Below are 134284 nucleotides of genomic sequence, written 5' to 3'. Positions count from 1 at the left end.
TCATCGGATACTTTGGACTTTATTCTGATTTCTCGGTACATTGCACAAAGTAAGCCTGAAAAATAAAGGTAACCTCATCAATTCTTGGTTGGAAATACTTTCTCAGCACAGGCACACACAAAATTTAGTTGTTTGTGATCGGCCGTTTGCCAATGCCACATACCCTCCGAGGACCCAGACCATTGACTTATTTCCTCTGTAGTCAACGTGTTGTCCACCTCCAACTTTCTTTACTTTGCTAGACCTAAACATTCTGGATTATAAAGAGGGCATTCAACATGATACATCATGTCATATACTGGAATGGTTCACCTCAAAATAAGAATAGAAAAGAGAAATCCCATTTTAAATACTACTACTACTGCTACTACTACTAATAATAATAATAATCTATGACTCCGGCTCCTCTACAGCTATGTCTAATTACAGCCATCATTGGTCCACTGCAGGTTAAATATATTTAAAGTGTCCTCAGTTGTTCAAACAGAATAATTTAAGATGAAATGCAGCTCTGCAATAAAACCATACAGCAAAAGTCCTTAAAGCCTGGTACAACTTTACAAGACTATGAGGCAATGCATTTGTGCCAGATGTGCACAGCATCATAAAAACAGAGCATTACGGAGGAATAGGTCTTTAACAGGTTTTGATGATTCACTCCACAAGTATTATTTATACATTTCCTTTCACCCATCAGGCAGTGTCCTTAATAAATCCAACAATGTGTAAATAGAGCGAGAAGTCTCACAGTGACTTATTACCAAGTAAATAAATGTTTTCACAATCACTCACCTGCTGTCATAGAACACAACAAACACACTATAATGGGCTCATAGGGTGATGCTCTATTTATTTTTATCCCATGACTTAATTGTGCAAAGTGGAATAATGTTAGGTATTTGCCTGAGGTGTGTTATTCCAAAAGCATTTCGGAAATGATCCCCTGTTTGTCTTATTGGTTGTGATGTGATGAGTCCATGTTGGTTATATTTGTACTAAAATGTCACTGACATCTTTGTCTGTGTGCGTATGTGTGTGAAGCATGCATGTGTGCCTGTGTGCGTGCATACACATACATGTACATTCAATTCGTTATCCAAAACAGAAAAACACCTCAGTGCTCAATATTACTATTGTATGAACTTTATTATAAAATATATTAACACAATAATTTTAACATTCAAAACAGTTCCTTCTGGTGAAGGAGAAGGACTACAAATCGTGAATAATCACCATAATAAATGCAGCAGATCATACACACAGTACTACAAGAAACATGTATGAGAGTAATTGGTTTTACTTTTGTTAGTGCATTCACACATAAACATACAGCAAACAGCCTTCCATTGCTTCAAAATCCTTTAAAAACCTATTGTCATATAAATAAAGTAGCATCATTGTCACACTAGACCCTTAACGTATGAAATGACATAAATACAAAGAGTCATTTATTTAGTAGCAAACAGCTTGAATATCTGCTCAGGGCAGCAGCAGCTGGACATTAAGAGCAACAGAAGGATAATAGATGAATATTTCTTAATAAGAAAAAGTCTCAACAAAGTGTCTTTAGTCAGGTGAGCTCCTGTGAAACAAAATACAAATGTTGCATATTAAAGTTTTTACTTCACGTTAGATGTAAACGTTAAGAAGACTGCGATCGTCACTTACACAATGATATTGCAGTTTCTTGCCTGGACGTAGCTTCCTGTGTATCTGATGTCACACCTGACCTCATTGTTGGAGAAATCCGACTCCTGAACCAGCTGAGAGGGGTTTACTGTCACCTGGAATGCAAAATGCTGATTTATGAGGCATTCTTGCCCGATATGATTCCAGTTAATTAAAAGAAAGTGCTGCAGTGAAGTAAAATATTATTTATGTTAAGATGTTCATGGGTGAGTTCTGCAATCCCACCTTGAGTATGTAGTTTCCAGGGGGCACATCAGTGATGTCGATCCACTGGCAGTCAATGTTGGCGTGATATGTATCATAGCAACCAGGACCGAGTCCCTGGGAAAACTCCAAGTTCAAGGTACTCACACAAAAACTCAATCAAGCTACATTGTTTAAAGAACTGAATGACAACAAGAAACAAGGAACCAAATATAAAGGATCAAATGATGTACCTGTGTGTGAGCTGTGCAGGCAAAGCGTCTTCGTACTCCAGGGTCACATGACGTGTCCTCCAGACAGAAACTGGCTTTATGTCCCTCAGCAACTTTCCGTCCAGTGGAGACATCCAGCAAGTCGTAGTTACTGAAGGCCTCCATACTGTGGTAATGCCTGGAAACACACACACGCACGCACACAAGCACGGACACACACACACAGACAGCTTTACTGCAAATGCAATTTTTGTTGTGATATTGAACTCATATTTTGGGTTTCATGGCCAAAACAGGAAAATGTATCAATATGGTATAATATCTCACACTGCTTCATATTCCTGTCAACCACTCATTTTACTGCACTGCAGAAACTGAACTAGCTGCAAAGTAAAATAGATAGTTACGTTTTACTGAATGACATCTCAGATGAAGTTTATTAAACTTTGTATTTACATCTATTTGAGAAGTATATTTTTGGCTTGCATACCTTTTCTACTTTCTGTAGGGGTATGGCTATCATAAATAGAGATATTCTCTGTAATTTTGCATTCCCATGACATAACTTACTTGGAAGACATAATTTAAGATTTCCAGACATAATTAGATGCTGGCATGTCCACACATTACTGCACATGGACTAGACTGAAACTTTCTGCACATGTATGGTATGGCAGTGGACTCACTGGTGACAGCTGTGCCATTCCCATTCATGTCTGGGTTTCACTGGGAGAAAATCTGCTGTTCCCTGGTTCTTCACTCGCTGTGGGAACCGCAGAAGTACCCTGTAGTCAAGATCTCTCACACTGGGATGGTACGCAGACCTAAACCAAAAAGGAAACAGGAAAGCAGTGCAGATTAACACCCTGCAGTATTTTCCCAATGAGTAAAAATGACTAATATCCGGCAAGTTCACAGCTGACTTGTATCACCTTTTGTGTCTTTACATCACACTTTACCCCCCACACTCTCATATTCACTTCATTGCGCACTAAACTCCTTCTCCAGCTCACTGACCGGAAGACATCATAGTGATTTACAATCGAGGTGGTTTTTGGTCTTGCCTCAATAGTTTTTGAATTCACCTCAGGAATCCTTTGCCTCCCATTTCAGGTTTATTTTACTTGGCAAAGTGGCTGCTGAGATCAGAAGAGAAAATCTCAGGCATCTGCCAGGTTTTTGCCCAATCGCTCTGTCACTCAGTGTCCAAATTGGATAAAAGCCAACACACATCCCGATGTGGCAGAGTCAAAGGAATCCCAATGAAAGTGTTTCTCTTTCCTAATTTACACTTGTATGCCCCTGGTACTGTTGGTGCCTGAACCTATCCATTCTAATAATCAGATAGCGAGGAGCTGCTTAGCAAACTATCAGGTAACTGAGAGTGAGTCTGAATTCATTTGGTTTCTAATCAATTGTATTTGCTCGTGGTGACTTGACTGGCATATCAATGCAGTATAATATCAAATAAAGCAGCACCTGGACAGGCAGTTCTCTTCCGCAGCGCAGCGAAGCGCATACATCTGAACTCTCTGTATGTAGGAGGCTGCCTGGATGTAGTAAGGGTCAGGAACCAAGTCTGGGAGGCCTGCAGGAAAGAAAGTTCATAATATTGAATGAGTGGAATGTGGTTGAATTCAGCTGAAAGAAAGGATTCCATTCACCAGCTTTTACATAAATGAGTGATTTACACTTGTGGCAAGAAAATAATGTTAAATAATATACTTTATTAAATACACACAAGGAAATTATCTGCAATTATTTAGTTTCTTTAGTTATTCATATATTTCTATTATAAGGCTCTCAACAGCCAAAAGCACAACTGGTTAACACATCAGTTTGATATCTGCAATTAAACCACTAATATCACATAGAGGCTACTTTAGAGACACAATTTATCTACCGTGACTGAATCATTAATGGAGATCTTTGAACACCTGCACTGTCATAATTTGCCGAGGTAATTTGTAAACCACTGCTGGCTAGCATCAGTGAACCAATTAATTAGAATTTTGCTCAGAGGCTCTCATACAGGAGACATTACTTATATCAAAGGCCCACATTAACTAACATTTCTCATTAAAAATGCATTAAGATGTGCAGTTAAAACAAATTAGATTTAATTCTTGAAGGTGAAAATGATCATGGAGCAGTTCTTCACCTGCATGAGGTGTGATCTATGGTGTGTTAACCATTCAGATGAGCGACATGATGGGTTGTAGTGTAGCCTTCTTATTTATATATATATATATATATATATATATATATATGTGTGTGTGTGTGTGTGTGTGTGTGTATCTTATTGCACACTTTGCTATCTCTGTCTTCTCTATAGGCCTCACCGTTGTGGAAGAACCTGGTGCCATAACCGGCTCCTGGAGGAGGGCGCGCGCTGATCCTGTTCCTGCCGTCCGGTGGGTAAACATTATAGAAAACCGAGTTCCTGTGATGGATACTGTGGGGATCTCTTGGGTCACCCGCGTCCGTGTTACTTGTGGTATCTGGCCTTCTGCGAGGAAAATGAACTTCGACGGCGTTATTGGTTAGGGCTGCGTTTGCCTCTGGTGCCACTCTGGCCAGCGAATGCGCTCTTTGCGCGCCGTGAGCGTCCTCTGAACCGATCCGCTGGGGGACACGCCGTGCATTCCCCCCTTCGTCAGTCACGGTCACCTGCGAAGCAGGTGAATCTGAGCTGTCGGAGCCTATTCTGCCTCCTCCTCCGTTCGAAAGGCTTGGAGATCCAGCCGGTTGTGCGCCAGCATTCTCCCCAGGAGTACTCCTGCCCCCTCGGGGGACCCCGCTGCCTGAAAACTCCTGGGTGGGAGTTAAAGTGCTGCTATTTGACGGTGCTTGTTCTGATTTGTACTCAACAACTTGCCCGGTGGACTCCTGGTTCCGTAGGGACTGCCCAGGCCGTCCAGAAGCAATTAAATACTGATCCGCGTCGACACCAAGAACCGATGAGTCCACCGGGTTGTTTGGAGCGCGTCTCCCGGCTGCACCTTCAATGGTTCCGTATCTGTTCCTGGAGGGGCTGTTGAGCGCAGCGGGAGGCTGATTAAAATTGTTTTTCGTTGTCAGTCGGAGCTGAGTGCGCCTCGTGGTCTGCACAGGTAAACGATATTGAGTCCCGGTGCTCAGTAAACTGTACACCTGGCCGTTATTCTCCCATTTAATCCGGTGTCTCCACGGCCCAACAGGCGCGCGTAAATGGTGTTGACCGGTACTTAAACACACCAGGACAAGCAGAGACAAGACCACTAAAACAAGCTTGTCCATGGCTCAGTGTGTCCCTGTCCGAAGACCTCCTCAACTGAGACATCGAAGATAAATATTTCAGTTTGACATGTTTTTTTTTCTTTTTTTTAGGTGCATACTTTTGCCTTCGTCACACAGTTATGCACAGCTTCAAAACCAGAGGGTTTGGTTTAAGAGTCCACCAACCCACCCACCTGTTACGTTACACTGGCTTTTATTCAAGAGTGTATTCCTCATCACTTATACCTTTTCGTCTCCTGGCAAAGTGTAACAACACGGAGGACATTAGTAGTGTTTTTATATGGCATATAATGATAATATTTTTCCAGTATTTACAGAACTTCCAAAATTGCTTGTTGAAATTTGGTCAAAACTCTCCCGCAAATTACACATTTCAGTCATGTGATGCCATGTTTGGGATGTCGAGATGTGCTTTGCCCTTTACTGTGTCATTGCGCCTCCATGCGGAATAAAAGTAAAAGTAGATGGATGGCTGAGTTTGTTATAATACAGTGCAAAACATTTTACATCAACAGCATAATTACCATTGTGGATTTTTCATTTGTATTTCCATGTGCAATCTATTGATATTAATCAATATTGTGATCATGTTGGTTTTGAGAGAATAAAGTGACAGGGAAAGTATAATTGCTTGAATATATCAGAAAATACCCTTTTAACGTCTTGATTTAGAGACCAGTGTCGAGGGAGGAAAAAGTTCTCAAGAGTGATTTTTTTTTTAAGTACAAGCTTGAGGAGTGATTGTCTGCTTGTCTTCTTTTTTTCAATAAAGGCTGATTGAGATCTCCTTGTTCTTTCCAAGCAGTAGTCGTTGGTTTGCAGGAGCTGATCCAACCAACCACCCTTTTCAACACAAGATGGCAGCAGTGGCTCCTCGCTGACTAACAGGCCCATTCAGACTATTGGGCACTCGACACTTACTTTGTGAAAGGTTCATCTTATAAACACTTCTAATTTGAAGCTGTGGATCAAAGTCAGATAAAGTTGAATAGTCTCCTGTTTAATCTGATTTCTCAGCATGGTGATTGTTTGATATATTACCTGGCATCTTTATGACATTAAGCATTGGTCAATTCCTGGAAATTGGGGCCCTAACATATAAAATTGACTGGGTCTCATAAGTTTGTTAATTTCTACTATATATTTCTACTATATACTGTATTTTAAATTTGTATTTAAATTTTTGTTTAAAGAAACACCGGGGAACAAAGAGTTCAACTTTTTATAACAAGAGTTATAAAAATAAAGGAAGGGAAAGTGCTCACTTTTTGGCTGCACCCAGTGGATCATGATCTATATGTTGAAATTGGCACATGTTTATTCACATCTTCAGTGTTTTCTCTCCAGCCTCACAGGCAGCTCTGTTTTAGGATCAGACATGACCCAATACTCTTAACCACTGAACAGACTCAGTCTACTATCTGATCTCCCCCTTTTTCTTTCCATACACACGCACCTACATACGCACACAACTGTGTGTTCTGCATGTGCCTGCACGTACTCTAGATGTGTTGACTATTAACTCAAAGCTAAACTCTAAATGCTTGACAAATTGTTCTGGACTGTTTTTGTTGTTGTTTTCGTAGTTACGATTAGGATTTCAGAATTTCTTTCTTATTCTGATATTCAAACTGTTGATTTTCTTCTTCTTCTCAAACCAGAGGTCAAACACATTTATGATTCATTTATAGCCTCTATGTTCTCTGGCTGGATAGATTGTTGTAAGCAAGCACAGAAGGAGGTGAGGGTTCACCTTTGCCTTTGTTTTGTTCCATTCATCCTCCAGCATTCTGGCTGTGTAGACGGGCAGACACACCAGTGGCATGCAGCTTTTAGCCCAGGGTGACAGAAACAACCAGCACACAGAGGATAACAAGAGGTCAAAATATATAAAATCTCTTGTATCTGCTTCTGTACAAACATTACAAGAGCCCCCGCTAAATATACCCACACACCCTGGCAAACACTCCAAGCCTTTCAGTCATCTGAGTGTATATAAATGTATGAGTGAGTGTTGGATACATAAGTAGAGGAGTGTGTAAGTGTGTGTGAAAGTCGTTGGACATAGTCACAGGGTACAGGTGAAGGTGGTAAGCTTTAAGATGGGAGTCATTCCTCCACTGTTAGATGGCAGGCCCCCGTGAATCACAGTAATTGGATTTAAACAATAAATTTCTCCTGAATTTGCAAATCTCACAACAGCAGTGAGGACTGGTTTGTGATTGCATTCCATGTATTTCGAGGTTCTTATACCATTTTTGCTGTGTCCTCTACTTGACTGAAATACAAGTCAAAATTCTATTGCTGACGTTTGAAAACAAGGTCCACCAAATGGAGTTGTGGTTATCGCGCTCCTTTTAAAGTCAGATAAACCCTGGATTGATTGTGGGTGGTATATTTTCTATGTAAGATTGCATGTTCTCCCCATGCTTTCATGGGTTCCCTCTAGGTTTTCTCCCATAGTCTGACCAATAAACCCCAAAATAAAACATTTGAGGTGAGCTGCTCACCCTAGATTACCCGTAGGGATGAATGTGACTATGTAACAGTGCAGTTCCTCCAGTGGTACCTTGGACAATCTTCAGTATACTACAACCTTTGTCTGGAGAAAGCACCCACTAAAGAAGATGAATGTATGGTCCCATGAGACAGCAAAATAAATACAAGACTTATGATTACATTATCAACATATATGTTTTGAACTGAACACTTTGAAACTGTAATTGAGACACATAAGAATGAAAAAATAGGTGTAAGTGCCAACTTCCTAAGTGTAACTGTTGTGAAAATTTCATATACATAAAGACCACAATCTATTTGTCCATTAATAAAGCTGCAACTGTACAAATATTCCAAGAATTTCAACTTCACTGCATGTACCATATAGTTTCCATAACTGTCGCTGAAAGCTGAGAAGTAGTTTAAGGAGTGCTTTCTCATATAGATAATAAACTAAATGTCTTCTGATGCACTGACAGGCACGTGGATACAGAACCAAAGTCAGACAGACCTATTTATCCATTCCATAAATTTAAAACCTTATCTTGCAACCAGGGTCAAATACCTTTCACATTTTATAGCTAAAACAAGTTGTGTTGGGAAAGAAAATAAGAATGAAAGAAAGAAAGAAAGAAAGAAAGAAAGAAAGACTTGACTTGAAAAACCCTTTATTCAAAAAACACAAAAAATCAATAATTTACATGTTTATCCTCCTCACAAAAGAGAACAAACAGTGTGGAACCACAAACAGGTCACACACTGTAATCAGCTATAAAGTCAACACAAGATCACATACAATATTAAAAGTTCACGATAAGACAGTCCCCCTCACCAAGGGAGCACAGGACCTGCCTGATTCCCCACACTGAAATAAAACCAGTCACATTCTTTGTGAGTTTATAAAAACTGTGTTCCACTCTCAGGCGAGCTGCGATCAGACCTTTAAAAACATGCAGAGGATCAGTAAAACCGTCACCTGAAACCTGGTTCCTCCTGCTTCGCCAAATCCCAAGTTTTGCACATGCAAAGATAAAATTCAATAAGACCAATGTTACCTTTTTTTGTTTTGTGTACTTGGGACCAAAAATAAAAAGGGGGACAGAAAAAACCTCTCCCAGAGCCTCCACCAGCCTTCGTAGAAGCCTGTAAAGGCCAGTCAGCCTGGGTTAGGACACCACTAGATGTTCTAAGGTTTCCGGCTCTGAACAAACAGAGCAGTTCTCCCCAGTGCTTGGATCAAGGTGGGCTCTGTATCTGTTCGTAGCTACAGCTCCATGTATTACCCTCCACTGGAGGTCACCCATCCGCTTTTCCACGGGGGGTTTGTACAGGACCCGCCAGCTCCCTTTAGGGGACGAATCACCACCAAACAAACCAGTCCACCTCGACTCCCTCACTCCAGCCAGCGACTGCAGATTCAGGACCTTCACACAGCTGCTGTACAACTCCTTCCCAGGGCAGGATTGGAAGAGGCCCAGTCTTGGTGTTTTAATAGTCTGTAGTTTCCCATCCTCCTCCTCCCATTCTCCCACAGCAGGACGAACCTTCAGGGAGGGGAAAACATAATCCTCTCCTCTACTCCACTGGTCTGCATGATATTTATCCTGCGCAAAGGAGCGAAGAGGAGCAGGAAGCGACTGCCACACCTCTTCCACCAGACGCTGGACCACTCTGCTGGACCGGATCCCCATCATCTCTGTTAGCTGCTGTGTGTCTGTTCGAGCTAGATGGCCCACCTTTGTGATCCCTGCGTCAGTGAGCTGGCTTCTCAAAGTGGCTGAGGAGAAGGCCGCAGTGGAGATCAGGCAGTTGTGGAGCAGAGGTTCTTCAAAGACCCACAGCCCAGGCTTGGCGTCCGGACGGGAGATGTCCAGTGTCCTCCATTCCTCCATCATTGATGTGTAGAAAGGAGTCAGCCCCGACAGGTCACCCTGAGATGTTTGTGTCAGAAATAATTGTTTGTCCAGTCCGAGTCTCCCAGCCTTCCTGAGTAGCAGCTGTGCAAGTGGCGTCCAGACAGAAGAGCCATAAAGCAGTCTCTGTAAAGCCTGTAGTCTGAAGGCCACAGTTCTGGAGATGGTGTCTATGAGGCCCTGCCCCCCCTCTGCCAAAGGGAGATACAGGACCGACGCTCGCACCCAGTGCCGGCCAGACCAAAAAAAGTCCACCAGAACTCTCTGCACTCTTTCCAGGAGGCCTGGTGGAGGGACCAGGACTTTGAGTTTGTGCCACAGAGCCGAGGCGACGAGATTGTTGGTTATAAGAGTTCGTCCCCTGTAGGACAGCTGTGGTAGCACCCATTTCCATTTAGACAACCTGGCCCGCACCTGATCCAGCACCCCCTCCCAGTTCTGCTTCTCTCTGTCCTCATTTCCCAACCACAGACCCAAGGCTTTTATGCCTGTGGTCCCCCACTTGAGACGTCCAGGGAGGTCAGGAGTGTCCTCAGGACTCCAGCTTCCCACCAAACACGCCTCACTTTTCTCCCAGTTCACCCTGGCTGGAGAGGCTTTCTCATACAGTGCTAAACTGTCCTGCAATGCCAGCACGTCCTTTTGTCCCTCAACAAAAACATTTATGTCGTCCGCGTAAGCCAACACAACCACCTTGGACTCAGCAGCTCGTGTTGGCAAACACAGACCCGTCAGCCGGTTCCTCAGTCTGCGCAGTAGTGGCTCAATAGCCATACTGTACAGCTGGCCTGATATAGGACAACCCTGCCGGATGCCTCTACGGACAGCTACAGGACAGCTCAGCCCTCCCCCCACCTTAACCACACATGACGCCTGACTGTACAACAACTTAATCCATGACACAAACGTTTTTCCAACACCAAAAGCCTGCAGTGTCGAAAACAAAAAAGAGTGATCAACACGATCAAAGGCCTTCTCTTGGTCAATAGAAATAATGGCAGTGTTCAGGTTATACAGTTTACAGCACTCAAAAATGTCTCTCATTAAAAACAAATTATCATGTATTGACCTGTCGGGGACACAGTAAGATTGTTCTCTGTCAATTAAAAGGTCAATAAAAACTTTTAGTTTGTTTGACAGAGCTTTAGATAATATTTTATAGTCTGTGCATAAAAGAGCGACAGGTCTCCAGTTTTTCAGTAGGGTCACGTCCCCCTTCTTAGGCAGCAGGGAGATCACCGCACGACGACAGGAAGCAGGAAGGGTCCCATTCTTGAAAGAGTCTCTATAAATGTCCAACAGGTCACCTCCGAGCAGGCTCCAGAAATGTTTATAGAACTCTGGGGGGAGTCCATCAAGGCCTGGAGACTTCCCAGAGGCCATCTGTGACACGGCAGCACTCAGTTCCTCCAAAGAGAGGTCTGAGCTCAGGACGAGACGGTCCTCTGGACTCAGCTGGGGAAGATCTTGCAGCAGCTCAGCAGCAGCATCCCCATCACAGTCCTCCGCTCCAAACAGGTCTTTGTAGAAGGCCACAGCATGCCTCCTCATCTCAGCTGGGTCAGAGGTCAGCCGCCCATCCGGCAGCCGGAGACACACCATCTGCCTCCGCTGAGCCTCCGATCTCTCCAAAGTAAAGAAGAAGGAGGTAGGAGCATCCATGTCCCTTAGCGTTCTGAGCCCGGCTCGGACCAAGGCTCCTTTTGCCCTCTCCTGAAGAAAAGCCTTCAGCTGGTGCTGCTTGGAGAGCAGCAAACCAGCGTCGGAATCAGGACCATTCTGCAGACCACTGATTTCTGCTTCCAACTCTTCAACAGCCCTCCGAATCCTAGCTGTGGAGAAGGAGGTGTACTGCTGGCAGAAGCTTCTGATCTGGCCCTTCCCCACCTCCCACCACTGACTGAGGGAAGAAAAACACCCTTTTTGTGATGCCCAGTACTGCCAGAACCAGTTAAAATTCTCACAGAAATTTAGATCATTTAAAAGTTTAACATTAAAATGCCAAAAAGAGCCTGATTTTCCATTGCCAGATAAAAACAGCTCTGCTAAAACTAAGTGGTGATCCGTAAAACCAACAGGGACAATGTGGCAGTTTGCAACACGAGTGACAAAAGAGGCCGACATATAAAATCTATCCAGCCTGGCTGCGCTGATTTGACCATCCACTACCTTGACCCATGTGAATTGTATATCAGAGTGTTTATTCCTCCACACATCCACCAGGTCAGCCTCCGTCACCAACTGAGAGAGGAAACGGGAGGATTGAAGGTGGGGTTCTGTTCCTGTCCTGTCCACACTGTCATCCGGACAACAGTTCCAGTCTCCTCCCATCACTACAATCTCACCACGACTAACGTTTTCTACTACGGCCTTCAATTTCTTAAAAAGAGCCAGACGCTCTGCACCACCATTTGGTGCATACACATTAATGAGGCAAAAACTGAGATTATGAATTTTCGCTGTGACTACTAAAATTCTGCCGTTTTCTATTTCTGAACTTGATAAAATCTGAACATTAAGATTAGGAGAAAAACAGATGGCAACTCCAGCACTAAGATTAGAGCCATGGCTCATTACATGCTGGCCTTTCCACCACAAACCCCAGTCTGTTTCCATCAGGGCGTCACTGTGAGTCTCCTGCAAAAACACTACATCTATCTTTTTCTGTCTGATTGTCTCCATCACCAAACCCCTTTTGTGTGCACTTCTACCCCCATTCATATTTAGAGAGGCGACCGTCAAAGCCATCAAAGGAAGAGAGGAAGACAAAGAATAGACAAAGAGAATCAACAGATAGAGAGACACCCCGTGAAGTATGATCACTGTCAAATTATTTCGATAATTTCATCTTTTTGGCCCTTTTGCGGCCCCTTAAAGACCTTTTAACTGTAGTAACATGTTTTCTTAGACGATAGCGCTTTTTCTCATCCAGTACTTCTGTGCTGACCGATTTTTGAAGAGCGCTCACCGTCCGGATGAACTTCTCTGCGTTAGGGAAATAACTCCCCACATCAACTGGCCGGCCAAAGGAATCCTCCAGGAACTCATTGATTTCATCCATGGAATAAATATCAGCATTTTGAGATGCACTGCCTACAAGCGATGTAGTGTCAGTCAATCTCCTCCTCTGAGTCCAGTTCTCCAGCCTCTGGAGCAGCCTGCTGCTCTGCTGCCTGACCACTCAGGGTCTGCAGTGCCTCCGCCATCTCAACACACTGCTCCTTATCAGTCCTCACCTGTACATCAGTCACCTGTTCATCAGTACCAGCCTTAGTCTTTTCTAGTTCTTCATTTTTTTCCACACTGTCAGTTTTATTGTCATCCTCTTCCCTCACCACCGTTATCTCCTTCACTACCTCTGCCATTCTCTCATTCTGCACCAACTTAGCTTCGGAGACACCAGCGTCAGTAGGAGCAGAACCTTGAGGACCCCACGCGCCCGCGCCCGCGGGGGCGGGTGCGGGGCCGGCAGGGCGACCCGCCGCCCCGGAACCTCCCGGAGCCGCGGGGGCCCCCGCCACCCCGGAGCCCCCAGGCGCGCCCGCGGTGCCCGCGGATCCGCCCGTGCATTCCGCCGGCGCTGCCTCAGCGCCCGGCTCTCCGCTGTCAGTGCTGCCGTTTCTCGCAGCGTTTTGCCGCCGCGGACAGGCGATCATTTTGTGGCCCAGCTCTCCACACTCAAAACATTTAAAATTCCCAGAGTTTGCATACACCATATACACACCCTCCTCATGCTTCACCCGGAAAGACACATCCAGTGTCTGAGTCGGAGAGTCCAGGAACATGAAGACCTGCCTCCGCAGAGACTGGACATGCTTCAGTTTCGCGTCCTTGCAGCCCAGACCAACAGTACGGAAACCACTCGCAAACTTACCGAACCTCCTCAGTTCTCGCTCCAGAGCCTCGTTCGAAACGAACGGAGGAACTCCGGACACGGTGATCCGCGTGGACGGTACAGCCAGCGGGGACACCTGGATGAACTCATCGTTGATGACGACTCCACTTTCGATCAAAATTGCCACAAACTTTGGGTCCTTAAAAAAGATCTCCACTGCCTTATTCATGCGGGAAGCGTAGGTGATGCTCTCACAGCCAACCTTCTCCCCGACCACCTGCAGCACCTGCTCCACGGTGGAGCTGGGCTGCGGCACCAACCGAACTCCATGTCTGAGAGACACGGGAGACGTCTCGGAGGACGCCATCCCGGCCACGAGACACGGAAAAACACACAAAAACACCAGCAAACTAAGTTTAAACTCCACTAACAACACATAAAAGGATCATACAAAAACACAGTCGGAAAAAGAAAAACACAAACAAGCAAACACGTTTGTTTTCATCAACAATTCGCTCTCAACTCGCTCTCTCTCAAACACACGTCCACACGTGACAGGAAGAAAGAAAGAGAAAAAGTCTCTTTCAACATTAGGAAGATTTGGTAAGCTTATCAAGGAATGATCAAATACTTGTTAAAACCAGTTATTGTTGAGCTGTAAATGTTTTCCACAGGTTTGAACAGCCGATGCTGATGCTGTGTTTGCACGTCTATCCTCTGATTGTGATCTGTTGATAAAAGCTGTCCAGCACGGCAGCCCATTCTAACTGACGTACACATGCAGGATGACAAAGTCATACTACAATGTTGACTGTGTGTGTTACAGTTCATGACCTTGACAACCTTGGTGTTACTGTCATGTTCAGGGCGCAGCCAGCACAGACTCATATGTTACCGATGCCACTAACTGCACAGCACCTTTGCTTCACTGATCTATGCGCTCCAGTCATGTGACCCAGTCACCCTGTGGAATAACGAGGTCAGGTTGATCCAGTCTAGACTGGATTTCTTTTTACTTGAAAGCAGCTTGAAATAATAAAGCCTGTGTTGTTCACTTGCCTGCCCCTGAAACGTGTAGGAGTTCACGTTTGAATGTACCCGCACAGGCCACACCTACAGCCCTAACAAGAACTGTGACTTTACCTTTGGAGCCTGGTTAAATATGGGAATGTGTGCTATTACCTGCCCATTTGTATAAAATTGTTGGGAACAGACCTGGAGTGTTCTCTGTCTGCTTTTTGTTTGAACAGGATGAACAGATTTACCTTGCATGCTTTCTTAGTCATCATGCATACTGCTGTCATTTTTAGCACGGGGAGTTCAGGCCTGTGTGTTCTCGTCCACGACCACCTGTTAGAGCGTCATAACAATCCCCCCCGTCACTCCATTTCCACAAGACATGCACATGACAAGTTTGTGTTACTGATGTCACAAGGAAATAACAGCGCTGTTACTGTAATAGGTGTCAGCAAAATGTGTGCGTGTCAGTGAGAGTATGTTTTAAGCCGCATGATGCTGAGATGTAGACAGGCGGACCTTGTGTCAGAGTATTTGCATTTTAATCAGAGAATTAAATCAACTTGTGATGTTCACCCTTTCACAATCCCACTCAAAGGTTGTAAAAGGAGCATTAGTGACAATGTTCAAGCTGGTTGTGATATACAAACATTTAAGATTATTGTTAGGCCCCTGTACAGTTTGGAAATACCTAAAAAACCTAAATACAGACACCTGCCTGACCTGTTCTATATATAAATTTGGTATGATAAGCTCAAGTTCATCTCAGCTACTTTGACAGGATGAGGTATTCCCTCGGGGGAAATGAGAAATTATTCCGGCCTATTTATACATGTGGAAATATAGGTGATATCAGCACGTGCCTTGGGCCTCCAATGCTGTAAATCTCGTGCTAATGGTCTAAATCTCGTGGTTCGTCTGTGACCCACTGAGGAATCCACTTGAGTCGAGGCAGCGAGGCTATTTCAGAGATACAGTGCTGAAATTCCTCCATCTCTAAAGACAGATATAGGAGTTTAAAAGATCATATCCTGGTTCTAAAATAAAGACAAAGCAAAATCGGATCATTTCAGGATTAGTTTGTACATACTGTTCATATTCCATCACTGTGGTACGGGGAAAAAAAACTAACCAAAACACAGTGATATTAAATCCTCCACCAGCTTGACCATGTTGCAGCTGAATATACAGTATGGGCTTCTTTTAAGCTTTATTTTATGTCAAAGAGAGGTGCAGGTCTTCATTACGCAGCGCTTACCAAGCTTCCATTAACTCTTCAAAGGTGAAAAACTGAAAACAAAGTCACCATTTGATACACTTGAGAACCACTAAGGAGCAAACCGAGGGTTTATCGGAACACTTGTTTCTTTGATCAAAATTTGTATTTCTTTACAGGCAAATTCAGAGGTCACTTGCTTATTTGCATCACAGTCCTCTAACTATACAATTACTAGCACAAAACAAACACAAGCATCATTTCCACTACTAACAAAAACTTAGGGATATTTATATTTTGGGCAAAATGTATGGAAAATGTAAAAAGGTCATGCTCCAGTGGTATTATTTCATGACAGTAGGGCATTTAAGTAGAAGCATGCAATGGTGATTTCCAAGCTCACAACAGTGGTGAGCATGCCACAATAAAAATAGTCAGTGTCTCAATATAACTTCTCATGCGCCCTTGAGTATCGATTACAGCTTGAAAATGCGTCTCATGCTGTCCCTAAGCTGACTTATTGTCTGCTGAGGCAGACGATAAGTTCACTTCTTGAACGGCGGCTCTCAGGTCATTGAGGTTTTGGGGTACAGAATTACAAGCCTCTACTACACGACAACTCAGCTGATTCCAGAGATTTTCCATGTGAGTCAGGTCTGGAAAAAGTTCAGGTTGCTTTATTTGAGGTTCCCCAGTCTCCAGCAGTCGTCCCCTAATGATGCAACCTCCATGAGCTGGAGCACTGTCGTCCATGAAGATGAGATTTGACCAGAGTTGTTCATGCAGGGGCACCATGACTGGACTAATCATGTTATTTAGGTAGTATGGGCTTGTCACTGTACCATTCACAAAGTGTAGGGCAGTTCTATATCGACACGAAACACCTGCCCACACTGTAACACCAGCACCCCCAGAGGTCCTCTGGTGACCACAGTGGCTATTGCATAGCGATCACCTTCATGTCTCCAACTCCGATAGCAGCCATAGTTTCTGCTCAACGTCATTGGATTCATCAGAGAACAGCACTGAGGTCCACTGGTCCCTCATCAGGTGTAAATCCTTCCTGGCTCATGCAGGATGATGGCTCATGTGCCTGGTGGTGTGGTCAGGTACCTTTGCAGGTCGTCTAACACACAGACCAAGCTGATGGTTCCACAGGCCACTGTTCACAATGAAGTGGTCATCAGTGTGGGACGTGACCAGAGCATCCACTTCTATGTCTTTCTGTTCCTCTTCCAGTCTCTCTCTCTTTTCAACCTGCTGATGATACCGAGCTCAGTGGCCTCTTCTGCTGAGAACATCCTGTTTGAAGCCTTGCAATGGCGATGTACTGTTGATCAATTGTTAGGCGTCGTCTTGGTCTCATGATGGCAAACAGCATGATGATGAGGACTGTGTAAAAGGATCAAACACCTGTTGTGGATTTTGCTGTTCGGCTCCTTGTTAGAGAAAAGCAAGTTGTGTAAAAAGTACTGAGACAAACCTTTGGACATGTGCATCGAAAAGTTTAGAGAAGGGCATTTTAGGTTCATCAGAAAGCCAAATATCACAATCTTTTTGGGTAGTGTAGATAATTATGTGGAGTTTGCATGTTTGTCTACAGTTGTGACCGATGTCGCTCTCAGATTGAGTTTTGATAGGTCCCATTTTATGACCAACTAATGCTGAAAGCAAGGACTTTTAAAATGGCTCATATTTTCTTGCCATTTTATTCTACATTGAATAGGTAGTGGTGGGAAGAATAGAAATTTGAACACGTCTGAATATCAAACATTGTATCAGTAGTTGCTTTTAAGGCTGTCACACACATCGAATCAATGTTTAAATGATTAGCATTTTAGAACCCTAATATTGGTCACAAAGGTGATGTGAAAATATCAGTTTACTTCAACACTGAAAGATTCCTTTTCTTCTACAGCCTAAAAATAAGGACCCCAAAATAGCAAAACATAGATAAGTAATCACTTAAGTAGAACCTATGTCATTATTTCCCTTGTTGACATTAATATTCCATTAATGCGTATTCTGAAATTCCAAATGAAACCATGAAAAATGTTTAGGCCAGCTGGTTTTACAGGGCATTGCTTTCAAAAGAATTCATCCACACCTCTGAATGTGGCCAAGCTGTCCAAAACAAGTCTTGGCAGGCCTTAAAGCCGTCATGGTGTTTGTTATCAAAGACAGCATGCAGCGCTCGGGGCTGTGAGACGACCATGTGAACCAGTAAAACAAAGAATGTGAATATGAACCGTTCACAATGTTCAGTTTATGCATTGGAGCCAGACAACACCGGGATGTTTGATGCACTCTTTGTAGCACACGAATCATTTATTGTCAACAGAAGGTGATGGAGTGACTTCTCGTCCAATACAATCCAGAGGTTTAAAAGTAACACAGGTATAACAAAATGAAACAATTAAAAAACTGGTCTAATGAGACGATAAATTAACAATGTTGCCATCTATTTACAAAGCAATAATAAAAAAACTTTATTAAAAAAAAAATTCATTGAATGTATTTACAAATTCTGTACAGGTGTGCAGAGCCATCCTCCTGCTGCAAGAAACAGAAGATTTGTTTTAGAAAGGGTTGTGCATCTTAAAAATCAGATTTAATAAGTTACTTTGATTTCTGAACAAGCAAACGTACGAGCCCTCAAACAACAAAACCTATATTCAAAGACTAAAGTATAACTTGCCAACATAATTTTCAGAGGAGTTTTGTGCCTATAAACGATTGAGCAGGTTGTTCTGGATGTCCTCATACACCTGGTTGTAGATCTCATCTTTGGATTTCAAACCATCCAGGTATTCTGTGAAATGCAAAAAGTAAACCTATTATTAGTTTCCCACGTTTACAGACTGACACCCCCCCCCCCCCCCCCCCCCCCCCCCATTTTAATCATCGTTTTACTTTCCTCGTACTTTAATTTTTACATATAATACCATTTATACATGGCAGTTTGACAAATTGCATGCGTTACCTTTTGTACACATGTAATGTATACCCATCCACTTGCATATGCAGCAAGTGCATATACTGTTCTTTCTAAAGTTTCATCATCATTTGTGAAGCATTTTGTATAAAAGGTGCTATATAAATAAAAACTCACAGAGTCACAGACTAAAGCATTTCAGACACAACTTACCAATATGCAAGCCACAGCCCCCCATCTCTTTTCTGTTCTTGAGGTACATGGGCCACACGTGGGCGTCAAACACGCCAGGAGAGTCAGGGACATTGTACTGCCTTGTACTAACAAATATCATGTCAAGCAACAGAAAAAACCCCACAAAAGTTAAACTGACAACAAAAGCCAAGTCAAACAAAATCACAAAAATCGAAACTTGTGTGTTCACCTTCTCCTTCTCTTGCACTCCTCGTAGGGAATCTCAATGTAGTAGGACTTGTCAAACACTTGCAGTAGAGGCCTGGGGAGAGATGCAAACAAGGATTACTAATTATTATACAAGACACATTCAATCTGTAGAGGTGTACAGTCTTGCTTCAGCGCCTATTGCCCCTTATCTGTATCCCTGCAGCATGCTGAGCAGCCATTTCTCGAACACTGTGTCCCGTCCACCAGTCACCAAAAGGAGAACTCAGCGAGCCTCTTTGTCCAGTCTTATCTTGAATGACAGGATCTGTCTAAATCTACTTGTAGGGGGCCTATGTACACATTCCAGTCATAAGCGTACGCAGTATCATGTGACTCAGCTTAAGTAACACCACCCAAGTGACGTCAACTTTCTTAGAATTCGAAAGAACTGAGTTGGTCTGGTCAACTTGACTGACCCTTGTGGTATTATGGTCATTTGGTGAAACTATTAATTTTACAAACTGATTTTTATATACCAGCAATCTAATGTCAGTACAAACCTGATCTCAATAGAACCATCACCACTGCGTGCCTACACTGGTAAGCTGTCTTTCAAAGGTCTGAACAACATTGGGTTTTCTTTTAACGGTTAAAAACAAAGGAAATTATGTCAGAATGAAAAAATCAACTCACTTATAGTTGTAGAGCAGGAAGCCCTCCACAATCAAGATGTGGATCTGGTCATCGCGGTTGGTCACTTCTGACAAAGAAGACAATGTGACACCATGGGATCTTGCAAACTTCACTGGGTTCTGGATCCAGGCTTCTATCGTGTTGGTCATGGCCTCCATATCCAGTGCTGTGATCACTGTGGAGAAAGATTGGTAGCCCATTACTCAAATATTCAAAGTGACAGAAAAAGTGTTTGCTGTCTGTAAGTTACTGGTGCTTAATGTAAATTGAATAGTGTGTGGATGTGTAGGTTAAATGGCTGTGATGCTTGTAATCATGGAGGATGGAAAAAATGTAAACAGGACATGTATGTTTATATAAGATTTCCAGCAAGTCGCTGGCTGTCTTCAGTGAAGTCTTACCATCCCACTGTTTAAAGCCGTCCTCCCCGACTTCTATATGAGCAGGGTTCTGAAATAACAGTCACCAATAAAACATTGCTGCAACCTCACAGGGCTGAACACTTGCAGAGCCCACTCGTATGCAATGCAAGATTAAAAAAAGGCAAACACACCCACACAAAGAAAAGGGGAATAGAGCATACACAAAGCAAACGCTCTAAGCTGTTATAGAACTCAATTCTATAATGCTTCTTAAGAAGATGGTTGTGACAATATAAGAGTTGGATCGCTTTATAGAAATTTAAATAATAATCAGAACGTGAAGAAACAACTAGACAGTTAAACGCTTCTGCTTTGAAATTGCCACTTCTACACAAGATAAGAAAGTGTGGGGGAAGGGATGCGATCAATGGGAGTAGTACCCACCACCCCGATTCCGTGTGGTGCCCATGCAGGGAGTATATAAAAGAAAGCCAACAAAGCAGTCCACTATCGTACTAAAGCTCACCTTGAAAAAGTCATCTTGGTGCACAACACAGCAGTTGGGCAGAGTGTTGATCAATTTATTTGTCACAGTGGTTTTCCCACCATTTGTGACTCTGTGAAAAAAATAATGGCAAAATGATGAAAATTGTTATGAGAGTGGTCAGATATAAGGTGCTTAAAAAAAAAAATCAAACATTTCAGTTTATATTTGAATAAAAATAAATGTAAAAGAAAAATTCAAAAGAAGAAAATCAGCACGTAAATGAAACAGAAAATCACATTAGTGTGATATTCATTTTATTTCCCTCATGCTGTGCAGCTATTTCTTTTGTTTTATAATGAGGTATTATCTTGTTTTTATGTGTGCTTCTATATCACACTTTAATTTCCCTCTTCGCTGAAACGTAATGTACAATCCAAGCTGCTCTTTCCTTGACTGTTTGAGATAAACAAAAAGCACATGGCTCTGTATACATCAAACTGTCTGAAAATCATTGCAATCAAACTGTATTATTCAACACATACATAATAATGGAGACACGACTGTGTCCCCGAAGTGGGACCTGACTGAAGTCAGATCTCCCTCCACTTGCACTGTCTGGCGGTGCATTTTCAAATGTCCCGCTCGATTTATGACAACAAACAGAGAACGTGACTTTAAACGGACTTCTGGCGGGCAGCTGATAAAACGAGTGGATAACAGGAGAACAGCTATCAAAGCCTTTTGAGCTGTATTTATTACATAGCCTTTAAAAGTGTATATTAATGTTGAGTATTTTGGTTCGTTTGTTTGCTTTTTAACGTCAATGTAAGTGCCAGTGGGAGAATGCTGCAGTGATCATGCAAATTAAATGACTTGTTTCAAGCACTAGTCGAACTGATGTAACGCACTATTTTTAGTTGTCATTCATAAAATGAGCTCTAAAAGAAAAGAAAACGCTAAAAACTCAAATTGAACAGTCTTACCCGCCAATTCCAATAATGTACTTCATCTTTTCGTTTCTTCTTAGCGGTCCCGCTACAACGTCAGCTGAAGAACCTACCACGAGTTCACGTTAACTCGACCGAGTGCACGAAAATAAATAAATAAATAAACTTACAAAAAGTCGTAACTTTAAGTTTATCGCACCGTCAGCTCATTCTCTCACTATTCCATTGACCGCAGGCGCGAGGCTCTCCACTTTATAAGCAGCTGGTGACGTAGTGCGTCACTACACGCGCAGCCAAGGGGTTCTACGTACTCGTGCCCCTTTTTTTGACCGTTGCTACGCGCAGGCTGGCAGCGACCGCCGAGAGAGTGGTGACGTATGGAGGGGGTTCGTCCGCTCGGAGGGAGAGACAGCCAGTTGAAAACTACCATTGATGGTTTCAGATGGACGCATTAAAACCACGGATAAGCCCGACATTGACAGCTGCTTGACCGTAAACCCACGTGCTCAGCGCTGCTCACGTTTCTATAAACAGCGACCACAGCGGAGGGGATAATTAATTGCCAATTGTAGTTTAGTTTAATTAGTGCAGGGGTTTTCAAACTTTCAATTTATGGATATCCCCTCAGAAGAAGCTTGGAAAAAGATGGCCTCGATTCTCCTATCGTTTACTCGCTGCATTCCAAAATGATAACGGAACATAAACAGGCTTTCCAGTGGTTTAAGATATAATTTGCCTAAAGGCATTGTTACAAAGATCCACTAAACAGAAACTTCACTCACCTTATATTCATGGTTTAGAATGACCAGAGATATGAATATGTGATTTACGAAATAAAAAACCCCAAAACAACACACTGAAGTTGACAGCATTCAGGGAGTGTAAAGCAAAGCACAAGAAAACAGGGAACGTCCAACAAATGAGACAAGTTGAAAACAGAAGAAAATGGAGCCCTCTGGGGACATGAGCCTCTCACTGGAAACTTCACGTTGATAGTATAACAGCAACAAAAAACAAACTTTAATGTCAGTACATTGTTCAACCAGCCTATATGGATTTATAATACAGATTAAATGTTTTACTATACCACTGAAAGAGGTCAAGAAATCTGTATGATTCACACAAGAGCCAAAGTAATGTAAAGGTGAAGCAGTCGCATAAACAAATTATTTAAAATAGAATTCTTGAAAATGTTCCTTTCAAAGAAAATAGTCATGTTTTTAATGTTTCTAATGTTCATAAAGGCCACTCTGCGTTTATTTATTTATGTGTAAAATCTCTAAAACATTGTGCAGAATAAAAGTGACTCTGTTACCTGTAGTGTTGGTAAGTTCAGGTTCAACGGGATCTCTTAAATAAACAATAAAAACTTAAAAACAAACAAGCATACAATGTCTTTGAAGGAACAATTTATTTTGTCATATGTACAAGCAGAAACAATCTTCAAAACTTCAGGATGATTCAACTTGACCTTTTAAATGTCAGCAAACATTTTACATCAGACAAAGAATCTGTGGTCATGCAGAGATTGTGCTTTAACTGTCAACATCATTGATTTCAAACAGGTCTCATCAGATGTTTCTATGCAAACATCGCTTCTGATGTTGGTGTGGCTCCAATAAAAACGTGTCAAAAAATTTGAAGGCTACATTTTACATTCCTTTAGTTTTTTTCTTCTGTCTTTTCATCAAAATGTTTGGTTCAATAATAGGCACTAATTTCAGCCGGCAAACCACAAGCAAAGGAAGTTTCCCTTTCGCCGTAGCTGCCTTGCTGCGAATGGTTCACCTCATTAGTTAAATGTAAATCTAATTTGGTTCAATGATGTAAAAATTCAAAGTAACATTTGAAGCAAAATCTAAAATCCTATGTGCGTTGAAAGGCGATGAAAAACTACGAAAAGCAGATTTGAGATGGCACTTTGAAAACATCAGTTTATGGAGGATGCATAAAGCATCTAATTATGACTACATGACTGCATAGCTGCTTGACACGTCATGCAAGTAACAACACAAAATACATTTTCACGTCACATTATTTTCAGAAACTATTCAAAGGTCATGTTAGAACCAAAACCAATAGTGCAAAATGGATACGGACAATACAATTGTGAGGTTCTTTACAAAAATAAAACAATCTGACTCCTCTGCTCTCCTGCTACAATATATAGAACAAATGGAAGACGCAAGAGAAAAATCAGTGCAGCCCCCTCAAAGATGACCAATAATGTATCAGACTGTCTGATAAATGTTTGGATCTATTTTGAATGTGAGAAAGAGCTGAATGCTTTTCCCTAAATGACCATGCTTACTCTGCAAAATGTAACAGAATTAAAAAACAGAATTTCCCATTGAGCTTCAGAAAATTCAATGATCCAAGAACAAATGCATATGTTTTATCTGTAAATCTCAAGTGGGAAACGACCTCACATATCTAATAGTCAGTTTTCTGAGTCTGAGGCTAGTTATAATATGGGTTCGTGCCCAGCCCCTGCTACCGTTTCGGCTATAAAGGCAAAACAGAAAATATATGGATGCTTGAAATCAAGCACAAAGATTTTGCAGTGTCAAGGATTCTTGTTCATTTTTTTTATGTGTCCACATCATGAAATGCATACGGTGGCCGTGCTCTGGCATTAGAGCGTGATTGAGGCACATTATGACTTGAGACACATTACAGAGGGAGGGACACAAAGCTGAGTTCACAGTGTATCAAAAAAACCAAACAAACATCCCCATAAGCAAGTGTTAGTACATTTAGACACTTAAAATGTCTGAAAACATGAGGAAGCACTTGAGGAGGCCTTATGATAAAGCAGGTATGAGGTAAAAAATAAAAATAAAGGCATCTGACACACTGGAAACCATATCTACACTTTACACAAACAAATCCACAGGAATATGTTTGTGTAGGATCATCCTGTTGTTATCTCATACTGACCCAGGCCATACCGACGGTCCAGTTTTATTTTGATCCTACCAGAATAAATCTTTGTGATCTAGACATTGCATCATTTTGGGGGCCAACAAATGAGATTTTTTGTGTTAAACCAGTATGATTTAATCTATTGTCACTGTTATTTCTTTTCTGAATTGAAGCATGTGATGCATCCAAAAGCTACAAAGACCCTTGTGATAATCCAGCATTTCTTTATAAGCTACATTTAAGGTCCTGCAACACAGCAGGCAAACGAGAAAGGAACAAAGACAGTCCTTGAAACAGAGCAGCAACTTCCCTTGTACATTTTCAAGTCACAATATTAATGTCTCTGGGAGAAAGGAGGACGGAGATCCCAAAATGTGGAGTATTGTGGGAAACAGATGATCATTTCTGATCTTAAAACACAGAATTTGTCAGCGAGATGTTAAGTCAAGGAAGCATAGATGATATTGCTGAGCGTCATCTTCTCACAGATATACGTAAGTCCAACATTTCAGGTTCCCACTCTTCTGTTTTATCCTGCATTAAAACACAGACAATTAGTAAATATTGAAATTTCTAACCTGAGTTTAGTTGCTTTAACTAAGGGATTAACGTTATGTTTGATTGTCACAGTCGTAGCTTTGTAGGTAAAAAGCATCCAGCTGGTTTCAACCAGTTGATTCGGTCGCCCTCACACTTTGGCTATGGATGGTTTGAGTTTTGTTTGGGTGGATTTAAATGTTATTAGTTGTTCACAATTTTTAAAATAAATTTAAATTTTTTTTAATAATAAATTAAAAACACACCAGGAAAACAGACTCTTCTGAAGAGTAGAAAGTAACATCAAGGACAACATAACGCCGTGTCAGGTCCTCAGCGTGTGAAGGTGTACCAACCAAACTAATGTGAACATGTGAATCAAAAGTGGGAAAATTACAGCGACACCATGTCACATTGAATTATTTTGAGTTCACATCCACTCGCTCTCTTTCCTAACATGACATAATCTGAGCTTGAAAATCACACGATATGAATAGTTGCTTTTTATTTTGATTATTGGCCAAGAGTGTTTATCATGCAACAGATAGAAACATTTATACATTTGTAACACTGAGCCACACATTAATACATCTGCAATAGATAGATAGATAGATAGATAGATAGATAGATAGATAGATAGATAGATAGATAGATAGATAGATAGATAGATAGATAGATAGATAGATAGATACATACATACATACATACATACATACATACATACATACATACATAGTGATTTTATTATTACCTTCATGTTTGAAGCGTTGTCCTCCTCATAAGCCTTTATCTACAACTATTGATTTGGGTCTGGAGACATGAGGAAAAAGATGTACAGAGCAGAGACGTTAACTTCTGCAAAAGATTTGACAATGTATGAAAAAAAGAAACAACTGCATAACTTTATTATTTAAGGTAACAATACGACAGGTTTCTGAAATCTGGTGAGCATAAAGTACCTCTCTGACTTTTTAATTGGACCCTGTGGGACAGACTGCTGCTCCTGCTGTCTCTGCTCCTGCTCCATCCTGCACACACACACACACACACACACACACACACACACACACACACACACACACACACACACACACACACACAAGCATGCAGACTTATTGAAAATATGTTTTGTCATTCAGAGGAGGAACCAGAGGCCCTCATGTGCAGCTGATCAATTCAGATTAAGGTTTTAAAACCAGTTCATTTTGAGAGCAATCTTTGAAAGTTGTACGTTACCTTTCTTTTCGGGCTTTAATTCTCTCTTCATCAAATCTGGAAACCCAAAAGACAGTGTTATGTCCTTAACACAAACTATTTATCATGTCATAAAAGTCTATTTCAAGCAGTAGAACAGAAATCCTATTGTAATATTTGGGATCAAATGTAAACAGTTTAATTTCCTCCTGCAGATAGATATTCTCTCCTGTGTCTCAGGTTCTCCCCCCAGTGGTTGCTGATACTTACTGCACCACAGACTCGGGTACATGGACGTGCTCCATGGGGACGATCTCTGCCAGTTCCTTCAGGCTGTGGACGTACTGGATCTTATTCATGAACTTAACACTGCAGATGATATCCAGAAAACATCAAAACAAGGGGGTTATCTGGTTAATCTGTGGTTCTAGTGCAGTGAATTGTACGTTCATGTGAAAAAGAAAACCTCAAAATAAGGAAAATGCTCAATGACTACCTTTACTACAATACCATATGACTTCCTCTGTTCTTTGTGACAATGGATAGTCTGGATGTCATCCATCCATCCTTCCATCCATCCATCCATCCATCCATCCATCCATCCATCCATCCAGCTCCACAACCCTGACTTATCTGTCTATGGTTGATGGCTTTTGGCGTCCAAAGACAATACAAAGCACTTCTCCTGGTAGTTAGATAAGATTTATTTGAAGTGCAGAGGTGTCCTAGAGGTTGATGAAGCCTAGAGGTTAGAGAAGTGGACTTGGAATTGGATTTTTGCAGGTTCCATTCCCATTGCCCTTCATGCCAGTATTGATGGTCCTTGAGCAAAGCCCTTGACCCTCACAGCTCCCCGGGTGGACCACTGTGGCAGCCCACAGCTCCCAGTGTAGTTAAGGCTAACTCTGAATACGATGGGTTAAGTTCAGAGAAGCCATTTCCGCAAGGGGATTATTAAAGAATGCTTTCTTTCTTCTTGACTTTCTTCTATTTGATCCTCAGGGCATGATGATGTTTTAAATTTATGAAATGGATGAATAAGTCAGTTCTATATTCATGTGTCTGTCTGTGCATCAGAGGACAGTTTTTTATTATCTACACGAGAAAACACTTCTTCAGCCACTGCTCAGCCCACAGCTGTGGTGAAGGAAACTATTTGGTACATTCAGTGAAGTTCAAATTCTTGAAATAATTGTAGTTTATAGCTTTATTAGTGGACAAATAGGCTTTGGTGCTTATGTACAGTCTGAAACTTTATGATTTTGCACTAAAGCTTTTTTTTTCACTATTTTGATCTGTCTTGATTACAGTTACAGTAAATTCAGGCTGAAATATGTATTCTTAATAGGAAATTATTAGTTTTCTCCTCCATCCTTATTTGTATCATCGCTGGCTTCACACATTGCTTGCTGGAATCGACACCAGCCACCTTAATAGCTATTAAGTGGGATGGATACCACTGAAAATGAAAATATTAAACCAAAAATGGAATGGATAACCATAGTCAAAATGCTGGCAGGGTATAAATCACACATGATCAATTTGTCAGTTCAAAGCAGAAATGATCAACCTCAGGATTGTTTATACTACCTAATAAAAGGCCGAGATATAGCCAGGACTGTGCGTATGAACCACGTGGGATGAGCGATGACCAGAGACTTCAGGTTCTTCCTCAATCTACCACAAGCACAAATAAAAAGACACATTACGTTAGGTTATGGTCACATTTACCATTAATATAATGTGACAATAAAGACGTGGAGCATTACGTGACATTAAATCGATTTGAACCGAGTCCAGCTATAAATGGGACAGTGAGCCACTTCATTTGTCAACCGACTGACAGCATGTGACAGCTTCATTAGGCTCCCTCTCATATCTGATATGGCCAAAGGCACACGTATCTGCACACTGATTGAAACCGATGCCACTTATGAGTAGGGCAAGACTGAATATACTTCTTTTCTGGAAAAGTTGTTTTGATTGCACGGATTAAAAAAATGACTTCTACTCATCAGAGCTGTTTTGTGGGTCTGTGGTCTGTTGCTTCACCTTCTGTCAATCATTTGGTAGCATTTCTTCAGCCAGCTGATCCCCGGCATCCTACCCCGAGGTGTGGCTCCATTCATGTAGATGATCAGGTAGTCTTCAGCCACAAGCATCTCCAGGCTGCTGACCACATACCTGGAGGACAAAGTCGGCAGGATGTTTTAAAACTTGATGTTAGTTGACCTCAACTACTGTAGTCAATGTACACTGGGAAAAAGACCGCGACTGAGAAACATACAGGAAGAGGTTTTCCATGATGTAGTGGTAGTTTGGACAGCTGCTGTCAGGCAGGTAACAGGCTGAGAAAACAATGATGGCGTTCAGACCTTCTCCATAATAACCTGATGAGAGAATTTTTTCAGTTAATATCAAAAGGTCAAAACATCTTGCGTTTGTAAGAACATAGTGACAAAGATAACTGATACACGGTCATTTATATTATTCACAAGAATGTCAGTCATCCCATCATTTGAGTTTTATATCTTAAGAAAATGACATCAGACTTTGGAAGACGAAGGCTGTTTCGCCACACTGACCTCCGTGTGTGATGACTCGGAGGTAAGGTCTAATGACCTGCATGTCAATACGATGCTCCTGTTCTCCGATGATCACTGTCCTCCAGAGCCGTCCGTTGTTTGCATTTCCATCGTCACCCACGTCTTCTGAACCGTCGGCAGGACCAGCTTTGGCTGAGGCCACTGGCGTGTCATCTACGCATGCACACAGACACATTTAGTTTTCAGTTCAGCAAACAACAGATTTTTCATGCTACATTTGTGTGACTGCCCAATAAAACCCAGCCCGCTAGAACATAGAGAAATCAGTGGAGTGTCAGATATGTTGCATTTGCGATGAAGGGTGAAGGTGCATGGTACACTGAATCCAGTGTCACTAAGAGGGAGGAGGCTGAGGAAATTCATATACTCAATAAAAGGCAATTGTTAGTTTTAGCCAACTACCTTTTTGAAATAACTTAATTTTGCTATTTAATTATCATTACAGGCTGTGAATTTGAGCAAGACTTCTTCTTTGTTGTGATTGCTTGCTGCACTATGTTACTATGACTGGGAGATAATAGTTTAGGACAATGGGCCCAAAATAATTGAAAATAGTATTTTTTTTAGGAAGAAAACATTCATTGCCTGACATATAAACTGATGGTATCTATTATTACTGAAGATAAACAGGAGCTTGATGCTGATTTTTTTCCCATTATTTTAGAATTTATTGTCAACAAAACGAGTCTTTCTAATCTGTATCCCTTATACCAAAGGTTCCCAAAGTGTGGAGAATGTCCTCCCTTGAGGCGCCAGAGAGCTTCAGAGCTTTGGCAGCAATGTAAAATTATCAGTCAGGAGGATGTCTTTACCCTGCGTAATTTTTCTTTCTGACTTTTATTTTATTAATTTTCACGGAGAAATCGTGTAAATGGTCTCATTATCTCCCCCACACTTCGAGAGCCCTATGCTTTAATAAAGAGATATTCCCCATCCATTCATTAAAGGGGCTTAATCTCAAACACATGTTTTCTGACAGTGGGAGGAAACCAGAGTACTGGAGAAAACCTGTAAGTGCATAGGGAGAATATTCAAACTCTGCACAGGCGTAGAGTAGAGATTCAAACTGGGAAAACTCTTCTCTGTGATGCAAAAATCCTAACCACTAAAGCACCGGGGAGTCAAACATTATTATCAGTAAAGAAATATATTATTGGCCTATTTTGACTTGCTACCTTCCCACTCCAGGTCGTTGCCATTAGTGATAAATTCCAGCGAATCGGTTTCATCTGGTGTGTCAATGTCATCGACATTGATGTCCAGGTCATCTGGGGTGTCCAGGAAGTCATCTGACAGCAGGGACCCTTCACTGTGATCCAAGGACAGGTTCATTTCCGGGGCAATCAATGTGCGACGTTTGCGGTGGGATGTGGACACACCTCCACCTCCTCCAGGAGGGCTCATGGTCAGAGAGTTGGGAGGAGCTGCAGAGAAGATTCGGGGAAGGTCTCAATCAAGAATTGCAGTTCATGGCACATGGCAGGGTTGGTATTTCTGTTAATGATCGCTGAGTGCTTACAGGCTCTGTCATCTGTGAGACCACAGGAGGGGTCCATGTCTCCGTACTCAGGTAGTGGTCTAGGTGGAAACATAAACAAGTTAGTATTGAGTTCATATTCAAGACACATTACTACTTCATTAAAGTAAAGGCACACAAAAAAGTCAAAAAAAATGTATAAGGACTCACTTATCTTCTTCACCCAACCAAGAGTAAAAGATAACAGGCTTTAGGTTTCACCATAACTTAATCATACAGTGGTAGAAAGTAAAAAGAAACAGCATCAAAAGATTGTGGAGCCTGAAAAGTGACAATATTTTCCAAACATATGAGTGAGGAGTAACTCTTTTTTCTGTATTTTTGAATGCACATGGAAAGGACATGGTTCATGATCATTTCATAATACTTTTTACTGGAAGGTGTCATAGCAAAAAAAAAAAAGATTAACAAAATGAAAGGTTTTGAGGTTGTTCATTTAGAAACATTTAATAGCATAATTGTATTACCACATATACGTGCCCCCCCCCCCCCCCCCCCCCCCCCTACTGATGTAATGAACTGCATGTGGCCCCTGAAGTATGATGAGTTTTACACCCCTGTTCTCTCTTGTTTATGAGATTTTTGAAATAGAAGTCCCTTGTTACATGTTGGCCATCGTATAGGGAGGATGAAACTTTAGTGGCACTCACAATTAAAGTTAGGTTGCTCAGCCCTGCTTTTGAAGGCTATTCGCTCACCTTGTTCTAGAAATTTCATAAAATAAATATAGTAATATAATATGTTTGTCTATTCTTGTTTTGACCCTGCGTGTTGTGCTGAAACCTAATCGTGGATACACAAAAGACAAAAGCTCTTCTCCGTGTCATTGTCCGGTCAGTTTAGCCAGAAATCTATGTTGATGTAAACGAAAGCAGCAAAAATAATTAAAATTAATAGAAAAGTAAATACGCTTGTTTTAAAAATGTAATTAGTAAAAACCAAAAGCTCACATAAGAGGCAGAGCTGCTATGAAATATTTGGACTTTTGTTACATGACAGTTTCAAGGTAAGTATGTTCAGGCAAAGTTTGATGAATGTAAAAAAAAAAAAAAAAAAAAGAGTTAAGTTTCACTTTTAAATTAAATACAATAAGTAGCTTTAGGAAGGAATTAAATGGACCGTCAAGGTGTGGCTGCTGTCACTACTCTGGCTAAGAACTAAAAAGAGAAACAATCCAAAAAGGAAGGGATGGCTATTAACTTCAAGTTGAGAGAGATGAAGATTACAAATCTGCCAGGCAGGGTGTGAGTCACAACAGGGAGGGAGGAGAGGAGGAGAAACAGAGCAGGAATAAAACGCAGAGAAAAGTGCGCATCTGTATACAAACAAAGTGATGCATCTTTGTTTCCCTTCATCTTGCTTGTTAGTTACTGCTGACATCTTTCACAGCAGAAAGGAGGTTAACATCTATTTCATATGTGTGTGCTTTTAGAGTATGTGCAAATGTGTGTGTCTATATAAGAGAACAAGCAAACTATGCAAATCAGGTCACATGTGCTGACACGTACCTATGTGGTTTTGTGCCATCAGCAATAATATTGAGTCTAACCAAGGAGCAGTAAACATAGCCCTCTAATTAGAAAGTTAGGGATGCAGGAAACTACAGAGTCGTGTTGATCAGCAGAGAGTTGGAGCTGCGTTCATGTGACGGCCAAAAACATCCTCCTCCCATTATGGAGAGGACAGTGTGAGACAGCATCTGTTCTTCCTCAGCCGACAGCACTGGCTTTAGCACAGAGAAATAGGCTCTATTCCCAGAGGAGCCCTGCAGTGATTACGAGTCCGCTTCCTTTGTCAGGAATATAATCCTGCATTAAACATCACTATGACCGAGGGGTGTTTCTCTTTTTAACACAAACAAGCTCATGTCTTTTGTCCGTGTTTATGGTCGCTTTGTCCTTCAGCTACAAACATCAATATGACAATGAGGCACTGCTGCTTACCTTCTGGAGCGAGCACGGGGCTGTGTTTGTCAAAGCCGATGCGAATGAGCTTTTTTTTTTTTTTTTTTAACCTCGCACACTTCTGTTATGGCCCGGCCTGCTAATTCCCTGTTGACTCAGCTGATCACAAAAATACCGATGTTGATTCTACTGTGATGATGGATTTACTTCTGGCTGCTACTTCGTCTCCTTTCTGTCTTTAACCAGAACCTGCTACCATTTTCCTGGAGTGGTGTTGTTGATCAGTGAATGCTGTTGCGTCACATGACGTTGCCCGAGACCGTTTACTGGCAGGGCTGCACCTGCTCCCTGGCTTCCTGCCTTCCCATATGATGGAGGAGGAGGGGGAGTATAGAGAGTGAAGAAGAGGAGGAGGAGGAGGAGGAGGAGGAGGAGGAGGAGGAGGAGGAGGAGGAGGAGGAGGAGGAGGAGGAGGAGGATGCTAATCTATCTGCTCATTAAAAGTTCTGCTTCACAACCTCTTTATCAAAATCCTGTATTTGCACTTGAAATTTATTTTTGCTGGCTAATTTTTCTTCATCAGGACTATTATTGGTCAGCTATCTCAAATAGTTCTTTAATGAGAATCATAAACCTTTCTGGACAAATGCATCCATCCTCTTCAGTATCGACAAGGTGATTGAGCCAATCCCAGCCGACTATGGGTGAAGGCAGGTTATTCACCGCACAGGCAGCCAATTCAGCACGGGGCAAACACAGAATCATTTAAACTTCCACTCACTTATGGTCAATTAATTTTTGCTGACTGTGCAAGGAAACTGGAGTACGAGAAGAAAACTTGGAAAACATGCCACACAGAAATGATCCCGAACTCAAACTATATGGACATTCTCACTTTGACATGAGAGTGCTCACCACTACACTAATGTGCAATCTTTCTATAGAAATGATTTTATAATGAAACAGTCATATATATATATATATATATATATATATATATATATATAGAGAGAGAGAGAGAGAGAGAGAGAGAGAGAGAGAGAGAGAATATACAGAAATGACCTTGATTGCTCCATTAATATTTAAAAGGCACAGAGGAAGTCATCACTTTAGAATATTAGCTGCTGCTCATATGAACCAGTTGTGTGGATATATTAACTAAATAAAGGGTTTAATGAATTTCAAATCAATAAATGTTTGCAAATAAACTGCAGTGTGATGCACAAAATAGCGGAGACCGACTTCATTCCACCTTACAGTGATTTAACATGCTTCACCTGCAAACCAAATCCAGTAAATATATATAAACTTTAAGTAAAGTAGGGTCAGTCGCTGTCAACAATAAAACCCACACAATTAACTCTGCACTTATGCATAATCTTTTTCTGATGCCAGCCATCGTCAGTCGTCATAAAATTCACATAAACAGATAAAAAAAAACGTTACAATCCATTGATGATTGAAACATCAGCACAGGTGGGGGTAATTCATTTTTGGAACTATGATGAGTCTTTAGATTTAGCTTGCAACTGCTACATCTGTTACACTTATGCTTGTTACACATATATTACACTAATCAGTTCTTAAATATGTTCAATAAATGTGTGGATTCCTTATTCCTTATGTGAAGGGAATTCTTGTTAAACTTTACACAGGAAAGATGGCTTCTCCCATTCCCTAACTATGTTCTCATTTTTTATTTTGACCAAATCGACACACTGCTTATAGACCTGAAGCACCATGCATGGAATTGTACTTTCAGAGCTGAATATAACACAAATGTTTTCATGCTGTGGTAGTATTTCAGTGATCAGTGATTAAATGCTCAGGGACTTGATGCGAAGGATGCATGATGTGAGAAAAGATTCAATCATTTAGCATCAAGCGCTAAGAGGAAAGATGCACACAACTTGCAAACAATCGTGTTGTATTACAACTCGGCTCCGCTAAGAGGCATGTGAGTAGAGGGAGAAACTATTACCAGATGGAAAATAAATAGGTGACTAATTCTAAACAAAGTTTCGATCAACACCAATATGCAGGTCACACAAACCGGCCTCCTGGCATTACGTGGTTAACACATGTTGCCATTGAAGCAAGAACTGGAGGGCTCTCACCTGGGGAAGTCCTCATCCTGCCACTCGTCTTTAACTTCCATGTTCTCCATTCGTAGTGTCGCCTCTGTGGTGCCCATCCCTCAGAGAGGAGAGCAGGGGCCTGCAGGTGTGAGGAAAAAAATCCTTATCAAGCATGAACAGAAGCAAGGTGTCACAAATTGTAATTATACGAACCCGACAGTCCGCTTAGTGACTGCACCGCAGGAGCACGTGTTCAGTCGGCACTGTGATTTTATCCAAATAATTGACTCTCTTTCATTACAGTTTTAGGGGTGGAAACCACAAAGGGTCACGTGGTCCTCGTCCTCCAACCCACAGAAGCACATGTGAGAGGCATGTGACTGACTCGTACAGAGCCCATGTTTGAGCTCAGCTCTCCTCAAAGTCAAATATCAAAAAATGTCCTCCTTTGTGGAATTCTGGAGGCCAAAGTAGAGGACAACTTTCAGGGCTAATCCCTCACTCTCTGCTCATTAATCCTGCTGTACTGCTACCTTTTGATCTCCTTTCACAGTGGAGCATTAACAATGGCATTCAAGGAAGAACTTCAGACAACTTTCTTTGATTTGTACTTGAGTGGTTGCTGAGATATGGTGTGCTGATGAGTGCTTCTAACAACTCAATGTGTACCGGCATACTGCATAATCAGTGGTGGCATCATTACGTCATTCACACCTCACTAATAAAAACTTTAACATTATCTGCATCTGGGGGTGTATAATTAGACTGAACTATACTCCTTCCAGTCATGTATGATATCCAGGATGTCTGAGCAGGTTTTTCTGTGTTTACGGATCTAAGTTGTGGTTAGAAGCTCAGACTGTGAGGGAAAAGACTGCACAACCACCAAATAGTGGACTAAACTGGTAGCACAACCAGCCCACGATGGTTATAACAGCCGAGTAAAACGCTGATGACCGTGAGAAATAATGCAACATAGGTTCTTTGGATATAATTACAAGGAATGTTCTTTTGAATTGATATAGGTCAAACAGATCAAGTGGCAATATAAAATATTATAAGTTACTGAGGTGCCTGCAATATGAAACCAATTACATGTGCCACTGAAAGCTAACGAGCAGTCCATTCAGTCGTTATGTTAAGCCACTCGTAGCTTGAAATGAATGATCCTTTTACAAAATCCATCAACCATAAATGGCTCAGTACATCCACATCACAGAGGAAATGGCCCCACAACCTTTCTAGGTCACCTCAGTGCAACATCCAGCAGAAACATAATGGTAATGAACAGTCTAATGCACCTGTGCAGCCTGCTGATTATAAATGTAAGGACATTATGTCAGTGGTGATACTCACATGAGCGATGTGTTTTCTCCTCACAGCCGCTCTCTGCTCGGTGCACAAGCGCCTTTCTCCTCCTCCTCCCCAGTCACAGATGCAAAGGTTTCCAGGGAAAATGTTGTGATCCTCCACATCAACCCAATTGGGTGAGCGAGGCTCTGATTCCTCCTCTTTCTGTCACATTAATTCACATGCACACACACACGCACAGACACAGTCGTACAGTGTCCTCGATGTCAACCACTCGCCAGCAGCAGGTGTCTGGAGACAGGGGGCACCTCTGTTCCTTCCCCACCCTCCCCCTCAATCCTCCGCCTCTGGCCACCTTTGTTGCGGAAAGACTGGCCGTGAAGAGAGAGCCGACAGGCTGCCTCTCAGAGCTCCTACATCCACACGGCTGAGACACAAAATCCTTTTAACAGGACTACATCTGCTCTGGCATCATGATCTCTCTTTCTGTCTCCCTCGTTCTCCCCTCATGCAGATCCCAATACCTCTGCAATATCTTTGTCTCCTCAGTATAATATAAATTCAAAAGCTTTGGAGAGCATTTCTCTGTATCCAAATCCCTCCATGGAAGGACCCCATTTATCCCCAGCAACTTGGGGGGGAAATGAGCACCAACCTGTTCCTTTACTCCATCAGATAATCCTGCTGTTGTTTTCAATGGTCCTCTATGTGGCTGCTGTTCCCTGGCAACAGCATCACTCTCCATCCATAGCCTCTCCCCACCCTGTCTGTCTCATTGCCCCAGCCTCTTTCATTATTACTACACCACAACTCTACTCATCATTAATTATTCAACCCTTTCCTTCACTTGCATTCAGCCAAACGTAGCAGCTCCTCAATTTACCTCCAAAGCTGCCAATTCTATTTTTTAATGCATTAAACCAATAGGAATAACACCCTAGATGTATTTTTAAGCATCGTTTCCCTCAAATTGTTTCACTCCTGAGGAGCATTTATGATCCAAGGTCATTTGTACGGTAACAGTTTTATAAGAGTTAAAATTCCTTGTCAGTTTATAATGCACTGACACAGCGCCTGCACTTGACGTGCAGCTGAAACATCTTGGGAAAATGACTCACTAGCTGGTGCTTTGGTTGAAATTCTAATGAGGCTCAGTCGTCGGTGCAGGAGTGACTCACAGACACATCCAGCCATTCAGAGGATACCGCAGAAGACCATCCAAACACGGCGAGAGGAGCACCTCGTGCCACTTCCGTCTGCGTTCAGCCGCGCTCGTAGAGCCAGAGCTACTCAAAGTGCCCCTAGAGGCATGTCTGAGTATTGCAGAGTGAAAAGACTTGGGATTCTCACCTTAGCCTTTATATTGAGTACCTATATATCCATGTCTTGTTAAAACTGTACATTTAACAGCCTCCGTTGAGTCGCATTATAATTAACCGTAAATAGTTAACGCCATGGGCATCAGCACAATACCCACATTATTTCTGATTTGCATCGATTCCGTATACTGAATCCTTTTCTATATGTAGGGATAGTATACCAACGGTTAAGGTTACACACACGCACACGCACACACACACACCCTGGTGAACGGTGTTAGTGTTTTTTATAAAAGCTTCCAAGAGTTTTTCAAGCCCTTTTGAAATTGACTTTGTGCGCATAAATATAATGGAAACAAAATAAAATGTTTATTAAGGTATAATGTAGGTATAGGCTCAGGGAGCCACGACAGAAGGGCCAAAGAGCCACAAGCTGCAAAACAGTAGTACTTTGAGTCGTTAGAGAGAAAAACCACCAACACAGTTTGAGACACGAGTCCTGGCAGTAGGTGGCGCTGTAGGAAGCAGATTGTGGGAGTAGTTGGAAGCAGACAGGAGTTACCGCAGTGAGCGGTGGAGGTGGGGGTGAACCATCTTGACTCTCGGGGGCTCTGCCTTCCTGCTTCTTGCTGCCACTCTGCTGTACCGGAGATGCAAAGATGGCTGCAAGCAACTATTTCGGCTTCACACATGGTGCCGGTCCGCAGTACAGGTAACCGAGGCGGTGTGGCGTGGTGTCAGCGTGTGTGTGTGTGCGTGCGTGTGGGTGGAGGGTCCGGGCCGTTCCGCCGGGGGGAGCCGTCGGTGAGCGCCTCCGCCGGCTCGACCCGGGGGCCGGCTGCGCGGAGCTAACAGGAGCTAGCCGGGCTCGCAGGCCACCGCTCTCCGACACGCTGCCTGACATGAGCGGGTCCCCGCAGCGGCTCAGCCGCGACCCGAGAGGAAGTCCTGGGTGTCTGCTTTCTGTCGGAGGCGTGTCGGGCTGTGAGTCGGCAGAAAAATGTGTCATTTAGCGGGCGTCAGGCAGCCCGCTCGCGGGGCTGGCTGCAGCTGTGAGCGGTCAGGTTGTGGCCGGTGTTTGGGATTAACTGGACTCACTCCAGTGTAGCCTTCCTGGAGGAGTCCGGCGCTTTAATGCAGCAATGTAAGGAAGGACAAACATCACGCTACGGAAAGTTTTCAGGCAGTGAAAAATGCAGTGCAACCACTTGGATTGAATCGTCAAATAAGTCACCATTAAATCAAGTTGACAGTTAATCGATTGATGTAATTCTCAATGTGCGGCTGTTTAAGTTTCTGCATGATTTATTGTCCTGGCTATTAGTGGAGCCAGCAGACACGACAAACAGCAGAGGACTGCTGTCTCTGCACCACAGGGATCATTTTCCCCACTTATCTACACGCACACGTTTGTCTCAGCAGTCTCTGTGCTTCCCCACATATCATTCCAAACGATGACCTCTACAAACTGTAACTGGAGCTGCTCTGAGATTATTAATCCACCAGTCCATGGACCACTATTCATCTGCAATCTAAAAGCTCAAACGCTCCTTTTTAATGTGATTATTTTCATGTGTATCTTGCCCTTCATGATAATAACCTGAATATTGCTTGGCTGGGAATATTAAACAATGACAGCAATAATAGTTTTAGTTGTGGAGCTCCTGAAATGGTGAAATCCAACATCCTGCCAAAACAAGACCTGACATACAATCCTCAATATATAATATTCAATAACAAGAGCAAAAGAGTAATGTAATGGCATTTAAATGAGTAAGATGAACTAAACATTTGAAGCTGAACGTTGTATCGGCCTAAAAAAAATTATTGTGATAAAATGACCCACAGAAAGAAAACAAATCAGATGAGATCCTATAAATTAATTATAACGTAAAATGAGATAGATCGATATTATTTCAATAACATCGATTGTCATTTTATTTTCCTTCATTTTAATGAACAAAACAACTATGTGATTAGCTGATGAACTAACCAACAACTTTCACAATAATAATAATAATAATAATAAAAAATAAATCCTACTTCAGCATCAGACATGTCCATGTCTCCAAATTGTAGAAGTAAGATTGTGATAGCTTTTATTTGCAAAGTCACCATATCTGTACTTGAAAGTCAGCAAGAGGGATGATTTTTATTTATTTACATGAATAACGGCCATTGGTTCTAAATAAGATGAGCAAACATTGATGTGTGCCAGTAGATGAGAAACCAAAGCACCAGATTACTTCAAACAATACACTGGATCATATGGATTGTTTCTATGAAGTTCACTTCACGCTTATAACAAATGTAAAGGGATGGTTACACTGATTTTAATGACTTAACATGACTCCTAAGTTGTTTTCTTACAGTGTGTGATCATCCACTCATTTCAATTGTTCCTCATTACAAACAAATCCTAACCATTGAGAGGGTTTTAGGGTTTTTAACAGAACTTCATTTATTGTTACTACAGCCTTGTTGAAAATGTTTTTTTCCTCTGAGAAAATCTGTGAACACTTGTTGCAATACGTGAATACTTGTTGATGAAATACAAACCCAGCCAGGCTGCAGTCGATGGTCACAGCTTAATGTTTATATTCTGATGAGACAGCAAACCATTGACTTGCCGCCTCTTTTAGGTATATTGTCCACAAAGCTGTTTACTTCTCTGCACGACCCAGAATTTGAACCATATTCAACCTTCCAGTCACAATCTTCTCTAACCTCGAGTTTAAAAATGTCTTCACACTCCTCATGAGGACATCCTTGTCTCGCCGATGGTTTATGTGCTTTACTAGAAAGCTGAACGCCAAAATAAAATTTGAAACACAAAAAAAGAGAAACTGAATAACTCTTTATTTTCCTCATATCCAGGAGCTCATTTTATTGAGCGACTCTTTATTATTTGCAATAGTTATTTCTTAGGTTGAACTAGGTTAATGAGCATGTCATAATGTCAAAACATGCGCTAAGCTATTTGACCATTCATTCCATTTTATGTCAAACAATCAATTAAAACAAAATAATGAGTACGATGGAAATAAAAACTTTAAAATCCTCGAAAAGGAATCGAAAGGAGCATAAGGTCCCCACTCCCCCATGATCCTACCCCCCCCCCCCCCCCCCCCCTCCAATCTGTTTGCATCCTGTGTGTTTTCATTGATAAATTCTATCATTGTCGTTGCCTCCTGGTTGATGGGAGCAGTTTACAGACGCCTCTTTATGTTGTTTTCTTTTCAAACAAGCCACAGCAACATATCTTCACTGAGACAACGGCTTATGATGGGATATTTTCTCTTTTCGTGGAGGCATTCTCTGTAAACAGTCCAGATGGTTAGCAGTAAACAAAAAACCCAGCTCATTAGCAGTTTCTGTTGTACTTTATTTATCCCGTCTGGCACCAACAAACATTTTCAAAATCCCCTGAATCATCGTCTGTCTCTGTTCTGATTAGGGGTTTGAACTTGACGCCGTCTACCTGCTCCGATGCATTGGGTTCCTACCATTTGATTGCCTCGTCAGATATTTGTTGTGAACAAGCATCACAACAAGAGTGCCGTTAAAAAAAACAAAAAACTATACCAATTGATTAGTTGTTGAGAAGAGTACTCTGTATAATTAATAGTAATACAGTAAGTACAATTTGAGAAATGTAACAGTAGTTGAGTACATATTAACACTTCTTTGTGTCCAGTAGCCACAAGGTACAAGTTAATAACTAAAATGCCATAATTGAGCAAAGATTATTAAATTATTATTAAAGTGTTAATGTCGTCACCTCTGCCTCAGGTGAGCCTGTCATACCCCTTTTGGACCAAGAAAAACCAGGTGAAGTTTCGGTCCTTAGTTGGTTCAAATCTCACACCTCATAAGAACCGGTTGCTTTTCCATTGGCAAGTAGCATCGTGAGAACCACGTCATTGCATCACTGTAAAACACTGGTACGTCACTGTATATGTAGGCGTACACGCAACAACACTTGTGGCATATGGAGGCCAACACAGCTTCTTTTTTAACTTCTTAATTTTGTGGAGGAGCGGGTCGAGGCTCCGCTGGTATCCTGCTGCATCAGTCTCTCGCTGTATTCCATCGAACACCTTTGGTCCAACTTATTTCACGCCCTGGTTGCAGACTGCACTGCCAGGAAGCACCGGGTCTCATCCTCAGTTCGATGCTTTTTCTTTTCTTTTCTTTTTTGCCAGGGATGTGACGGTCTTGATGAGCTCTGAAAGTGAGGCTGGGCAGAGCTTTTCCAGATCGGCTGGGAGTTTGGTGTGGTTAGTGGTGTCGGGTGAGGAGCTGGCTTCTGTGGATCGGCGGGTGGTTAAGCCAGTGTTGTTTACCAAACTGTTGTCATGCCCTGCAGAAGACTTTACCATTTCTCCTCAGCTTCACAGGCAGTATTTGAATTATGAATTATGAATTGTAATGGTATTTAAAAAAAAAAAAGAGGCGTTGGCTGTAACGTATAAGATATAAAGTGAGAAGAATGACATGGGGTCAGATTTTACCCTTTAATCCTTCATGTTGCTGAACCGGAACCCTGACTCTCTGGTAATATCATGTTAATTTTTATGCTTACTTCTACATCAGTGTAAATGATTCTGAATTGGATAAGTGCTCCAAAGCCACTTTGTCACATGTTTTTGCTGAATCACTGAAATAAATTTAGTACAGTACTGCCTGTACTTGCATGTTGTGCTTGTACACTGTGACCCTTAATTAGGCGTCGGGGTTGGATGTCATTCAAATAACTGAGATGTGATGTTGTAGTTTGTTTTAGTGTTTGGTATTAATGTAATGTAACCCGATGGCAGGATCACTCGTCTCATCTCTGCACAAGCAAGCATAAATATTCTGGCAAGAACATGAGATTCTGTGTTAGTTACTTGTGATGCACGATTATGCTGGGAAAGCATTTGTCCTCTGAGACACAGTGGTTTGGTTTTGATAGTTCTATGGATTCTTCCGGGTTTCTGCCTTTCACATAAACTTTAGTTAGAAATTTTAGATGTGAATGAAGAAATGACTATCCTCCTCATTCACACCATTTCCCCTCTCTCCTTCTCTCCCGCAGTACCCAGCCTCCCCCGGCTTACTCCCACCCCTCCACAGCCAGTTACAGTGTCCAGCAGGCTCCAGCCGTGGCTCATGCAGTGACGGCGTCCTACTCCCCAGCTCCGGTGCAGGCGGCCCGGCCTGTGGCCACGGCCCCTTATCCTGCCTATCAGACTCATCAAGCACCCCCAGACTACAGCTATAGGCAGCCTGATCCCCCGCAGCCCACCACCACCCCTCAGACGTACCAGGTATATTCAGACACGGTCAGTCTCTTTTTGCTTCTCTTTTAATTTCTGCTTCTGTGTCTCATCCTGCATGTCAGAGTTCGTGTGTTCCTGCTTTTGAGCCAAATGATTAGATTTATTTTGGGTTATGATTTGAAGCAGCTAAGGTGTACAATAGCAATTTTTCTTTTCCATCTTTTATCAGGCCTGTTTCCGTTGTCCCTGACGTTTCAGAAATGTTAACACTGTACTGTGGTATATTTGTGCATGTTTTAATATCTTTCTGAAGACAGTTAATTGACTATACCTGGACTGAATACAGGATAACTACAACTATGGGCGCCCCGCTGCTGTGACGACCTATGACAATAAGCAGTACTACCAGACAAGTATAGCCTCGGCTCAGAGGACACCCACCGACAATTACTACCAAACGGGTGAGTTCATCAATTTATCATTTCTGGTTTACATATTCTCTCTGGGTATGCAGAACTTTGAAAAACCTTTGTGTAATGTTAAATTATGTCTCTTTCTGCTTTATTGTTGGTGATGAGAGTAAATCAACCCTAACCTTTCACATTTGAACTGATACGTTACAGATACCAAGTACCTGGGAATCGATACCGGTACTCAATGGTACCAGTTGTTTAATGTAGAAATCTAAAAAGAAATTCAATTTGACATGTTTATTTCTCAATATATAAACTTTAAGCGAGCGTAATCTGCATCGCATTTTGAAAAATGACAAGTTCAGTACCTATAAAAGTACCAGATTGGCTACTCATCTCTAATGAAGATAGAGAAGTCTACAATTGCAGCACAAAAATTTTAATTATTTTGAAATCTAATCGCATCTCAGTAGATGGTATTAAAATCTAGAGAAACAGACTGCTGTGCTGACAAATTAACCATGAAAGGCTTCCAAATGTAATTTCGAAGGTGATTACATATAATCGCATAATACTTTAATAAAGCAGCAACTTTTACAGTTTTTTTTTATTATAAAAAAGGTAAAGTCACAAGTTTTAGCGAGAGTTACACTTTTGGTCAGTTTTTGTGAACACATTAGTGTAGAATCTGTCATTACTGTGTTACTTTGACCTTCATCGCAGTGCAATGCCACAGTGAATGAACTGGGGGGGTGAAAGACAGGGCCACAATAGTCATTATTAAATGGTATCTATTCCTCTATAGCCTTTATCTAACTCATGGTTGTGGGGCGCTGAAGCCGATCGCTGCATTAGTCCATCACTGGTCAAACATAGACAGACAATCACTCACTTTCACACATATGGGCAATTTGGAGTTGCCTCACTATTTAGTCTCAATTGCATGTTTTTGGACTGTGGGAAGAAATCAGAGTACCAGAACAAAACACATTCACTCTTTGAGGCGAGAGTGCCGGCCACTGCACCACAACATAAAGTCTGTTTCAACTTTATTCAGGTGTACTCTCATGGGAATCGTCTAATAAATTTTTTTTTAAATTAATAAAAAAAATTTAGTTGAGAGATAAAACTGTTTGAGGTTTGAATAACCTACAGTTGTAGGAAAGCAACCCACCTCAGTAGTTCAGGGGAAAGCAATTTAAGAGCCACTTGTTCGCACATTTGTTTTAGGGATGACAATGTAGCCTGGATAAAAGGGACAGGCTTTGGCAATTGGTGTTAGAAGTGAAAATTGGAAAGTACAATGTCACCACAGCTTCAAACTATTGCCCTTTCAGCATGTTAAGCATATAAACAAGATTTTTAATGTATACATTTCGATAAATGTGGTGAATAAACCTGCCAGTGACTGAAAAAATCTGTAGGAATGTGTAGGCATAAATGAAGGAGAACTTATTTATGCTAAATATAAAACACTATGAAGGGTTGGATGAGGGACATTTTACAGTGTTTTTGGACCTCTTTATACAAAACACAGAGTGAAATTGTTTGTGGGCGCTTACAAGGTATTGGACAAGTGGGTTGTTCTGTATCTTAAAAACTGTTTGCACTTCTGCAGATATGCTCCTTCACAAAGTTTGTGTAATGCCAGACAGAGTTATGGATGTTAGGTCCAGGTGTTTGCGACAGCCATGCTGTGGTATGTTTGTGGTTGTCGTTGAAATGATTCCATTTGGACACAAGCAGTTGCCTCTAGTGTCTGATAGCTACATTTCTAGTCATATGATAAACTGCAAATTCTTCTCACTGTGTGGATTGTGTTATTGCAAAGCCTCTGTGGACCAGGCTATGTAAGATTTCTATGCCACCTTTGTTTCATATCTCTGTCCCTCTCTCTGCTCTGATGCCCCCCCCCCCCACACCCCCACCTCTCAGTAGGAGTGAAGAGTGCTTACAGTCCTGCCCCCTCCACTGTGTACAGCCAGCCTCATCCTCCTCAGCGACAAGTGACCGCCCTGAAGCCTCTCGCCCCCTCCAGCTCAGTGTCTACAAGTTATAACATTTACCCGGTGTCCACCAGCGTCCAGCAGCCTCCCACTCCCATTTCTTCCTACACCCTCGGCTCCTCTTTCAACTCCACTGTTTCAGCCACCTCCTACTCAGGTGAGATAAGACACACTCATCCCATCAATGACGATTATGTGCGTAGGGCATTCTGAAATCCACTGCGTTTAGTTTTTTTTCTAAATTCTTTATTTCAGGATTTATTTAGATCGGGCTTTTTATTGTTTTTTTGTCATTTTTTTTCCAGTAAGGGACATGCAGACACAGGCAATTACAACATGTCCTACACTATTGTATTATGACCTGGTAGGTTTTAAGTCACTTGTGTTTCCCTTAATTATTTTCAACACAGTTGGTGTGGAGAAACATTCCTAGTAGTTAAAATAGCACAGTATGCACAAAACATGGTGAATTCCATATTTACAGGTGAAGAATATTTTGATGCCTTGATTTTATGATTCTGTCTTGTTTTCTGTGGAAATCTCTGGGCTCTGTTGATAAAAATGCACCAATCATTGATCAGCTCTGAAGTCTTCATTCTACATTCACATTTATGAACTGGTTTTCTCAAAATTAGCGACATACAATTGGACTTAGGTTAGGTTCAATATTATATTTTCGTGAGCTCAATAAATGGTTTCATAAAACACTCGCTCCGGGTTTGTTTGTATTTGTTAAACTATGTCGGCATAATGATTAAATTTACTCGGTTACCTTGCTGTTTTCCCTCTGAAATTCTAGTCTTTATTTAGTTAACAGTTTACCTTAAATATATTATCTGAATCGCGAGATATGCGGATAAACAATGTTTTCCGTTATTATGGGGATGTAATATTGCATCCACCCACCACCCATCTGCTGATATTTATTCATGAGAAAATCTGAGATCTCCTGATGTTATACTTGTTTACATGATTAATAAAGACAGACGTGATAAATGACCAATTACACATATATACACTTGGAGAGCAGCAAAGGATGCTGGAGCCCAAGAAGAATTCTGCATACGTTTCTGTGTTACAAGTGAAAGCAAAACAAAAGATGCATCATTGTCACGACATTGCATGAAATATAGAAACTATAGATGCCTTTTCTTTGCAAATGTTGTAAAATACAAGAAGGGAAACGCTTGACTAAGACAAAAAGCCGAATTTAACTTAATGTCTGTGATTCAAAGATTGTCATGTGGGGCCAAGTTAATTACAGCAAATTTACTTGCAAACGGTCGACAATATTTCTGCTTGGATACTGCCCCTGATGAAATATAAGTACACCCTATTGCTTGTATAACTGCAGACTCTTCATGTTTGACCTATATCCTGCTCACTTTCTTTTATTTGGTTACTCTCCGGCCTCAGTTTTTTTCCTCCTGCTCTCTCGCCCTCAGGCCTCAGCTACTCCAGTTATGATCCAATTGGATATACCTCTGCATCCACCCCCTCCTATTATCAACCGGCCCAACAGACGCTCTCCCAGCCCCAACCGCCCCCGCAGCAGCAGTCGCAGCAGCAACAACAGCCCCAGCCGCCCATCCAAGCACTACCCAAGCAGCTGACAAGCTCATCCTGGAGTAACTCAGGTAGCAACATGGTGACAGCTCCAACTGGAAACAGCTACAAAAAGCCAATGTTTCACCAGAGCAAGCTGCAGAAGCCCAAAGGGCCTCCCAAACAGCCACAGCTTCATTACTGTGACATTTGCAAGATCAGCTGCGCAGGCCCTCAGGTAGGAAATTATAAATAACGACACACTAAAGCAACAAGTATGTGTTTATTTATTTATTTATTTTTTATAGAATGTTGGCATCAGGGATACATTGTGTTGTGCATTGCAAAGTAGTGAGACGGACAAATGTGAACAAGTATATTATTGTATTGACATCTAATAATAGTGCACATATGAGAACACATGGTTTAGGAGTACAGCTGTTTTGATGCATTGTCTTGCTGACTGATTGGATTTATTTCTTCAGACATACCGGGAACACCTCGAAGGTCAAAAGCATAAAAAAAAGGAAGCAGCTCTGAAGTCTGGAGGGCAGACTGGGACCAGCAATGGCCCCAGAGGGGTCCAAACTCAGCTGCGCTGTGAGTTATGTGATGTCTCTTGCACTGGAGTGGATGCCTATGCTGCCCATATCCGTGGGGCTAAACACCAGAAGGTTAGCATGGCCATGATGCGCTTCTTCCTCTTCTTACAGTATTTTATTATTTGTTGTTATTTAAGACATTGCAGGCCGCTAGTGTGCTGTCATTACTGGTCACGATTGTGGCAAACTTGTGACGTTCTGTTTGTGCTGCCAAGTCTGCACACAACCTTCCCCAGGGAATTGCGAAGGGATTGAGTGTCAGTATCTTTAAACTGTTGCATCTCTGTCTCTGAAAAGGTGGTGAAACTTCACACCAAACTTGGGAAACCTATCCCTTCCACTGAGCCCGTGTTGGTGAATGCTGCTCCAGTTGTCACAACTGTAACAGCTGGGAAACCTCTAGTCTCCTCGTCCTCCTCCTCCTCCACCACCACCTCCTCTTCCTGCTCTGCTCCAGCCACAGTCTCAACAAGCTCCATTCCTGCAACGACGCCCAAACAGGTGGCAACAAGCACTATGGGTAAAACGACACAGCCGGTGAAGAAGCCAGCTCCTTCCAAAATAACAGTCATTTGTAAGTTTCCTGATATCAGTTTTTTTTTTTCTTTGATCAATGCAAAATCATTCAGATTTTTAAAGTGCATCTCTCACTCATGAATTATAATGTGCTCCAATATTCTGCATTGAAATGGACATTACTGTAACAAACACTCAAATGTTTGGATGGTTTCATAAAACAGAATGGTTAGACTGGCTCAACCCAAACTGAGCAAAATGAAACCTCCAACTGTAACAGCACATTAGAACAATTGTGCAGCTGCAGAGTTTGCAAATATATTAAAACAAGGGGCAAATAATTGTTTTATTTGTTAATACACAAATAGTATTGCAATATTGTACTTAATAGAGTACTATTGGTGCATGTATCTATTTGTCTTTATATTTAATGAGTTTCTCTCTAATGTTAAGAATATATTCTTCCACTATACCAACCCACAATGGTTATTACTTAACTTTGTCACTCTGCTGCAATGATACAGTCTATCTTAATGAACGAGAAGTACCATGACAAGATAAAATTTGATATTTAATCACCTGAATAGCAGCACACAAATTAATGTATATAAACCGACTGTAGGCAAATACCATTGTGGTAAATTAGCTTTCAAACTTGAATGTCAAATCTGAATTGAGAGATGAAATTTTAAACATCTTTAGCAGCTAATATAAACAGCAGGACAGATATGTTTTGTGCTCATCAGTTACCATCTGCTTCGTGTGTCTTGTGTTTCGTTGATTTAGAGGTCTTTGGTCTGTTGTGTCTTCAAACTTCGACTATACTGCAATCAAATTGTATTTGTTTATTTGGAAGCAGATCATAACCTGCTTTTTGAGTGGTATCAGCTGGCTTGTTTTGTGTGCACCAGCCTTCAAGTGGCAGCATTAACACTTAAACCCCACTTACACAGCAACCACACCAGATTAAATTTAGACCAAACCAAACTACACCAGTGTAAGCTCACCCAAAATATCCTTTTTAATGCTGTGACATCTGGTCTGCTTCACAGCCAGTAAACCAGCCAGTGCTCCAGCAGCAGCAGCTGCTGCTGTGGCGCCTGCTGCTGCCGCCAAGGTGGATGAGCCTGTGCAGCCTTCAGTCCAGAAGATGGAGCCACAGAGTGAGGATGAGGACGGTGACAGAGCTGGAGGTCAGGGGGACATCCAGCCAGTTGGACATGACTATGTTGAAGAGGTAATCAGGAAACAAACAAGTTCTCATCCACACCAGTGCAACATGTACTTTGGAAATAATGAAGTATTTCTGCCACAATGAAAAGGTCATTGGATGTGAGTAGAACATGTGGGTTAAGTTTATTTCTTCCCACTCCTTCTTGGACAAAATTATATAGTTCTGCTGTACTTATTTAGTTTGTTTGGTGAAATATCTTTGGTTGATGAGCGTGAATTATTGATTTTGATATTTGATTTTGCGCATCTTCAAAATAAAGAAATGGGAAGAAAAGGAAATGAAAATGGTTGCAGGGAGACCTGTCATTTATCACAGTTATCGGTAATGGTGGGATAGATTTGTGACAAGCGTGTCTTTGAGAAGTGAATTGTACGCAACACTTGGAATTGAATAAGTGTAACATGAGCCCAGATTGAGCTTGTATTTTGTTAAGGCTGACAGCCCACCAATTGTCGTGTTAGGTAAGCCCCAAGCCACCCTCCCAGGCAGTTTTAACTTGGTGTTTATGATACATTTTTGGGATTGAGTTTCATGTATATGTGATGCCCAGCAACAGAGTCTAGCATTAAATTCACGTATCTGGAGGACAGTGTTGTATGTTGCCTTACTTCACATTACAAAACTAGAAATATCCTGATTAATAATTTTAAAGCAACTTTTAAGTAAAAATAAAGGAAGACATTGAAGTGGAAACAGTAATTTAGGCAGAAGTTTGATTTTAACTGTGTTAATTCTTCCCATGAGTGAAAGAGGCAGACTTGAAGGTGAGACCTGCTTCTAGATATAAAAGAGGAGAAATTGTCAGAGAACAAAGAGGTTAATGTTCTTGTGACATTGATTCCTAGATAACCAAAGCCAGAGGGCCTCAGCTTAAAGGGGATACTGGACTGATTTGATTTAAATGATGAAGCATTAACAGGAAAACGTTCATTAAAAAAGGACTAAATTAATGGTCCAAACTAATTAGGATCTGAGACACATAGCAATAGATCTTATAAGCAAAGGGATATCTTGAAATCCGTTCCATAACGTGAAATGCCAGTGAATGTTGAGGAAGACCTCAGATATAATGATGAAGGCTCTTTGGCCAAAGCAAAAAGTAAGGGAGGTAAAGGGCATCCTTGTCGGGTGAGACGGGACAAAGTGGGAAAAAAAGTCGATTGCGGCTTCTACTCCCGAGGAGGAGTCACCAACAGGTGAGGATGCAAAGTCTGGAGCAGTTGAAGTGTTCACACTTTTGTGTTTGGAAGGCATTGTAGACGGCAACAGTCAACTTTGAAGTATAAAAGTACCAACTGCTCCAAAAAAATACCTCTGAATATGTGCCTGTGCTCTTTTTTAAGCTTGTTGCGGGAGCCCTAAACGCTGCATCTTACCCCATCGAACCTTCAATTGGAAGTCCCCTCCAGTCTGAATTTTACACAGTCTGCATTCAACAAATTGTGTTACCTGAGCCCTTGCTTCTTTTGCAGGTTCGTAATGATGACGGCAAAGTGATTCGATTCCACTGTAAATTGTGCGAGTGCAGCTTCAACGACCCCAATGCTAAAGACATGCACCTAAAGGGAAGGAGGCACAGACTGCAGTACAAGGTGAGAAAATGGAGCATCAGCGAGCTGATTTTAACAATACCGGCTGTCTTGAGAGACTCGGGCTGAGCAACACAGTAGAAAGTGTAACTGAGATGTATGTCCTCAGTCTTTAGGGTGTTTTGTATTACGGGACCGTTTGACCATGAGTCTGTCCCCTGCTGCCTTTGTTCATACTGTTGAAACCTGAAACCAGCAATATTAATGACTGCTTTACTGACAGAAGTGGTAATTTGTCAAGTGTGCAGAACCTCTTAGGAAGGCTGTATTTCAACCTCAGATTTTGTCTGACTTTGTTTGAATGAGCAAACAAGCTAAATCATCATTAGAGTTGACGTACTCTCATTACCTATGTGTGTCTTTACATTTGTTCTATCTTTGTTTATCCTCTCTGCAGAAGAAAGTAAATCCAGAGCTTCCTGTGGAGATTAAGCCCAGTAACCGAGCCAGGAAGCTGCAGGAGAGCAAACTTAAGAAACAGAAGCAGAAAGCGGTGCTGAAGAGGCAGAGAGACGACGAGCAGCGCTGGCACATCGAGATGAGGTGAGACGTAACATTCAAGGAGGGAATACACTGTGGGAGTTTTGGCCTGTTTCAAAAGAAAGATGGGCAATTATCACAATATCTTCCAATAAAGTCTCTCTTATATTATGCAATGAGAGGGGTCTTGGATTGTTGTTGTCATGGTGACCAAAGTGACCTGTGATGATCCTGCAGACCAAATTGCAAGATAAAATAATACAACAATCATGGGAACCCTGCAGCTACTCCCAAACAATAGTTTGTCAGTTCCAAGTGATGTAAAATGCATTCTCCCTCTATGAATGCCATTTACTAATAGACAGTCACAGTGACAGCGCCACCTGGTGGATGGAAAGAAAGTGCTACATCACTAGCCTGTAACTCCAGCCTGCTCCACTCAGCCTGAAACTTTACATGTATGATCACACTCTGCCCTCATCGCATTCATACACTGTCAGTCGCAGCGCCACCTGGGGGACATGCTTGCAATCGCTGACCTGCAAGGATGCGAGGTCCGGTTCAACGCTGCTTGAAGCTTTAATTTTAGTTAGATGAGGCCGTACATGCCTGTACTTGCCCGGACATACCGTCGATGCAGATTGCGAGATGTTTTGTGCATTAGTTTCTTTTTTTCAGTGTACTTTAATGTACACCATAAACATGCACCTGTTGGAATACTTTACTTATTTAATGAAATGACTTTTATTCATGTGTTGACTTTTATATCGACTGTCCTACAGGCGATATGAGGAGGACATGTACTGGAGGAGGATGGAGGAGGAGCAGATGTACTGGGGGGAGCAGAGGCGCAGGATGGCCCCTCCACCTCTGATGAGCCGCCCTGGCATGCCAGTGCCTCCTTTACTGGTGAGCATTGCAAATTCAATCTTTTTGTAATACACATTGACCTAGAGTTTGTATCTACATCTGATACATTTTCATTTGCTTCACATTTAAGACTTGTGTGCGTCGGCCCGACTCCCCGGATGATCGTCACATTATGGCAAAACACTCCACCATTTACCCAGTGGAGGAGGAGCTCCAGTCTGTTCAGAGGATTGTCTCGCACTCTGAGAGGGCATTAAAGCTGGTGTCAGATACCCTCCTTGATACGGAGGCACCTCCTGTTGTTGCTGTTGAAGAAGGAGACGAAAAAGGGTAAAAAGAAACTGCTGTCAAACACTCTTTAAACTTGGTGTGTCAGTGAAATTAAATGGAATAAGAATGATTTGTATTTGTACATTATCACCCAAGAGGCCCATAGCAAAAATCTTGTTTGTGTTATTCTTTATTCTAAACATTATCCATTAAACTTGTTACAATCACTGAATAGTTTGAAAAAGACTTACACAATCTAACAACAGGTAAGAGTTCTTAATATTTTGAAAGAATGTCCTGTAAGTTTTGAAGTGACACCAGGTGTCTTTTATAACAGTGGATGGAGAATGGAGGGAGGATGTAAAGGCGAAAGCAACATTGGGCTTCTGTTTCTCATTTAAGCTGTTCTGTTTGTCTCCAGCATCAGAACTACCCACGTATGATCTCCAGGACTTGGTCTGGTCCAGTCAGGAGCTAACTGCAATCTGCTGCTTGACCTCTAGATGGCACTAAATCTTATTCACTGGTCACTTGCCCAAAAATGTAAAAATAATCTTCAAAGTTGTAACTTTGGCCTTGTTTTTAATCCATCCCAGTGCTCAAACCCCGGCGCGGCTGCTAAAAGGTGTGATGAGGGTGGGTATCCTGGCCAAAGGCCTGCTGCTACGTGGAGACAGAAATGTGGAGCTCATACTCCTGACTGCAAAGAAACCGACCATCTCGCTCCTGAAAAGCATCGCCATGCAGCTGCCAAAGGAGCTGGCGGTAAGAAATGTTAACAAGTAGCACCGAGCAGTGTTTTTCTTCTGATGTGTATGTCTGCAAGAGAGAGAGAGAGAGAGAGACGGTTAACCAACAGCATTGTTTTACCTACAGCTTTGTATTAATCCGTAATATTTCTGTGTCTGCCGAGGAAATGAAGTAGGGATGCAGATAGATATCTAAGGATGTGTGTAGTAAAGGCGAGAAAACATTTAAAAAGAAGGAATTATCCAAATGACTTATGAGACCTTGACACAAAGGGGATGAATTAATTTTTTTTTTTCTTAAAAAAAATGGTTTTAGACTTGATAGTTGTTTCACGGTGAAAAACAATTTTCTGAACTACAATGAGATAAAACTTCACTGTAGAAACATTTTTGTGTAATTTGGTTTATCTCGCATACTAGAGCAGTTCATTTATCATAAGGGAACATGTACAATTGTCTCCTTCAGGCAGAAATGAGATGTTGACCTACAGATGAACCTGAATATAGAAGTCTTTTTTTTTTTAATTGATTTTCTGTGTATCCAGCTCAATTTTCTTTCTGTCAACATTTCTAAGCAAACTATTGAGGTCTCACTTAGAGCAAAATCATAAAGACTACAACTGACAAAGAGGAAGTGATGTCTTTGGGTTTCAGTGTGGCTTGAAGTATCAGGAGGTGTTCCATGTTCACAAGTGACCATACTGTCTTAGTCTGAAGAGGAAAACCCACATGACTATTAAATGTGCCTGAGATTTCGATAAGAGTGTGACAATATCAGGTTGTGATGTCGTAATGATTATTTTTCCCTTTTGCTCTAACTGTTATGAGGGTTTCTCAGAAAGTCATTTTCACTGATCTTTAGATATACTGCCTGGTTATGACACCTGAATCCTACAGAGTGAGATGGACTTGTTTATTTTTAGCGCCCTCTTTATATTTTTTTTTTATAAACAATTAAACAAAAATGGAGTTAAAGACTATTAAGATATGTCCTTTTAAATTAGTATTGAAATTTGCTCTGAAAAAATACAAAAATGTTAAATGTTAAAAAACAAATAAGTACTGCCCCTCCACCTTTCCTCCTCTGTAGTGAGTAATCCCAAGTGTCCTTTTAACCGGCAGACATTTTCTGAAGATCAGTATGAGGTGCAGGCTCACCCCGAGGAGGCCAACATCATCATATTTTCAAGCAAGGAGCCCAAAATGCAGGTGACCATTTCTCTCACCTCGCCGCGGATGAGGGAGGACCCTGCTGCTGAGATGGACAAGCAGGCAGGAGGAAAAGCGGCGGAGAAAGGTTAGAGAAGCCACAGCTTTCAGTACCAGACGACCAAATGTCAGGAATGTGTGTAATACACTCATATACGGACAGTATATACCCCTTCGCTTCACCCTTCCACCTGCTAAAAGCCTCCGTTTAGGCTGAAAATCTGACAAAATGTCAGGTGGGACTTAAACTAATCCCACAGTCAAGACATATTTTCTTTAACCCCTGAAAGTAAGAGTTAAATCACATATTCATTTGTCCCACTCTTTTTTTCCCCCCCCCATTTTTTGCAGCTACACAATTCCCTAATTTCTTTATTATTTTTTTCACAACATGGTAAACCAAAGCCGGGCTCTCCGACCTTTCTGTGCCAGATAGGGTGTGTGTTTATTCTATGAACACATGCTCAAATTAAAGCTTTACGTAACTTTCCTGATTATATTATTACTGATCACTGCTCAGATAATGCCCGGGGATGAAAATAGTTCACAAGTTGACAAGCGAGTTAAAAAAAGCAAAAAAAAACCTAAGTTTTGACCATAATCTAAGACAACACTTTGCTCCTTGCATTATGCTGATGACACCTTTGGAGGGGATTTTGAGGTGCAGCGACTCCTCGTTGCCTCCCCTGTCATCCCTGACACCATACTGTGGCATTATCAGTGGTAAGGTGTAGGAGTGTTATTTGTTTGTTTATTTTGTGGGGGGGTGGGGGGGCTGGTCACAGTAGCTGCATTTACACGGTCACTCTTTAGACAATCCGATTTAATTCTTTCTTTTTGAGAGATCAGAATTTCCCTAACCCATCACATAAACACTGAATAAAAGGGTCAGATTGAGCTGCGGGTTTAAAAGCAGCAAGGATGTTATCCAGTGTAGTCGGTCGGATCAATACCATGATGCTTTGCACTGTGATGTTGGCTGATTGTGACATGCACACATGATCCCATATCCAGCTTCACCTGAAAGCCTGCCAGTATTAAGGATGTGTTAGTTACAGACTGATCAGTTTGTTTGCTTTTGCACCTCAAAAAAAATGTCTGATCAGCAAAAGACAGTATTATGTTTAAGAGCAATGTGGTCTCCTGCATTGACCGGTAGGGTTTTCCCACTGCTGTTTTTCTCAAAGCACCATACGTGAAGCATCGCATGACGATGTCCCGTAACAAATGTGCACACAAAGATGCAACAGTGAGAAGCAATAATGTGAATAAAAAGATTTAGACATCCTCCTTGGATTCAATTACACAGGACCTATCTGATCAGATGGAAGTGTTTACATGACATTTTCTTTATTTGGATTGGCTTGAATCAGATTATTCATGGTCCATGTAACAGCAGCTACTGATCGCAGCTGAAGTAATATTGACACAATATGAGAGTGGATCCATTGTTATTACTTTCCTATTTCACCAATGATAATTTCAGACGATCATTGTGGCAAACACTCCTCCACCTGCTCCAGTTATTCTCAGCATTGTAGTGTGTTTTTTCCCATTTGGAAAACATGGTAGAAATGTTTTCTGTGCCCGTTTGACTTTTATTTTCAAACTTTTGTTTGGGTTTGTTGATCAGTGTCATGACTCTGTATCAGCAGACCTAAGCAAGTCAAAGGCTATCTGAAGACCACACTGGTACACATACCACTAAGAGGAAAACTAAACCATTTGTCCATGTTTATCAGGCTTTTCAGAGCATCTATGATCTCCTGGTTACTCCCATAAGAGGGACCAACCTGTTTTATGAAAACTGTAAGCTCTGAGAGGTGTGATGAATGTGGGCTGTTGGTTCTATGTGGTATGATAGTGTAGGCTTCAAAAGAGCAACTTTGTTTCTGTCATGTATTTCGCCTGGAAGGAAGTTAACCTCCTCTGTTGTTGCTTCAGTTCTAGTCAACATGTAAGTGTGGAAAACCCCCAAGTGATCTTATGAATTATTACGTCATCACAGCCATCAGTAACCACATCAAGTGTCTTGGGGAAAACTGTGTGCCTCATTTGTTGGTGGCCAGCTTTTAATATTGTCTCCTCAAGCTCCGTCTGCAAGTGTTTTTCCAGTCTCAAGCACTGAAATCCCGAGCGCACACACACCTGGTTGTGAACAGACATGGCCGCCATCAACAAGAACCGGAAACTCAACTGCATCAGACTTGAACCAGGGATACTTTTTATTTATTTATTTATAAACTCCTCCGGTCAACTCAAGCAAAACTAAACACGAGAAGGCTTGAATATATGCCACAACAACTGTACTGGATCTCAGAAATCTACATGATGAGATCTATTTTAGCTCAGACTCCATTTCTTGTCAGACCAAATTATGAAGTTCAGTCCACATAGTGCTTTTTTTCCCCGAGTGCCAGCATCTCATTTGTGTTGGTTTGAATGAGAAGTGAATGTTTTTGGTGGTCTCCAGAAAGCATCCAGCTGCTTCTCCAAAAATCTCTGGCTTCATCACCGACATTCTCATCAGACAACCGCTTATGTTAAAATGTGTAGGACTCTGAATAATACAACAGAGGACAATGTTATGTTTCTCATTCTGGAGTTTTATGTCCAATGAAAACAGAAATGTCTGACTTCACACAGATTATGGAAACATTTGTGGGAGCACATCATGAAATGCTGAGTGTTTTCACTAGTGATTGATGTTTTTTTATCAAGTGTTGATAGTTTCCCATCCTTGGACTGTGTGCTATGCAACACATGATAAACAAACTATCATTGTGAAGCACTCAAAATTTCATCCTCACCACCAGAGGACTAAGTTGTGACCGAGTATGTCCACTAAAAGGATTTAGTGGTAATGTGGTCTGCTAATTAATTCAAAGTGACAGATAATATGCCTCTAAATTTAATGAATATTCCTGCATTTGATGTTTTTACATTAAACTAGACTCATTGATACATAATGTTATTGTAATTACAACTGATGCTTGGTTCAAATCAACTTTAAATAACATCACCCTACCATTACTTGTGGAACTATTTATTTAATACACTTTGGGAATTGAATCAGGGTGGCTGTGTATGGCCCATGGCCCATCAATTGCCCGTAGTTGCCCTATAGTTGTTTCAACTGTTTTGTCAACCATGTTTACGTTTTGTCTGAAGTTCTTACTTTCCTCATGGAGCAGTGTTTTCATATAAGAGAAGCATTTCAACTTCTCTGCTGAATTAACCAGAAAAAGCGTTATGTGGACACAGGCTCAGAGACAAGACCCTGGTACAGTATATGTATTCATAATAAAATGAGGTTTCAATATAAGTCAGTGGTTCCCACACTGCCCCCCCCATCCAGACATGCATACACTCATTTATTATATTCAAACTCTGGTATATTTCTTTTTAACAAAGGTTTGATACAAACTACAAACAGAATATCAAACAACAAATATCAACAGTGACATTATTAAACGCTCTTACAATTTCAGATGTATTTTCTACATTCAGTGCTTTCCAGACATGCTCTGGAAATTGCCTCTTTGTGCAAAAATATCATTTAAAACACAGAGCCAGGAAAAAAATACATGTCCAATATTTTCATTGAAATTGACATTGTTCATCGTGTCTTTGAGCTGCACTCTGCTGCAATGGCCTTGAGGCCCCCACTTTGGGAACCACTGATACATTTTGGCATGAAATATTCAAACCTCTTTCAATGTGCTTTTGCCACAGCAGGAAAACTCAGTCACACATCTAACTAACAATCACGGGGTTACATTTTGAAAGGTTGAGTGAGTTGTGACAGTAATGCGTATGTTTGATGAGCTAAAATGTAATTTCACACCGGCTATAAGCGACTACTCTAAAATAGATGTGTGTTATTTGTCTCACTCCGGAAATGTGTGTAACTAGAGAAACTTTCTGTTCTTTATTTGAAGCTTGCCTTTTTCTTTTTATATCTTTCTCACATCATTTTCTCCATCAAACAAATTGAAACCAACCAAAGTGTTTGAGGACTGATGATCTGCCCAGCTGAGGCTCACAACTGCTTCCAGTGGCAGTCATGTATCCGATCAGCGCCTCACTGTCTGCAGTACTTTCTGTGCATCACCTTCTTCATGTGTGTTGTGCATCATGGTGACTGGAAGTCACGAGTCAGTGTATGTTATCTCCAGCAGATCTGGCTGAGAAGGATGCTCCTGATCTTCTGAATAAGAAGAATTGTATGGATTACCTCGCTGCTCTTCGTCATGCTAAATGGTTTCAGGTAAAGGCCTCATAAAGATTGTTGGCCATTGTTTTGGTTTTTTTCCCCCTTAGAGTCCACAGCATGTTATAGACAAACCGAAGGGAAAACAATACAAATGCTGCAAGCACACACTCAGTTGATTAATATTTACACTGAGAGAACATCTCTATTGTTTCAAAGGTTATACATTGTGTCAAACTGTTGGTTTTCACTATAATAAAAACATATTTACATCAAAATTGAAGGCATAAATAAGACAAAACCTTTTATATGGCTTCTACCTTTCTAAGTGACCAAAAGTAATTTAAAAATAAGCTGCTCAGCTTGCATTTTTTTTTGTCTGCATTTGATTTGTAAGGAGCAGATAAAAGTTAAGGGTTCATTTCAAGCATAATAGTTGTACTTGGAATGTGGAAAAGTTGATCTACTCTCTGTACCATTTTTGTCTATCAGCATCGAGAAGCTTTAGCCAATTCCCGCTGACTATGGGCAAAAGCAGGGTACATTTCGCCAGTTCATCACTGGTTTGGTCCATATCCTCACATGTGCAATTTTAAAATCACCATTTAACCTAAAATGCATGTGTTGGACTTTGGGAAGGAACTTGGACAAACCCACTCATGCCTGCATAGGAAGAACATGCAAATTCTATGCAGAAATGACCAACCCAGGCGTAGCTGCTAAACACTACATGACCTTTACCTGTCCATATGCGGTCCAATCAGATGTCACCATCAGTGAAATAAGCCATTGTGGTGGTGTACAGAGCCCTCGTGCTACGATTGTGTCAATGTACAGATATTTATGGACCTGGATGTTGCTTTTAATTGCAACGAGTTAAACAAGTGACATTAATGTCTCAGTGAAATATTTGAATTTAATTGAGTCTGTATTTTTCTACACATTATTGCAGTGCTGGTCACGTCTCGCCCTGGACAGTTTTCATTAAGGGCTTTATTACTTCTGCTTTCATTTTGTGAGAAAGAACAACTTTACAGCAGGATATTAGCAATAAAAAAAGCTCCTACTAATAGGCAATGTCTTGTCTTGCCCTGCAATGGACCAGTAAACTGTCCAGTGTGTGTCCTGCCCTCGCCCATAGTGAAGTGGGATTAGCTCCAGCACCAAAGAAGATGGATGGATGTATAAAAGATGTACAAATGGAATTAGTCATAAAATAACAGAAGTCTTTGAACATTGTGACTCTCCTTAAACAGAAAATTCTGCTGTTTGCTTATTTCTAAAGGATTATCTGTAAAATCCTGAGTGAAAAATCATACACATTACTATTTCATTTTATAAATTATACTTAAAAAAAGAATTTGTTCTACTCTGAACTCCTTGCCCTCATAAAAAACCCATGAGCCCAAAAACATTGGCCCCATGAAAGAAACTTGTTTTCACAGCAACTGTCTCCTCCACCTTATTGTTTTAAATGTATCAATGCATCTTTTTTCTCTGAAGGCTCGTGCAAATGGACTGCAGTCCTGTGTGATCATCATTCGAGTGCTGAGAGATTTATGTCAGCGGGTTCCCACCTGGGGAAAGCTGCCTTGCTGGGTAAGTACAATCAGATTCCTGTCTTCAGTATGGTCTGAGCCCGAGCAGAGCTGGGCGAGACACGAATGGAATGCAAGGAATTATTGCTATTTTACTTTCTGGTACTGCGCAAACTACTGCATCTCTGGCGGGCTTACCTATAATCCCAAGGGGTGTGGCCGTGGCGCTCAAATGACTATCTGATGATTTGGAATGAAACAGGATATGATGTGTAACTCTGAGTTTGACATCTCTGATCTACATCCTCATCCTCATGGTGTCCACTGCTTATACAGACTTTTAATCTTGAGTTCTCTGTATCAACACCTCTTTTTTTTTTTTTTTTTTTTTCCTCCCTCCAGGCAATGGAGCTTCTGGTGGAGAAGGTGATTAGCAGCGCCACCGGCCCGCTCAGCCCAGGAGAGGCGATGCGCAGAGTTCTGGAGTGCATCTCCACAGGCATCCTGCTGCCAGGTCAGACCGACAAGCAACACAGCAGTGAAATTGGCAATACGATTATCTTATGGCAACTGATCAGACTGTGGCAACAAAACATGTGTGAGCGCACCGAAATTACGTAATCTCTAAATAAATTATCCAAAACATTATTGTGTTATACATCCTTAAAGGTTCACAAAAGAAAATTGCTAATCTAACATATTTATAATAAAACTGTCGGCACACAGACTTTAATGGTTTGTTCCACTAGAAATGTATGTATATAGATCTGCCCTATGTCCCGTTTACATTTAGCAATGGTAAAAAGAATTGTAACCTCTCTGCACTCTTCTGGTTGCCGTTGATCAGACTTGCTTGACCTTTTTTCCCTTAAAGGCTGCCTTAGATCAGAAATATTCCTATATTCATTGCGGCTGGCTCATATTTAGATTGAGATCACATGCTTTTTTTTTTCTCACAAAGCCGACAAGCTCACTCAGTTTGGTTGTTTATATTTTTTTGATCCATCATGCCTTCCAAGGCTCTGCATGTGTCACTCAAAAGAGAAATAGCTCATCATTTCCTATTTTTGTTTTAGTTGCACATTCATTCTTTAACCCTCTTGGTGCAGATGGACCAGGCTTGATGGACCCCTGTGAGAAAGAGCCAACCGACGCTTTAGAAAAGATGACACGTCAAGCGAGGGAGGAGATAACGGCCAGTGCACAGGTACCGACACCTGACATTTGTTGCATGGGTAAGAGGAGGTCATGTCACTCACAACTCAACTCTGTACATTTTGTCTTTTGCCGCTTTCTCTGCTCCCAGCATGCTCTGCGGCTGCTCGCTTTCCGCCAGATCCACAAGGTTTTGGGTATGGAGTCGTTGCCGGTGTCCAAGGCCAGCGCCCGTAATCGCAAACGTCGACGGGATGTCAGTGAGACAGGCGAAGGCGAGGGGGAGGGCAAAAAAGACAAGAAAGAGGAAGTATCGAGTGGTTGACTTCTGCCTTCAGAGCCAAACATTTGCTAGTCGATAGACTGGTAGAATGTCACAACTTTTTTCTTATCCTCAAACAATATTAACACGCAGCTATACACGTATGAGTATAACTTTGATTCTACATGTTACATGTCTACCCTTGAATTGAGAGGAATTAACGCACATGAGGCGGTCAAGGACGGATATTTGAGGCTCTGTGCTGCAAGTCCTTCTTCCTAGGTGTGATTTTATGGAGGTTGTAGTGCATTTTTCAGTGTGCAGACTGAATAGGCTCAGTTGAAGGATTATATCATAAGAAGAAACTGATGGTGTCATTCGATTTCACTATAATCGCACACTAACTGGCCAACTCTACCTTTTTTTATTCAACCACCACTCTGTCACTCGCAGTTGTGTTATTTTCTGAGATTAGAAAGTCTCCGGTACGGTTTAAACATCAGTACCTCAAGCTTTATTGTTATTAGCTGTTCTTCTTGAAGAAAGGTCTGAGCTCTGCTGCTCCTCGGGCCAGTTCAATTTTACCATCCCAATTCTGTTGCAAGACTGAACTTAGCGATGATGCATGACATAAGCTGCTGAAAGGTGTTCGGGAGGTAACAAGGCTCATGAATCTGTGAGGGAGGTCAGACTGCTGAGGAGCTAAATACTACAGTACTGTGATGTTCGTTGTGCCTAAAGAAGACGCTCTAGAAATAATGAACGAGTGTGACTCTGTCTGAAGCTCCCGTAAAGCTTTCCTCATTAACACTGGAAGGAGATTAGAAAGTTGTGACTCTCAACCAAAGGCTCTTGGTCACACCTTCAGAACAAGGTCAAACTAAAACGAAACAAACCTTAACCATAATTTCATGAAAGCTGCAGAAGCCTCTTTGTGCAACAGCCCTTGTGAGGTTTTCTGTGGAGGTCGTAATGGAGGGTTAAAGTGTGTCTGAAGAGGAAAGACTTATATTGCACAGTAGCATGCTGAGGGAATGAAGCACTTATGAAATGACAATGTATGCAGCCATATTTTATCATTAAAATAATATACCCAGTTATCTTTTTTCTTCCAGGATAAGGTTAGCAGAAGTGAGAAGTTCTTGGCTGGAAAATAAAGACTGAATATCTACTGTAATGATCTGATAGGTCATAATCCGTTTTAGTTTTTCCTTCCCTGTGTCTGCATCGTGTGAGTTACAGATGACTGAATAATGGGAACACTTCAGATTATTTTTTTTTTGTCTGATTAGCAGCAATGATGTTGTCTCAGAGATCTAGGACAGGGAAGACGATTGCACAAAACCGGCTTAAAAGATGACGTGAGAGAATTGTTGTGCATCTTTTGTTTGATATCCTTTTATCAAGATCATCATATATAATATGAGTATCGCTTTATATGTTCCTGAAGGATGCTCTCGTCTATTTTATATTGTTTGAACAGGAAGTGTGAACGTTGCTGTCCTATTATTTGAATGTGTTTGTAGTGTTGCCTAAAATTAAGGGGAGATAATAAAACACATTTTAGCCAAATTGTCTTTTTTTTTTTTTTTTTTTCTCCGAAGGGTACACACTGCAATAGTGAACACATTAGTCAGTCGTGAAACACACAGATATACATTAAAAAAAAAAAAGTATACATCCAGGTTATTACCCACTTGGACCAGCACAGTTGCCGTGGCTACAAAGGGCTTAGATAGGACTCAGACCCACAGCATCAATCCTCGGTCAGACCAGCCCGGAGATAAAAACTGCTGGATCCTGGGCTGAGCTTATGGTCATCTTCCACCAGTATGGAGTTCTCTATTGAATTTGAAACAGCTCGAACTTGGACCAATTGGGGGTGAAGATGGTTGAATATGAACTGGGAATGTAATGGCGTGGTGTTTGGCCTTTCGCCTTGCACAGAGAAAACCCGGGTTTGTGTGACGTTATAGTGTTTCAGATAACAAGACATGGGTCAGTGAGTATCGGTGTTTGTCCTGCAGACTAGGGAAATATATACACGACATACAGTACACAGGTCGTGTTCTTCACACTGGGGACTTGGGAAGAAGATGGTTTTCGATCATTCATCTTCGGTTACTGCCGTGAGCACAAAACTTCTAAGCTGGTTGATCCTGATTCTTGGCCAGCTTCCAGAGAAATCAACCCTCCAGAGTTTCTTTGCGGATTTCTTCCTGATAGCCATGCTTGATACACCTCATGTGAAATTACAATTCCTCACAGCGAGAAGGTCGTGGGTTCGACTCGGGATATTTCTGTGTGGAGTTTGCATGTTCTCCCAGTGTGTACGTGGGTTTCCTCCGGGTCCTCCTCTTTCCTCCCACAGTCCACACAGGTGATGCTAAATTGCCCCGAGGTGCGAGTGTGTCTGGACCCTGAACTGGATAATGGGATAGAAGATGGATGGATTTTTAAGGGGCCCCTGAACTAAAAAATAAGTTTAAAACTCCTTTCCTACGAGTGTAACTGGAGCCAATACCAGCAGCAAATCCTGGACAGGAATTGTCTATAATGTTCCACTGCTGGCGGGGCAAAAACAAGACAACTACACACACCTCAAATTCAAATTTATTAGCAATTTATCAAATTTATTTCTCCTCATGAGAATGTTTCCAGTGTGCTTGTCAGTTGCTCATTAGTTTTGTTTATTTGTTTTATGTACCACTTCGTCCTGTGTTGGGTCGCAGGGCAGTGGAGCTAAATGCCGGCTGACAACAGACGGGGGTAGGATACACCCTGGACAGTCACCAGGCCATCACAGGGCAACCGCAGAAAGCCACCCACACTCACACCTTGGGGCAATTTACGGTCACCAATTAACATGACATGCATGTTTTATGACCATGACAGATAACCGAAATACCTGGACGAATTACACACATAGAGAAGATGCAAACTCCACACAAAAAGGCCTGCCTGATTTTTGTACCCATGACCTTGTCGCTGTGAGGCGAGCGCATTAACCACTGTTCCACCATCAAGTATATTAATATCCACTAAAATCTGTATTTTTTTCACCTCTTTGTGCAATGTGCAGCTGCTGTAGTAACTGAATTATCTCATTTCGGATCATTTTTCCCCCCACATGTGATAATTCAGTTATATGTAAATAAATGTTAAATGACTGACACGTCCTGTTTGCCTCATGTGTCTACATTCTTACACGCTGCTTGTGTGACCAGTAATGCCTACAAACTGCACCTGATCAAGTGGTAATATTATAATTGCGAGCAAACACTCCTGGTGGATTTTGGGCTAAACTAAACAGAGTAGTCTTGCACGTCACCGTTTCTACAAAGGCGTTTTTCTGGACTTCTTTAAAAACAAAAAAGCAAACCCTTCTCCAGGGAACCACTGAATAAAGTCACATCTTATCAGGATCATCCATATATAGTTCTGTGTGGAAGAGGACTGTGGCCACCTAAAGAAGAAGGAAAAAAAAGTCCTTAACAATTTGGATTTTGACGTTTCATTGATTGTTTTGGTCAAGAGTGGGGTCGCCTTTGTAGGCCACCGGAATGGTTCAATTACAGCCAGGAGACCATAACAACGTGACTCAGGGAGAACATGCATACTCCACTCAGTGATCATGCGGTGGAGGAGCTGCGCTTCAGCCTCGGCGTCACTCGGTGCGTCGCCACGCTGACAGACACACTGAGGAAGTGTTTTCACCGCTCGTCTGGCAGGACGTCTGCGAGAACACAGGCGGCTCCAGCGGAGTCGGTTCACCGTGGGAGCGTCAGGAGATGAACGGGACTGAGGAGGAGGAGCACTGAGGGTGTGAAGTGTCCGGGAGAGGAGCGCCAGCAGCAGCAGCCGTCCAGTGTCCACGGAGGGACCGACACACCTCGACCATCAGGACGCAAGATCGGTTCCTACATTCTTATATATTTGTGCGTTTTAGACTTCACTTTGAGAAGTCTCGACCCAGATTTTTACCGTAGCACAAACATTTTTACAGCTGGTTGTAAAGGGACACGTCTCTCCTCCTTGACAGGTGGATGTTCTCCTCATCCTGACCAGCTGATGGCAAAGGTATGTACTGTACTTACCCTGACATTTACTAAATGTATCCTGGGTGCGATGATTTGTGAGAGGAAATCGTGATTTTAAACATAGGAATATGTAGAAATCCAAAATCAGATTTACTATATTAAAAGAAACTCGTGTCAATAGGAAATGTGATGTGAAATAGTTCTGACAGCTCATAACAAGAGTCGATGGTAAAGGGCAGTGGTCTAACATGGTGCGAACATATAATTGCGCCATTGAATCTACTGTATGTTTAAAGATGTGAACAACATAGTCACAGCTCTGCTGATCAACCTTGCAGTATGAGACCTATTGTGACCAAACTATCGGGACTAACCGGAGGTCAGTTTCTGTGTGGCGTTTGCATGCCTTGCCTGTTATTGCCTGTCAGCAATTCCTCTTACAATCTAAAGATACACTTGTTTGGTGAAGTGGTGGCTTTAAATCGTCAGTAGCTGGTGATTCTGTCTTTGAGTTAGGGTTAGAGTATTTATCTGTCTGTCTATATTTAGGGTATACTCTGCTTTTCTGCCTGTATTGGCCTTGATAGGCTTCAGTCCCATATGTTCTTAGTTTTGATGAGAGTGGGCATAAAAGAAAAAAAAAAACAGTAGAGAAATGGAGAACATTTATTTGTGGGTTTTAGTGCAAGTGAATCTCACCCGTATTTCAAAACAGAGATATACTTTGTTTACAAACTGAGAAATATAAGTCAACAAACTAAATGAGTAGATTTCCCTAAAATAGTCTTGAAAGAAGTTTTTTTTGTCTGCTGCACCGAACAAGTATCAGTTTAAGATAAAATAACAAAAGAAAAAAAAATCACTTAATATCCACATTTAAGAAAAGCAAACCAAAACCACTTTTGCCTTATTTCCCATCCATCTCCAACCCACATTATCCAAATGAGGGTTGTCAGAGTCTGGACTCAATCCATGCTGACTTAGAGGGGACACAGAGTACACCCCGGACAGGTCACCACACAGCAACACACATTCAAATCTACAGCCTATTAAAAATGATCAACACAGGAAGAGCATGCACAGAAAAACCCCAAAGTCTGCTCTTACTCATCACTACAGCACTGCTTCCTTCCTATATACACCCACTGTTAATAATAGACTCTGGTGACTGTTACAAAACATTTGTAATTAAAATAAAATACTAAATTTTAACTTTTTCAACTGTTTTAGTGCTATTGAAAACACTTACAGTACCAATTAGTTTTTATACTAAAGTCTGCAATAATTACATAATGAATATGGAGTTTAGTTAAAAAAACAACAACTATCACATCATGTTTTGTGGATATTTCTGTAAATATCCTCAGTAAAGACATCCCTTTTAGTTTTATGAAGAATCCTAATGCCTCTGATAAGTTCTCTTTTATTTCTGCTGGTTCAGATGAGTTGGGCGGCCGGGACACAGTGTGTAGCCAAAGGAGACCACAGGAAAGTCAAACCTGGAGCGCTTGTGTACCACAAAGGAGACATCCTCACTATTGTTGACTCGAGCACGGTACGGTCACCCATCAGCACATTTTAGAGAAGCTGCATTGAAATAATGGAGTTCGTTTGGAGAAGTCATTGTATATAAGCGGACGCTGCTCTTTCACAGAGGAAGGGATTTTACAAGGCCCGACACAACACCACCGGAGAGGAAGGACTCATCAATTCCACCAATGTGCGTGAAAGAGAAGCTCTTCGAGTCGACCCCAGCCTCAGCCTCATGCCGTAAGACTCTTCCTCCGCTGGAGCTCACGACCAATCCTGTCAGAGGGAAGCCTGAATGTTTTGACGTCGGCCACATGCATTGTGACTGTGACACAGAAACCTGCTTGTCTCTAAATTTAGCTGCTTCTGTGAGTGACCTTAGCAACCGATCCCATGACCACAGCTGCATGGTCTGAAGTGTGGTCATGCAAACTCACATTGTAAAGATTAATCCCCACAACTTCCTTTTCTTCAAATGTTTTTGAAACATGAAGTTGGCCATGTATCTGTTAAGAGTGTGACTGAGGAGTGTATCAGCCTGATCTACTGACTGTTGTTCACAGAGACAATCTGGAAAGGAGTTTGATAGTGAGAGATTCCCCCTCACAGGGCTTGTAGAATTAGCCAAGTGGTAGCTTTTGGTTGACTGCAACACTTCCTGATATTCAAAATAGGAGGTATTATTATTAACTGCTGGTGGGATCCATAGACAAAAAAAGCATAACGCTTCTCGGGCTTGTTAAATTAAAATCAACCTGAAATATCTGGTAAATAAATTCAGCAACGGGTGCACATTTTTGCCTTGAAGTCTATTTCAATTTATTTTTTAAATCAGATGAACAGTGGTTTTACTCTCCACTCATTTTATTCAATCATGATTTCTCTTCAAATTTTGAGACGAGCAGAAGTGTCCTGGTAATAGACATCTTGATACTTCAAGGTGTACCTGCTACGTTCCCTCAATGTGAATGTGACTCGATCTGTCGTTGTCTCTCGTCAGCTGGTTTCACGGGAAGATCTCTGGTCCAGAGGCGGTGTGTAAACTCCAGCCGGCCGAGGATGGCCTCTTCCTGGTGCGAGAAAGCATTCGCCATCCTGGAGACTACGTCCTGTGTATTAGTGTCTCTGGCGAGGTCGTCCACTACCGTGTGATTTATAAAGACAACAAACTGACCATCGATAATTTGCAGTATTTCTACAATCTCATCGACATGATAGAGGTAGGAGCATTCAAACTAAAAAGACACCAACTTATCCTGAATCAAACCCCGCTGGGATTTTCACCACTGTGAATGTTTCACGTGAAAGTGATTAGAAATAGAATTAAATGACCATTTGGTTAAATGTGTTATTCAAGAAGTCTGTCTTTGTATACCTTCTTGACTGTGACTTGAGAAAAACTTTCAGGCCCAGCTTTGCCTACATCCAAGGTTCTCGGAGAAGAGAAGTGATCCGAAAAGATCAAAACTTTGTTTGCTTCAAACCGAAACACATCAGGTTTATGTCTCATAATGATTCATCCACAATACAGTTTTGTTTGTTTTGTAATACAACAGGAGAAGTATGTCGACTTGAAATTTTCCAGACATTATAGGTGAGTTGGACATTTGGTGCTGAAGCCAATTTAAACTAACATCAGTCCAAGGTCAGGTAACATCCTGGACAGGTCAACAATCATTCAGCTGACTGAGACATAGAGACATATATTCACACCTGCAGAATTAAGTGGAATCACCAGTGAACCTCATAAGCCTCTGTTCAAGCTCTTAAAGATGGTGTCGAGAAAAGAAAATCACTCTAAAATACAAACTTCACAGAGAAATGTAGCAGTCTGAGATAAAACTTGGATATTCTCACTGACGTTTGAACCACGACTCCACCATGCTACCTGCTGGAGTTCTTCCATCCATCTATTATGCAGTTTCCATCAGTGTTGGATTAGCCCACAAAGTAGAGAACAAAATTAAACTATTACTTCCTGGAGACAAGAAAAAGGAAGAGCTCACAACAACAACAGAAAATAATCTAGCAGTTGTTGAGACATTCAGGTAAAAATAGGAACTGCTACGTCATAGTGGCCGGAACTAATGTGAGGCTCTCCAAAGTTAGAAAGTCACTCTCATGGCCATATGAAGGCCAATCACTTGTGACAACTTGTGATGTGGACATTTTCCATTTGCCTGCTGTATTTATAACCAGAATGATTGTCAGCCCGAATCAGTAGAACTGACAGTCGAATTAAAATAAATGCAGTGCGTGTGCCAAAACCAAGCAGAGATGGTGAAAATTCACGAGACAGTTCCTTTTAAGGTTTATCTGTGTCTGGCTTTGTGTTTGTGCGAGGCTGCAAGGAAAGCTTGGCTGCAGTTGGGCTTGGAGATAGACACCACAGAGATGGCAGCTCTGGCTCAGAAGCATCTTATCAGCGAGCTTCAGATGGCTTCAGGCCTGAGTCACATCGGCTGAGTTACTTTTGAAGAGAAACTGAGGGAGGACCGCTGAATATTTGAGCTGAATCATGTCCTATGTGCTTCGGCTGCTCACAGCCGGTTAGCAGCAGAAATCCAGGCTGACCAAATTCACAACAGTAGCCGAGGTCGTCACTCAGTGAGGGAGTTGAATTGAGCTTTACTTTCTGTAATGACGTGAGAGAGAAAAAGAGGCTCTACAGTGACAGTAAGGAGGGGCTCTACACTGCGTGAGATGCATATCGGTTTCACTCTCTTTTCGAATCAAACCACAAGTCGCACCACTGTCTTCAAAAAGCTTCCTGATTGCTTTAGAAACTTTCTGTAGACGGCAGGTAGACTTTGACAAGCTTTATTGAGAGACACTGTGAAGAGATTGAGAAAAGAATTTCATTCTATATTGATATGAGGATCCAAACACTTTATGTTTGTGATAAGTTTGACACACTCATCAGCTCAAACAGAAACCAGGTATAATCACAGCAGTGGGGATGACAGAAATGAATACTACAATTTTCTATACAGTATGCATGGTCTTTGTGTGTGTTCATCTTTGCAGTTCTACTCGAAGAATAAAGGCTCAATTGCTACAACTCTGCTGAAGCCGAAACAGAAACAAGGAACCAAGTCTGCTGAATTGGAGCTATCTAAAAGTGAGTGTGACGTCATGATGTGTTTCCTAAAACTGTTTCTGTGGGATAAAACACGGCATCACAATAAGTTTTTCATGTTTAATACGGCTCACAGTCAGTGATCTCCAGTGCTTTAGGATATCTTTAGCAAATGATCAAAGTTAAGTTAAGCGTCATGGATCTGTAATCTCCAGCTGGATGGTTACTGGACATCTCAAAACTGAAGTGGGGAGCGAAAATTGGCGAAGGGGAATTTGGAGGTGAGTCCCCCTCTTTTTTTTCTGTGTTTTTATTCTCAGAGCAAACTTACAAGAAAGCAGACTAATGAGCATGGCACATTATAATTCATCAGTAAGGATATGAATGTCTGATTCTCCACCCTCCAGCTGTGTATGAAGGAGAGTATATTGGCCAGAGGGTGGCAGTGAAGACCATTAAATGTGACGTAACAGCTCAGGCCTTCCTGCAGGAGACCACAGTCATGACGTGAGTCCAAGTATATTCACTCTGTTGTAATGTTTCCTCATTTCTACCTCCTGTCTGAACAGTGACAAAGTCTGTTTTATTTTCAGTTACTTCTCTCAATTCTCAATTCTCAATTCTCAATGCTGTCTCTACATCCGCTGTTAATTCACACTCCTGTTTTTATATGTGAATTCACTTTTAACAGGAAGTTACAACATAAAAACCTGGTGCGGTTGTTGGGGGTCATCCTTCACAAAGGCCTTCATATTGTAACAGAGCTCATGACTAAGGTGAACTTTAATGACGTCCATCCATCCATCCATCCATCCATCCATCCATCCATCCATCCATCCATCCATCCATCCATCCATCCATCCATCCATCCATCCATCCATCCATCCATCCATCCATCGGACAGGACTAACAGATAGACTCACAGTCACCTACAAACACATTTACATCTTTGAACAACTTCACCAATCGAATGAACTGGAAGCTGGAGTAGCTTTCCTGGTAAACAAAATCCATGCATGTGCGAAGAAAAACATCTGGACCGAGTCCAACATGACATGAGTGTTCTTGTGGGGCAGCAGTGCTGACCGCTACACACTGTGCCACTATCACAACATTAGTGCAACATGATGTGATGAAAAAAAAAAAAAAAATGTAGCCCGTCTTATGTGACAGTTTTCAAAATATGAGTTGCCGCTTGATTGTGGAGTCTGTCCCTTGTAAACTGAAATTGGATGAAGACTACTGCCACCTTGAGGTGGATAACGCTGGTACAGAAGATGCGTTAGATCACATTGGCCTGTGCTTCTGTTTTTGCAGGGAAATCTTGTTAACTTTCTTCGGACTCGGGGGCGTACAGTTGTCAATAAAACTCAGCTACTTCGCTTTGCTCTGTGAGTTTCAACATTTGCTTTTAAATAATTTGATGTAATGGATGGCAATGTCTAACTCACCTGTGTGCACAGCATTTCACTGTATGTTGTGCTCCTCTGTTTGGCATATTTGTGTGTGTGTGTGTGCTTGTGCATGCTTGCTGCCAGTGATGTGTGTGAAGGAATGGAGTACCTGGAATCCAAGAAGCTGGTTCACAGAGACTTGGCAGCGCGTAATGTCCTGGTCTCTGACGACAGGGTCGCAAAAGTCAGTGACTTTGGACTGACCAAAGTCGACTCCAAAGTGTCCGACAAAGCCAAACTGCCCATCAAATGGACCGCGCCTGAAGCTCTGAAGAAAGAGGTTGGTTTATTGTGTATATTTGTGAAGTGATGTCTTTAAAATAGGAAACAGAGAACATGAAGACAGACATAAACAATATGCACATTTATTGACACATTATAACTTTTTAAATTCAGTTATTCAGTGTACACTATAACAAAAAAAATAAATTCATAATCAGAAAGCAGCAGAGATGGAAAGGATACTGAAAATCTGTACTTAAGTGCTACTACTATTTCTGTGCTTACAAAGTCCTCAGTACCAATAAATATCACTATAAAAACATAATTTATTGATTGTGAGATGTTTGTTTTTTCTTGTGAACAGCAGGCATTCAATTCTACCTGTTAAACCAATTTTCCTCAAATGAACACTATAGTGATAAAAGTTTGGCTATTTGTTTTTTGTAAACAAATGTAAAAACAAAAGTGGGATTTATTCATTAAAACAATAAACTGATTTACTACAAAAATTGTCTAAATACTTGAATATGAATTCAAATTGTGGGCTCACTCAGTGGGAAATATAAGTAAAATTACACACTTGAAAGATGATTAATAAAAGTGCAAGTACCCAAAAACACTAGTTAATGACAAAAGCAATGATCTCTGTTGGCTCTTCTTGCCGTTGTTTAACATCTTTACAGAGGGTGTCCTTTTTGAAAGCCGCTCAATTTACTTATTTGTCCATACATTTGTTTGCAGAAGTTCTCAACAAAGTCAGATGTTTGGAGTTATGGCGTTCTTCTGTGGGAGATCTTCTCATATGGCCGACAGCCTTACCCCAAGATGGTATGTAACTGCAGAAAATGTGACATGTTAGTGTATCTGTGTTTGTACGTGGTTGTGTGGGAGCGCACAGAGGAGCTTGGCAGATATGCTTCATCTTTGTCATTAAGCCCATTAAAAATCTTTTTTCCAGTTGTCAGATGAATTACCAAAAAGAACAAAACGGAAACAAAAAAAACAAAACATGTCTTATGCATGTGGGACTGTTTTTCTCTCTCTGCAGTTCTAACCAGTAGATAACCAGAGAGCACCTTCTTATCTGATTGTTAGCAATAGTGGTCTTCTTTTCCTGTGTGTGTGTGTGTGTGTGTGTGTGTGTGTGTGTGTGTGTGTGTGTGTGTGTGTGTGTGTGTGTGTGTGTGTGTGTGTGTGTGTGTGTGTGTGTGTGTTTGCCCTGTGATGGTGGCGACCTGTCCAGGTTGTGTCCTGCCCTCGCCCACAGTTAGCCGAGATTGGCTCCAACACCCTGTGACACTGAACAGGATAACAGTATAGAAGATGGATGGATGGAAGACGTGCTGAGTTTGTTGTGCAACTCTGCTACCGTGTCAAGTCAGGATCGGCTTCTCTGTTACGCTATTATGTGGTGTGTGGGTGTGTGTGTGTGTGTGTGTGTGTGTGTGTGTGTGTGTGTCAGTGGAAAAGCAGCCAGGGATAGTGGTCAGATTTGTCACTTGACCGTCATCAGTGGATTGACTTAAAGAGTCTGAGCAGGAAGTAACTTCAGGACATGGTTGTGCGTCAATGAGGAAGGAGGTTTAACAGAGCTGGTCTCACAATAATCAGGTCACTGTGTAATTTGACCCGACAACATGCTGAAATAATGTCACTACCTAATTCAGTTAGTTGGTAACTCATGTATTCAATGAACTTTGTAATGTAGGAGGAGGAAGTGATTCTTAATCTGTGCAGCAGACGTCAGAGGAGGTGGTTGCTTGTGGGTAGATGCAGGACTCATTGTGGTTCGATCTTGCTGACAGTAGTAGATTGACTCTGAAGTGGAAGAAATTGCTGTGCTCCAACACAGTTTTCTTTGGAACAGCTGCTTTCTTAGGTGTAATCTGTGGTCTCTGACCACTGAGGTGATTTGTCTTTTGGCCAACAGTTCATTGAAGACAAAAGTTTCATCGGGATCAGGCAGGCTTAAGTACAGGATCAGTTAGTACCACATAGTCCGAGTGTCTGCTTTGCACCTTACTCCAGGTGACATGTTTTTAAACAATTACCTACCAATTACTGCCTGTTTAACATATACTGTACACACGGGTATTTCTGTGGAATGAGAAACCACACAGGTTTATATACTGCGAGAGAAGAAAGTCAGTCACTATGGCTCTCTCTCTCTCTCTCTCTCTCTATCTCTCTATCTCTCGCTCTCTCTGTACAATGGTTATTTTAATATTCTATGACATTAACACGACACTAACCTACAGGCCATGACAATATTAACACTTTAAAATGATTTGTTACTAGGTGAAAGTGAATCAGATAAATGAATTAAATATATATGTTGAATATTATACGCTTTCTTTTATAGCTGGAGCTTTTCTTGGTGTTTGCCAAAACGTTGATGTTAGAAACATGTACCAGCCTGTGTGATTGAAAACGGAACCCTGTGAAAACTGTGACACATCAGTTACTTTGTCCGTCTCTGCTGGGCTGTAGTCTCTGGTGGAGGTGAAGGAAAGAGTCGAGGGGGGTTATCGTATGGCGGCTCCAGAGGACTGTCCACCCGGCGTTTACTCCTTGATGAGGCTCTGCTGGGAGCAGGAGCCTCGCAGGAGGCCTGGCTTCCCCAAGCTGAGGGACAAACTTGAGCGAGAGATGACCGAGCTTCGACCAGGCATTCCATTGGAGCACCGGGAAGACGTCACTTCAGGATCTGCTTTCTAATCTCGAGTTTTCAGGTTCCAGCAGCATGGAAAAGCAGCATCAGCTGTTGGTGAGTTAAAACATACAACAATACCCCCCCCTTCTGATTTCTGGTGGATATTTAAAACTGCCTGCCGACCACCTGAACTGGTTATTTGTATTATTCTGGGAAAACATCAGTTGGTTAACGTCGATCATTATGTGATACAGAAGAGGATGAAGATGCAAAATCACTGGACTCCTGAACGTATGTTGCTCTTTGGAGAACAGCTGAGCAGAAATGTGTCAGTCAGTCTTACACGCTATGGCTTCCTACGTTGGACTTGTGTTTCTGTGGATGTTCATGCCTCTGTGTTGACCTGAACTGAATTATTAAAAAAAACAACACAAAATACAAACTTTCACATCCAACAAGAATATATCTCTGAGCATGGATTAGTTCGCAGACATGAGTGTTTCCAAGAAAAGGAATCTCAATTATTCAAGTGATCTCTTGATTGCTCCTTCATGCCACGACCACGGTCATACTAGAGGATTTAAGCAAATGTTGCAACAACGATTACATGGATTGAAGTTCGATACAAGCATTTTGTTTTTCATTCCTTCAAGATATCAATTCCACCAACTTTTGGTTGTGGAGTTATACTTTTTGTGACCATTGCTTTTTTTTGTGAGTCATATTTTTTGTGACTCCTCTGGACCATTGCTTTTGCATTGAACTTGTATACATTAAAAAAAAGATGTTCCACCAATTGTCAAATGATGCTCATGCTGTAAACGACCACAAAACTAATGATAAGCCAATAAAACACACATACCGTTTAACATGCTTTGGCCAAAAGGCAGCAGTGTCAAAACTTATGGCAAAGCAACCAAAACCAGCCTGTCGCAGAAGTCAAATCGTGTGTTAATGCTGTTTCTATTCTAGTCATTTCAGTCAGATTATCTTATATAATTCAACAATGAGAGATCATTAATGCTGCAGTGGAAGGTAGAGACCTTATATCAAGTGATTTCATGTTTGCATTAAAGCCACTTGGGGAATTTGTGAAAATCACGCAAGCTGTAATCTGTAGAAATCATTTTGCCCTGAGAAGTTAAATGCCAAATGTGGAGTAAATGTCATTGGCAGAGAAAAAAAGGTTTTGTATATTGTTCCAATTTTTATTGGAAAATCTGTTTATGATTTACTCGTCCATCTTTACACAAAAACAATGGAAAACATTTGAAGTTGTCAGTATTTATACCTTATTATAGTAATTGAATCGGACTGGCTCCAGTATGATACAACTGGATTTTATGCGGCCCCTGAACTAAAGTTAGTTTCACACCCCTGCCATAAAGGGTTGGCTGTAATTTCTGCATTGCCAGAGCCCGGTACACCTTTGTGTAAAACTATGAGGATATGAGCAGGCAAGTTTTCATGAAGACTTATGTTAAGCACAGATAAGCTGGGCTGAGAGCTGCAGGCATGAGACGGGCTGCAGCATTGTTGGCTTTTGTTTCCTGGGATTTGTTGACTATAATAAAATATATAACATCTTAAGTACTTTCATAAAATAGAATGATAAAAAGTGATTGTGAGCAGCAGGAGGGTATTTTAGAAATAGCGTGCATAGAATGTAAATCTGAAAAACTCATGTTTGAAATGGGGAAACCAGTCCGTCAATATGTAATGTTTGTTACTCATATACTACGGGTTGTGTTCTATATATTAATTGAGATAAAGATCATGGGAATGAGTGGGATATATATGTAAATCAAAACTGTATAGTTTTGTGCTGTTGGATATTTGCAGGGTTCGACAGTGTTTATGTTTCTGTCAGTTTCCCTTGAATCAGGATCATTTTGACCTTTATGGACACCAGATGTCAAAATAAAATTCAGGGATTTTTCTTTTTTTTTTCTTTTTTTTTTTTTAGAAACCTAATTCTGTTTTTATCCATCACTGCTCACAGAAGGGAAGACTTGATGCAGACCTTGATTTAAATGTAATTTATTTTGTATGAGTAAATCTGTGATAAGCATAATATTTGTTATTAAGTTCTCTCTTTTTTGAGATTTTCAGATTATAGGAGGGACTTTATGTTATCCACCATCCTCTGGGGGGCCTTTGGGCATTTGCAGGTGCATAATATTTTACATTTTCTATTCTTTGGACAAAACAAATATTGCAGTATCATTGATTCTACTGTAGAGCAGTTAGTTTTTTTATTTTTATTTTTTGGTGTTGAAGCATTTTTTACATCAAACCTCACCACAGCACAGAGCCTGTTCTTTGGTTGTTGTCATGTCACTGGACCAAATCAAAGATGTTATTTGATTTAAGTCTAGGTAAGCTTGGTATTTGCCAGCATCCCAAAGGACAGACCTCAATTGAGTCTTGATCTGCTGGCTCTTGTTATCATACAGTGAGAGCGAGGGTCCTCTGTGATTTCCTCAATCTGCTCTGTGTGTTTTTTTTTTTTCAGGCTCTCTAATGGGATCAACAGCAATTTTCTGTACATGGGCCTATGAAAGGAATCAAATGTCTGATATAAAAAAAAAATATATATATATATATATATATATTTTTTTTTTTAAAAATACCCTTTGGTCACTGAGAACAAATTCCATATTCCACAGTGAGGTTTTTATTTATTTATTTATTTTTTATGGAAATATCAGCAGATGCAAAGTCAGGACCATCATCCCAGTTCACACATGTCAGTGGGGAGGAAGAGAGGTTTTTCCGAGAAGGTCTAAACATTCCAAGGCTACTAATGCTTCGTAAACAGCTAATCTGCTGAGGGAGTAACATACGTTGACAGACGATGAGCTGTCAGCTGTTGTTATCATCTTTTCCTGAGGAGTGAGACAATGACAGACACACAAGTTGCAGGACAACAAAACTTAAAAGTGTTTAGACAACAAAACCTATTTCTTGTATTAACGTTCTTGCGTTTTGTTCTGTTTGTGCAGTCGAGATTTGTTTGCTGAGCATGTTGCACGTCCCTATTGATCACACTTAACATATTTCTGACAATCTGCTTTGGTGTAAGCTGAGCAATTGATACAGTCTGTAGGTGGATGGTTTCAAATAGACAGTTTAGATTGATCCTTTTTTTATTTTCCTTGTGGAGGCAGCCCTGTCGTCTAATGCAAGATAAATGTTCAGGGAGTCAGTTAATAAAGGTTTAAGGAGAACTGATGAGCTCTGAAATGTAATCAGCTGACCATCTCTTTAACTCATGACCTGCCTTACAAGTCCTCATGAAATCAATTAAAGTCTAATGAGTTAATGACTTTCTGACACTTGACAACTGTGCCCAAACGCCCGTACAACCCACTATAACTACTTTGTTTGCAAGATGAAAAAAAAACAAACACTATCCTCGGTCAAGGTTGAATTATTTCAACTCAATATTCAATTTGTTGTCACAAGCCAAGAGGATATATTTAGCTCCTTGACAAACATTATCTAATGTAATGAGACAAATCAGGATAAGTCTAAACATGCCTTCACTCTGTCGAGTGTAAAAAGCTTACGCTGCTGGGGGGCAGCTGTAATTCAATTATGAAAATGAGGTTAAGAATGCCTCTCTGTCTCTTGGGTCGAGCCCGACGGACAATGCCTTTGTTACACGGTGTTTGACTTACGACTTGTTAAAAGAGGAAAAAGTACATGCTTATTGAAAAGTATTCTGTGCGCCAGATTTTTATTGTGTAAGCAGAGAAGGAGCCTATAGAAATTCTGCATTTGTGACCTCAACCTGGGCTGCATATCATATCACAAATGTATTGTCATTGCAGTACTAACATTCTCGAAAAAGATAGTGGGTAAATCTACCAATCTATCAGGCCACATTATGTGCATTTTACTACAACAAGCACAACAACACTGGTCCTTAAGAACTGCCTTCATTCCCCGAGGCCTACAAACAATGAACACAGTCCATCACTTCAAATAAGTAATGCCACAAATGCCATAAATTCCGTTTTTTCTGCTCTAAACTTTCATTGTTTAAATGCACGTGGCATGCCTCCACTGAATTACCCAGAAACTGGGAAATTTAGCATTTTCAGATGTTGCTGGGGTACTGTAGCCTAAAAAGGACTTATGGATCCTTGAGTTCAATGTTTATATTAATCTTATGTTTTAAAATTGACATAATCGAACTTGCATTGGTTTTCTGGCCTATCGTCAAATATAAAGTCAAAGGGGCAAAATAAAGTGTTTGTGTTATAATGAGACGTGTGAATGGGAAGTGTCGGCCATTCTCATAATCCCCAGAAATTCTAATAACAGCAATGCCTAAGCTTCACCTATCCCAGCATCCAGCACCACTTTCATTTGCTTCCATCAAGTTATACAAATACATCTGGATAAAACGTTCATGTGTAAATTTCGACTTTTTTTTTCTTCTTCATGTGCACGTTAACATCGTGTTTCATAAATATGTTTGAGCATTTTGCTTTTTGTGTGTGTGTGTGTGTGTGTGTGTGTGTGTGTGTGTGTGTGTGTGTGTGTGCGTGCGTGCGTGCGTGTGCGTGTGTGTTTCAGGGTCACATGAATTCAGTCGCCCTGTCGCACCACCCCCTCACTACTTTTACCTCCTCACCTTCTTTTTCTCCCCCTCCTCTCTCGCCCCTCCTCCCTCCCTAAGCTGACACTGCGCATTTACACGTTAGCTGCTTTTACCTCTAATAGGATCAAGGGGACTTACATTGTCATCTGATAAAACTAAGCAGCTTGATAAATACACTGCTCCCTCTTAACCAATTTATGCTCAATTAGGATATCAGAAACTGCAGGAGGACAAAAATGTATTAACAAAAGCATGAGGAGATAAATTAACACCTTAAGCTGGTCAGTGGTGAAAGTCAATTTGTCAGCACACTGTTTGCCATTGAGAGATTCAACGTGCCATTTTTACTTGTGCTGATAATGTTTTACATAAATGATTCAGCTCTGATTTGGAATGTATATAGATTTACAGAGAATGTCAGTCCTGTTTGATCAAATTTTAATGTTGTTGTATTATTTATGATTAAAATTGAACTATTTGGGAGTCTGACTCTCTTCTTTCACTCTGTTTCTTGCTTCAGTCATGTCCGTGAGTCATAGATAGAACATATAACTGTTGTAGTGCTTCAGTGAAAGTAATTACTTCATACACATTCATATCATTTTCTGATTTGTAACCATCTACATAACAGTGGCCAAGTAACCATATAATGACCTCTACTGGACAGTATTTCATTTTTTTTTTATTTTCTTTTAATAAAATCACTTTGAAAAACAGCCACAAAACAAATGAAATATTAGTTTTTTCCGTCTTTTCTCTGACTCCCACATTACTATGAATGTGACTGTTCAAACTTTCAGATTTGACTCGAGAAGTGTATTGAACTATTGTCTAACCTTGTAACAGCAAGGCCACTCAAACAATGTCTGACAAAACCATACATGCGGTCGATGCAAACAAGCTGAGAAATCTCGAAATTGGACTTTTCAAATGAACAGTGGTGAAGTCATGCCCAGTATTCTCAGCTGTTCTATCGTACCGTCTTCAGTCGATTACTCTCACAAGTCTTCATAATGCTTTCCTCAAACGCACTAAGTATTGGTATTCTTCACATGTATGATATCCATGGAGTTCTCCTTCAAGGAATCGATCAAGAAAAGTTTATTCTGTCGCGTAATCCCTATACCGGGGCTATTAAAAATCGAGCTTTAGATATTCTGATAATCATAACGACAATATTCATCTTCTATTGTGGGTGACGTGGCTCCAGTTCTGTCCGTATGTTTGGTTGTATACTGAAGGTTGTAGATATTTGGAAGATGTCTTAGTGTGTAGAGAGACGTATATTACGTCACATTAACTCACACTGACTCACATTAAAAGACCAAATTACACACAAATTCACAGCATGACTCGCTTATTGCTTCTGAAAACCTGTTAGAAGAAGGTCGCTGGACATTCCTCGTGTCATTAACTCATATTATCGATCAATGATGTCAGAGCTGATATTCTAGCATATATGAAGATACTCGACTGTATTCCTAGTTATGATCATTAATATTACATTTGATTTGTCGCACAATTTTCATGAACCAAAAGGCTCTTTACAGCTACAATATATGAAACAATAAAGGCACATAAAATGACGCATACACACTGGATTACAGAAAAGAAACAGTTATAATCTGTCTATTAACATATTTTTCTATTCTAGTAACTGTGAATCAATGACAACTGGTCACAACGTTTATTTGAAAAATCTTTTAGGTAAAATGTTCTTCCTATTCTCACTTATTTTTACTTTTCAGCCATCAAATTTAGAGAGAACTTGAACAGGCACTTGGTACAGCGCATACCTTCACCAACGCCACATTTGTCACCACAGAAACCAATGGATTACAAGGTTATTTGACCCACCACACCCCTTCTTACATCATTTGTCATGATCGTTTGAATTGCTTCATGTTATCACTGTTTGACACAGATGTACACACATTTTACAATTTCCTTGTGACCCCCCCCCCCCCCCCCCCCCCGACCCAACCTTGACTCCAACTTTCGTTGGCGAAGGTAATAATCAGCATTACATAAAAACTGTCTTTTACATCCAGTTATATCTCCATCTTCAGCAGTAGATCTATTGATCTGATATTCTTGCTTCATATTCAGACTCCTTCAATGACACAATAGTGCAATATAACCAGAACAAATTATAATATCAAAATTTAAATGTATTTTGTCCCGTTCACCCCCACTGGAAACCACTAATTGCCAAATTCCAAATCCAAATCAAACAATCCATGACAATACTTATGATAATTATGAAACTTGATCTACTTAAGTATTACCTCTTGTGGTTAATCAATTGTACACACACACACACACACACACACACACACACACACACACACACACACACACACACACACACACACACACACACACACACACACACACACACACACACACACACACACTCCCCTAACCCCATTGGTGACCTGACACTAACTCCACAGTTGGACGTCATGAGAGCCTGATAATGCAGACAATTATAAATGTACCTTTATACTCTATGCACATACACACAAAGAAAAGGAGTCCCTCACCAGTTTGGATTCCTTCACCTTGCAAAGTCTTAAGAAAATCACAATTAGTCCCAATTCGATACATCAAACGTGATACAGATTTTACGTTGCATTTTTCCTGGACATCACACAAGTGCCACTACAACTACACATCCTGACATTGCTCAAGATGCCCTATGATAGCTCATGCGGGAAAGACTCTTACAAAACATGTGCCACGCTTAGCCAGTTGTAAATGTTGTAAAGTATCATGACTCAATGTTTTTAAGGATATGTGGCAAGACTCTCACTTGTACTTATGAGAGAAAAGCACCAAGTCAAGGCAATATTTCAAAAGCTTTCAATTAGGATTTTTTTTATCTCAATATTTCTTTGAAAGTTCCTGCTTTTCTTTTGAACTTTCAATCAGATGGAAACGGGCCCCACCGTGCAGATAGTGAGGCTTTCATATAGTTCTTCACACAGCTGTGTTGTGCACAATCCACAGTCACACTGTTCATGCTATGTTCTTATTGTCACAATGCATGGCACACGAGGCTCAAATGAACCCTCAACCATGTGCCTGTAGTCCTAAACCGCAGTGGCACTGAGGTTTTCAAGTCAGCCATGAGCGCAGAGAGAGCAATAAAGTAAAATGTGCAGAAAATGACTTTCTGTACATGAAAACTTTTATTGATTCTCTCTCATAGTAGCAAGAAAAGTTCTCCCTGAGAACAACAACATACATTTGGCATATATTTGGGAATGATTTAAGAGCAAGGGCTCATTGGTTCTCCAAATGTTTCAATTAACATATTTATTTTTGTGAATTTTAAAAATACTGTGTCATAATTTCAAATTGTTGTATTGTTTTTTTTTTCTTGGAGCTCAACATAACAGGGGCTTGGGTGGTGTGCTTGGTGAAAACTCCGAGGGATTCCTTTGTCTTTAAAACAATACATTCATGAAAGAATGTCTGGTACTGGCTTCATTAGCCTGGCCTACTCCATTGTAGGTGAATGGAAATGACATTTAAAACAGTTACTTGAGCAAAAAAAAAATAAAACAGCTGCCAATCTCTCTAAAAGGGGAAGGATTGCAATTAACAACCCTCTCCTAATCCCCTCGTTTCACCTCCTACGCCGCCTCAGCTTTGTCCACCTCTCCCTCTACCCGCCTCACTCCTCTCCCACTCTCCTCGCTGAGCTGGAGTACATGGCGTCTGAACTCAGTTGCTGAACGCTCTTTGACCCGGTGTGAGTTGATTCCAGTTATACTCTGTTGGAGTGTTTCTGGCAGGACTGTTTCTCCCACACACACACAGAGACAAGATATTTAGAGAGAGATGCAAGGTAAACAAAGCTGGCTGAGTGGCTGCAGGCGGCGCACAGAGTGAAGCTCCTGAGAGGAACAGGTGGAGCCCTGGCATCAGTAACTTCAATATTTCAACACTGACTTCCAAGAGGTAGGCATTGTTATTCATATGTATATTTACATTTAACTCAACCGAAGACTAACTTTTTGTAACTGTCATTGATTTGGGGAAAATATGATGTGTAAAGATGATCCTTGTGCTCTCAGTTCAATTAATTTACTTTACAACCAACATATCTGTTTATCAATAGCGGTGCCTGATGACCAGGCTGAGCTTGAGACTGTATTTTACCTGCTATTCTTTTTATCCCCAAATACACATTTTTAAATCTCATGCTTTTTGTCATTTTGTTTGCAAGATGATGAATTATGTCTCTGACTATTTGTTACTATTTCACAGTTTTTATTGTGGTACTTTAAACATGTTTTGTTGGTTTCACTTTATTTTGTCATGACTGTCGCCTTGGTCAGGTTTATGTTGTAAAAGACATGTTCAACTCAAAGAGATTGAAAGTTGAAATAAACAAGATTTATTTTGAGTGTTGATTTCATATAGTTTGTAATATTCAACAAGACGAATGTAAGTTAAATCTGGGTTTTGTTCTTGTTATGAGATTATGTCTTTGTATTCCAATTATCATATTAAATTATATAATGACTACATATCTATTATCTACACTCCGGAGCTGTAAGTACCGACATTTCAAGAAAAAGTGAAAAGTACTAATAAAGAAGTCGTTTGCCTGTCATTAGTGCAGTTCAGCAGACGTTTTTCTTTCTAAGTACTGAAGCTTTCAGAGTCTCGACCCCCTGGACCTGTGAAGAGGATAATCAGGTTTAGTTGGTTAGATGGCCAGAGTCATATAAGGTGACCAGTTGATCTCCTCTTGCACTGTACATTTAGTTCTTATGAATGTCTTCCCTCTGCCCTCAGGCTCAAGTTATTACCCAGGAGCTCGAATGCATTTATCACTGGATACCATGAGCATGGTGGACGACAGCTGCCTTTCACCCAGCAACTTCCACGAATTGGGAAAAGGTGGGGGCGTCGCAGCAGGGGGCCGTGTCCACAGCATCGATGTGATCCTAGGCTTCAGTAAAGACCAGGACCCTTTGCTGAGTCCAGCTGGGCCCACGGGACTCCATAAGGCCAACATAGATGGCCTGGTAGAATCTGTGAAGCAGCAGGAGCCCCTGTCACACCCTTCCTACAGCGGACACCTTTCATCTCTGAGAAACAGCAGCACAGAGCAGCAGCAGCAGCAGCAGCAGCAGCAGCAGCAGCAGCAGCAGTATCATGGTGAGTGAAGCCCGTGGTCCTGTTCTCCATCAGAGCAGAAAAAAAGAAAATTGTATAGCATCACCTTTAAGAGCATTTCATTTAGCTCCACAGGGTATTTGCCAATAGTTGGGTGAAGGCTTTTAGGATCAATTACTTCAGAGTTTGTAATTGAGGATGAAGTTTGTGAGTGATGTGATTTGGTACTGGTTCTGGTACTGAAGAGCCGGACTGAAGTGAACCTTGCTTTCAGTGTTTCAGAGATTTGAATTGAGTGAAATAAAATTGATGTGGGTCCACTAAGATTAAGATATTGATGCATCTGTGCAAACATAATAAATCTTCAGAATGTTTGACTGCTGACCATAAAGTTATCTGGCCACCAACTGGAACTGATTAACTCATCCCACAAAAAAACTAAGGAAATCAGGTCCAATAATAATTGTTGTTATTCTTTTCTCTGAGTATTACAACCTGGAATAATCAGCAGAATGAGACAAAACTAAACTCCTGATCTAATGTCAAAAGAAATGATGTGATGCGGTATTACATTAATATCTACCAATGTGCAAACAACTTTTCCAGATTTCCCAGGCCTGTTTAGTTGTGCAATAGAGGAATAGTTAACACAACATACCTGGAGGTCTTTTGCGGTACATATAGGTATTTTCTATGTGATAAACAGGTATTTACCATTTGCCCATTAGACTCTGGACGTCAGTAGCGAGCAACCAGAATGACAGGGGAAACCTCAGGCAGATAGAATACTGCTAAAGTGAATCAACGGGGACACCAATAAGACAAAAGAACTTACATTGTGCCCCTTCACTGTTTTTCAAGAAATTTCATGACCTCAGAAAGGATATCGAACAGCAGGAAAATACAGTGCACACGTAAAGGTTTTTAACACATAAAGCTTTGGAAGAAAACCACTAAATAAACAAGGTAAAACACTTGACTGCTCAAAGATGAAGACAATGCAAAAACACCTGATTTTGTAGGTTCTGCTATTGTTATTTTCCCACAGGGGTTTAAAAAATTAAAGTAAATAAAGACAAACGTTCAACAAAACATGTTGAATTTGGTACTGCTGGTCTATGTTGGAACAGCAGGCCCCGAGAATTTGATTGATTGATTGATTCATTCATTGAGTCATTAAATAATATAGATATAGCCAGGTAGTCATATTCAAACAAAAGTATTTCATTAGACTTTATTGTATTGATATTGCGTTATTAGTTATATATTGTCATTTGTGTGCATTGAAAAAAAAAAGAAAAACATAATTTGCAGAGGGAGAATGGGTGTGTTTCATACGGTCAGCAGGATGCAGAGCCTGTTGCATTAACGAAACTGTGTGGACTGAATTGAGAGATAAATCTCTGGACAAGATGGTGCAGGGGGTTTATATCCCCAAGACCAATCCCATCTCCTTGTGGAATTCCCCTAATCTTCTATTCTGTGCAGATTAGATTGTACAGAGGTTCATTCGAGTGTTATTTCTTATTTTTTTTTGTGCTAGAAACAAATTTATTGTGTGTAATCTGAAGCTATTTTCACATGCTGGATCAGGCAGGTGATTGGTGATTTTCTGGAGAATTATTGTTAAAAAAAAAGAAAGAAATGCGATTGCCACAAAAGGAAGAGGGATTTAATCACCTCAAAATCAATTATTCCAAATAATTCAAGTGCAGTTCAGTTTTGTTTGGTTAACAGGCACCAAACCCAGTGACATCATTCTTTTATATTTATCTATCCTGTGAAGTTATCCCAGTTCCTCCTGAATGAGCAGCTCCTCTGTGTTCGGTGTCGGCCGGCCCCCTCTTCTCTGTGCTGAGATGTTCTACTGGCTGACAAACAGTAGGGAGGCTTCAGACCAGTGGCAGCGATGGGCTGACAGGGAAGGAGCTGGTCACTGAACCAGACCTGACCTCCGCCTTTGTCAGAGCCTGGCCTTTGTCATAGCTGCTTAATGAGAGGTGGATAAATGAACCCCCCAGATCCTGCTTTGAATCTGCCCCCGTTTGTCAGAGGGAGAGAGAGAGACAACAGTAACCCCATTTTTACTCACATAAACCCATCTCTTTAACAGTAATGAATCATTGTTTGGATATATACAATGAGTGAATGTCTGAATTAGTTGTAGATCCCTTCAACATGGAGCAAACAGTTAAGAGGAAGATGAACTTTCACATCCACTGTCATCAGGAGGAAATATTCATTCTTGACATTTAAAATCAACAATATTACTTCATATATATACAATGCACCGATGACTCAAATTCAAAACTCAAGGATACGTTTATCTTATGTCTCCTGATTGTAGCTTGAATCCTCAGCTTTCCAGAAATTTAGAGCAAGTTTTAATTGATTAGGTGTGAGCTTACTGTGGTCTTCTCACTTTTATCTTCAGTATATACCTGTGAAAGCTTTAAAACTTATGTTTTCTGCAGCGCAACACTAAACTATCGACGCTATCGGACAAGGCAGCAGACACATATCATAGAGCCTGTTTTTTTCTCCAGTAGTTTGTGGATACCAAAACATGAGTTGCTGAAAAACACTTCTCAGAAAGCCGCCCAAGTCCATGTCATGCTTGAGCTTTCTACAATCTCACCAAGAGTGCTAACCACTACTCCACAAATGAATCCAAATGTTTTTGTCCATTATAGGCATCTTCAAAACCTCTTGAAGCCCATCGACTTGTGTCCTCGATAGTGGATGTGTTGTCTATAGCCGTCTCTGTACTCTGTTAAGCTATCTCCATGTGTCTTTTGAACTTTAAAGGGGACATCCTCAGCTTCCAATTTTTGTAGTGTTTGTGGTGAGCAGGCCAAATGAACATTTCTATTGTGTAGATCAAATCTGAACTCATACTTCTTACACAACAAAGTATCTGAAGTCAAGTTAACCTACATTCTGGGATTGACTACTTACCCAACCTGATTGGACAAGGCTTTGACTCCAGTCCAGCTCTTCGGGAGTCGCTGCTTCACGCGAGCAACTGATCTGATTGCCGGATCATCATCTTTGTACTTTATTTAATCAAATTACTTACTGGCCTGCTAATTCTAATTTAGCCAGCAATCCGGTCCTCACAGTGTTAAAAGACCTCATTGTTTGCCATCAGTAATGTCTTTATCTCCATTTTGATTGGAACATAATAAAATATAGCAATAAAGGTGAGGAAGAGATCATTTGGATGGAGAAGAAATATAGATTTCGCCATGAAGGATTATGAGGACAAACACTGACGGTGTAAGGCTCACCCTGTAGATGCACACAATCAGTAACTGGTGACACCAAATGTGACAGAAAAATGGACATTTATATTGATGAGCCTCTTGCTTTGACTCTCATCCTAACCTTTTTGTGGCCTACTCAACACTCATGCAGTGTTCATTATTCTGAGGAAACAACAATGGGATTTTAAAACTCAGTGTAAAAAAAAGAAAAATATCCCTTTTGCTGCCAGAGATCTTTCTAAAGACAGTAGGCCACTGGAGAAGATAAACATTGGAATCAACTGTTCTAAATCCCATTAGGAATGTTTCTTAGCTTCAATGAGGTTCAGGGGATTGCTTGCTTCACTAACCTACAGTAGTCTATTGTTGCTGGTGTCAAATGAACGTCTGCTCTGCTGGAAAGAGAAAACTAAATTCCTTATTTCAAATATTGTTCTTCAAAAAGTTGTTTTGATCTCATTTTCCAAAATAGAATATGAAACATGTAAAACAAACGGGTTAATGTTTGCTTTATCCCACACAGAGTCTGGATTATTCACAAACAAGTGTGATGAAGAGCTGAGTGAGCTGAGAAAGAGTGTTGATAGTGACGAGGGCAAGTCTCCAGAGCCGTGCAAGGATGATCAGCCCAAAAAGAAGCACAGGCGCAACCGCACCACCTTCACCACTTACCAGCTGCATGAGCTGGAGCGTGCCTTTGAGAAGTCCCATTACCCAGACGTGTACAGCCGGGAGGAGCTGGCGATGAAGGTGAACCTCCCTGAGGTCCGGGTTCAGGTAAGACAAAACAACACAAGTCAACATAATGATATTTACACTTTTGACAGTTAACAACAAGGAGACACTTCAACATGTTTAGTAGTTTTAATGTGTTAAGATGTTTCCGTAAGATATGCATGTAACTGCATGTAATCCCAACTACAGCTCAATACGAGACAACAACTCTTCCCTTAAATAAGCCTAACTTCTGAACTTGCTTCATACAGCTCCACTGGAGTTTGTAGACTTAAACACAATGCTTTAAAAAAAAATGGACAAAATGAAGCAATTTCAACTTTGTTCATGTAAAACATCTATTATTCCACTTCTTGCTGAATTTTTTAACTTGTCTCATTCACCTGTGCTCAAGTAGATTATTGCTTTGACCATTTTGTGACACATTAACTCATAGATTAGTTTGTTGTTCTTTGGTTTGATGTGTGGTTTTGAATCTGAATTTGACTGATGTCAAACAATAATTTCATTGTGTTATGGACTACTGATATTACAATTATGTTATATCATAATAAACTACCGTACCGAAGGTAGATTACACAATTAGAGTATTTGATTCAAGTGTCCTTTAGATTTGTGCTGTTTTTACAGTACATGTTTCGTCAGTATTGCAACTTCAACTGTTCACCTTGCCTGCACACTGCAGATAGCCTTAAGAGTTAAGTATTCCAAATCAAGCCAAAGCCTTTGGCCACTGGCTCGATTTGGAAACACACCAAAACAGTATTCAGGTAAGGAGATTGTACCGGAGAGTTAGGAAAGCATCTGCGTGGTTCAAAGTGTGATGACGGTTCTAGATGCAGGGGTGTTGTAAGGACAGAGACATGTCATCTCAAACAGGATCTCGCCTTTAGAGGAACAGAAAGGCCAATCTTATGACTGTGTTGCATTTTATAAACTGCTGAGAGGCGACGACATTTGGAACGGAGAGATTCAAATTTAGTGCAGCCAAACAAAAACCTAGTTCAGTTGGAGCCTGTGACTGACTCCCACTTCAAACACTGCTTCATTTGACTCTTCCATTTAAGGAATTAACACATTATTGGAAGCCTTAGGTTATATTCTTTCACTTCAGCATGTATATTAGTAATAGTAGGGAAGTAGCAGGCTCAAAGAGGTGTTTTGATCCAGAATGGTAGATGGTTCATTCCCTTTACATTTCTGCCCATTCAACCGTCTTCAACACAGCTTCATGGTGTTCAGGACCCCAGAGTGCTGAAGTCAGTCCCAGCTAACTGAGTGAAGATAGGTGGATAGGTGTGAAGTAATTACAGCTCTTTTCCTATTTATTGATTTGTTGTTGTTTTTTTACAGGTCTGGTTTCAGAACCGTAGAGCTAAATGGCGTCGGCAGGAAAAAATGGATGGCAGCACCATGAAGCTCCACGACTCCCCCATGCTCTCCTTCAACCGTCCACCACCAGTACACAACAGCATGGCTCCGATGACCAGTTCTCTCCCCTTGGACCCCTGGCTGACCTCTCCACTGTCCAGTGCTACACCCATGCACAGTATCCCAGGCTTCATGGGTCCAGCTCAAGGCCTTCAGCCCAGCTACCCAAGCCACAGCTTCCTCAACTCTGCTCCTCATCCTCACTCTCACCCTCACCCATCTATGGGTCAGGGAATGCAAAGTATGGCTCCCCCTCCATACCAGTGTTCAGCACCATACCCTGATAAATATCCTCTGGAGGACGTAGACCAGCGAAGCTCGAGTATTGCTGCACTGCGAATGAAGGCCAAGGAACACATCCAGTCCATGGACAAGACCTGGCAACCCATGTGACCATGAATCTTGGCGGTTCATTTTTAGTGGCATTGGGAAAAGTAGACATTGAACTGGATTTATTAGAGCTGAGTGAACTGACACTGAGCTTAAAAAACAAAAACAGCTGTTACCTACACATGAAGAGACGTGGATTTTGAATTGTGAAAGAAGACATTTGTGGACCTTAAATTTTTTTCCTAATCTCAAAGACATTAAATTGGCAAATGAAAACTGTAGGAGGGTCAATATGGTAAATTTCAACTTCCAAGTATGAGATATCAGCTGCCCTAGGAACGATTGTACACACATTTCTATCCCCATAAACCTCTGTCTAAAAATAAATTCACAAACAAGGTCCTCACAGCCCTTCTATTGAACTGAATAGATTCCATTTGCATGCAAAATGCTCAGTTTTTGAAAGTATCCACTGATACTGAGAGGGTATAATTTATAAACAAGGTCTGAGTACACACAAGTCAGGACAAAATAATATTTCCATGCCTACAATCTGTCTCAATGACACCATCCTGCTATCTAAAAAAAAAAAAACTCTCCCAATTTTGGGACCTTGAAACCATTTTTCTTTTGTCATATTAATTGTCCATTCTTTACGTTTCATATTTTTTTCACTGATTTTATATTTGTACTAATTAATCTAATTGTCAGTGTTCATGTGTGAGCGGATCAGAGTCCTAACTTTGTGAATGAAGGTCGGGTCTTGGTCAAACGTGAAGTTAGGGCATCAAGACCCAAATCAATGTCTTGGACTAAACATAGCTCTGTAGCAGGTTTTGCATTCATCTCCAAGTTAATATTTAGATATTTGAGCATAGTTTAGGTACTGTGGTTTACCTTGAGAAAAGTGACAATAGAGGACCACTGAGACAAGATGTGAATCTCTATTGTGGTGGTCACAAACTTTAAAATAAATATTTTGTTGGAAATGATGTTAGAGTCAGATCTGTGGTGGCACCTTTGTGGACCAGTGGTGAGAATATACCAAAAATAATTCTGCACAAATACTATATATTTTTTTTGAGTTGTGCTAAGATGCTTTAAAGAGGGAGAGAAGAGAGGAAAAGAGACGAATTGAGCAAGTATGAAAGACTGAAAGACCGACTGGTCAGTGGAGTAACCCTCTTTTTGCTTGAGTGGCTGTTGGAGGAGAAAACCTGTTGGCAGCTCAGCGCTGGGTGGCTGCGTGTACGTGCAGCGCAGCAGAAAGAGCCCTGTGTGATGCGTCACCCCACATAGTGTAGTCTTTGTTCAGCACAATTGATCCAAGTGCATCCTCTTTGTCTGAAACTGAAGGGAAACGGTCTCAGGCTGCACTAAATAGGCCCTTGTAACCATTTCGCTGTGATGTTTTGTTTTGTTTTTCATCAATCAAATAGGAGGAACCCTGCATCATAGCTGCTTTAAACATTAGAAACACAGTATTGGTACGTTACCATCTGTCAGACAGCGAAGTTCCGTTTGTCTGAAATATAGAAAAGATTAAACCTAAACATAGCATAATGCTGCATGTATATGGGCAGTAGAGCTAACACAACAAACGGGTCCATTGAACTATTTCAGGAGTTGCTGGTTCCATCTCATTACAGAATAAAAAATTATATGTATTAAGTGAAATGTTTATAATGTGGTTAGGCAACAAGATGGTGAGAAAATCTGTCATTTAAAGTGCAATTTAATTAAGCGGATTCATCTGTGTACATGACAATGGTCTAGTTGTGATATTTCATTTAATTTTGACATCAAACAGCAGCAACAACCTTACGTCATATTAAAATGTGTTGGTCTACTGCTCAGTAAGGGAAAACTGTGCAGCACATAGTGTTTTAACTGTGTTGGTTAAAGATGTTTAGACTGTATTCAACCATGCCTACACCTCACACCACATACGAAACAAAGGTTACCTTGCACATTGAAAGCTTCTTTAGGTTTCAAAATAAATGTGATTTTGGGCCAAGAATAAGCCAAAGGTTAAAACAAATGGACAAAGTTGCACTAGGACAGGTTTAGTTTGCTTTTATGTGAAAATGTACAGGATATTGTCTTGCATGTGGTAATTTTGTCTGTCTTAGTCATATCATCTTATTTCTTTTTGATCCCTTTCTGTTCTTGTCCATGTTCATGAAAGAATGAAGAGCTACTGAAAATAAATATAGTTTGGTAGAAACTTCTTTGTCAGTTACTCACTGCAGCGCTTTCATGTTGACCTGCACACTTATTCCCACACAGTGCCCACCTTTTTTTTTTTTCTTTTTTTTTTTGGACTCCACAAAGACGAAAACAGCAGTCCTAGATTACAACGGTATAATCGTTATCATCTGACATACATGGGCAGAGACATTCTTTCTTTCCTGCTAACACTTGTGTTTATCCTCCCTCTCTCTCTCTCTCTCTCTTTCTCTCTCTCTGTCGCTCTCTGTCGCTCTCCCCCTCCGGCTCTCTCCCTGTCATGTACAAGCTTGCTCTTTCTCTCTGTTACCCCTCCCAATCCTCTGTTGTGCTCCATGGTTTGGTGGCAGGATGCCAGCCCGTTAGGAAGATGAGACTCCAATCAATCAGGGCTTCCCAGGGGGCCTCTGACCACAGGGCCCTGCTCCCTAATTGCCCCCAGGCAAGCAGGCAGGTTGGCAGACTCAGCCGCTGCAACACATGTTCACAAAGGGACCGGTGCCGCTGTGCTCACAGGCCTGGTCAGCGTGTGAATCACTTTCCAGGGCAGATGGAGGCCATATGGATAAGCCAGTGCAATGTCTGCAGGATATTTGACATATAAAAACTTACAACAACATAAAGACCTCTTACGTTTGGGATAACTCAGCCACATAGAGTATAGGGACGATAGACTCATGAATGGAGACAAGACCTTAAACAGTCGGGCAAATTGTGTTTATTGAAAGCTTAAAAAAAAGAGTAGTGTCAAAAATTTGTATCACTGTTTTTATGTTGTTGCTATTAAGAAATCAGTTATATTGGCACTCTCGTTAAACTCAGTATATAATTCAATTTTCAAAGTTCAATTTTCAATGAAAAAGAAAAAAATACATACACAGAATATTTGATCTTTAAAAATAACACGTATGTTATTTTGTTTGAATGAATTTGCTTAATTCATGATCTTGAGATAGACTATTATATAATGGGTTTAAAACATCATGATCTGTACAACTAAAGGTGCTAGCTATTTTATCAGAAGTGGCAAACATGATCAAAGTTGGCCCGGGGAAAAAAAATACAAATATATTTTTGCCTGAAATATTACTTAAGACAATACTTTAGTGTTTAAAGTGTCACTGTTATTTTCAGCTTCCATTCTTTTTAGCTCTTAGGTTACTCTTTAGATGTGTGTTTTAGTCATGCCTCTTTTGCATTACAATTGTCTTCCAGACACAGAATAAATAAATATATACATTCACACCGTGAATCTTTTCTACACCTGGATTATGGTCCAAAACTGTTCTACTGAAGTATAGAAAAAAATACTTTGGATTTCTATCTAATATTACCCTTTTTATGATACTCGGTAGGTAATAAAATATACTATGGTCAGCCTAGTCTGTATTTCATTTATTCATACAAAATGGTAACGTGATCATCTGTTGCTTAAGTAACGTTGAAGCCTGAGAAACAGTTAACAATTTGTTCCAACAGTCTCTCTGAAGCTCCTGAAAATACCTCAAACACCTTATTAAAGACCTGTCTGCTTCACAGCCTTTCTTCTATTGATTTTTAAGAAACTAAAAAGTTCTGTACTTCAGATATATTGATATTGTGTTAAAAACAGACACAAGGAGGCTAATAACTAATACACCATGTGACATGACTTGATCTTGAAAATAAATGTATAAATGCCACATTTGGCCAAAAAGCAGGGCAGTGGTACAGATATTTTTTGACTGTATATTAATTATACATAAAGACCTGAGACTATGCGCAAGCCTCTGTGGCACCTTTACTATGTTCACACGTTGATTTGAATTTTGTGTGATATATCTTTGTCTGGCAGAGATGAAGAAACCCAACAATATTCGAGGTGAAACAACTTTTTTCCAAAGCAGCTAAAGGGAATATGAGAATTAGAGGAAGCCAGACTTGTAGAAAGTGAAACAAGAAACATTAAGAAAGAGATTAAGTTGGAGAAATGTGTGTGTATGTGTGTGACGGGAGGGTGAGGCAATGAGAGGAGGGAGGGTGGGATGGCTGCTCATCGGAGTTAATGATGTAGAAAATCCCCCAATTAGAGCATTTTCCTGTGTTGCAGGATGAGTTCAGAGCTGGGTCCTCTGACAGGCCGAGGATTAGTACCCAGGCTGGGCCGAGCCGGGCCTGAACAGACACTAACTAAGTACAGGACAGCTTGGCACTGCTCAGCTGAGGCCGGGTTGAGGATATAGTCCCAGAGGGGGCGGGGGTAGGCATGCGTTGAGCCGGAGTGAGTGGCACAAAGGAAAGCATGGGAAAAAGAGCTGCAGCAGATCAACATGACAAAAGTTCTGACTGAGGGTATTTTCTGATGCACAAAAATTGAAGATATTTATTGAAATGTGAGCCAAAATAGAAGTTTTGGATCTATTTTTGTTCCCTAACTTATCAGATGATGCACATATTCCCTCAAAAAAAGAGTATTTGAATGCAATGCGTCAAACGTACAAAGACGAAATTGTTTAAGAACAAATTATGTTAACACCATTTCATTATGCATGGAATTGCATATACAGTATGCCCTGTCAAAACATAATTACACGTAATCTATAAATCTGGATCGTACAGATAATCAATTGTGGCCTGATATTGCTTGTCCTGCATTGGTGAGACTCAGATTCTCAGCCTTTCATCACTTCTCGTCCTGATGATTGGAACAAAAAAGATCTGACCCCAGACTCTTCTCTCCTCTGGGCTTTCATATATATTTCAGACCCGATTGTTTTGGGCCACACAGTGGCATTGCTGTTAGCGCTCTAATCTCACCGCAGGAAGTCTGATCGGGCACCTTTCTGTAGTGAATAATAATACTCCATTGCGAAAAAAACCCCAAAACCAACATGTGTTTCAGGTTAAGTGCTGACTCTATTAGGTGAAGGTGTGAATGTGAGGGGAATGTGGCCACCTGTCTCCCTGTGTTTGCCCTGTGACATACTGGAGGTCTTTAACACATTGCTCTACTGGGATTAGCTCCAGTTCTCTGCAGCCCTGACTTGAATCAAGCACTATAGAAGATGGGTAGATGAATGGAGGACTCTTGTGAGGCTCCATTCATGGCTTGACTGTCTTAACTGACTGATGCAGACGTGAACACTCTTGCTTTCAGATAACGAAAGTCATGCATGGTTTTTGGTGCGCCAGTGTCTCAACTCTTGTTTATATAATAAGCAACTCACTTTCACACTTTCTGCAGAGCTTTACGATGACACATTCATTAAATGTAGGCGTGTTGGAGCAGGAAGGCATTGAAAGCATGCAGGACTGTGGACCTCTGAATGGACTCCAGCTTTGTGAAAACAGGACATTTTTCAGAAAATGTCTCTGTATCACTGTATCTTGATACAGCTTGAAAGTTTTACCATGCTTTCTATTGCTCAAAATTATCCTATGAAAAAAAAGAAAAGAAAAATACCCTCTCACAACTATCGTGACATGCTTTGTAGCTTTTTAGGTCCACATTCAGACTACGGTATCAACACATAGTCAGTAGAAAAGAAAGTTTTCATTAAACAATATTTTGTTGTGTGCAAGGTTTTAACAGTTTTCTTAATGCGTTTCATTTACATTGAGCTGTTGTTATTTCGTTTGCTCATCAAGTTTTGACTTTACGCGTTGATGTTTGAAGCCTAGGGATCCGTAACATCTTTGCAAGATTTATTTATCAAAATGTCATCAGTAACAACACATAATCTTAAACAAAGCTCATTAAGTTATATATTTTCACATGTAAAATAAATGTACATGTACATTACATAGAAGGCACAGCACACAAGATAATGACAAAACTGTATTTAGAAACACAAGTCTCTACAGTGCAGTTACTTAAGTAAGAACGTCCAAATCCCTAATGACTAATTGATTAATTGTGCAGTCTATTATTTTGCTCCTGCACCAGAGCAGATCTGAAAGGGCCACGGCTGGAGTTAACAGTCTTATTGGAGAGACGCGTTCCTTGCTAAGGATAATAAGGGAAAATAGCGGAATTAATTGGGTTTGATCAAGAGAGCTTTTCAATGGGACACAGCTTTTTCGCATGACATAATTAGAGGTCAGTTAAGGGGGATGGGAGGGGGATTTGGTTGTTGGCGCCAGTGATGTGTAGGTGTGTCTGAGAGAGAGAGAGAGAGAGAGAGAGAGAGAGAGAGAGAGAGAGACGCAATGAGTGTGTGCATGTGTGTATTAGTGCTTCCTTCACACTTGTAGAGCCATGTTGTGTGTCTGATGTGGTAAATTTCTATAAGCCCACTCACCAGAAAACTCAGAGTGAAGTTCACAGGGGGCCCTCAGTGCACTCGGTGATTATTACCACTACAATTGCCTGCATTAAAGGCCCAGTACTCAGTCTTTTGTTACTGCGACATGGTCATTAGCTGTGCATTTCAGAGGCTGCATCTTTGTATAGAATGAAGTGACAGCAGAAAAAGTACATTCAGTGGTGTTTTGGAATGAACACAAAACATCTGGACAAAATGAAAGATTTTGTTGCAGACAAACACGTTATGACTGTGTAATTCATTAATCCAGAACGGAAAATAATCTGTGAATATACCTGAATTGTCTCCATACCAAAACCAGGCATTACACTTTATTAGATAATCAAATATGTATTCATTGAGTCACTGTCTCTTTTTATTCACAACTTTCATTACTAAGTTCTAATTTGTGTGTGACCGAACAACAATTCGGTCACGTTGGATTCTCCATCAGAACAAACCTTAACTCATTTCAAACCGTGTACATGCAACTCAAAGAGGTGAACAATGACTCCTCAGAGAAATATTAGTCTTCTGGCACAATTTGACTTAAAGTCCAGTTAAATTGGGTGTGGTGATAGGGTGAACGGCACTTTTGAATGTCATTTAAACTAACATTAATCGAAATGAATGAATGAATACAAAAGTACTGTAGTGACCTACTGATAATCGTAAAGATCATTATGTAATATTGTCCAAATCGTTGCTCTTTATTTAGGACACAATTCAACCTATTTGACAAGATCACTTCATATGTCCAACTAATTCAGTTTCAATTAGAACATTATTTCGTTATAATTGTTATTTTATATAAAATTTTTTTTTTTTTTTAGGATTTGTGAAATCATCTGTTGTAAAATATAAAACAATCACTTTTTATTCTTTTTTTCCTTTTAGAAGAACAGTACAATGGTTATGAATGAATGCAGCCTTATTCATGGATTCTTTATTCTATCATTTTGGATGATCACTAACATTGATGTCCGCATATGTTTGTTTCCACATGTCCCACCAACAGATTCAGGAAATGCATTTTTTTTTTTTAAATGTGAACCTCTTATTTTTGTCTTCCTTTTCTATTTTCATCAAACACAGAGAGTATAGATATATGTAAACCTTAGGTGATCAATCACACCACATCCTTCTTTCCAACAACCAAGCCAAAGTCAAAAAGAGCCACTATTAATTGTGTGTAAGTAATATTACCCTGATTTTAATCAAACACGATCTAAACACGAAATAGTTTTTGAGTTAAGAATTTCATTATATTAATCACTAGAATTATTAATAAAACTTGAAAATGTCTGCATGGAATTAAAAAGATGCATGTGCTATCTTACTGATCGCACCATGAAGGTGGTGTTTTCATTCATGCCTTTGACAGCAGGAATATAGACTCACTGGCAAGGACATCAGGTACACCCATTCAAATGAATCCAAGTCCTTAAAGACGTTCACATGGTGACAATTCAGTGACTTTAGGTATTTAGAAATAGAAGACGAAATTTGAAAAGATGGTATTTGAAAAGGCCGGACGGTGGCTGAGAGCTCTCGCCTCACGGCAAGAAGGTTGTGGGTTCAAACACAGCCTGGGGCCTTTCTGTGTGGAGTTTGCATGTTCTCCCCATGCGTGGCTTTCCTCCAGGTACTCCTGTTTCCTCCCTCGGGGGGGGGGGGGGGGGGGGGGGGGCAGGAATACAAGGTTGCAATTACAAGAGATTTACCTAATTAGACAATAGAAGATAGTGCAAATGTTTGCAGGTACGTATAATAAGTCCCAATTTCTGCAGCAACATTTTGATGACAAGCTCACGTCAGACATGAATAACATGTCAACATGGATGCCTTGTCTTGACTGTTGAGGCTGTTGTTGGTAGATTAATGCGTTAATGGTTAGTTTTTGGTATGCTTTGCATCACTTACAACCAACTGAGTGAACCACAACCTAGCTGGGTGTTGCTGACCATGACGTCAACACCGTCTGCTATAAATTTCCCACCTGCAGGATGACAAAGCTGCTCTCACGTCAATATCTATCTTCTGCTCTGAGTGAACCTGATGCTATGAAGGTGGACACATTTGGGGCTGTTTACTGAAAATATACAACTATGTACCTAAATCAAAACTTTCTGGAAAGGGAGGGTTTAACACACAATTTAAAATAGGTCAAGTGCGCTCTCTATTGTTCAGACTTGGTCATGACAAGGACCTGACACAGCATGGGTTGCGTTCACTTGCTTCACGCTTAAATTTAACACTTGAATGTAACAACAGTACACAAATATAAACACTGATCGGAGCCAGGAGTAGCCAATTTGGCTCCAATAATAACCTTGTTAGAAGCCCTCAAGACACGATCTACCATTTGCAGGCACGACAAACAACATGATTTAATTAAAGTGGAGTCATTGACTCGCGACAAAACGTTTCAATTGTAATGAATTGTACAATTTTCTTTTTGACATTTGATAATAATCATCGTAATTAAAGCTGAATAATGCAAGTCTAATTGTTGAGGGAGTTTGTATGACTTGGTCCCCTTGGTGTTGCTTTCAGTTTGAAATAAAAATGACTAATTATGAACATTTCATCAACTTGAGTGACAATTTGAGCTCTGTTGGGAGTCAGACATTACTTTTCATGTCTCGGCTGCTTTTCAGTACTGTCTAATAAGATTAATTGTTCCATATTTATGTATGTTATACCACACTTAAAATAATCTCTCATTGGTCTTTAAATAAACTTATTTGTCTTCTCTTTGTCTTTGTCTTGCTTTCTGTCTGCTCCAGGTCTTCCTGTTAGTCTTCCCCTCCCCCCATCACAACAATCAGGCATCAATAATGAGCAATAAGCTCATATTGGGCTTTGTCCAAATAAGCCTTGTGCAGTACTTGTGTTTTTCAACCATACCACCTATTATTTGCATTTTTTTGTTTTATTTTTGAATCTTTTATTTATGTACTATCATTGCCTATTTTATAATTTTTTTCTATCTTATTTGAAGGCAAAAAAACAACAACAGTAATCCAGAAGGTAAGTAAAAAAAAACTTAGAACGAGCAGAGATCAAAAACACAAGTAATCTGAAACATGGAAAGTACAGAAGGGGACCTGACTCTGTTTTTATTGCTGTCTATCTTGATTTGTGTAGTACCATACTATTTAATATTATGATGAATGAAGTAGCTGAACAAGTTAATTGAAAAATAGAAAAGTATCTCAAGATGACGGATCACGGGCAGATTCCTTTTTCATTTATAGAGAAAGAAATGCAGGCCAATATCCAGAGATTATAGAAGTGGAGCTTTAAATTATCTATTTTAAAGATATTGGTGATGTTTGCATGGAAGTGATACATGTCGGTCATACTGGGCCCATTCAGACCTGTCCTGATCACAAGTGGCAAGTTTTAAAAACAAGTGTGAACAGGCACCAAGATATTTCCCTCAAACCACTTCCCAAGGTGGTCAGAGACGCATCTCACCACATAGGCTTTGTAGTGGGAACAGCATGCGTCGCAAATGTATCCTGGGACAGTGGTGTTGCAGGAAAACAAAAACATGTATATGAGGTTAATTGGTGATGCCAATTTGTCCCTCGGTGTGAATGTGAGAGTGCGTGGTTGTCTGTCTCTCTGTTTGCTCCTTGATGGACTAGTGACCTGTTCAGGGTGTAGCCTTCCCTTGCCAATAGAAAGCTGGGATGGAGGAACAAACAAACGAACTGAGAAATATGGGCCGCATGATGGAGCAGTGGTTTACTTTTTTGCCTCACAGCCGCTCCCTGAGCAAGACCCTTGGCCCTCATCAGCTCCTCCCGAGCACCGCACTGTGTGACTGTATGTATAAGATAGTACTCTTCTTCTTTATGAACTTTAACTAGAGGTGAAATAGTTGACATTCTTTTAATTGAGGTTAAGACAGTCATCAGACTGAAACTCAAACAACACTATTAAAAGAAAACATGCGAAAGCAGAAGAAGCCAGACATCCTACAGGAAAAACACAACATTAACTCAGGAAAGTTCTCCCGACTCATGGTTCACACTCCGTCCAGTAGGTGGCGGTAAACGCACCTCCCACGTTAGTTGCCAACCGAAGGAGGCGATACAGAAGAGGAGGAGAAAAGAGAGAAGAAGGCGGGAACTTTTTGAACGTTGCAGGAAAATTGTCACTTTAGTCAAACTAAACTGTGTTCATCGCGGTGAAGACGCATCGTTTGTCAGAATTAATTCAAGGGCTGTGGAATACGACCTCAGCACGCCGCTAGATGTTGTAGCGAGTCTGTGTCACGATGACTTCCGTTCTGCTCCAGGCAGAAAAGTTGAAACGCTGGGCGACAGATGAGTTTCATCGGCCCCTGTACAACTTACCCAGTGACCACCACTTCAGACAGTGAGTATCAAACTGTCATCATATCCACTCTGTGTTTCTACGTGAAAGCAGAGGACCTGATCACTGTTTTTTTTTTCAGGCTTTGTGCGGGACCATGGCGAGATGTTTGGTTATATCTCTCCGACCATGTTTTCCGGCAGAGGTCAGTCTTTCTGTTCTTCAACAATTTGTACATGCTACTTGTTTTTTCCCCCCTCTGGCTTGTCAATGAGGAAAGATCGGACTGTCATGGACGCTGGTGTATTTGCTTGATGTTTATAATCGAATGCATTCTCCTCTGACTGCCCTTTCTATGTTTCATCTATCCTTCCTCTGGACCAGCGGTGTTCAGCCCTGGTCCTGGCCAGACACTGACCTGCATGTCTTAGACGCCCCGAGTTCACTCAAAGCGCAATAACAAACCCCTCAATGCAACCTGGTGTGTTGCAGCAGACAGGGAAACGACCTCCAACGCGTAGGGCAGGGGCCCTCCAGGGCCTGGTTTGAACCCCCCTGCCTCATACAATCAATAACGGACTTTTGAAGGCTTGAATCACTTTAGGACCAACGTTCATCTCTGCTGGGCAGAAAGCTGGGTGTGCTTGGACATGTCATCACTGCTGTACATGACCGACACAGATAATCGTTTGAGGGTGTTCATGTTCCTATACACTTTGAAAATTTCTGTTTTAAAGCATTAAATATTATGGCAGAAAATTATGGCGATGTAAAGACAAATATTACCACATATTGGCTTCCAGCGTCGCTGTGGGGGTTAATATGGTGGCAGACTTTCTTGGGTGTGTTTGTATATCTGTAAAGATTATGCATGACACACACAACTATCTTCTATTTACAACCACCATTTAACTCAAAGAGCTAAGGGCTTTAAACTGAGAGCGGACGAGAGTACCCAGTAAAAACCAGCACGGTGACGTTAAGAATATCAAAACCCCACAAGGACATAACCATGAGCCTGTGAGGGAACATTTCTAACCACTGCATCCCGATGTTGCATCTTTTTTTTGGAAGTAATTGATTACAATTCTGTTTTTTTTCCCCTGTAGAAATGTGAGGATCATACGTGGAAATCTTCGTTGGTATCCTTTTGGGCGTGGCTAAGAATTTTACTTCCAGAGGCTTTTCTTTATTTCAACCATTATTAAGGGTTTCTACAATTTAGTTATCTTATGTCTTAGTTATCAGGAGAGAGCCACTACATTCACCACTTGTACTCTGCTGCACTTGTACCATTAGCTTTTGTGACCTGCTCTACAACACAGCACCTATTCAGTTGAAATAATGAGAAGCCACTGTTGCCCTCTATCTGTTCCCAATATTGCACCGTATTTACTACGTTTTGCCTTTTACATCTAACTACTTGGTTGACTCCTTCCTTGACAATATGAACTCTTAAGGTACCAAGTACGTCTACACAAAGAGGTAGGATTCAATTTTTTTCTCATGCGTATATTTATTCATCAGTTGTATCAATGACACCGTAATCATTTGGTTTTCCTTTGTGAAAATCTGCAACATCTGGATACTCCGGTTTAGAAGTTGATGTGACATGATTTGACCACTTTGCATGTTCATTTCTACAGACGATCACATTTCACTAGGCGAAGTTCTGTCGTAATTGCGTCATAAATGTAAATGACTCACATCGCATCTGATTTCAACGGGGTGTTTTTATACTTGTAGTTCTTGATCTTAATAGATTCATGGTGAGGTGGTGCAATTACATGTGGAACGCTTACTACTGATGTGTTTTCAAGGCTCAGCAAAAGTTGGAAGACGACCAAAGGGATTCTGTAAAGAGAAGAGAGCTTTGCAAAAAGATAAAGTTGCTAAGAACGGAGATCGCCTTACTGGACTCACGAATCCAAGAACCAGAATATATGGTTGCCAGACAAGGTTTGTCCATCTGAATTAGCTGAAGGCATTATGAATTTAGAAAACTTACTTTTTTTGTCTGGCAAAATTAATGTCGGTTTGTGTTCTGCTATATGCCTAATTGATGCTGCTCAAAGTGTGTTTGCCTCACCATGGCAGAAAATCTGCAGTCTTTCTTTTTGTTATTTTTTTTCCTTTTCATAGTTGTAATGGTCTCATGCTTATGTTTATTGATGTTCTTGTTCTACACAGTGCAGAGTGTTCAGTCCACCTGGGCCAAGATGAAGGACCACAAAGTTAAAGAAATGCTTCTCAAAGCCTTCTGGCAGCGTTCCCTTTTCTGCCACAAGATGCTCACTGATAATACGGAAACGATTAGTGAAGAATGCGACACTCTGGAACTGATGGCTCGGTAAAGAAAACTACTTATGCATTGAAATTAGAAAAGAAAATGTGAGCTCATTCCAGATCTGTCATGAATGATGTAGCTGTGAAGACTATAAGAGTATGCTTGAATGTGTTACAGGTGTGCCTCTGTTGAAGTTCTGTTTTATCTTGAGCTTTCCGACCATCAATATATGGAATCTAAAGGCAAAGGGATGCTCGAGCCGCAAGTCCTGGTAAGTGCTGTCCAAAAAATGATCTGTATTAAACTTTAAGCTAAGAGAGCTATATTCCTATTGTTCATTAACAAGCATCAAACCGAAAACATCCAGAATAAACATTGAATTATGACAGAAGTGCTCTAGAAATTGAGTGGTAAATGGAGTTCTCTGGTATAGTACTTAATAATGTTAGTCACATTCACACACTCACTCATTTGCATACCAGTGGAGGCAGCTACCATGCTGCGACCTCAGGCCATCCATTCAAGAAGTTTGGTTTCAGTGTCTTGCTTAAGATGGGGGATGGAACCAGCAAACATCCGATTGAGAGACGACCAGTAGAGTCATAGTGAAAGATATTTAAGGCGGTTATTATTTCATACAAATGGTAATAATTATTGATTGATTGAAAAGGTTTATTTCAGACATGTGGGAATAACAACAACAAAACAAAAAAAATTATTAAAAACACAGCAAAACAGACAAAAATAACACAACGGAGCGGGATTAAAAATAAGTAATTTAATAAATTATGACCCATCATATCTTAAAAGATGTAGGAGGAAGCACAACCATCAGTTTCTCCGCACCCCTGTAGTGATTTATGTGCATATGCCCAACAAAATTACTTAACTAAATGAATTATAAATCATTCTTGCACCAGTGTCAACAGCCCATCCTCCTTCCTGTACTTTGTGAAAACCATATTTTTGTGCCACTTTTTGAATTGGGTCGTGCTTGGATTATCTTTGGAGAGACGCACCTTGAGTTTCTGCTTGTATATTACGTGTGCCATTTTCAAACTATTACATTACGAAAGCTGGCTGAGAGACACATTGATGCGATTTGTTGGCCAGCATTTTATAAACTCCGTTGAAATGCAGAAGAAATCGGACTCTTATCGCAATATTTTTCACAGAACTGAAATCAAATCTGTATATTATCACATCAGCTTATGACTGAAGGAATTAATTTGTTTGTTTTATTTCTCCTGTCAGCGTGAGGTGAGAAAGCTGTGTGACGGCTTCTTACAGAATTCAAACCAAAATCATCTGCAAAGTAAAATCTCTGCCGCACGAAGGTAGCGATTATATTACACTAGTTTACACTGTGAAGCAACTTTACCACGTGTTCTTTTAAAGTAATCTTCATTGTTCAGTCACTTCTTTGCTTTTTCCCTCTCAGAAATGATTGTCAACAGGCTGTTGTGTGGAATCAGTGGGTGACTGATGTGCAGGTATGTGTACTGTGGGAACGTTTTACTGAAAGTTGCTGTAAACTTTACATTTAAGGTCAACTACTCGACTTCTGTTAGTTAACAGATTTCGTCTTGTATCATTAGAGTCTGTGGGGTGATTACCCACCAAGCCATGTTCTTGCTGCATTGAGACAGTTGGCTTTAAGAGAGCAATTGCACCTGGAGCAGAAAAAAGCTTCTCTGGATCAGAAAATGGGATCAACAGCTCAGAGGTAGGCAACTTTCACATGGTTCTGTTGAGTCTCACCTCTTAAGCTGTATACATTGAAAGTTTCCCATGTGACATTTATTCGTCACGTTCATTTCAGGCCCCACTTTATAGGGGATCGCACATTGGACACGTCAACGGCGAAGGAGAACGACCTGCCTCCGGTTAAATTGCTGTTAGAGGTGCGACATACTTGTGCTCAGATTTCATATATTGTAACAATATGGACCATCCACTGCAAAAACAAATCATGTTCCCTACTATTTTTCAGGTAACTGATTATGAGATTATATGTGTCGTCTTTTTGCAGGATGCTTGGATGCAGGCGGAGAAGATTTGGGTCGCCTTGGCTCAGACTCGCGCCAGACTCCAGAGACTCAGAAACCAGTTTGAGTCCTGTGAGAAGGAGGCTCAGAAGAAGATGTCCAACGAGTTTCCCAATGATTCTTCCACACTGTATGTCCCATTTTCCACTCTGGTTTGGGGAACTCATTACAATTAGACACAGAACTCATTTCTTCAACCTTTGGCTTCGTGTTGGTTATTTTCTTTTTCAATATAGTGCAAATTGTGTGATTTGATTTGCTCTGTGTACTGATTATTATTTTTTTATTATATTTTTTTTCTTTTAATTATTAGGTTGGTTCTCCAGATGCCCCTGCATCATGTGATGCATGAGGAAATCAGAGATCACATCCAAAGACGCTGCACTGAACTTAAACAACCTGCCCAATCTGCAGCACAGAGATGTCTTCAGATGAAGCGGCACTCTGTTGTCACCTTCAGAAAGCAACTGGTGAGAGTCATTAAGGTTGTTTGTTTTTTTTATTTCTCCATACAGAGAACAGGTACCAGTTTGTAAATGTGGTCCAACATTTTTGTGCTTAGTACTTGTATGACAAAAACGGATTGGCAAAGAGGTGAGTATGATGGACAAAGCTGTTACGTAATACCGTAGTAGATTAAACACGCTTTCCTGCTCTGTCTCTGCAGATTGACAAACGGAAGAAGATCAAGGATCTAAATAAAAAGAACTCGATGGCCAGGATGCAGATAGTTTGTTTTCACGCAGAGGTCTGAATTTAAAAAAAAACAAACAATTATTTTATTTTTCAAACGCGACACTTATTGAATGGCTTTAGAATTGAAATCCTTCTGTTTTCTTTCAGCTCCAAGACGTGATCCAGAAAAGGCTTGTGCTACTTATTGAGGACATCATCACTGCAGCCAGATTTCTTGAGAACGCCGTTTTTAAGGAGGCCAGACAACTGCAAAGAGTTTCCCTCCCTTTATTGGACTGCAGGAACGTTGACGGGTAAGAAGACATTTCTGTCTTTGTTGACATGTCACTCTGTTTATTAAGTGTATTACAAAAAGGTCAAGAGCTACATGAAATTGGAATACGTTTGGCAGTAAATTTTCCAACTTTGGGTCCCTCACTATTTTGTGGAGAGAATTGTTCTATATATTGAGACGTTACAAATTCACAGAGCGAAAGCAGCAAAATGGAACATTATCACTTACTTACCCCCACTGATGGACAGGGATGGTTATCTGTACCTCCAGGTGCAGTGAACCTAAATATTTTACTCTTCTGAAGTGCATTAAAGAAAACTAGTCTAAATATCATCATCAAGAAATGCCAATTACGGAATACAATTTTTTTTTTCTCCAATTCTGTTAGTGAACAAAGAGTTCCTGCATCACAGCTATCCATTCATCGCTTGCAATCGCAAGTCTTTACCCGCTTGTGTCAGGAACTGAAATTCCCCCTTTACAAGGTGAGTTTTTATGTATGATGATTTATAGTCTAGAAGTCTTGTCTTCTTTTCCAAAGCAAAGCTACAAAACTGTGATTCTCAAACTGGTGGTGAGTGGGGTCCCTCTAGTGGTAGGGGGAAATATTGAGGTCAAGTCATGAAAAAAAATTTGAATGAAAAAAAAAAAATGGAACATAAGAAATGTTTATTTAAAATAAGTATAGAAGTTGTAAGTCTTGGCTAACAGAGTAAGCCTCTGCTACTACTGTATGTTCAGGTCAGCCATAATGGAGGTACTTGGAGAACTCAATATTTTCTCAGGTGGTACACACTGTGAGCCAGCCACTGGCTGGTTCACAAGCTTTTCAACCACCCCGATTGACTCCAGCGGGGAAATGGATGAGGATGCCTGAAGTACAGCTTTTCGCATGTAAAAATTGGGCAGAGGTTCAATAATGTGAAAAAAATGCATCAACAAACTGTGAGACAGTAACAGAAAAACGTTCCTCAACATAGGATTGAGAAGACGACTGTTCAACTCCCATTTAGAGAAGGTTTCTTTCATGAAAAGCTTGCACATTAATGCAAAACTTCATACTGAACACCACAACAACTTTGCTTCACAGTACAAGAGTCTGGGAGCTGAGTTGGCCTGCCTGTCAGCAGTCGAGATGGTTCACTCTCAGAAACATTTGACATCTTAAATGAAAAAGACATGAGTGTTGAGCAGCTTCAACTCCATATCAGCCAAGAAGGAACATCATGTATTTCCCAAAATTTCAGTAGCTGGTCATCTTAGGTCTTAGATGTTTTCAGAGTTAAAAGTAAGGGGGGACCGGTGCCATTTGTTTAGATTTTTTTTTAGTACTAAACGTTGAAGTTGTTCACTATTCTTAAAGTCAGCATTGTGAACCTATAGGTGTCAATCATGCTGTTGTTACTGTACATATATTTGCACATGGAAAGGAACAGACAGAATTCAGCTGTTTAAGTCACTTGTGTTAATGAGTTGTTAATTTGGTTAATTTATATCTCTTGCGACAGAAATGGTATATTGGTGTTATGGATTCAAGTGCAGAATTAACGATTAAAAAAACCAAACTAAAGAACTGTGATCTCAATATGCTTGATGCAGTTTGTGATTCCATATTGTGTTAAGCTATTACATGCTGCGGAGTAGAATAATTTACATCGATCATCCTGGTAAGCTTCTCCAGTCACCTTCGCTTCATTGATCCTTAGGAAGACCTTACCTCAGTTTTATTGGTGTGCTGATGGACACTGCCATACATTTCACCGAAAACATTCACCTTACACTTTGCATAGCAGGTGCTCTTAAGTTGCTTACAGAGTCCTTTTAAGAGATTGACAATCGCCATCATTTCTTAACGCGCAGTCTTAAGCTTCTTTCTCTGAGTGTTTGCAATGTGTGCTCACAACGTGCCTTTATGTGTGCATTTATTTAATTTATAGCATTTCTTTTCTTTCTTTTTCTTTTTCTCGACTTTGATGCAAGCTGACTTTTCTTGTAATTCTCACGCTTCAGGCTCCAGGGGAGTTGTGGGCGAGGTCACGCTCCAAACAACATGAGTTGCGTTGTCTGCACTGGATTGTGCAACATCACAACAACGACCTGCAGAAAATAATGGAAAACGCTACGTGGCTGGATTCATCTGACGAAAGCGGTAACGATCCGATAACATGCTATTAGAAATTTCACACACAGATCCGTTACCTGTGCAAATAAAATGTTGAATGAGTGAGTAAAAGTTTTCGTGACAATGGTATTTTGTCTGTACTTTGATTTACAGATTTCCTGTCCGAAATGAGAGAAGAGGATTCAAAGCGCATGAAGTCACTGGTGCAGAAAACCAGAAACTTTTCCCACTTACGTGACAGAATCTTGTCTTTGGAATGGAGAGTGAAATCTGCCACCACTCTTTGGTGAGTCATGTGTCTGAAGGCTGGAACTCATTTTAAAAGAATGGAAATAATTTTCATGCTGTATTTCAATAGTCTGATCTCTGTCTTTGACTCTATACCTTCTAACCTTCTTCCTGAGGTACGGGATCATCCTCTTTGGCTGTACACTTCTCCATTTCACCGGGTCTTCAGCTTAACTGAAGGGGGAGCTTAACTAAACATTGACACGAATGTAGCAAAGCAAATCATCACTCAGACGGCTCATGCTAAGCTTAGTTCCACTTTGACACCATAGATGTATGCAGATGAAATACGATTCCAAATTTTGAAGTGAGCTTAAGTTTGGTGTTGCTATTCAAGCGTTATTTAACTAAAGTTTCTCTGAATGACAACACTGACACACGAGTCTGCATTTTATGCAGTTTGATATAAAATGAACTTGTCCATCTCTCCCACTCCCTCAATGTGATCTAAAGAAAAGAAAATGACTGTAATAATATGACCGAGCGTGGAAATCCAATGAGACACGAACCCGCCTGCTGGTCCTCGTCAACACATGTGCAGCTGAATTCTGGAGTAATTGGAGGTGTGAGATACTATTTTTGGAGACGCCAGCAAGCAGGGCATTTCAGTAATCAATAAAATCATGCATCAGCAGCATCTCTCTGTTAGCCAAAGAGAGAAATGGGCAGACTCTGGCTGTATTCTTTAGATGATAAAAGCCCCTTTTTACAACATCTTTCAAAAGTTGAATGAAACTGAATGACACTCTGACTTGTTCAGATGTATTCATTGACCATTTGTATATTTTTAACAGGTTGTTCTCTTAACCTTGAAGACTAAACCCTCAGTCTTGTCCTGGCTGAGCAGTAAAAAGTTCTTAAAACATCAATTATCTGATTTTTGAAATACAGTTAAAGGTTTTGTTCCATGTTATCAAGAGACATGAAAATACACAGTTATGTATCATTGGTGAAGGCTGATAACATTCCCAAGTGGGAGCAACATGCATAAGTCAGAAAGCACAGCGACCACGTTTGAGCCTTGGGGACGTGCAGCATTTCACTCCATGGAACGCGTATCAAGAGTCACCGCAAATTGTCTCACTGAGAGATAGGTGCTGAACCAACCGAGGCCGACCGTGGGCCTCAGTCTATTTGAAAGAATGCGGTGATCGACTGTCGGAGGTCTTGTCCGAGTCCAGATAGCAACTGAGATCATTTACAATTTTTTTATCAAGGCTGTGTCTGCACTGATATTTCTCAAAAGTTTGTTTCTTATTAAAAGGTCATTCAAGTTTCTCTAAAAGGTTGCTTGAAAATGAATAGTGGTCTGTAGTTGGTAAAACTGTCAGGATGGAAACTGTTCTTCAGGAGGGGTTTCACTACTACAGCCAAAGGTTCTTGTCTGAAGAGAACAATTTACTCTGTATAAAAGTTCACTTTCAAAGAGTTCATAAAATGTAATCTAGAAGCATTACATTAGATTTTTTTTAATTTGTCACAATATGGCAGTGAAATGCTGCAACTGTACAAACACAAAGTCTCAATATAGGCACAAACGGTACCAAAGGATGACAAATAGGTAAAACTATAATATACCAGAAGCACAAACAGGCAAAATCACCCATGCAATGCACACAGTGCAAAATGCAGCAGGTGTGCGAAAGTGAGGATGTGCTTCCACACAGAGAATGTGCAGCCTGCGTGATACGCATAAAGTGCAGTGCTGCCGTTTAGTCTATTGTCCCTTTTAGTGAGGTGCTTGCTGGAGGTCAGAGTTCACAGTCCTGACAGCTTGAAGGAAGAAGCTCCTCCTGAGTCTCTCTGTTTTCACCGTGATGACGTGACCTCAGCACCTGCTGCAGGGCTTGTCGGACACAAGCAGAGCTGCTCCCGTACCACCGGGTGATGTTTACAGTCGCCACCGGTCCCCAGTAAAAAGTCACGTTGGTGTTCAGGAGCAGTGTGGTGTCTTAACACTAATATGACTTGGCTTTCAACCTCTCTTGTGCACGCCCGCTCAACACTGTTGCTGATGCAACCAACCACCACTGTCATTTGCAAATTTCATGATGGTGTAGGAGCTGCTTGTGGCCACAAAGTCATGGGTGTACCAGGAGAAGAATACCTGTCTGAGAGCGCAGTCCTGTGAGGCACCGATGTTAAGGATGTTTGGGCTGGAGGACCACCTGAGTTCTGTCTAATGGAAAGTCCGGGATGCAGGCACATGAGGAGGTTTTAAGCCCCAGGCTGGTCATCTTGTGGTGGGCTTTGGTGGGGACTATGGTGTTGAAGGCTGTGCTGTTGGGATTGGATCTAAAGAGCAGATGGTTTGGATTTGTTCTGCAGAGAAGTCTTCCAAGGGTCTCTGAATCACCCAAGGAAACAGGGTGAAATCAAACCTTCCCAATTATTTAATATATTTCTGATCTGGTAAAATGTTGGTAGATGGTAGTTCTACTTCATGTTCATTACAGAGGTTTTCATGAGTACAATGTCTGGACCTTCATTGTATTATTGAAAAGGTGTTTGTATAATTCTTTATAAACTGTGTTATTAATCAACCACATGTCTTTTTTTTTTTACACTCTGTCTTATATGTAGGTGGAATCAACCAGCTCAGTATGCCCGTCCAAGGGACGCCCAAAGAGGAGGGACTTATGTGCAATGGCTACAAAGGTGGAAATTAGCTGTCCTACAATTATAATGGCTGCTGCACCCATCCATATGTTGTATCCACCCAACTTTGGCTTCAGCCCCCCACGTCTCTGTTCAGTTGACCAGCTGACTCAGTCGATACTGGGCGAAGGACCAAGAGCACCCTGGACAGCCTAACACACACACCCACCCACACACACACACTTTATTTTTCACTTAATAAGTTAAATGTAAATATGTCAAGTCGTTTTAAAGTCTTATTTTTACTTTTTTTAACAGCATTCAGAACAAAGAACAACTCATTCATCTATCTGTCGATCTTCTGTACTGCTCTCATAGTATGCGTGTCGTTGGTTTGTGGGAGGACACCTGAATACCTAGAGGAAAATGCGCATGTGGAATGTGCCAATTCCACATAGAATGATTCTACATACAACAAAACCTCTTTTTCTAATGCTTTTAAATGTCATTGTGGCTGCGCTGTACTTGTAGTTTTAATGTACATTCACATTTTTGGGATGTTTTCCATTATAAATAATAAATTGTTTTAAACCTACAATGGTTATGCTGCCTTTCTTGAAATGCATTCAGATCAAAGAACAACTGACATTCATGCATGGAGCTTCTGTTCTGCTCTATCATAGTCGGGAGCTTTGGTCAAGCCCAGATGTCTATGGGTGGAGGGAGGTATATCCTGGATAGGCCAACAGTCCCACTCACAAAGCAAACACAAAGATAAACTTGCATTCCCACCTCTGACCAATGTTACAATGAGCGACTAACCTTAAAGCATGTTTCGACTATTAGGGGGGGGGGGGGGGGGGGCTGCAAACTCCATGTAGAAAGAAGCTCTCCAAGCCTGGAGCAGGGGGATAGTCTAATGTAGTTACCAAGGTGATTTATAAACACATCTATTCCAAATGTCACTGTGACCACACTGTCCAAGTACATTTTGAGTACACGGCTATAAAAACACTTTGTGATGTTTATGAGTATGCTTTCTTTAATCATTTGTTCTGTTAACCTGCACCAGTCGTCTTAAAAACAACTTTTGAGTTGGTGAGACCTGCCTGCAGCTCTTTTACTGTAAGAATAACCAGTCTCCGTGAGACACACACACACACACGTCTCCTGAATGGACAGTCGATTTCGATCTATAGCCCACAATCGATCACGTCTCTCGGTCGGTGCTTTCCCCGTGGTGTGGTCGTGTGAAATGTGCAGCGCCATGTAGCACGGAGCAACATTGTTCCTTTGTAGCAGTGGAGGGGAAGTGGAGCAATCTGATTCTCGTGAACTCGGCTCCTCCCATCGTTGCGGCTGCGCAGTTACATTTTTCACTCTTTCAATTTTTCACTCCTACTCTGGCTTCCGGACGCCAAGAGAAGACCGCTGCCGCCGAATTTAAAGAGACAGGAGATAGTTACTTTAAATACGATAAACGGCAACCATTGTCCCCGAGCTTATTTTACGACGCTTCTTGCCTCCGCTTGTTGGATTCGATGGCGGCGTTTACTCAAAGTCGCGGCGAGTAGCAGCCTGTCTGTCATCACCCTGCACTCTCCGCTGGCTTTTCCGTCCTTTTCTGCCTCTGTGCCGAGACTGTCCAGCTAGGCAAAGTCGGGTTCGCTCGCTGGCAGGCTGGCTTCCCGACCGAGGGAACGGTTTGTCGGCTAGCCAGCAACTGGAGGTAACCCCGGAGCTTCCCTCTCAAGTTGTGGTTAGCGGCTCTCAAGCCTCCCGTCGCCGGGATCATGGCGAAGATTCAGACGCACAGCACGGCGAAGCAAATAAACCAAATCCAAGACAAGCCTTACGTTATATCGCAAAAACAAGTGCAGCAGCAGCACTTCCAGAAGCTGAAGGTAAGAAGACAACAGACACGACGAGGGAAAAGTCCCTCGGAGTCACAACCATTTTGTTGGTCCGAGCAGCGCCGAGGATTTGAAGCTTTTCTCTCTCTTTCCTCCCGCTGCCGTCGAGAGTAGTGAAAGCAACGGCTGGCTAGCGTTAGTTAGCTCGCTGGCCTATTAAAAGTAATTCATTGCCGAACAGCCAAACGGTGACATTTGAGGTTAGACGCGGAGGCTGTTTTTTTCGGTTCGGGAGTCGTGTGAGTGACACTCGGAAGGCACAGTTGGCGATACTTTCCTATTTACGCTAGCGGGAGCAGCTACCGGGAGCAGCAGACGTTAACTCAGAGCTCGGTTAGTGGGAAGTTCCTCCTTGTTCGGTTTTTTTTTTCTCAGCCACCCTGAACAAAGTGGAGGACGTCAGCCAGGCTAGCCAGGGACGGCTAATTCAGTTCATCAGCAGCTTCATTACACCTTCTCTTTGTTGAGGCACTGTTTTAATGCATCGCACTGTTTTATGCCAACGCGACATCGTTGGCCGGGGACCAGCTGGGACTAAAACGTATTGTGTAAAAATAAATAAATATATAAATAAATCGCATTGTATGCGGGTAGGTGTTGTAAGTGTTGGTGGAGTTATTATCGTCAGTTGACTGGCTGTTGGCTAGCGTTAGCTCCGAGCAGCCTCTTCAGAGGTGGACTGTTTGTGACAGTGCTTTGTGTGAACACATATTTTTCCTGTCGCAGCCTCAACTAGCCCGGTTTGTTGTACACTGAAAGCTGTGGGCAGTGAACAAAAGCTGCACGGTGTCGGTCGTATTTTGTCCCCTTATTTATTTATTTATTTATTCGGCGGTTAGTTGTACAGCTCACTACTGGATTTGTTGATTTTTTTTTTGGGGGGGGGATTTTTTTGCACTACAACTGTCAGTAAATGCCGCAAGCGCTCGTCCACTTCATTCTGTACAGTCGTACAGTCGTGTGTGTGACCCACTACAACAAACCGACAAAGACAATATTCAGTCTCGATGGGACTGTCTAAGGTTTCCTTTTTCCATCTTGGTTGTAGTCACGTTGTGGATTTTGCAGTGCCATTGAACTAGGCTGCAAAACATTGAACTGTTTTTAATGTTGTGGCCTCCTCGATTAGAGTGGCTGTGTGATAACAGTCCCTCTTAATATGATGTACTTTAGTGCATCCATGTGTACATTACTCATATACTTAAGGTTACAAGATCTGTTGCATAGGTTTGTTGAATTTATTTGAGTCATATTTAATTGTGAGGTTATACACATTGTGAAGATATGGCCTGTACACAGATGTAGCGGAAAACGACTACACACACACACACACACACACACACACACACACACACACACACACACACACACACACACACACACACACACACACACACACACACACACACACACACACACACACACACAGTTGAAACAGACTTTGCTTTACAGTTTTATTTTTCTCTTTTCACAGGTTGAAGATGCCTTGTCATATCTGGACCAAGTCAAAATTCGTTTTGCGAATGACCCAGGCATATACAACAAGTTTCTCGACATCATGAAAGAGTTCAAATCACAGAGGTATGAGTGGCAATTGTTGCAATCTAATGACTAGTATGACAAAAGTTTTTTTTTTTCAGCATTACTTGTGCATTTTTAATTAAGTAACCTCCCATGCAAAGTCTTAAAGTTGTGATGGAGACCATGTGAGGATTTTGCAAAATAGCTCTGCCCGAGGGTTTACCAGACATTTCAAAGATAGTCGGTAAATATGCAATTGTGGATTTTCGTACTCTAGTAATTCAACAGGTATTATCATTTTGTAAATTCTGTGGTAACAGAGTTTATAATTAGAATTAATAAATAGTCTCTCTCTCTTTTTCTTTTTTTCTTTTTTAGCTAAACTGTACCCTACTTTCTTTCAATGCATTAGATAGAAATTATTCTTATTTTGCCCCTGTTAACCACAATACAAAAATACCTGTGTCTGTTTTCTTGAATAGCATCGACACACCAGGTGTGATAAACAGAGTGTCACAACTGTTTCATGGTCACCCAGACCTTGTCTTGGGCTTCAATGCCTTCCTCCCACCGGGATATCGAATAGAAGTCCCGAAAAATGGGGTAGCCTTCCTCCAATCCCCATTCTCCACACAGGTAAGACACTGCTCTTACTTTTGGACTTGATGCACGAGGAAACTACTGCACAAGAGGAAACTGAGAGGCTTCGGCGATGTTGAGAATGTTGCTTTTCAAAGAAAAACCTGTCCAATACTTCATACAAACTGTCGCTGTAATATCTTCTGGTACTTAAATAAGATAGACCAACACAGTGTTGCCTTTTTCTATATTTGATCAGAACGAAACAAACACTTTGTTTTTATTTCTGATCCATGTATGAACATCATTGCAACCTTTATTAATCTCTGTACTTATGTCTCCAAACCAAAGCAATTGTGAATGCAATGAAATGTTTGTGCATTCATGATAGAATTCACGGCGTAAATTTGCAACAAACTTTTTTTAGTCCCCTCAGTTTCACATGCTGTATTGTTTTCACTTCGCAATGACTATTTCCTCTGCCGCTTGACAAGCCAGAGATAACAACGATAAGATAGAATAATTAAAAAATGAACAACAAATATAATGCATCAGATAGCATTTTCTTTCCAAAATGAAGATGTTTCTTATGTTCACGTTTTTTTTTGTTTTGTTTTGTTTTTAAACCTCAATTACACAGTCAGGCTTAAGTGTTGTTTTTTCTGTAGAAATAAAATGATGATAAAAAAAAATTTTTTTCCAGTAAATATTGGTCTTGATCTGGTATGGCCTATACCAATTCACGTGGCGCTATATTTACGCTTTCAACAGTTCCCCTGTTATTGTTTTGTGCAGGTGTCCCCAGGCCAGCAGGGGAAAAGTCAGACCAGTCCTGCAGTGGCCATGTCCTCAGGTAGTGCCTCTGCCACCCACAGTGATCCTGGATCTGCACAGGCCTGTGAGGTCAAGGGATCTTCATCAGAGTCTATATCGTCCTCAACGTCAGCAGGCCCCCCAGAGCCCCCCAGCAGGCTTTCACTTCCCCTGACAAACAGAGACAGCCAGAATCAGGCCACCACCTCCTCTGTATCCCCACCTGCCTCCGAGACGAGCCCTGTGGAGTTTGATAGTGCCATCAGCTATGTAAACAAAATCAAGAACCGTTTCCTGGACCATCCAGAGATCTATAGAGCCTTCTTAGAGATTCTGCACACCTATCAGGTACTGTAGGAATAAGGACTTGTGTTTTGGGCACATGTAATGTAGTACATTCAGAAAGTTTTCTTTAAATTCACCGAGAAGGTGAGGGTTTTTTTCACCTGAAAAGTTTTGCCACGAGGTGTATCTAGCAATGGCATTTCATAATTGAACCTGCGTCATTTGCTCATATGCTTTAAGTAGTTTTAATTCAAATTAATACAACAAGTATAAAAGTCAAATGTCAAATTTCTGCTGTGATCTTTTGCGTGGAGGACACTGACAGTTTCTTGTATCTTGCCAAATGTTTGTGACCAGTGTATACCCAGGCCAAAGAATAGTACTTTATTTGTTCTGTACATGTGAACACTTTTTTTTTTTCCTTAACCTCACAGAAAGAGCAGCTTGAGGTGAAGGAGAGTCGGGGCAGCCGGGGCAGCATCGGGATGACTGAAGATGAGGTGTTTTCTAAAGTTGCCAGTCTCTTCAAGGGACAAGAAGACCTACTAGCCGAGTTTGGACAATTCTTACCTGACGCAAAGAGATCACTGGTTAGTCAGGCAGCAGCAGCATAACTGATGTTATTCCACTTTCAGAGTAGGAAACATTTTGAACATTAAGGACTTAAACATTTGCAGTCAGTCTTGGTGACTCCCAACAAGTTCGTTTTCACTCATTTGAATTCAAATGTCTTTCTGTCTGTTTATAACCCTAGTTACACTTAATGGTCATGCAGTACACACATTTTCTCTTCTGAAACATTAGTTAAAAGTGTTATTAACAAATACAAGGTCTCCTAAATGTATTATATTAATTGCCTTTTATTTTCATACTTGATCCCAACTGAGTCCATATATGTAATAATCTTATTTTATTGTGTGATTGAGAAAATGTTATTTCATTTATTGTAATTATAGTTTTGAAAGTTTGACTTTCTGGCTTTCTTTCCTGCAGTTCACAGGGAGCTCACTAACAGGGGGTAAAGAACAGTTGAAACGGCCTGAAGACGACGACACAATAACCAAACAGAACAAAAAGAGGCCAAGGCCTGTACTTCTGCAGCACATGTCTCCACTACTCAAGGTACCTTCGTTATTAAAGAAAACTCTTTGGGGCAAAACCACACACGCATGCATATGTCCTTGATGTCTGAAACACTCAACACATTATAAAAGCTGCATGCTTCAACTGCAGTAACACAGATGACTTGCGTGTATGAAGATCATTTAATGTAGCTTTTTTTTTTTCATTTAGAAAAAAATGAAGTATTCCTGTACCAAAGACCAGTCATTTGCTTCAGTCGGTAAACATGGAGTCTTGAGAGAGTTTTCCTTCTTTGATAAGGCAAGATGTTGGCTTGAACCCATTCCACTTTTGTTTGGTTTTCTTTACTTCAGCTATTTCTATCTGTATATTGCTTATAAATTGTTTTGTCTAATCTCTTGGTCCATCCATCTTGCATTCAGGTTCGTCGCCTATTTAAAAGCCAGGAAGTGTATGAAAATTTCCTGCGCTGCATCGCCTTGTTCAACCAGGAGGTAGTTTCGGGAGCCGAGTTGCTTCAGCTTGTTACACCTTTCCTGGGGTGAGTTGACAGAAAGATACTTGACCTGAATTAATTTGAGGAAATCACTTGATAAAGGGATGGAAATTATGAAATCAACAGATTATTTATATGTAGAAAGTCTAACACATTTGTGGTGCTTAGACCTAAAATGGTCATCGTTGTGGTACCATACAGAATTTTTATTTGCAGAACACCTTTTTTATATTAGTGGTAAACACTTGACTTGAGCTCAGCTAATGTCCTGATTTTTCTATTATTCATGATTTCAACCATCTCTCGCCAGGAAATTTCCCGAACTCTACACACAGTTCAAGTCATTTCTGGGGGACAAAGAGCTCTCTCATGCTGTGTCAGGGCTGTCTGATCGTTACATGGAGGGGGGAGGAGGCAGAGAGGTGGATTATGCCTCTTGCAAGCGCCTGGGGTCCAGCTATAGAGCATTGCCCAAGACCTACCAGCAGCCTAAATGCAGTGGGCGAACTGCCCTATGCAAGGAGGTACACCCACTTTAAGTTTACCAAAGAAATCCCAGTTTGTTTTTTTTTGAATTAAGTTGAGCTTTACCTTTGCATTATAAGCAACGTTTCATGTGTCACTGCTCAAGCATACCTGTATCTTTTAAATCTGATACTTGCAAAAGGAATTTCCATCCTTGTAATCGATTTGCAGAGTTTTCTCCTGCTCTGTTGGTTTGTGCTAACGGTCTTCCTTTTTTCTGCCAATTCTGGTGCAGTGCTGCATTGTGTGGCACATTACTGCCACCTGTAGATCAGTATTGTAGTGGGACAAGAAACGTGTACATGGCATCTTTGTGCTTGTCCATGCCATCGCAGACAGAAGAATTAACTTATAAACGCACTGTACAAACGTATGTTACAGTGTCATTGTGACATTCTGTGCCGTCAAGACTGTCTCAGGTGTATTGAATTTTCATTTGTCTGTGTAGGTATTGAATGACACCTGGGTGTCATTTCCTTCATGGTCAGAAGACTCCACCTTTGTGAGTTCAAAGAAGACTCCATATGAGGAACAGCTGCATCGATGCGAGGATGAAAGATTCGAGGTGCTTACATCTAATGATAATTTGTTACAAAGTTGTGTTGCATTGCAATTTACTCAATAATGTATCTAATCTGTCCTCACTTGCTTTTTGACAAGAGACTGGTCGAACCCTCACAGCAGCTATCACTGTACTGTAGTTGAAGTTTTACTTCTAAAATCTCTGACTGTAACTCTTGCAGTTGGACGTGGTTCTGGAGACAAACCTGGCCACCATCAGGGTGTTGGAGAGTGTCCAGAAGAAGCTGTCGCGACTTTCACCAGAAGATCAGGATCGATTCAGATTAGACGACTGTTTGGGCGGGACCTCTGAGGTCATTCAGCGTCGGGCTGTGTATCGTATCTATGGTGACAAAGCCCCTGAGATAATTGAGGGACTGAAAAGAAGTCCTGCTTCTGCCGTGCCTTTAGTGCTGAAGAGGTCAGCACTGCATTTGTTTTTCCATTTAAATTTTTTGTATTTTTCTCAGAAGCACTTGCAGTGATTTCTGTCATGTGTGGTGGGCAATATTCATTTCTGTGCTTTCTTATAAACAAGCAGTGACATAATGTCCATTTGACAAACTAATTTTATATGTATATCTCACTATAATTTGAGAAATAAGATTGCAGTTGAGAAGCAATATTTAATTTAATATTGAAATTGGATTGAGCGTTAAGGCAGCTTAGAATATGTAGGAAAAGTTTGACGAGAAGTCAGTAAGGTTCTTACTAACAAGGCAGTGCCGTGCCATAGAAATTAAATATTATGAAAAAGAGGCACAAACTTATACAATCAAGCATTTACTCTGACAAAATGTTAACGTGGCACAAAGCTATTTTTTGTGAAGCAGCAGCATCATCATTAAAGCTTTATTTCCCTCTGCAGGTTGAAAGCGAAGGAGGAAGAGTGGAGAGAGGCCCAGCAGGGTTTCAATAAGATTTGGAGGGAGCAGTATGAAAAGGCCTACCTGAAGTCGCTCGACCATCAAGGAGTCAACTTTAAACAGAATGACATGAAGGCTTTGCGCTCAAAAAGTCTTCTCAATGAGATTGAAAGTGTCTATGATGAGGTAAAAACTTTTTTTTTGTCACGTCACTAATACGAAACACAATTGGGGGAAATCTATAAGATGAATTTGGTTGGTGACATACATACAATAATATGAAATAACATCTAGGAAGCTGGTGGGGTCAGTCACCCACCCACTGTGGGCTGTGCCATGACAACCAGCACATTTTTGTGAAAACATCTAGTTGCAGGACTACAGAGTCAGAAGACACAAAAGATGAGACTAATTTTGAATTAAAAACAAAATAAACTCATATGCAGCAGTATGAGGACATTTCTAGATTGACAGTTGTCTGATAGATTGTTTTTTTACATGTAAATTATTCCTTGTGACGATGCTTTTCTTAATGTACACTTCTCTTGCATTAACATTAGCGTTAGATTAGCATTGTGGGTTAACGTTTTTTGTTAGGGGTTAACAAAAATACCACATCATGCATATAATCCCAACAAAAAGTGATTTTTCTGTAATGTTTTCTTTAATTCAAACATAGCTGTTTATTAAGTGATTAAATGACATTGGAGGTATATTTACATGCTACCCACATAAATGATGTGACATAGTTTAAAGGTATTAGGTGAAGTTTAACTAACTTTATTTGGAGAATTGAATTTATTTGAATTTAATTTATTGTAAGGAAAGCCCCTTGAGATGCAACATCTCGTTTACAAGGGGGACCTACATTAAGCTATTTCTTTATTTTGTAAACCTGCTGTTGGATGAAAACTTAAACTGCGATGTAGCTTCCACATTCCAGTTTACACATCAGATTTAATTTTGTTAGATTAATTACTGTGTAGCCTATTTATTTATCTATATTCTTATTTGCCTGTCTATCTTAGCGTCAAGAGCAAAGCACAGAGGAGGGTGGAGTTGGCCAACAAGGCCGTAATGGCTCGGGTTCTGCCTCATCCAGTGAGCCACACATGGTGTTTACATATGAGGACAAGCAGATCCTTGAGGATGCTGCATCTCTGATAATCTACCATGTCAAGCGTCAGCCTACTATCCACAAAGATGACAAAGACCACATCAAGCGCATCATCCAGCACTTTGTTCCTGACCTCTTCTTCTCCCGCCGTGGTGAGCTCAGTGATACAGAAGAATGGACAGATGAAGAAGCTGAGCAGGAGGAGGGAGGAGAGAGGGGGACAGGTGGAGCAGCAGCAGGTGGAGGTGGAGGAGGAGGAGGAGGAAATGGTAGTTCTAATAACTCATTGGGAGCAACAGCAAGTAGTCAATCTCAGCCTCCAACTGCCCAGTCCCAGATGCAGTCCCAACCACAACAGCACCTCAACGGTGAGTCCAGGAGGAGGCGCTGCAGCCCACCTCAACCCACAGACACAGAGGCCTCCACAACCTCTAGTAGCATGAGCCAGCCTGCAGGAACTACTACTTCAACTCCTGGATCTACACCCATGGAGACGGGGTCAGGTGTAGTGGTGGAGAAAGTGGACCTGCGAGACCCTGAAGCAGAGCACCAGAAAGAGATGGATGGTGTCTACAACCTTTTCTTTGTTAACAACAACTGGTACTTCTTCTTGCGGCTTCACCAAACTCTGTGCTCACGGCTGTTGCGAGTTTACCGACAAGCTGAAAGGCAGCTGCTGGAGCACCGAGCTGAGCAGAGCAGAGAGCGGCTGCTGATGACGGAGGGAAGGAGAGAAAAGGCCTGCGACCTTGCCATGGAACTACGCCTCAAACAGCCCAGTAAGTTCAGCTACTTATTAAAATGGATTCATCTAAATATCTTTTTATCAGTGGGATTCTGTTGTCATTTTCAGCTTGAGTCATGCTGCTATAACCAATGTGTCATCCGCTTTGCTTCTGCAGGTGAAGTTGAGTTGGAAGAATACTATCCAGCCTTCCTTGATATGGTGCGCAGTCTTCTCGATGGAAACCTGGACTCCAACCAATACGAAGACACACTGCGAGAGATGTTCACCATCCATGCGTACATCGGCTTTACCATCGACAAAGTCATCCACAATATTGTTCGGCAGGTAAGAGGAGCTTCCCTGAACACTGAATGCCTTAAATCAAACTGTAAAGTTTCACATTTCATGGTTTACAATTTTCCTTAAATTTTTCTCGCCCTCAGCTGCAGCATCTGGTGAGCGATGAGGTGTGTCTACAGGTGGTTGACGTTTACCTGGCTGAGCGCAAGCGGGGTGCAGCTGGAGGAAATCTCTCTTCTCAGTGTGTGAGAGCAGCCTGGGAGACCAGCTACCAGTGGAAAGCCGAGAGAGTCATGGCTGAAGAAAACTGCTTCAAGGTGATCAAAAGTCCTCTTAGGTGTTTAGATAACATATTTGTCCCTGACAAATTTCTCCCTCTTATGAAGTAGTGATTGTGTTTTGTATTGGTTCTATTTTCTCTTTTCAGCTCCTCAGTTCATCTCAAATCACTAAGGACTTGAAAAGGTTTTTGTTAAGATAGAATGACTATGACCGAAGGAAAAGAGAACATTATTGTGGGTCACTACTCCTGACCATTTTAAGACTTTATGTTCAAAATCTTTGAGAAAGTTCTTTGTAGTCCTTCCAGTGATATTAACTGATTTTTGAACATGAAACTTCTAAACTGCACTTTCATAAAAAGATGTGAACAAAGCTTCGTAGCCCTGGGCACATCAGGAAAATCATGATATGATGTGTACTTTGGCTCGATGTGATATGTAAGAATTTAAAGTCCCATGTAAAGCATCTAAAATAATGTTGTAATAGATTGCTGTATTAGTTAAACTCATTTAATTAATTCTGATGTTCCTATTGATTGGAAGAAAAAAAAATCAACCAGTTTACCCAATACTGCAAACATCAACAAAGTTTGTTTATTAATGTTCATATATTCAAGCTTATCCTAAAAAAAACCCTGAAAACCTAAAAAAGCGCATTTAGTCTGCGTGCACAAAGAGAGAATACAAGTCATTTGTATTTAAGTTCAAGCCTTTTAACTGAACTGAAATGTGAGCGATAATTCCAGAAAGACAAAAAAAATGTGCAGTGTCCTGCACTGACATGGTTTCTGTTCAAGGGAACTGTGGAGCATGTCATGTCTGGTGCTGCTCCATCTGGTAACAGCGTAGGGAGCTGGAGTGCTGCATCTGCAAAAATTCACGATACACCTCAATTTCCCAACAAGCCTAATCCTAACTCTGCAACAACAGATTAAGTGTGTGCGCAAAATGCTTCAAATGCAACATTCCAGCAAGCGGTGCTGCTCATGTTGGATTCGACGTCTGTGACAATGGCACAATCGTTTTCTGCTATGTCCCACCCTTTTACATCATACCACATGTCTGAGGACTGGGGGCGAATATCGCACTTTTTGCAGAGTCAGGCACATAGGTCAGACGTTGCTGCTGACCTATGTGACTATGCAAGTTGGTCATGTTACCTGACTGTACCTTATTGCAGTGTGGCAGTGTTCGCTAACGGCCCTCGTTTTGTCCATTTCATTACTTCCGTCTTCTGTTTTGAAACAAAAATCAACTCAGACAACTGCTTTTAAAGACGAAGGTGCTCATAGTAGTGTCCCCAGGATTAAATTCAACACTCGCGTCACTCCCCGTTTGAAAAGGCAAATCCGCATTGCACAGATGTCTGCTGCACTGGTGGACGGACTCTGTGTCCACTTACTTAATGCCACATTGGTATTGGGGCTGGAATATCAATGTCATATTGTTGAAGAAAAAATATTGATATGCATCTAAGTATCATTATTTGTTCACAGCTCTGAACTTTAATATGTTTACTTAAAATATAAATCCATTTGTATTTACCTGGAGTGACTTTATCCACATGTGGTCTGGTTCTGTTTCTTTGCCATCAGGTCATGTTTATCCAAAACAAAGGTCACGTGACGATGACAATCGAACTGTTGGACACTGAGGAGGCTCAGGCTGATGATCCACTTGACGTGCAGGTGAATGGATGTCAATAGACTATTTCTGAACTTGTTTCAACACTTAAGTATGGAAAAGAATCTATTAAATTTGAAATTTGACTTGATTTTTATCTCCCTCAGTGCCTATCGAGCTACATGGAGCACTTTGTAGGAACAGAGTCCAGCCTGTGTTCTCAAGCAGAAGGATACTTCTTCAAACCTGTATTCCTACCCAGGTAGGAACATCTAACATATTGTATCTACACATGTTGTTTGTGCATTTTGGCTGCTTTATATGCAATAACCTGTTCACATCATTACCAGTTTGTAGGAGTGTTTTGTATACAAGAAGTAGTACATTTCATCTTAAATTAATTTGCTGACAAGTTGCCACAATGTAACCTTCAGTTAAAAGTTGGGACACACCCTCTCAGTTAATGTTTTTTCTTTATTTTCTTCACTATTTACGTTGTAGATTCTCACTGACGACATCAAAATGCATAGAAATAAACACATATGGAATTTTGTCATAAACACAACGGTGTGAAATAGCCACCCTTTGCTTCAATTGCTGCTTTACATAATCTTGGATTCTCTGGATGAGTTGGATGAGATGGCATGTCACTGCAGGATGCTGTGGTCGCCATGCTGGTTCAGTGTGCCTTCCATTTTGAATAAATCTTCAACAGTGTTGAGAGCAAAGCTCCCCCCCACACCATCACACCTCCTCAATGCGTCACAGTGGAAACGATGCATGTAGAAACAAGCCGTTCACCTTTTCTACTTTGCACAAAAGCCTCAATTCCACTGCACTGTAGAATGTGTCTTCACTTACAAAAGTTGTGAATGGTACAGAAAGAACCGTACCTAATGGTTACGATTTTTCGTAACCCCTCCGTCGAGGTACCTATCACATTGGTGCAGGTTTCATAAAGAGCAGGGACTACATGGCCGTCTGTTGATTGGTAGTGATTGGTAAAATCTTTAATTATCTCATTGGCCATATAAACCCCACTGTTGTGGTTTACATATGCCACTTTGTGCACACTGGCTGTTTTGTTACTCGGTTCATTGAAATATCGGCACTCTACATAGCACCCTGGTCTTCCGACAATGTGCAGACGCTCCTTTGCATAACCGGAGAGGAAGAGATTCAGCGGGAGCTGGACACTGCTTTTCATAGTGACAATGTATTCCAAGCTGTGTCACAGAGAACGGAGGCTCATGGGTTTGCGTCGTGAAGTACCACATGTGTTCTGCGTTGGTCCTGCGGTTACTGTTGCGTAATGACGTCGCATACCTGCGTTGTTACACGATGTTCACAACCCCACCTACATTAATCTCTGTGATGAAACCGCGCAACAGATTTGGGTCTGGGTATGCTTTGCCTTACCGTACCGTTGCATACTGCTCGGTGGAAATTATGCTAAAGATTTGGCGAGTGGAACCAAAGAGCTCAAATTTGGACTCATCAGACCAAAGCACAGATTTCCACTGGTCTGATGTCCATTCCTTGTGTTTCTTGACCCAAACAAATCACTTCTGCTAGTTGCTTTTCCTTAGCAAAGGTTTCTGAGCAGCTATTTGACCATACAGGCCTCTCAACAGTTGATCTAGAGATGTGTCTGCTACTACAGCTCTGCGCGGCATTGATCTGAGATGCTGTTAACTTGTGATTTCTGAGGCTTGTGACTTGGATGAACTTATCCTCAGCAGCAGAGGTGACTCTTGGTCTGTCTTTCCTGAGGCGGTCCTCATGTGAGCCAGTTTCGTCGTAGCGCTTGACAGCTTTTGCAACTGCACTTGGGGACACATTCAAAGTTTTTGCAATTTTCCAGACTGACTGACCTTCAGTTGTTAAAGTAATGATGGACTGTTGTTTCTCTTTACTTAGTGTTGTGTTCAAAAGTTTACATACTCTTGTAAAGAACATAATGTCATGGCAATCTTGAGTTTCCAATCATTTCTACAACTCTTATTTTTCTGTGATAGAGTGATTGGAACACATACTTTTTTGACACAAAAGACATTTATGAATTTTGGTTCTTTTATGAATTTATTATCATTCAACTGAAAATGTGACCAAATCTGCTGAGTCAAAAATATTCATACAGCAATGCTAATATTTGGTTACAAGTCCCTTGGCCATTTTCACTTCAATTAGGCGCTTTTGGTTGCCATCCACAAGCTTCTGGTTGAATCTTTGACAGAATTGGTGCAGTTCAGCTAAATTTGCTGGCTTTCTGACACGGACTCTTCAGCATTGTCCACATGGTCTCAATGGGGTTAAAGTCAGGACTTTGGGAAGGCCATTCTAAAACCTTAATGGAATTGCTAAATCAGGCTAGAATGACCACTTTTGATGTGTGTTTGGGGTCATTGTCCTGTTGGAACACCCAACTTCGCCCAAGACCCAACTTTCGGGCTGATGATTTTAGATTATCCTGAAGAATTCTTCATTATCCCATTTACTCTCTGTAAAGCACCAGTTCCATTGGCCGCAAAACAGCCCCAGGGCATAATACTACCACCACCATGCTTGACCTGTAGGCATGGTGTTCTTGGGGTTAAAGGCCTCACCTTTTCTCCCCCAAACATATTGCTGGGCATTGTGGCCAAACAGCTAAATTTTTGTTTCATCTGACCACAGAACTTTCTTCCAGAAGGTCTTATCTTTGTCCATGTGATCAGCGCCAAACTTCAGTCGAGCCTTAAGGTGCCGCTTCTGGACTTCCTTTCTGCACGGCAGCCTCTCAGTCCATGGCGATATAAAGCATGCTTGACTGTGGACACTGACATCTGTGTTCCAGCAGCTTCTAATTCTTTGCAGATCCGCTTTTTGGTGGTTCTCGGGTGACTCTTGACTTTCCTGACCAATTTTCTCTCAGCAACAGGTGATAGCTTACATTTTCTTCCTGATCGTGGCAGTGACACAACAGTGCCATGCACTTTATACTTATACTTACTATACTTTCTACCAGCTCTGACCCAGGTGTATATAAGCGTCCGTGTAAATGAAGACCTTTTTTTTTTTTTTTTTTTTTTAAAGGTAGAGAGGAAAATGTCAAGTTTTGTAAAAACCCAGGTACTTGTGAACGTGGCCTGAGAGAAGCCCGATGGTTTGTAGTGCTGTCAACAAAGCAAAGGGTGGCTACTTTGAGGAATCTAAAGTATAAAACATGTTTTGAGTTATTTCACACTATTTTGATTACAACATAATTCCATATGTGTTCATTCTTAGTTTTGATGCCTTCAGTGAGAATCTACAATGTGAATAGTCGGAAGATAAAGAATAAACATTGACTTAAGGCTGGTGGTGTATTTCTACCAGGCCTTCAACGGGACGTTTCAACAATAACATTTGATTGTAAAAGTATTTCTAAGAACCTTGGTGTTAAAAGGCTGAGTCTTTACAGTGCAGTTCAGGTGTAACAAAACAACTTCAGTTAAAGTGTCGTCAGATAACATGGGCCCAACAGTGTCACTTTTATTTGTAACTTTTTATATTCTTCATTAGAGTAGGAAGCTACACACATTTTAAGTTCAGTTGTTTCAGCCAGTAAAAACTTGTGAAACTGGTGCATTTTGAATCGGTGTATAGACCAGTTTGCACCCGCATGTCTCTTAACTGTGTTACTGAGAAAGCTCTATCATCCCCTTAGTCATACATTTGTGAATATAAGCAAGCTCTTAATGATGTGACTGTCAGTTGCACTAAGAATGTCCAGAAATATTTGAATCCACCTAATGAATGTGTCTTCTCTCAGAAACTTGCGTCGTTTCCGCCGCTGGCAGGTGAGACAGGTGGAGGCAATGCGCTGCAGGAGAGAGTGGCACCGTCAGCTGGGGGTGGAAAATGCTGGAAGTCTGGATTGTCGATTCAAACTGAACACCCACAAGATGGTCTTTGTCATGAACTCTGAGGACTATATGTACCGCCGTGGTGCGCTGGTCAAGGCCAGGAAGGTAGGTTGAAGTTTGTATTGAAATTTAGTCTTTGATGTGGCGTGTTGTCGGCATTTTGCTAAAGCTAAGTAACATTGTGATAAAGCCAATCCGACTTGTACATTTGCTGCCTGCTAAAGTCTGTCTGGTGTTTCACAAACAAGGATCTGACAGCTTCCCTTCCTCCACAGTCACAGCACAGAGTGGCAGCAAGCCAGCATGAACGCTTTGACAAGTGGCACCATGAGTGGCTGGCCAGTCATGTTACAGCTTCAGCTGAACGCTCCGTGCAGAACTGGCTAATGGGCGAGGAAGAGGAGGACATCATACCCTGCAAGACCACCTGTCTGTCGACTGAGGTGAAAGGGCAAGCGGTCAACAGATACCAAGTTCATTACAGTAGTAGCAAAGCCCCTTCCTCACCATAGAGGCCCATGTAAGAATGGACACACACACACACACACACACACACATACACATACACATACACACACACACACACACACACACACACACACACACACACACACACACACACACACACACACACAAATGCATGGACTAAAGGACATCTGCACACTGAACATAAACAGCTGCAGCCCCATTTCTCCTCCTTCCTCCACAACGTGTTCATTCACTCACTCATGGATGAAGAAAGTGGCAGAAACAGTGAGTCAGTGAATGAGTGCGCCGTGTGAAGATGAAGTGGGAATAAGGACCAACAGACAGTGAAGTAATCAACCAGAGTGAAGTGAGTTTGGACACAATGGCACAAACGAAGTTAATCATCTTCATCATTTAAGCTTCTCTGGTAAAGTTGGTGACACTGACAGACAGAGATGGTCGATCAGGTGAAAAGTTGAGAGATCATTGAATTTGTTTCAGAAATGTGAATGTCTGTTTCTTTCTTCCTTTCTTTTTTTTATCCGTCAAGTGTAGTTCTTACTTCTAAAGCCAGGGAGCCTTCTGCTTGTTGGTTGGTTGATTTATGTGTGTTTATATGAAGAGATGATGGTTATTATGTGTATGTTTGTGTATCCTGCTCTCTTCATTTTGTCTGTCTGTAGGTCCACTACAGAACTATAGTAACTGCATTATTGCTGTATGTGCATATATACAACAGGAGTCCTGCACTTTTATATATGCATTTACAGGAGTTGATTGATACATCTAAAGATCAAGTGGTTCTTTACAGTGTTTGCGGTCAGCCATCTCTAGATGTTTGTATTTTCTTTTCTGTTTTTCTTTTTGTATTTTTTTTTTTCCCCTTTTTTGTGTTGTAGCGAAACAATTTATTACAGGGCAACAAGAAGTCCTTAAAAATATTTGGTTTGATATTGATGAAGCAGTCAAATTATGTATGATATTCATGATTTCACCAAATGTTTACTTTGCATTCTTTTTTTGCATACTGACGATTAAAATAAAAGTAAAATATCAGTGTTAAAATAGAATGTATAACATTTATCCTGTATCAGTTATTAAAAATAAACAACCTAGTTGTGACCTTCTTAGATGTTGACTGGCAGATTGTTTGCTGCCTTCAGAGAAACGTTTGCGACTGGCTGAATACAACCCCCTGCAATCCTGTGGCTGCATGTGTAATCGGAGCTCGTAAATTTAAATGAAAACTCATGACACAGTGCAAACTAGCATAGAGCGTAAACTACAGTCAGAAGAGAGCCTGCTGTTGTTCTGATGACAGAATGATCCTTTTGGTTTGAATCAACAGAAGATGTCATCTTAACCTGTGGGAAGCATTCACAAGAGAAAAGGAAACTAATCCATCCCCAAACTAAGTGAAATGAAATCCATAAAGGCATGTCTGGCAGTGCTGTTGTGCAGTAGTGAAATTGCATTTATCTGCCTTGGAGAGGAAACGGGAAAGGGAGGTTGAAGTAGATGTTGATTTGGGTTTTGAAGGAGGTGGAGCCTCACATCATTTCTGTTGGTGGGGATTTAAGGCAAAGTTATTGAAGGTCTTGGCACATTTTGTTTTGTGTTTTGTAGTGTGCTGATGTCTCTCGTCCTTCGCGATGGGAACAGACAAGTCATGCAAGTGTTGAAGAAAATCACATTAGCGTCCACAACATTGCTCTTTCTTTTTCAAAACTCTATTTTAATAGCCACTTGGTCCCAGATGCTGCACAGAGTGATTTGACAGCAGCTTCACTTTTGGAGGGTTTATTTATTAGCCTGCTGAGTTGGGTCCAAACACTTCATGCTCGTTGTGAAGGAGACGCTTTCTGGAAGCTGGGTGTATTTAAGGAAACTGAAATTAAAAGAGATAAAAGCTAAAATGTTTTTTCTATAAAAAGTACCACAGCTGACAGTTAATGTCAGAGCACAAACCAAGCGTGAGGTCACAGGAATTGTCTGTAGATCTTCAAGACAGGCTTGCCTCAAGGCATAAATGGTTACAGAAAAACTTCTGCTGCTTTAAAGTTCAGATGGCCTCCTCCATCTATCTGTAAGTGGAAGAAGTTCAGAACCACCAGGACTCTTCCTCGAGCTGGCGGCCATCTAACCTGAGCGATTGGGGGAGAAGGGCCTTCGTCAGGGGGATGACCAAGAACTGATGCTCACTCTGTCAGAGCTCCAGAGTTTCTCTGTGGAGAGAGAACCTTCCAGAAGGACAACCATCTCTGCAGCAACAAGGCCTTGTTTACACAACAACGTTTTACCTGACAACAAGTAATCCTTGTAAAAAAAAAAAAAAAAAAAGCGTGTTTACACTGCAGCAGCGGACAGACAATGATGTAGTTCGTATGCCGGGCCACAGGAGGGCACTGTTGCTTAATTTTGTAATGAAACTACACAGACGTGTGTAGAGAACAATACTCTATAAACGAAGAAAATAGAGAGCACCCGATAGCCGTATGGACTGAAGACGCATCGGATGCTATCAGGGGTGAGTCTCAACTATAAAACTACTGATGGACGATAAACTAGAATACGGACCACGAGTCATACCACTACGGAGCCGCCATGTTTGTTTACAACTGGATGAGCAGGAGGGAGGAAGAGAGAGGTGCATAAGGCAGCCTCTGCACGAGGGAATAGCTTCCGTGAAAGAATCTTTCCACCTTGGGAGCCGGATTAAAAACTTTGCTGATACAGTGCATCCACACACTGGTGCCGTGTAAACCCCGTAGATGACGTCAGGGGTTTAAGGAAAGGTGTTAGGAGGCTTCCGAAAGGAGTTGGTGAAAGGTGATCACGGTGGTGTGGTAGTTGGACCGCACTTTCACTTAGTGACGTCATAATAATACGACGGCTGCGCAAGTTAGTGACGTCCGCCATGGTGGGGGAAAGAACTACAAGTTTACGAAAATGGACTACAAAAAGGGCATTTGGGTTTTATATGATTTAAAGTTGCTCAAAAAACGGTTTTTATTACTACCATTATGGGTTGTTGTGTGTGTAGAATTTTGAGGAAAAAAATTCTACACATAAGTCTGTAACATTAAAACAAAGTGAAACGCTGTGAATACTATCCGAATGCACTTTAATACTTTGCAGTTGATAAAAGAGTCGAGAGGCCGGGTGAGTTTTAAAAATAATCGTGGTTTATAAAACCCAGATATGACAGGATCACAAAAGTGTATACAGAAATACAAATACCATCAGAAAAACCATCATAAAACATTGTTATACACTCGACATGTACAAACTACTCTGTAAAAGGGACTCAAAGAGGATGGTAAGACATTTTTCTTTTTTAATGTCTCTTAAATCACATTTAGCCACAATGTATTTTGTATTTTTTTTTTTGTTATGTATCTTATCAAAGTAGGACATCAATCTACCAGACTACAGTTACTATCACATTCAGCTAGTTTACAGAACAGGTACAAACAACATCACTAGTAGGAGAGAGGGCAAGGGAGTACGCACATGTCAAGCACTTTAACAACTTGATGGGTTCAGCAAGCAGTGAGAACAAACTTAACAGGTTTTCAGTCATAAGAAATCTGATGTCAGGGCTTATTGGCATCTCATCGAACACAAACTGTACAAAGCTATGTTTGCTTCTGTCAGCGGGTCACACAATCTGAACAGACACTGGTCACAAAAACATGTTGTCTTACAAAGAAGCACCTGAAAATACTTGGAGCAAGCAAACAGAGATTCTCCTGGAGATTTGGGACCTGCCGAACTGCACCTTGACTTGGTTGGATCCTCTCTGTGCTGGGGCCCGTCCCTGTGTCCTACGACAGTATGTCAAAGGTATTTGTCTGCAGGACAGTTTACAATAACAGATGTTGGGGTCCACAATATTTTCACACACGTTCACCAATGTACAAACAGTGTTACAGTGTCGGAACACAGTAAAACGTCCCCCAATCCCCTCGTCCTCCCTGAGCCCTGGACTTAAAACCCTCAGAAATGCCTTGAAATAACAATTACACACCAACGAGATACAACCAGTCACAGTCTCCATTTCTTTAGTTTTTTTTTCTTCTTCATTTTTCATCTTTAAGCACATTTCAACAGATTTACACATGTAAAAGTGCAGCATTGTGAAAAATTGACATAAAGCTCCTAATCACCTACAAAATACTGCTTATTCTGGAGCAATAAAAATGGCAACGTATGAAAGTAGTCAGTGACCACAATGGTTACTAATATACACATGATGTCAAATAAATTAAGATCTATGTACAATGTAAAATGAAAGCAGCATGCAGGCATGACAACAGCCTTTTTACAAAACTATCTGCTGTAGCGTTGTGCTCTCTGACACAGGGGAGAGGCAGTGTGTGGGTGTGTGTTTAGTGTTTTATGTCTGTATGCCGCTATGACAGGTTTTCTATATATTTTAATGTGCAGGTAAGCAATATGTCCTCTAAACCTTTAACAGATACAGTGCAGTTTCCACTTTTTCATTCTCCAGATCACACTAAGCTCATTGCACAAGATGTTTTCCAGTCAGGCGCTATAGGAAAGAACACAAAAGCAGAAAAAATAAAAAACTGGACAATTCCATAAGAGCTCTGTCCGATAGCTCTCTGGGCTTTGTCTTAGAACTGCTGGGTGGCGACATTGTGTATCTACAGGGAGAAACAAGGGATCAAGGTGAAACACTCAGAGGCATCATATCTTTGAAAGTTGGGGACACATAAGCAGAAGCTATTCTTCTTCAAATTACAACTATCTCTTCAGGTAGCATGGGAGCAGAGGCGTTTGTCATTGATTTTTCTTGTCTAAAATTATGAGCTTAGACTCAAGCTAACAAACCACAACATCCGTAATAATTTTTTTAAAGTCGGTAAGACAACCACAAGCATGTGTCTGGCGACGGGGACGCTGACTTAGGAGCTGAGCATTTTACGGAAACGGCTTCTTTTTCACGAAACGTTTCCTTTTGTAGTTTTGCATGCACTATCCAAATATAATTCAAAAATGTCTGCTGGGCATATTTTCTTTTTGTTCAATAAAATCACATCAATATGGAAAGCAGTAGTTAGAAAAGTGGAAAAGTGTTGGCATACTACTGCAGGGCACAATAAAAATTTTCCTGAAGCCAAATATGGTGAAAACTCATCCAGTAGGACATTTTAGAAGTACATTTGTTCTTATAAGTGTAACAACATGCCTATTTATAATACACCCGTGTTACAGAAACATTAAAAAAAAAAACAGATTCAGCATAAAATTGTACTGAAAGGTTCATTTATATTAGTTTGGGGGACTAAAAATAATTATAATCCAGGATTAAAGATATTCACAGTTACAGAGACATTAATGACTTCAGTAGAACCAAATGTGACCACGGCCAAGTACTTTGATGGTTCCAGAAGCAGACCATTGTCTTTACTGTGGCTGTCGTTCATCTTCTCTTCAAACGGTTACTGACAAAACTCATCATTTTCTTAATCAACTTTGAATGGCACATAAAAAAAACCCGGAGTGTTGAGCAGCCGGTGGTTCGGTAAATCTACCAGCAATTTCTATGTGAAGTCAATGAGACGTGTATTACACTAGTGGTGAGTGCACCTGAAACGACCTCACAGTGTCTGTCGTGTTCCTGTTTAAATAATGAAACTAAATGAAGAAAGTTACATTTCAGATAAATATTACCTACCACCTGAACGGTGCTTTTATTTTTAGCACTTGGTTGGAGTTTTTAGGCTCAAACACAAAGTTAGTGGGTGAAGGTCTTCAGATTCGTTTTTTTTTTTTTTTAGCTTTTAAATCATATTTAACATTACAAAAAAAAAAAAGCTAAAACAAAATCTTTCCATCTTTAGACTGTAATGCCTTTTTTGGATTTGGGTTCTTGATGTAAATTCTAGGTATAATTCCACTATTCTTCTTCGTGTCTCTTTAAATGAGGTTCAGATTTTTAAAATGCTTAACATTTTACCGACGGATCCAATTCCAATTTGAGATCCAAAGACAGCCACACTCATAGTTCGATATTACACGTCATACACGCAGGTCATATTGTATGACGGAAAAACTGGCCTCGTAATGCAGTCAAGTATTTCCGATGTTTAAATAAATGTTGGATTCCGGTTCTTTTGACTCTCCTTTAGGCAGGTTTCACAAACAAAGCAATTCTAGCCACAGTCACATTCAAGAAAGTTCTGCTTTGGTAAGTACTGCAAGAAAAGCAATGCATGTGCATTTGCTGTAGTGAAGAGGGCACTTTCAGATAACATGAAATTCATCATTTTCTACATTAATTTCAGCTTGGGGATATCTTGAGGTCTAATTGGGGAGCTTATTAAAAAATGTGGCACATGTTGAACCAAGAAAAACATTCAAAATGTTATAAAATACATTACCAATCACGGAGAGGATGCTCAAACTAGTTTTACTAGTACACATGTTGATAGCACATGTACAACTACAATCGAGTGATAATGCATATCAGAATACACTAAATATATTACAAACTAGAAATCAAAACACCCCACATTATTGTGTACATTGTACCCTTTGTATTGAGGGTATTGAATGCACTTTTCCTGCAA

The 134284-nt window shown here is 41.0% G+C and overlaps 8 protein-coding genes across 16 annotated transcripts; 5 read left to right on the top strand and 3 right to left on the bottom strand.

Annotated features, from left to right (window-relative positions):
* Window positions 1-1664: 1664 nt before the first annotated feature.
* On the bottom strand, window positions 1665-5384 carry loxl5a (lysyl oxidase-like 5a; the record flags this gene model as incomplete). Its single annotated transcript, XM_080473090.1, has 6 exons — window positions 1665-1784; window positions 1915-2010; window positions 2127-2283; window positions 2792-2929; window positions 3585-3693; window positions 4448-5384. The coding sequence occupies 6 exons, from the start codon at window positions 5382-5384 to the stop codon at window positions 1665-1667; spliced, it is 1557 nt and encodes a 518-aa protein (XP_080329216.1).
* A 12727-nt stretch (window positions 5385-18111) lies between these two features.
* mibp (muscle-specific beta 1 integrin binding protein) lies at window positions 18112-21992 on the bottom strand. Of its 2 annotated transcripts, XM_080473793.1 has the most exons (8): window positions 21709-21992; window positions 20765-20855; window positions 20278-20326; window positions 19877-20051; window positions 19224-19295; window positions 19013-19119; window positions 18563-18676; window positions 18112-18420 (listed from the first exon to the last, which is right to left on the bottom strand). In XM_080473793.1, exons 1-7 carry the CDS (start codon window positions 21732-21734, stop codon window positions 18591-18593), a joined length of 606 nt encoding a protein of 201 aa, XP_080329919.1. In that variant the 5' UTR covers window positions 21735-21992; the 3' UTR covers window positions 18112-18420; window positions 18563-18590. The 2 variants fall into 2 exon arrangements, with proteins under 2 accessions (XP_080329919.1, XP_080329920.1); XM_080473794.1 differs by lacking the exon at window positions 20278-20326 and having other exon boundaries at window positions 18157-18420; window positions 21709-21899.
* Window positions 21993-23071: 1079 nt separating this feature from the next.
* atcaya (ATCAY kinesin light chain interacting caytaxin a) lies at window positions 23072-36484 on the bottom strand. 3 transcript variants are annotated; one of them, XM_080474016.1, is made up of 13 exons: window positions 35810-36484; window positions 34493-34592; window positions 30454-30512; window positions 30110-30358; window positions 28914-29087; window positions 28616-28718; window positions 28381-28512; window positions 27919-28005; window positions 26599-26697; window positions 26371-26406; window positions 26094-26162; window positions 25886-25944; window positions 23072-25131 (listed from the first exon to the last, which is right to left on the bottom strand). In XM_080474016.1, the coding sequence occupies exons 2-12, from the start codon at window positions 34567-34569 to the stop codon at window positions 25911-25913; spliced, it is 1119 nt and encodes a 372-aa protein (XP_080330142.1). In that variant the 5' UTR covers window positions 34570-34592; window positions 35810-36484; the 3' UTR covers window positions 23072-25131; window positions 25886-25910. The 3 variants fall into 3 exon arrangements, with proteins under 3 accessions (XP_080330142.1, XP_080330143.1, XP_080330144.1); XM_080474017.1 differs by lacking the exon at window positions 35810-36484 and adding an exon at window positions 34667-34720; XM_080474018.1 differs by lacking the exons at window positions 34493-34592; window positions 35810-36484 and adding an exon at window positions 32415-32661.
* Window positions 36485-37706: 1222 nt separating this feature from the next.
* On the top strand, window positions 37707-64178 carry zfr2 (zinc finger RNA binding protein 2). Of its 5 annotated transcripts, none has more exons than XR_013935705.1 (19): window positions 37707-37795; window positions 42164-42410; window positions 42694-42808; window positions 44696-44923; window positions 46212-46549; window positions 46797-46985; window positions 47211-47487; window positions 48482-48666; window positions 50136-50255; window positions 50650-50795; window positions 51515-51641; window positions 51733-51932; window positions 52469-52637; window positions 53744-53830; window positions 58012-58100; window positions 59547-59642; window positions 59984-60095; window positions 60691-60788; window positions 60888-64172. XR_013935705.1 is itself a non-coding variant. In XM_080473245.1 (19 exons), the coding sequence occupies exons 1-19, from the start codon at window positions 37743-37745 to the stop codon at window positions 61059-61061; spliced, it is 3123 nt and encodes a 1040-aa protein (XP_080329371.1). In that variant the 5' UTR covers window positions 37707-37742; the 3' UTR covers window positions 61062-64178. The 5 variants fall into 5 exon arrangements, 4 of the variants coding, with proteins under 4 accessions (XP_080329371.1, XP_080329370.1, XP_080329369.1 ...); XM_080473245.1 differs by having other exon boundaries at window positions 42164-42395; window positions 53744-53918; window positions 60888-64178; XM_080473244.1 differs by having other exon boundaries at window positions 42164-42395; window positions 53744-53918; window positions 58009-58100; window positions 60888-64178.
* Window positions 64179-64667: 489 nt separating this feature from the next.
* On the top strand, window positions 64668-75227 carry matk (megakaryocyte-associated tyrosine kinase). 2 transcript variants are annotated; one of them, XM_080474166.1, is made up of 13 exons: window positions 64668-64936; window positions 65041-65078; window positions 66480-66593; window positions 66693-66808; window positions 67569-67788; window positions 69596-69689; window positions 69863-69928; window positions 70055-70154; window positions 70339-70423; window positions 70965-71038; window positions 71186-71381; window positions 72065-72151; window positions 73814-75227. In XM_080474166.1, exons 2-13 carry the CDS (start codon window positions 65070-65072, stop codon window positions 74039-74041), a joined length of 1389 nt encoding a protein of 462 aa, XP_080330292.1. In that variant the 5' UTR covers window positions 64668-64936; window positions 65041-65069; the 3' UTR covers window positions 74042-75227. The 2 variants fall into 2 exon arrangements, with proteins under 2 accessions (XP_080330292.1, XP_080330293.1); XM_080474167.1 differs by having other exon boundaries at window positions 64691-64914; window positions 73814-74777.
* A 6184-nt stretch (window positions 75228-81411) lies between these two features.
* Window positions 81412-91710, top strand: rx1 (retinal homeobox gene 1). The gene is made up of 4 exons (XM_080474026.1): window positions 81412-82557; window positions 83401-83766; window positions 87514-87767; window positions 89079-91710. The coding sequence occupies exons 2-4, from the start codon at window positions 83427-83429 to the stop codon at window positions 89547-89549; spliced, it is 1065 nt and encodes a 354-aa protein (XP_080330152.1). The 5' UTR covers window positions 81412-82557; window positions 83401-83426; the 3' UTR covers window positions 89550-91710.
* Window positions 91711-100104: 8394 nt separating this feature from the next.
* On the top strand, window positions 100105-111234 carry haus5 (HAUS augmin-like complex, subunit 5). The gene is made up of 19 exons (XM_080473634.1): window positions 100105-100390; window positions 100470-100532; window positions 101437-101469; window positions 101788-101812; window positions 102148-102286; window positions 102518-102677; window positions 102792-102885; window positions 103869-103951; window positions 104056-104107; window positions 104213-104340; window positions 104437-104518; window positions 104647-104792; window positions 104976-105132; window positions 105330-105410; window positions 105506-105651; window positions 106021-106117; window positions 107643-107781; window positions 107908-108040; window positions 110626-111234. Exons 1-19 carry the CDS (start codon window positions 100290-100292, stop codon window positions 110726-110728), a joined length of 1962 nt encoding a protein of 653 aa, XP_080329760.1. The 5' UTR covers window positions 100105-100289; the 3' UTR covers window positions 110729-111234.
* Window positions 111235-112009: 775 nt separating this feature from the next.
* On the top strand, window positions 112010-128822 carry sin3b (SIN3 transcription regulator family member B). Its single transcript, XM_080472711.1, has 19 exons — window positions 112010-112544; window positions 114028-114134; window positions 114557-114710; window positions 115449-115814; window positions 116186-116341; window positions 116745-116873; window positions 117045-117134; window positions 117257-117375; window positions 117641-117854; window positions 118304-118420; window positions 118599-118837; window positions 119285-119468; window positions 120311-121178; window positions 121302-121471; window positions 121570-121743; window positions 123303-123395; window positions 123498-123592; window positions 127124-127322; window positions 127493-128822. Exons 1-19 carry the CDS (start codon window positions 112434-112436, stop codon window positions 127727-127729), a joined length of 3822 nt encoding a protein of 1273 aa, XP_080328837.1. The 5' UTR covers window positions 112010-112433; the 3' UTR covers window positions 127730-128822.
* Window positions 128823-134284: the final 5462 nt, after the last annotated feature.

This window comes from Lipophrys pholis, assembly GCF_963383615.2.
Source record: "Lipophrys pholis genome assembly, chromosome: 10".
Lineage (NCBI taxonomy): Eukaryota > Metazoa > Chordata > Actinopteri > Blenniiformes > Blenniidae > Lipophrys > Lipophrys pholis.
The sequence above is the reverse complement of the archived record's forward strand: the minus strand, read 5'-3'. Positions and strand labels throughout refer to the sequence as shown.

Excerpts from the sequence above, each read along its gene's own strand:
- mibp (XM_080473793.1), bottom strand. The coding sequence starts at position 21,734 with ATGAAGTACATTATTGGAATTGGCGG. Across the intron at positions 20,052-20,277 it reads CGGCTTTAAACAGTGGGATG|TGATCACAGCACTGGATATG; the intron begins GTAAGACTTCAC and ends CTTTCTCCACAG. Across the intron at positions 18,677-19,012 it reads GGGCTGTGGCTTGCATATTG|AATACCTGGATGGTTTGAAA; the intron begins GTAAGTTGTGTC and ends TGCATTTCACAG.
- atcaya (XM_080474016.1), bottom strand. The coding sequence starts at position 34,569 with ATGGGCACCACAGAGGCGACACTACGAATGGAGAACATGGAAGTTAAA. Across the intron at positions 30,513-34,492 it reads CAGGATGAGGACTTCCCCAG|ACCACTACCTGAGTACGGAG; the intron begins GTGAGAGCCCTC and ends GTTTCCACCTAG. Across the intron at positions 26,407-26,598 it reads GTACCCGAGTCTGTGGTGCA|ATTTGATGAAGAGAGAATTA; the intron begins GTAAGTATCAGC and ends TTGGGTTTCCAG.
- zfr2 (XM_080473242.1), top strand. The coding sequence starts at position 37,743 with ATGGCTGCAAGCAACTATTTCGGCTTCACACATGGTGCCGGTCCGCAG. Across the intron at positions 46,550-46,796 it reads TCAGCTGCGCAGGCCCTCAG|ACATACCGGGAACACCTCGA; the intron begins GTAGGAAATTAT and ends TTATTTCTTCAG. Across the intron at positions 50,796-51,514 it reads CGCTGGCACATCGAGATGAG|GCGATATGAGGAGGACATGT; the intron begins GTGAGACGTAAC and ends ACTGTCCTACAG.
- matk (XM_080474166.1), top strand. Across the intron at positions 69,690-69,862 it reads TGAATTGGAGCTATCTAAAA|CTGGATGGTTACTGGACATC; the intron begins GTGAGTGTGACG and ends TGTAATCTCCAG. Across the intron at positions 69,929-70,054 it reads TGGCGAAGGGGAATTTGGAG|CTGTGTATGAAGGAGAGTAT; the intron begins GTGAGTCCCCCT and ends TCCACCCTCCAG.
- rx1 (XM_080474026.1), top strand. The coding sequence starts at position 83,427 with ATGCATTTATCACTGGATACCATGAGCATGGTGGACGACAGCTGCCTT. Across the intron at positions 83,767-87,513 it reads GCAGCAGCAGCAGTATCATG|AGTCTGGATTATTCACAAAC; the intron begins GTGAGTGAAGCC and ends TATCCCACACAG. Across the intron at positions 87,768-89,078 it reads TCCCTGAGGTCCGGGTTCAG|GTCTGGTTTCAGAACCGTAG; the intron begins GTAAGACAAAAC and ends GTTTTTTTACAG.
- haus5 (XM_080473634.1), top strand. The coding sequence starts at position 100,290 with ATGACTTCCGTTCTGCTCCAGGCAGAAAAGTTGAAACGCTGGGCGACA. Across the intron at positions 105,133-105,329 it reads TCACCTTCAGAAAGCAACTG|ATTGACAAACGGAAGAAGAT; the intron begins GTGAGAGTCATT and ends CTGTCTCTGCAG. Across the intron at positions 105,652-106,020 it reads GACTGCAGGAACGTTGACGG|TGAACAAAGAGTTCCTGCAT; the intron begins GTAAGAAGACAT and ends CAATTCTGTTAG.
- sin3b (XM_080472711.1), top strand. The coding sequence starts at position 112,434 with ATGGCGAAGATTCAGACGCACAGCACGGCGAAGCAAATAAACCAAATC. Across the intron at positions 112,545-114,027 it reads AGCACTTCCAGAAGCTGAAG|GTTGAAGATGCCTTGTCATA; the intron begins GTAAGAAGACAA and ends CTCTTTTCACAG. Across the intron at positions 119,469-120,310 it reads TTGAAAGTGTCTATGATGAG|CGTCAAGAGCAAAGCACAGA; the intron begins GTAAAAACTTTT and ends TGTCTATCTTAG.